At 41.0% G+C, this 144179-nt stretch overlaps 3 protein-coding genes and 1 long non-coding RNA gene across 8 annotated transcripts; 1 reads left to right on the top strand and 3 right to left on the bottom strand.

Moving 5' to 3' along the window:
* Positions 1 to 48909: 48909 nt before the first annotated feature.
* Positions 48910 to 95920, bottom strand: NNT (nicotinamide nucleotide transhydrogenase). Of its 2 annotated transcripts, none has more exons than XM_064438589.1 (22): positions 95792 to 95920; positions 94640 to 94837; positions 87925 to 88154; positions 86552 to 86769; positions 84985 to 85072; positions 84182 to 84270; positions 81774 to 81961; positions 80862 to 80995; positions 78958 to 79149; positions 77688 to 77841; positions 76619 to 76780; positions 75738 to 75848; positions 74803 to 74948; positions 73626 to 73821; positions 72774 to 73007; positions 70722 to 70882; positions 69101 to 69280; positions 64775 to 64934; positions 63374 to 63455; positions 52676 to 52794; positions 51604 to 51719; positions 48910 to 51111 (listed from the first exon to the last, which is right to left on the bottom strand). In XM_064438589.1, the coding sequence occupies exons 2-22, from the start codon at positions 94788 to 94790 to the stop codon at positions 50962 to 50964; spliced, it is 3261 nt and encodes a 1086-aa protein (XP_064294659.1). In that variant the 5' UTR covers positions 94791 to 94837; positions 95792 to 95920; the 3' UTR covers positions 48910 to 50961. The 2 variants fall into 2 exon arrangements, with proteins under 2 accessions (XP_064294659.1, XP_064294660.1); XM_064438590.1 differs by lacking the exon at positions 95792 to 95920 and adding an exon at positions 95586 to 95713.
* A 3-nt stretch (positions 95921 to 95923) lies between these two features.
* Positions 95924 to 123095, top strand: PAIP1 (poly(A) binding protein interacting protein 1). Of its 4 annotated transcripts, none has more exons than XM_064438593.1 (12): positions 95924 to 96374; positions 97469 to 97586; positions 101085 to 101266; positions 106653 to 106841; positions 110129 to 110241; positions 112817 to 112928; positions 115178 to 115303; positions 117154 to 117260; positions 118591 to 118708; positions 118838 to 118892; positions 119484 to 119577; positions 121699 to 123095. In XM_064438593.1, exons 2-12 carry the CDS (start codon positions 97556 to 97558, stop codon positions 121790 to 121792), a joined length of 1221 nt encoding a protein of 406 aa, XP_064294663.1. In that variant the 5' UTR covers positions 95924 to 96374; positions 97469 to 97555; the 3' UTR covers positions 121793 to 123095. The 4 variants fall into 4 exon arrangements, with proteins under 4 accessions (XP_064294663.1, XP_064294662.1, XP_064294661.1 ...); XM_064438592.1 differs by lacking the exon at positions 95924 to 96374 and adding an exon at positions 99829 to 99880 and having other exon boundaries at positions 97474 to 97586; XM_064438591.1 differs by lacking the exons at positions 95924 to 96374; positions 97469 to 97586 and adding an exon at positions 98665 to 99880.
* On the bottom strand, positions 98437 to 100221 carry LOC135310551 (uncharacterized). The gene is made up of 3 exons (XR_010370641.1): positions 99910 to 100221; positions 98620 to 98682; positions 98437 to 98541 (listed from the first exon to the last, which is right to left on the bottom strand). It is a non-coding gene; the product is annotated as an uncharacterized LOC135310551 (long non-coding RNA).
* A 9899-nt stretch (positions 123096 to 132994) lies between the features above and the next one.
* Positions 132995 to 134264, bottom strand: LOC135310608 (avidin-like). The gene is made up of 4 exons (XM_064438767.1): positions 134193 to 134264; positions 133856 to 134063; positions 133318 to 133435; positions 132995 to 133037 (listed from the first exon to the last, which is right to left on the bottom strand). Exons 1-4 carry the CDS (start codon positions 134262 to 134264, stop codon positions 132995 to 132997), a joined length of 441 nt encoding a protein of 146 aa, XP_064294837.1.
* Positions 134265 to 144179: the final 9915 nt, after the last annotated feature.

Below are 144179 nucleotides of genomic sequence, written 5' to 3'. Positions count from 1 at the left end.
AAGAAAAATTAAGAAATGAGGTCTGAAGAATCCCCCAGAGTAAAGTTGCTGATGGCATTTAAATTCTTGCATCAAAACAAACAGCAGTTTGGAACTGGGCTTCACTAAATCCTATATATCACAGAGTTACAAACTTAGACATTCCTGAGACACAGATTTTCTATTTATAAACAGAACTCTCTGTGACTACACATTTTAGCAGTGGAGTGAAAAATCATTATGATGATTTACATTTGTATTCCACATCAGCAGGGCAGAAAATTTACAGTCAGTACATATCTTCCTGGGGTTTTTTTCTGCCTTTGTTTTCAGATTGGAAGGAAGTCAAGGGCCTACCTTTGCAGGACCCAGCTAGAAGTCAATAAGAGCAGGAGCAAATCCTGCAAGCCCCAGAACACCAGCCACAATTACATCACAAACTAAGTGCACCACTTGGATTATCTGTTGTTTAAAATAGACTTCTTTAGTATGCTATCTATGTGAATAAAAGCGTAAACATTTCAGCTATCAACTCATCAGAACTGCTTGAGCAAGCATAAAATATCTTCTTGGCACCAGGTAGTCACTCTGTCCTCTTAACGTGTTTTCTCTCTCTCAAACTTACTCTTCAGCCACATGCTAATGGGTTCATCTTAAGATAGCAAAGCAATGCATGTTTTTAATGTCAGACTTCCTTGCATTGGTGAGAGCTACAGATTTTTTGCTGACAAGACAGTTTTAGAAGTACATGAATGGTACGTCTTTGTTTAGGGAAAAAATGAGGTGAGCGAGAATTCTGAATCACAAATGATGCCATGTGAAAGACTAAACTGAGCGTAAGAGGCGTTACAGACCACTTCATGAATGCAAATAAAGTGAGGGTAAGAATAAAATGAAAGTCCAGTTCTCCACTAAAATATTTTTTTCTAAATAGCCTTCATTCTTTGCAATTTGGTCTATATTTCCATGTTTTTCCGATTTTATTTTTGATTTTTCATGTTTATTACTGAGCAGGAGTAACTGAAGCAGATCACCTAAGTTCTTTTGATTTGACTTATTTTTTCATTTTCCTCTAAATCATTGCATATTGTTACATAATTGTTTGAGAGGAACAGTTGTGGCCTCTAAAGCCACAGGGTAAGCCCTGCCTGACTGGTCGCAGAGTCCACCAGGCACAGACTAAAGTACTTGCACGACAAATACTGCTAATGATTGAGTGCTGCATGAACTGGAGCACAAGCCTTTTTCTGCTAGAAGAGGTCTGTGATGACAGGCTCACCCTAAGGAAACAAGAGGTCTTCCTTTTTTGTCCCCAAGACAAATCAGCATGGGTTTCCTCTGCTCTAGCCATCCATCAGAAAGTCTTCATCCATTACTCTTTCCAGTCCTCTTTACAGGCAAGCATGTAAAATTTTCAGTCTGTTATCTCTAACGCCAATGCCACTCCCTTTATGGCACTCACATATACACACACCCTCTTTTGCTTAAACAGAAAACAGAAAATTAAAGGCAAGTATAGGGGAGCAGATTTCTGACTAAATCTTTGTTGTCGAAGACATGAAAAGAGCTTAATTACCACCTTCACCAAGAGCTCCACGCTGGCTTGAGATGGCTGCTCCTGGGACAACAGCATCAGCGCTGTTCTCAGCTCAGTCAGCACCTCCCCAGCAAAGGACTTCAATCATGCCAGACCCTATGTTCACACTGCAAGAGACTGCTGGCCTCCCCTCTATTCCTGTGGGTGACATACGAGAGAAGATTGGGGGAAATACAAGAAAAATCCACGCCTGTCCTAGGTTACTGTGGTCAGATAATTCCTTTTGGCTTTGTATCATATTCCATTTAATGCCATCCGTTTCTGTGGTCTCTTTTTTCTCCTTGCCACCGAGGTCCTCTCAGCTGCCCCACTGACAAGTCGGCCTTTTTCTGATGTCACCAGGTGCCGGCATGGACACAGCATCAGATAAGCACTGGGATGAGTGACTAGGTTAACTGATAAAGTTGTTAATTAAAGCCTTGTTTTCAGCACTCCTGAAAGATTAACTGGCCAAAATCTAGAGCACAGGGGAAGTTTTACTTTTAACAATGTACGCTATTTGGTAAATAAAAGGCTCCAACAATTTCAAAGAAAGTTGTGCCAAGAGCCTTGCAAAAACATTTTCCTCCTCAGAGAATTATACAAACGGTGAGATTCACTTTAAAGCTCTGTAGGTTTAACTTTAAGAGTCTCTTGTAAACACTGAGGTTAATTCACTAAAAATGCTGCAGCATTGAAAGCACAATCATTTTATAATCTTAACCATTCATTTCCAATTACATATTCATAACATTTCAAACTGACCAAAAATCAAAATTACTGGAAAATTGGAAGTGGGCTTAAAGAAATAATTTCTGTCTTCTCCAGTATAAGGTTAGATATCCAGTTACTGGCAGGACTGTACAAATGGGATAATGAAGTCATATTAGGATGGCAGTGACTAAGCTAATATGTAAACTAAATCACTAAATGCACCCAGTGTTAACTGCATGGCTCTCAGGCTGAGTTGACTAAGCCTGAACTGAATCCTTGTATAATCCATAGAAAGGCTGCTGTTTTTCTTTCTGGCACTAGCACAAATACAACCAGTTCATCATTACTGGTTGTATAAAATACTACAGAAAGTCTAACTAGCATAAACAGAAATATTCTTGATTTTTCTGAATTTTCTGATGCCCCAGGTAAGTACACAGCTGTTTTGTTACTTGCTTGTAATATTCCCAGATGGAAAATGTTGAAGACCTATTTTGACACAGTGTGATGAGCTGAACTGAACTCTGTCTGATAACAAGCACAGAAATTTCTAAGCATGTTTTTAATTTAAGTGCTGCAACAGTGATTATTCACTGTGCAGGTAACAGAACAGATGATAAATGCTTAGCTGACCAATATTTATGTGTTGCACATGCAGTACATCAGGACTTCTATTATCATTGAGGTAACGATTCTGGATTGCAGGTTGTTTGCTTGCTCCTTTTAGGAGAGAACTTCTGTTAATAAATGGAATGGAAAATGAAAGATGATTGCCACTGAAGCATTACTCTTATGCTTTGACTGCCTTGTGTTGATTTGTTCATATTTCATAAGGTAAACCAGGGCAGGCAGATCATGATGACAGCACTGATTTATAATGTATACTAAGTTTAATTAAACATGGGTGATGCAAAAATCTGGTTGCACTTCCTGATCTGATCCCAAAATTAAGTTTAACCTGGAATTTTTTTGACACATTATAAGGATCTAATAGAGAAGTCCAAACTGGCCCTATTATTATTGATGGATTCCAAAGGTGCTTGGTTCTGGACTAGTCATTTAGGAGCAAGCTTTAATTTACTGAGACTGTTGTCTGTTGGCGCTATCAGTAAGGAGAGATGGTAAAACCAAGGTCATCACCTGCATCAATATATGTATTTTTATAATTACAGGGTTAACATTGCTGGTGTTATCTCTGCTTTCTAATTACATTTTACAACAGGTAAACTCATTCCTTCCAGTTACCCTGCAATAGTTTACTGCACCCTTTGTAGCACACTTTCAAACCCTGTTGAGAGATGTTTATATTGTGGTTATGGCGTATCTTTATGATGACACTATTCCAGAGAAAAATGAAGAGCTACACGTCACTTACTTCTTCTTAGTCTGCAAATGGTTGTCAAAGATTCTATCCATGATCTAAAGCTACTCTGCAACATAGATATCTGGTACTCCTTAAAAGGCCAGGCTTGACAGTCACCAAGGATGGAACGTCTTTTTTATCCATGGACCAAATACAGAGCAATATCACAAATACACTAAACTGGTAACACAAGGCCTGTTCCCTAATTTGGCCTCTAAATGGAGAGTGCTAGGTGGGGCACCCGTGTGAGCCCACCAAATTCTCACTCACATTCATAGCAACAATTCTAGATTTCAATAACCCAGGCTGAATGTTTACTGAAATCCTAGCAATTATTGCAGGAACCATTTATTTTTCCCTTTCTTTAACTCCCTCTTGATGAATACTGTTCATCTTCTTTCCTTGTTGTTCCCTCTAGGAGCTCTGCATATGTCTAGGAACAGCCTGCCTTTGGCTAAGAACATGAAAAAATTGTCATTACCCCATGACTTCTACAGAAGTCAGTAGCAGCAGCTCTAAGAATATGGACCCAAAAGCAATATGCAGCAGAAAGGATGTCAGAGAACTCTTCATAAGAACAGGAACCTAAAACCTAGCAAAGCTACCGCAAATATTATCTAAAAGATAGCTAGGGCTTTAGCCCTACCCCACCACTATAGCCTGATCCTGTTCCTAAGCCTACATTGAAGGCTGAAGAACAGCCTCAGGCCTCATTCTATTCCAGAAGAGGTTGCAAAATTCCTTGGTAGAATTTTAATGGGGAAACATTTCTTCAAGCTCCATTGACATAGGTCTGATCTTGCAAGCCCATGTTTCACTCATACAGCCCAGCTAAAGCCAACAGGAGGGTTTGCTTTGGTAATAATAGATCTTGTAACAGTTTGCAATGAAAGCTATGAAAAGCTAGCTATGTACTCTGCAGATTATGACTCTGAAAGTTTTGGTTTTAGTCCCTAAATCTAATTCAGAATAATGTTGTAAGGTTTTGCCAGTCTTTCTCTGCATAAACCCTTATCTCCTCACAAAGCTCTGTCCTCAGCTTCCAGTTTACTTTTAAAAAGTATATTAATTTAATTATTTTTCTAAATTAATTTCTTTATGACCTCTATATTTTCCTATTGTTTTCCTCTTCCTTTTCCACACTAATCCCCACATCTTTTCCTCTTTCAGTCCTTACGTATTGTTTCCTTCTTAAGAATACTGTCATAATCCAAAGCACACCAAAATAGTTTGAGAAGTTGTTTAGGAATGTGGAAGAGAAAGGTCTATGGAGACTTTTGTTAATCATTTTATACATAGAATGTAAAACATAGATATTATTTTATGCCAGGAAAAAAGGAAAGCAATAAAATCAACAAAGCAAATGAAATTATGGAAATTTCCAGGTGTGGAGAGATCAGATATTAAGGCTATTTAGATTCTCAAATTCTAAAAGGAAAAGGAAAATATACAATATCTACCTCTGTATATGATGGAGAATAGAGCACCCAGCAAATGACAGTGAATGTTACACATACTGTGAAGAAGAACACACATTCCCTAGCAGGAGTGCCTTCAACCACAGGAGTAGAAAGAAGAGGGAAACTTACTCCCGTCCACCTACAGAAAATTGGTAACAACAATGACACAGAGTTGCAAATGGTAGAAAATAAACATACAAGGTTTGGATGCAATATCTTTTGAGAGAGATTACAGAATGGAAGAATTCAGCAAAATCTATAGCTGCCCTTTCACATCTTTACTTGACACCTTGTTGATTCTGTAACACTGCAAAGCATTTTCAGGACTAGCTATAGCAGAGGTGTAGAGGAAAGATTATTCTAGCAAACCTTTGCCCTGTCAAAAGCATATTGGTACAGATATCTGCATCTGAGTATTAGTTTGTACTTAGTGTGTGGTATGACTCCGATTTAGGTAAAAAGTGTATAGAGGTTTCTCCTCTTCTTTTATACCTTGCCTTTAACCTAGCTGGAACTTTTACTGTTAAGGGTAGGAATAGTAGCAGTCTATGCACCGATATTTGTAGGAGCCCTGAGGAAGACATGCCCTGCTGAAATCAAAAGAGAAGGCTTGCCAAGCAGAGTGCTTTGGAACAGGAAAGTAAATCCTGGCAACATATGAAAAAGATGAGACAAAGCACTGTAATTTTGAACTCTCACACGCAGGCTTGTGGATTACTTTGCAAGAGCAACCGCTTTCCTCTCAACAGTGATTCTTGTCCATGCAGGAGTTGGACTAGCACCTTTTGCAACACTATGTCATACTCCACCTCTTTCCTTCTAGCAGTGTGTGGCTGCATCCAGCTCTACACATAGCTTGGACCAAGAGAAAAACCTCTCCTACCAATACTATGCACTATACAATGTATTATAGATACAAAAGCTATTGCCAACACTGCGAGCTACCACTATATTTATGGTGATTTTTTGACAACTGTGTGTATCAAATGGATAACTAAAATGATTTGCTATTTAAATAAATTAGCTTTCTCTTTCACTTGTTTCATGTCTTCTTTGAATATCCAGTCAATTTCTAACATACCTTTTTTGCCAGTGACGAGTTTGCTTTAAAAAAAGAAAACCTTTCATTCTCTGCTTTATGTCAGAGCACTGCTTCTGCCAAAGGACCTGTGAATAAAAGCCAGCTTTCACTGCCTTCTCAAGCATCCATGCTTTCTGACTCCCAACAGATCTGTTTCACAGATGCCTTCCAGGGTAAGACATCAGTATCATCTCCTCTCCTCTACACAGGACTGCCATGGTTTGATACTATCACTTACGCAATGCTCCCATCTCTATCTAGTTAATTAGAAATATGCAGTTCATCTCAGACTGAAACAATAATCTTACAAGGGATTCTATAAGACCAAATGCTGAGCCAGCTGGCTATATTTTCTAATAAAGTAATCCAGTCATGCTTTCTAGTCAGAAATTGGGTCCAATAGTGTATATCACAGAATTACATCTTTTACAGTGTGCCACACAAGCAGCCTGTGATCCTCCAGTTTCCAGCTCTCTATTATCTACATACCCCATACAACAAAGACTGTACATATGGCAAAAAGAGCTGTTTCCCAGGGCACCAATGCTGCCTTCAGCAGGGCTACTCCAGGCATGAGTTTATACCCTGTAATAACAGCAAAATGCACTTCTGGATCAAACATCCTTCCAAATGCTCTGACAGAGAGATGCCTTGTGACAGACCAGCTTTGTATCAGTGCCTACAGGGAACACATTAACCACTTTTCTTCCAACAGTAATTAAACCGCCATACTTCATGCATGGCCCCCAGAGGAAGGTCTTTTGCAGTCTTGTTTGTACTGACATCTGCTATTTACATACCTTTAAGAATGGCAATGAGTCTGACACTGTCTCACTCTCCATATAAGTCAACAGGGCTGCAAGTGTTATAAATCAGGAAATAATATTTCTTGCAAATAAGCCCAGAGTATTTAAAATAATCCTAAATAAGACAGCATGATTATTTCTCAGAATAGCAGTAGAGAAAATGGATTGCCTGGAAAGCTGGATTTCAGTTCATCCAGATGTGTGCAATGGAATCATTTTTGTTTCTTACAGCTATTAAAAAGTTATCCATCTTAGCTTTCACCATGGAAAATTACCAAACTCAGGGGCTAGTCATGAATGGCACTAGAATCAATTAAATAGAGACAAAAATATGTCTGAGACAAAACTGATTTAGAGACAGGAATGATTTATAATGTTCTTTCCCTAGTATCAGCTGTTCTTTCCACTGCAGTCATTTTAATCTCAAGTATCTGTAATGCGGCATGCAGCTAAAAGAAGCCTCCATGGCTTGTTTGAAAAGACTGGAAGAAAAAAATCTGAAGTATTAGGATACAAAAATATGGATAGCTCTCTAAATAAGAAATAAGTACTTATTTGTTTTTTTCTACCAGACATGACCAATATTACTGGAGCCTTTTCACCAACTGAGCAGAAAAAAAAAAGGCAGTGTTTTCTGTGTACTGCAACAGCACAGTCCTCAAAAAATTCCTGTGTCCCTTCTAGCAGACAGCACTCCCCATGAAGCCAAAAAAATAAAAGATGGTAAAACACTATTTATATTTTTTTTCCCCACTGGAGTCACACATTTTACCAAATGTTTCTCTGTGAAAACACAGCAGTAGGTAACAAATAAACCAATACTATGGGGGAAAGATGTTGACCTGTTACCCTCTCCCCCACCTTCATCTGCACCAACCTATTCTAGATTTCCAGTCTTCGTCCATTCACCTCAATTTAGGAAAGTTTAATCCTCTATTTACCAATTCTGCAGTAGAGTTCTAAAACACTACTGCAAAATAGCATGAATGTATCCTCACAGTAAATTACTCTCATGGGGTGTTTACAAGTGAAAACTGAATTAACATTTTAAATTATTTTTCGCCTTCTTCTTTGACGCAGTTATTATGGTGCTTAAAAACAATGTCGGACTTCACATTGAATGGAGATCTCCATTGAGTAGAGACCAAATCATGTGAGAGGTAATGAAAACATTCAGTCCCTTGGCCTCTCTGCTCAAACAGCCAGCAAGAATCTCAGTTAAAGTCAAACATAGCAACAGTGTTTCTCCATGATGCTAATTCATCTTCATGATTATCTGGATCACCACAATCTAAGAGACTTTCAGTTAGCTACAAAATGAACTTTCTGAAAGAAAAGAAGTCAAAATGAGATTAAAAAGATCAATAGAGGAAAGAATTACAATACCGTCCCTGCAAGCAAAAGCATGATCTCTGGAGATCATCAGCCTCTCCAGTGACTTGGAAAGCATCTGAGTGGTGTGAAACAAGTCAGCAGTTGACTAGCACCATTTGTAAATACACCAGGAAGTTGGCAATGTGTGAGTACTAATTTTATTGTCTGGAAACGGTTAAACTGGTGGGTAGTGGGGGTAAAACTTTACACTGTACCAGTGTGTGATACTTGCACTGAAATGACCAGGTTCCTTTGCTTCTAATATACAGATGAGAAGTGGACTTCTGCAATGGGATCTGTCCACATTATCCCAATAATTACTCCTTTGGTAAATGTCATTTTGACATCTTTTACACAGATCTTTGCTTTCCAATGTCTCCACTGGCCAACAGAGCCTCAAACTCATTCTTCTTAGTATTGACAACACTCATACTGGCATATGGAGACCTCAGAGGGGATTAACAATGAGAGAGCAATCAAGATTCATTGGTGTCTCATAATCTTTCTTTACTGGAAAAGGGGGTTTTCTACCAGTAAGGTCATTGCTTTGACAGATTGTGTAAAGAAGCCAATGGAGGGTAGGGAGTATGCAAACTAGGCTGCTCCCAGTTGAAGTATGTGAACAAAAGAATGACAGAGACCATGATAAAAGTTGATTGTGTGAGTGAAAAGGCCAAACCACTACCACATGCCTGATGAAAAGGCAGGAAAGATGTTGTCCAAACCAGGACTCCCAGGAGAGATGAGATCACACTAAGCGGGGGAGGAGGGTACATACAGGATGTTGTTTTGTAACTGTCTAGTGTTTTCCAGAGTAAAAGTGATTGTGGCTTGGCTAAGCCCAAATTCCTCGCCTGCCCACTACTTTATCCCTAAAGAATAGAAACAAGAGCTCCACCAGCAGGTAGGCTCTCTGGAAATGCATTCAAACAGCATGGTGCTGGGACCCAGAGACTTCCACCTATTGTCAGTGAAGTCTCTGGAAGACCCAACCTCTCTATGTAGATGGAGCTGACTGCCCAAGAGTTGTGTAGTGTCTCAGAGTCCTGAGGTTCAGAAGTAGACTGCCTAGTAACCAAAACCCAGAAGTTCAATCAAACTGATTTGGTCACTGAAGGTCCAGTCTCACAGAAAGGAAAGGGTTTCACTGTAGCATTCTGCTTCCAAGCTAGGACTTCACCCGAAGGGAGCCAACTCCTCTTCCTCACTGAACCTACAGGCTAACATTTATGTCACTCCAAGAATCAGCAGCATTTTTACATAACATTTCAAGTGGTCCATAGTTTACTAGATTCTTTATTTGTGCTGAATTCCTTTTGCACAAGCACAGCTTTAGAAGAAATTTTAGCAATTTCTAACATTTCTGGCAATAAATAAATTAACCTAGACTGCTCTTAGAGGCCCTTCTCCTTCCCTTACTGACTTCTCATCTCTCATGCACTATCCACTCTCCTGGAAATTCTATTATCTTAATCTCAGTGTATTAATTTCATTTGCCAGTATTGCTTTTCATATCTTTTACACTCTCAACTTCACTATGTAATCATTCCATTTCTCCTCCACATTTAATGTTTGAGTCCATGGCTGTATCTCCTCCTTGCTCTGAATTACTTTTCCTGGCTCTCTGTTTCACAGGGCCTTCTAGTTTGTTAGTTTCTGCAGAGTCAGCTTCCTTGAAGGACTCAGCCTCTGTTTCTATTACTATCAATGACAAGCTCTGGCATTCTGTTCAGGGTACGAGAGACAGCATGCATTGATGGTTATGGCAATCCTCTTGATACTAATTATTCCTTTATTCTATATCTTCTGTTTATCTCTTCAGACATTTTATTCCATCTTGTCAACTTTTCTTTCATGCTACTAAACTTTCCTCTGGCACAATGTAATTTCTCTTAATTTTTGTCTCACTCATGGTTTAATTATAAGTCTAAGGTTCTAAAATCAAAGCCCTCTTATACTTCCCTTTATTAACAGTTCTACTTGACAGTATTAGACATGCTTCTTGGGAGTTAGAAAACCATATCACAATAGTAAGACGATAAATTGAAGCAAATTACACTTGACTTGTTTTGTAAGCAAACCCATTACCTTGACTTGTAAGAAAGAAGTAACCCTCTGAAACGTCACTATTCCCTATTTTCTAAGTTGTTACTACACACTGTCTGATAACACAATGTATTAAGACCACTGTAGGCCTTGTAATTAGAGCTTTGAAGTCTGCAAACTTAGAGACAGCTATGCAGCAGGATTTAGGATTTCTGTCTTTCTGTTTCCTAGTCCAGTCTCCTATAAAGGAAGTATATACTACTAAAAGATATTTTCCTTCTGAATGCTATTTGTTGCTCTCTTTCTTTCAGGCTTCCATACACCTCCATTATTTTTCATCTGTAAAGGTGTTTATCTGTCTGTGCCTGAAAGTAATTTTTTTCTTTCTTTGCTGTCGATGCAGTTTTTGTAATTACAGGATGAGAGGAAGCTGTTGCATTCTTTTAGTTTACAAACTGAGCTGCATCAATAAAGTATCTGCCTGAACAAAGTAGTTGTTTGGGGCAGAAAGTGTCTTACTCTTCATTATAACTCACTACATTAATTTATTATGCAAACTAGTTCAAATTACTAAGCACTTTCACTTATAACAGCTCAATGATTAATTGCTTGGGATAATCAGAGCTCTGAGAAACCTATTTTGTTTTCTCATACCCCATCCACAAAACAGCTTTTACCAGTCATCACATGCTGCCTACCAATGATTAAAAGGATCCTCAAAGTCCGTTAGGGTGATACATTCCTTAGGTTGCCAGGAAGGTCTCTGTGGCCCTGCACATGATGTATGCCAGTCTCACTGCAATCCCAGTGTCTACTGACCTAGGGACCAGAGAAAGCCTAAGAACGAGAGCAAAACTGCGGAGTGTCCTGTGTCCAGCTCGCCTCACTCCCCACTGACTGGAAATTAAATGTCACTTGGCTGAGGCGTCAAGTTCACTGAGGGGGCAGGAGCATCATGCAATGCAAGCTGTTTGTTATCCAGCTGACTTCCTAAGAGCACAAAGAAATGGACTAAATGTTTTGCTAGCAAGATAGAACCGAAGGCAGATCATGAAGACATATAGAGTGCATGTAAGGGCAGTCTGCACTGAAGAACTGAGTACCTTACACATCATTAGGGCCACACCATGCATGTACTCACCTAAACAGGTGGATGAAACATCACAAAGGGATTACATAAATACTAACTTATCCATGTGCATTTCTTTCAGGCTGTGTCCAGACTCTTTGCAAAAGAATTCAAAGCATAGAGTTGTCCCACAGAAAATAGATGTAAAAATAACCACAACTTATCTGCTGCTCTGACCTAGTCAGCTGAAGGCAATTTTTTAGTGCTGTAATAGTCCTTTAGATTTATAACTGTATTTATTTGCCAGACAGTAATTTTGGGGACAGTTACAACAGACAGCAAAGAGCAAATATTTGATGAGCATTTATGGGCACAACAGCATGTAAAAAAAGAACAGGCTGCAAATCTCAGAGTCATGCAGTATTACACAAAGGTGAAGGTTTTCCAGACATCCAAATCAAAGAAGAATGCAGCTCACTTGGGCAGTTAACAGGTATGTCCAAACTGCAGGAAGGGCTGAGAAGAAGCAGTGTGTTTTCAGTAACAGGAGTCAGCTCTGTTACTAAGTCAGCTGTGAGCTATATTTTCAGATTTTCATTTCCCACCAAGATCACAGAGGAGAGCAGAGCTGCTGTTCAGAGCCTTTTTACACTTTGTGGGGCAGGGGGAGAGAGGGAGAAGAGAAGCATAGAGAGATAGAGGGGAACTTAGCAAAAAGTCAATTCCTACCCATTGTTTTAATTTTCACTATCAACATGAACAAGTAGACTTTATTGTTCATTCTTTGAATGCTTCTTAATGCCTAATCAAGATCTAATAACATTTTATCCAGTGTGGGGGAAGAGTGCATAGGATCTGAGCGGGCAAAGAGTAGGGAGCATTCAGACATAACTGCACTGGAAGGTCACTCAGCACAGGCCACCAAACAAGAGAGTGGCACTGCTGGGGATTATCCCCAGCATCTCACCTCGGTGCCCTTTTCCACACCAGGGCATATCCCTGAACTAATTTAGTTAAGCTTTTGACACAAGAGAGGACATTTGAAAATGAGAAAATAGAGCTACAAGTGCTATACAATTTTCTTGCAACCCAGGCTCTAATGAATTATTTTTTATTTTTAATGGAAAGATTAATGATTTTATATCTATAAAACTGACAAGAACATCTTGCCTATGAATGCAAGATGAACATTTTTACTTTATCTTTTGAAGAGAAAAACATATACCAACATTTATATTCAGAAATCTTAAAGTAAAGAAAGATGATTCACCAGTGGGACATGAAATGAAACGATTTGATTTTGAAGCCCAATTAACAAAGATTCCAAACATTGTTTTATGATGGACTTAGTTATGTTCTGTACCAGCTGTTGTTAATGACTAGAGAGAGAGTTTACTACCCTGCTGGATTCACAGAAAATCAGTGGCCTTCACCCAAAGAGAGCCAGTCTGTAGGGGAATAGACAGGGATCGGCGACCGGAAGATTATGGGATGTGACGGAAAGATAGACTCCTCCCCATAGGAGTGGCAGGAACAGGGAGCGCAAGAGCTATATAAGCGTGTGACGCAGCTAAATAAACGGACATTTTGTATCCATCATATTGATGTCTGTGCATCACTGTCCCCAGGGTGGGTAGAGCCCTGTGTCCCGGAGATATGCGGCCCAAGATAGGTTCTCCCATAGAAGCGTACAGCAACACCAGTCAAAAACATTGTTTTATATTCACACAGCTCATAGGCTACCCTGATTTTTGTTCCAACTGCCCAGAGGTTCACTGCAGCTGTGACAGCTACCAATAAGAGATACAGCATCATAACAACCCTTGTTTTCACCATCAGTTTCCACTTGCTGAAGATTTGCTTCCATCCTACTCTGTTTCTTCTGCTTATAAGTCACATCATGACATAAAGCAGGAGACGGAGTCATAATTGATAGCAAATTATTTCCACAGATGTGACCACCAAAGTGAGCAAAGACAGAAGCTTGCAGTTCTCAGTGACATTGTATCTTCACAAATTTACATTTACCTCCCATGGACAATGACAGGTTTTCATCTAAAGAACTGGTATTCTTTCATACTACAAGGCCTCTTTAAGTTACATGAGCTGCTGGACATTTCTAATGCTTTGCTTGGTAAAAAGAGAGTTTGCAAACAAAAACTCTTTTTGGTCTTTACAATATACTGTGCATTTTCCTCTTTCATCTCTGGATGTCTCTAAAGAGATTGAATGAGCAAGGCAAAGAAAATCAGCAGAGCATAATATGGCCATTAGTGTATCAACTGTACTGCGTGCGTTTAGGAACCTGTCACTCAGAAATTAGACCAGACATGCTTCTCTCATCAAAGGCTTCAAAGTCAAGCCTGAATACTCAATTGACTTTCCCAAGATGGGATTCTCCTACTCTCAAAACATATTTGTCATTTATGTCTATGCTGGAGAACCCTCTCGTATAATGTCACATCAAGTGTAATTATTGCATTATTAAATCCAACTGCTCCAGCATCAAATTCTCTGGTAAATTCCAGTGTGGCTGACTTGCTGCCTTTTTTTGCTGACAGAAGACCTTAAGGATCATTTCCTTATGTGTTAGTACTGCTCTGAGTTCATATACACTTCCAGTGAACTGTAATCCAGTGCAGCCTAACAGCTTACAGCATTAACTTGGAGATCTGTGCTCCCAGGTCAGGCACTGGGTTACTATACGACTTCTGGCAAGTTGCTTAATGTTTCAGATAATCTTTCTTCTATACTTGATATGACTATATTTACTATACTTACTTCACAAAAATTTTTTAAAGCTCAGTTAATAAGTCTTCTGACTTAGATAACAGGCCCTGTTGAAATGCAAAGTATTATCACACCTATTAAAGCTGCTTCACAAATCACCATCTATGGCTATATCTAACCAGTAGTGCTGGAATCATATTTAGGCACTTCTTGTCAATAGAAGCTAGACAGCTTGCACAAGTAAAACTACCAGGATGATGAATCTTCCTGCTCACAGGTCACAAAGATTGAGTCCTTATTTTAAAATGTGGCAATTTTTCTTTCTTTCAGTTCACTGTTTATTTAGGGCAAGGCAATGCCTTTCATCAGTTAAAATATAAGTTCACCTTTTACTAGTGAAGTTCAAAATATATTCTTCCCCAACTTAGTGAAATGTCACCCGGTTTGGAGCCTGCTGTCTATTTCTGTGTTTGAAGTCCTGCACAAAGTCAAAGGATGAAGTCATTGGAGGTGTGACATGTACGAAAAATGTTATGGGCTTTAGCTGTTCATGGAAGAGCATAAAATGTTAGTAGCAATATAGTAGCTAAGGTTACAGTGAGACATTTACAAAGTAAATTGTATCCCCTTTACTGAAATTATTTCTTATGTGAAAGATAGAGTGCTGAAGGCACTTGCCTCCAGAATTTCCCAGATAGTCATGGACTGAAAGCAGTAATGCAATGTGAATGATTAATTTTCATCCCAAGAATGTTTCTACCAAAGGAAGAAAAAACCAAACAACTGATCTACACTCACAGATCTCAAGGTTGACCCATTTCTATTATAACTGATGGGAAAATTTGTTTCTTTCTTTTACTTTCTGTTATTAGCTAACTGAACACCTGTCACACATGTTCACATCATAACCACAAATGACAACTAAAAATATCATTTTTAGCCTCTAGGCAGGAGGTAGAATTACCTAGGGATGTTAGCCACCAAGAGGCAGAAGTCTCTGCGTTCCTGTTTCCCCTCAATAAAACTCAAAACAGTAAGACTACCCAGATACACATGAACGGGCACAATCCAGTATGTCCGTCCAGTGTGATAGGTGCAGTCAACAACTATATTGATTCTCTCTAGAAACAGTGCCATATTCCAAACCAGTTCATCATTTATACTTTGAGAATTTATTGGAAAATCAACTTAAAAACACAGGGTAGCCATGTATTCAACTACTGCTGAAGCATAGTCTGTGGCTTGACAAGTAGTATTATTTCATCATAATATAACAAATCTTTTAATCATCATTTGTGATTAAGGAAGAAGGTAAGGAGAAGGAAAGGAACCTCTATTTGCAGTTGAGGCATTTAAAGGCCCGAAGTAATCCAAACAAGACTGTATTGTTGTTCTCATCTGTTCTCTCATAGCATCGTCAGCCTACAGGATTTTACAAAGAATATTTGAGTACGTTATATTTTTCTTAAAATCCCAGTTCATGAAGAGCCTTAGTTTGTGGCTTTCAAGCAGGAGCATTTGTTGCCTACCTTAAGCATTCAACTGGCATGGAAACTCTAAAACACTCAAAGAATCTAGCCTTCCCACAGAATTTAAGCAGACAGGATCTCTGTTTTCAGGCCTCCAAAGGCACTTTCTTCTGTCCCTTGATGAGAAAGGAATCCTAGAGTAGTGCCCTGATGTGGTTAAAATTAAGCCAAAAGTTGTTAGGTGGCCTGGGTACCAAATGAAGTTTCTTGTGCTGAGGTTTAAAGATGCACATCCCTCATGTCTAAAAGCTCAAAGCCCAAAAGCAAAGCATTTTATGAGACACTGAGTCATGATTTTGAAGTTACCCTCATGATTTTTAAAGTCTACTTATTGAATGTCCAGAAGCACTGCATAAGGTCTTGGAAAAATATTCCAGCTCTCAAGCATAGCCCATCATGTCTCTTCATCTTTAAATGAAGCCCAAGCATCTTCCTTCACTTGAATGCAGTAATGGCAAGCATGCAAGAGGCTGTCTGAGAGTAGTGAAGGTTGTATGTATGCATCCATGCACCCTTCAGGCTGAAAGGGAATTCAGTGTGTTTGGATGAGCTGCTATGGTTGATATTCAGCCTGTGCTGTGTGAAAAAACAAACTGTGGGTTAAACACAGAGGAATTTTCTTTTGTAACCTCAGTGTTTATGACAGGGATTGCAATGCTGCCATGTGGCTAAGCAAAGGTTCTGCTTATTACGAGCATGCATAAACACAAATATTTTTCAAAAATCCTGAGCAGGGAATTTATTTCCTTTTACAGGTGTACCTCAAACTCATCTGAGAGAGTCTCTGCCACTCAGTGCCTTTTCAGTACCACCAGCAGCTTTGTGTGTACTTCCTGTCTTAGTATAAGGGTCCAGAATCTCTCCATTTTGTGATGATAAAATGAACTTTAGCAAGGCCATCTGGTATTCTCAAACAGTGAAACTGTATGAATGCACACAGCTTTGAAGTAGCCTGAAATCTCTTTTTTGCTGAAGTGCCATGGTAATGGCCACAGTGAGAATAGAGGGCTGTGGCTAGGAGTGCACAGTGTTTGTTGCAGCTTCAGTATGAAATATTTTGAATGCAATTCTTTTCTTTTTATAGTTATGAATGCTTCTCACCAATAGTCTTGAATATCACAGAGAATGGCAGCGCTTAAAAAAAATCAGTGTGCTAGGAGCCTTGAAAGGAATTTGGAACATATTGTTTACTGGATGTTAGCAGCTACTTGAAATTGAACTTTTTCTGTGTGTATACATTACCATCCTCCAATCCCACAGGAATTATACACAAATATCCAGCCCTGCTGATGGAAAACATGACAGGGTGTATTTGGCAAGGATTTTTCATTCAGGACTGACTTCCCTGCCAGGAGGTTTTGAGGTTCATGCAGCATATGGCACCTAACCTTCTGCAAACCCTCAATGTGGCTGAAAAAGCTTTCTGGTTACACCCCTTCTTTTCATTTTCTTACCATTTAGTAAAAGTTTCCTTTGGTGGGAAAAAGGTAGGATTGTTTGTCCCAGCCACATTAAATATTCTCAAACAGCCTCCTGTCCCAATTCATATAGATTTATTGGTAAAACCTGTAATAGATTTAATGTGAGCAGGAATGGCCCAAAACAGTGATTTTTGGCTTTTTCTATTTCTGGATCTTCAAGATCTCTGCAGAGTAGTTGGGAAGCTTGTATAGTAAACATAATCTGAGCAAAGACTTGATTTCATTAGCTGTCTCTCACAGACTCCTCATAGGAAAACACTGTTCTAAATTATTAAATCACAGAGCTTAGCTTGTGCAACATTTGTCTCTATGAAGTCAGGAAGCTAGCCTTGTGCAGGATTACTGCCCATGATTTGACCCATACTGCCTTTGCAGGGTTATTCACAAAATCTATCACACAATAAAGGAAAAGGCATCTTCTTTTCAAAATGAGACATTTGTCCATATAGCCTCACTCTCAGAGTACCTCAGGGTCTGCAGGGTGTGTATGTACACTATATAGTATATGTGGTGTATTCGTTTTTTAACAGTGGAGAATTAAAAAGCAGAGGAATACATTTTCAGGTATATTCAGTAATCTGATTCCAGAGGAATTAGAAGTACATCAGAAATTTTCACTGGAGAGAAACAAGCTTCACAAGGTGTGAGGCAGAGCAGGATACTCACATAGATATTGTAAATACGCTATAGTCCTCCAAGGGACAGTGGCCCATGGGTGACCCCCACTGCAGCAGAGTGGACCCTGTGGAACTGCAGCCCACAGTGGACCCATGCGAAGACAGGGACACACCCAGGCGGCTATGGTCCACAGACAGCCCACATTGGAAGAAAGGCACCAGGAAAGATCATAGCAAGAAAACCTGAAGAAGCAAAGAGCAACAGAGAAAATGAATCAGAAGCAAATAGCAGCAGAGGAAAAACTGTAAGAAGCAAAGTGCAGCAGAACAAAATAAATAAGCAAAAAGCAGAAGAAAAAACAGTTTTGCACACAAACCCAGACCTCCTGTGTCAGCCATCACCTGACCAGAGTAACTGGGACAGACTGAGTTTAACCCCCAGCAAACACAGGGGAAGTTGAGCCTGGGAAAGGAGGATGGAAAAGTGTTTGGCTAAAGTGATTTTTTGATTGCTGATGTTCTTTTTCCTCTATACCTAATCAGTGATCAGAGGTTGATGTCAACTGGACACAAATTAAGTAAAAATACCCTGAGTAGAGATGTTTTGCCCATGATGGATGCTCAGACACTCCTGACAACAAGGTGTATGCTTCCACAAGACAGGTCAGACTGGCAAAGCTCTCATTACTCCCATGGGAGAACATATCTCTCTCCAGTAAAAACTGACCACACCCACAGTGCCTGGCTCCCTCCAGGTGTCCCAACCAAGAGTTCCCTTTAAATACTGCAACACAAGATGTCATAAAGAGCTTATTAATTGGTCAAGCCTAAAGCTACAGGAGTATTTCAAAATATTCATTATTAAATTTGGAGGGAAGGGGGAATAAGGAATTATATTTGGTAGTAAAGAACTGCAGCTCAATATTAAAAAAAATTAGTATGGATATTATTAAACACAGGGTTAGGTGATTGTCATGTTACAGGTGAGGTTTTAATGTTCAATTTTTCCTTCACTACAGTCAGTAGTAAAATATGCTTTTACTTCAATAGGAGGTGAATGGAGCCATTAAGTGGAATTGAATTGTTAGGCCATATGGTCTCTCTCCTTCTAGTTTTCTTCATGTTGCAGGTATTTGTTTCTGGTTTGTGTTTGTATTTACATTTTCTTGGCCCTTTTAGTGCCCTAAGGAGCCATTTATAAATGGTCATAACACAGTAACCCACAAAATTACAGCCCTATAAATTATTCCCTCAGGCATTAAAAGATCCTGGGAAAATACAAACACAGACAGACTCAAAACTTTTATTTAACAAAATTCAGGCCATACTGGTGGCAAGGGAAAACATCATAATTTCAAAAAGTGGAAAACTACTTCTCTTACAGACAGAGGTCATTTGGTGAGTAATATACAGCAAATATAACAACTAACTAGGCCTTCCATAGTATCTTACCAGGTCCAAATTGATGTTTTTATTAACAGGCAAAATAAGTTCTATGTAAAAACAGTGAATTTTACTAAATGACAGTGTACTTATTTATCATATAATTTACAAACTGAAACACTTAAAAGCCAGGAAATTAACACAGGACATCTGAAATCTTACACCTGCCACCAAAAAAAAAAAAAAGAGAAAATACACTGACAGCCTCTATTGCAATGGTACCCTAGAATATCACACATTCATACATTTGTTCTCAAGGCTCTCTGAGAAAAGGACATGATATTTTTCATCACTGGGAAACTGAGGCACAAAGCAACAGATTTTGAAAGATACCTAGCTTTGTAGGTCTAGCAGAGGCACATGATTGCTCTTAGCTTCTATGCCAAAGGGAGTCCCTGAAGTCCAAAAAAAGCTATCTTCGTAGCCTTTTGGAGTGCAAGTGGGTGATGACCACACTTGTGCTCCCTGACTGAGCTGCCCCTGCAGGTTCCTGGAAGCAGAGTGTATATACCTCAGAGACACACAACCACACCATTAGGGCAATGGCTCAGGATAGCCCAGGCCCCATAATTTGGGGATCTATCAATAAAAGCCTCACAACCAGCTTACACAATGTCTACCATAGGATGCTGTGGTAAGGACAAGGGTAGCATGGACTCAAAGCATCCTGCCTCACCACTGAATGCCCAAAACACTGGCAGCTGAACTTGGACATGCACCAGACACTCCTTCACTCATAATGAGAACCAGGAAGTCTCATGAAAAACTGAGCTCAAGACCAGGAAAGCTATGACAAGGACTGGCTTGCGGATTGCTGGTAGGTTCAAATGCAAACGCTTTTCAAAAGTTTCCCAACACGCCCTACCCTGCTTAGCCTGTCAAGATCCCAAGAGAAGATGGTATGGCCATAGATAGTCTCCACTTCAAGGCCTAGTCAAGTGATACTAGTTTCTTCACAAGAAGATTTGGACTAGAGATGTAATTGCAGAACTCTTTGAACTAATGTTTGCAAGAAGACAAATGTCTCCATGTTAATCCCAGAAACAATAACAACAAGAAAATGCCTTTGTCAGTTGTTTCCAAATGTTTTTTGACCTCCTTGTCCTGCAGATTATGAATTTCAGATGGATGTATTGGATGCCAAATATATTAACTCAAATAATCAGTGCCCTAGGGACCCATCTCTTTGAGAGACTGAATTCGTTAGTAGACTGTGCTGCAGGACCTGATTTTGACACACATTAATATGAAATCAAGCCCAGGTGAAAGAATCTTAGGATTTACCTTAAACATTTTATGGACTAAACTCATGGTTATACATTATTTTTCTGGCTACACTACTGCTGTCACAGGATTTGAGGAATGTTTTATTCCCTCTTTCTTCTGAAAGGGGTGAGAAATGGGTGAGAAACCATGTTTTTCACTAGGCCAAGTTACTGAAGAGATAATATGTCTGCTGGAGAGAGAAATGGAGCTGTCTGTCCACATGCATTTGTGGGGAAACACTGCAAGGTAATATGCTGGGCCATGTTAAGTCTCCACAACCTGCAAAGAAACAGCTCCAGCTCACATCAGTGGTGAAATATGGCTCAGAAGAGCAAGGAAAAGATACATCACAGTTTCTCAGAGAGGAGGCTTTGGGCAGAGTAGGGAGAAGACAGGCTGCTAAGGAGCAGGTCTCCAATGAACACACTTCTCTGCCAAAGCACTGTGCACACTTTTTTCTGGGGCATAACAAAATTTCTATTTGGTGTTTTTCCAGAAGGTACTGATAGATTGTTCTTGCCCATAGAAGATTTCCCTGATAAGGAAGAGTCATCAGTTCAGCCCTGCTAGATGCTTTGGTTATATTCACAGCAGGCCCAGAAGTGTTTGCTGGCCCTGAGGCCAATCAGCTGCACACAGAGCACACCAAATGTGTCCACTTCCCTGTCCACCCATGAAACCAGGGCAGCAGCATCCAAACCAGCTCCTGGGAGCAGCCCCTGGATAATCTCGGGGACAGGTTTCCTCTGTGAATATACCAGCTGGCTTGAGCTACAGTGAGGAGGTATGCGAGCAGTTGTACTAATATAGCTGTGTATCTTACTAATGTAGCTATAGCCACTTAGAGCAAACTTAGACCAAATGAGGGTAAACCAGATCTATGTAAGACCTCAATGCTTTCAGATGCAGTACTGCCCCCTTAGAGTGAAATTAAAAAATCCCCCAACCATCCTATAAAATCTTTTTCTGAGTCTGAAGCAAAATTCCTTCCAGATCATTTTGTTTCTAACAGCAAACAATTTTAAAACTCAAGTTTTTACACTCACAGAAATGAAAGGTTATAGGCATCATAAATTTTATTACATTAAAACTTATAAATCTGTTTTCATATTGAGTGTGGATTGTGCCCAAGTGCCAAGTATACATTCTAATGAATATTTTTATAAAATCAGTTATTTCAGCAGATATGAACTATCAACATCTGAGAGCTGTGAGTTAATTTTTATTTGTAACATTGTGTTCAGTAAAATTCACAGAAATAAGATGTGATTTACTGGAGACTGCAGATTTAAACGACTGCTTTCATTGCACAGATTCTGTAAATAAACTAATCAACAATTTTCTGAAACTTGAAAATCACACAATATTAATTTTAAACTTTGTACAGAAAAGTTAAATTAGATATAAAATAATATATTTAAACTAAAACCCTGACTTCAAAACTTCTTAGAACAAACTTCCATTAATCATTTTTAAATGCAGTTATCAGAATATTTAAATTAGTATTTGTTATTGTTCAAGTGTCAACAACCCATTTTCCATTATGCAAAATAAAACTTGATGACAATCCACTCCCAAGGAGACTTTAGTCAAAATGTTGGACATTCTCATGCTACATAGATTCTTACAGGGAATCAGATCATGCAAGCAAATGCAACAAATATCAGTGTTTTACTGGAAGAATATGCACACAAAAAGCTGACTTATCTCCAGAGAATAGTCTACATTTAGTGGTTACCACAGAGAGGCAATCGTATGAATTTAAAGTTTTCTAACTTGAGTTTTCTGACTTCTAGCAGAGTTTTCATTGACAGCATGAACATATATTTCAGTTCTACATCCATCCTAAACCTGAATGACTCATCAGCCTAGGACAGCTAAGAGCACAAATGGGAGCGTTGTACTTATTTACCTTTGCTTCCAGCAGTTTGTTCACCATTTGTACACTAACATCTTTCTGTTCTGTGTCTTGTAGAAGAACTGTCTTTGGCTCTCCAACCCTTGAGACACTCTACCTAGAGAATAAATCAAATTGTGTTCAAAAAAGATTCAATTAACATCAGTGTGGGGTCTCTACTAGCCTGCTGGAGGAACATGCCAGTTGGCTATGGGAAAGAGACGAGTATCCAGACTGCATGTGCTAGCTGTCTCAACCAGTGACATGCCTTTAGAGAAGACTATTCTTGAAGTCTGTACCTAGAAAACAGTTTGTTTTCACTAAAAGTTATTACGGCTCAAACCATATGACCAAATTTATGTAAATAATTGGTTCCTATATCTTGGTATAATTTTAAGGTGCTATTCTCTTTCATTCATTACAATAGTTCTACTGAGGAAGACAGCAATTTTGTACAGAAATCTAACATCAATTCTTGCCTCAGTTTAGAAAATAAATAATTTAGTTGTTACTGTGAACTGCTCTGTCCCCAAATACTATGGACAATAAAAGAAAAATCCTCATAATTTCAGAACTCACAGTTATCTGCATTCTTACATGTTGCACATATTTCACAGAATCACAGGTTGGAAGGGACCTCAGGGATCATCTAGTCCAACCTTTCTAGGAAGAGCACAGTCTAGACAAGATGGCCCAGCACCCTGTCCAGCCGAATCTTAAAGGTGTCCAACATGGCCAAGTCAACCACTTCCCTGGGGAGATTATTCCAATGGTTGACTGTCCTCACTGTGAAAAATTTTCCTCTTATGTCCCACCGGAATCTCCCCAAAAGCAACTTGTGTCCATTCGCCCTTGTCCTCTCCATGGGACTCCATGTAAAAAGGGCATCTCCATCTTCTTTGTAGCTACCCCTTAAGTACTGGTACATGGTGATGAGATCCCCCCTGAGCCTCCTTTTCTCAAGGATGAACAAAACCAGTTCTCCCAGACTATCCTGGTATGGCAGCTTCCCAGTCCTTTGATCATCTTGGTGGCCCTTCTCTGGACCCCTTCCAGCCTGTCCACATCCTTTTTGTATAGAGGGGACCAGAACTGTACACAGTACTCCAGGTGTGGCCTGAAAAGTGCTGAGTAGAGTGGGATGATGACCTCTTTCTCTCTGCTGGTGATGCCCTTTTTGATGCAACCCAGCACCCTGTTGGCCTTCTTGGCTGCAGCAGCACACTGTTCACTCGTGTTGAGCTTTCTGTCCACCAGGACCCACAGGTCCCTTTCGACAGAGCTGCTCTCCAGCCAGGTGGATCCCAGGCTGTGCTGCACTCCCGGATTATGTTTTCCCAGGTGCATGGTCTTTCACTTGCCCTTGTTGAACTTCATAAGGTTCTTGTTGGCCCACTCTTCCAGCATATCCAGACCTTCCTGCAGAGTGGCTTCCCCTTCTGGAGTGTCTACTTCCCTACTCAACTTGGTGTCATCCGCAAACTTCATCAGGCTACATTTGATCCCATTATCGAGACCATTTATGAAGATGTTGAATAACATTGGGCCCAATATCAATCCCTGGGGGACCCTACTTGTGACAGTTTGTGACTTTGAAAAAGAGCTATTTACCACCACCCTTTGGGTGCAGCCTGTCAGCCAGGTCCCCACCCATTGCACAGACCACTTGTCTAGGACATAACACATTAATTTCTCCAGGAGGAGGCTGTGGTGGACTGTATCAAAGGCCTTGGAGAAATCCAGGTAGACAATGTCCACCGCCCACCCCATGTCAATCAGGCAAGTCACTTTGTCATAGAAGGCCACCAGGTTTGTCAAGCACGATCTGCCTTTAGTGAAGCCATGTTGGCTTTTCCCAATCATGTCCTCCATTTGACTTGTGATGTACCCCAGAAGAGTATGTTCCATAACTTTCCCAGGGATTGAGGTAAGGCTGATGGACCTATAATTACCCAGATCCTCCCCTGAGCCCTTCTTGTAGATAGGGGTAACATTTGCCTTCCTCCAGTCCTCTGGGACATCCCCCATTCTCCATGACTTCTCGAAGATTATGGAGAGTGGCCTCACAATGACATCAGCTAGCTCTCTCAACACCCTCATGTGGACGTCATCCGGGCCCATCTATTTGTAGGGGTCAAGCTCTTGTAATAATTCACGTACTAATTCTTCCTTCACTAATGGTGGGTCTATGTTTGGATCAACTGGAAATTTAGTTCACAAAGCCTGGGACCCAACAGTGTTGGAAAAGACAGAGGTGAAGAAAGGCAGAGGTCGCCTTTTCAACATCGTTGGTGACTGACTCTCCTATTCTGTTTAACAGAGATGTAAATATTTACATATTTACATTTTTTAATCTTTTTTCTTTCACTATCCTTACCATCCTCTTCCTGTTCTCTGTTCCAATACCTTCTCTGTTCTCCCGAGCTGAGCAAGTGCTAATTTTTAATTTTTTTGTGCTGTGTTCCTTCTAGAAACAGTATAAACAGTCCCCCAGTTTTACTTTAACTGAATTAGGTTAACCACATTCGAAACAGCCAACACCCAAAACAGGAATGAGTTGACTGCCAGCAATCTCAACTTAATACCTGTGAGCTAAAGGCTTTAGTTTCAACTTCCTAATGTTGTACTACATTCAACCCCAAGACAGGTTTAATCTCTTGCTTTAGTTGCAAGACGACTCTTGCCGATTGTTGCATTTCAGTACAAAATAAGCCCATTTTGTTGCATTCCTTTGAACTGCCCTTGAAGGGAGAAATCCTGCAAAGACCATTCTGTCCTGTGATGCAGTCTGGTAGTACTTTCTTTGCAGAAGTTACATGCAAACCTACTTCAGATTTCAACAACAGTCATCATCCATGATGATAATAAAATACATAGGGCTCTTAGCAGATGGCAAAATGTTCCATAAGAGAAGATACAGCTCCACAACCCACTTACTCCAGCCAGTTCTGGTTTATATCTATGTGACATTCTTTATTTGCATGCACTCTATTTTATACATTGTTTAAATATACAGTAAGGTTGCTGCTTTTGTAGCAGTATAAATATACAACCTAGAGTAGGTAATCTCAGTTTCAATGCATTATTCAGTTGCACACACTGGATTAGCACAGGATTTCAGTTCAGCAGCTGAGGGGTCAAGGAGCATTTTACAAAGACCTTTTCATCCTGCTTTTATGATGATTCATAAGTGAAAGAAGAAAAGTAATGTCTTTCTTTAGGCTTCATTTTAAGCAGAGTTTCAAGACTTTGACTGAATACATAGTTCATTCAAAATGGTAAAATTTTACTCAAAGGGTACTTTTATTTCTAATGCCTCGGTTAGGTTTTAAGGTTTTTTTGGCTTTCTTCCATTGTCAGGAAGTATTGTTTCCAAAAATCATCATTTATTAGGGCAGTAATTCTTTAAAAAGTGCAAAGAGGTGAACACCATACTCTTTCTAAAAGTCTTCTAAGGAATAAAGGAAAGGTAATTCAGCCTCTATCATCATGCCTGCATCTGCATTCCTTCCTTACAAACAGCCTTATTGATCTCTGTGTCATTCCTCCTGAAAGAACTACTTAGGTGCCTTGGAAGCCCTCTCATTATGTAATATGCTATAACATTGAAAATATGTAGGGCAATAGCTGCACCGTTATGCAATGTACAGTACAGTCTATGTATGAGGTCAATGCTTCACAACAGTTTGTTTTAGTGTCTCCTGTAGTATCTCTCTGCTGGTAACTAAAAATTTTAGAACAGTTTATATTGACTCCAGGGACAGCTGTTGAGGAGAAAATTCCTTATTTCAAGCCAAATATGGAGTTCATGGCTTAGCTCAGGCATTGGACAGTACCCAAGAATTTGTTAGGTTTTCTTCCCCTTTGCTCTGAATTGTCCAACATCCCCCTGCCTCCTCCTTCCCCCAAAATCCCCTCTACAATAATAAAATTTACAGCATATCCAGAGTGCTTACTATATGCTGACATTTTCTTAAAGGGATGGTGTCAGGGTAACTTAGGCCTAAATTCTGTATTTAATAAAAACTTTTTAAACAAAAACTTGAAGTTAATACAAAATCTAAGATGATTTTAAACTGTCCCTGCCAAGAGAGCATTTCATATTTTAAGAGACCCCTAATGTTGTTGCATATCTAAGAAATGTCTCACTCTGTAGAAGCTAGTATGTGAAACTGAATAGATTTTTAAGAAGTCCAAAACACTAGCCTGCTCTCACTGCCTAAGCAAAGAAAAATGCACGGGAAAAAAATAAAATAAAATATTTCTGGAATATTAATTTTTAATGCTTCATCTTACATTAAGCACACACCATACAGATATCGGTTTTTATTATAGCACTTACAACCTGGTAACCAACAGCCCTTTAAAACAAAATATATGCCTTTGTCCTAACACTTAAGTTATAATTAGTAATGACAACAATAATATATCTTCCATTTCCACTAGCCAAAGGTCTATCTACTTTTCCTATGACCAATCATAACAAATACATCAAGAGTATTAAAACACAGGAAATACTGACCAAATTCTTTTCCAGAAGAAAAGGAAATATATTTCTAAAATGATACATATTTGTTACAGGAAACCGCTCCATTTGAACTTACTGTAAAAAACCTGTGTTGCACATTTAATTTCTGTCTATTTTTAGCTTGCTTTTAAAACATAGGACACCATAAGAAGGTTGCAAATTCCACAAGATGTTCAGAAAATGCAGCTTCTCAAGATAATATTACTCTCCACAGCTAAAACCTATAAAGGTTTTATGTAAATCACATGTCGTATAAATAATGTCACAAGTCTTTTGTGAATGACATAATATATCAATTCCAATAGAAGAGGAACTTCCTAACAAGGAAAAAAATAGTTGTTCAATAAAATAAGGCACTACCAAGAGTGAAAGCAAATCAATAATTGCAAACGTCCAAGGCATGGGTGACTCAAAGCAAATAATGCTTAATCCTAGTTATATGCAAAGTATTTTAAAGATTTGTGTTGAGAACATCTGAACAGTTACTACTTTAAAAAAAACATGCCTCTTGGGTATTATTGAGAATTCTTGGTGGAAGCAATGCACATGTGGGATGTAGTCCAGCAGTAACATCTTTATTGTGATCACTGGTCACAGCCAGAGAGCTCTGCCCCTGAAAGGATGGATAGCAGGGAAGGCCTGAAGTGCTTCCCTTGGTCACGTGCTGCAGCCTCGGAAACTGCCTTCAGCACCCACTACAGCCACCCAAATTGGCAGGAGGGCTCTGTTCCTCTGGGAGGAAATGAACATAGGCCTTTAGGCAACCAGCAGTGATAAACAAACCTCCTACCTAGAGCTCCGCACAGTGAGGTATTAAAGAACTGTTTCAGAGCTACAGGGGTCCTAATGCAAGGCACCCTATAAGGAAGCCCTCTCAGCTGCTGTGCCACACACCAAGATACCTTGCGCAAATGGCTACAGCTTAGATCTTCAAGGAAGATTTTTATGGCACTAAATCCAGCCTGCCTCTGGATGGATTTATACTTCTAGGCACCTGTATGGCTAGAAGGTACTTAAAAAGTTAAAGCCTGACTTCCAGACTGGTGTTTCTCTAGCCTGGTCCCTTGAAAGGCTTTACACTTTCCCAGGGTTAGCCTTATAGATACTTATCTGTACACAGATATGGCCAGCAGAAACACTACTCTTAACAAAATTGATCCAATTCCCTTCTCCCAACTCAAACTCGTCCACCCCTTTTCTAAAAGTCTTTGCCTGTTACTGTTAAAGATTCAAGATTAATTAAAAATAGAAGAAAAAAAAAGTCTAACATGTTTTTAAGTCCATGGTTTTGAGAATTCCTTGGAGAGACATCTTAGTCTTCTGAGGGGGCATATGCCTCTACTTCCAAAGCCTGTACTTTAAGGAGTAGGCTATTTTATACAAGCCATCTGGGGGCATTGTGGCATTGTGTGTGCCGATCCTGTTTAAACAAACAAACAAAAAAGCTTCTGTATAACTGTATTTCTGGAGGAATGCAGTGCTTTCATTGGGCCCCAGGAGTTAAGCAACCTGGAAGAATTCCCAGTGTACTTGCATCCCAGGGGAACCAAGCATCGTGCAGCCCAGGCTCAAAACACTTATAAGGAGATAGGTGTTAATTTTCACATCAATAAAAAAGATAGGCTCATATTTTTATATCAAAAATACAGTCTCTTATGAGATTAGGCACTTCTGGTATTAGGTAGTAGCTAAATGGGGTTACTTAGGATTTGGCTTGAACTGCTTTTGAATTTGGTTCTCTGTTGCTAGTTCTTCATCTCTAAATGAGGGACAACAGAAGAAAATGTCCAGACCAGGTGTTGAGAGAATTAGCAAAACCTTCAGCTGTTAGGGTAGAGGATGCTCTGTTACTCTGCATCCATCCCTGCCTCCATAACTTCCTGGTAACTTTTGGATATGCCACCAGCCTAAAGGAAGCCAATGAAGAGGCATTATAACCTCTGTTCAGGAGAAGTTGGTGTTTTTTCGTTTTTTACTTTTTCAGCTGGGAGTGTGAGTTTTAAAAAAGATTTCGTTTTAAGAATTCATTGGTAGGCAGTAAGAGCATTCTTGGTACGGCAAATGTTAGGAGACTTGCTTTAAGCATAATAAGCCTCTCAACATTGTTAGATGGGGACTCAAAAGAAGGGAAACATAGTCAAGGCTGTACATGTTTCACAGATCATAGTCCCACATTCGCATCAAGCCTGAGCTCGTAATTCCTGTTCTGGTCTGCCCTTCTAACACAGATGTGGTAAAACTTTATTTTTTCTGACAAAACTTGCAGCGCTCCTGTTTAGCAGAGTACTTTTCGTAACACCTACAGGTTATCACCTACTAGTGCTTTGGCTTTTATAAGCATGGGGCCATGATAAAAAGGCCACAGCTTACACATGAGGGAAAAGCAGTTTTTCTAAAGTGGAGTCCTGGAAAAATTCATGTAAACTGTGCATAGCTGTAATGTGAAAGGGGACATTTGTTTCTTCAGAAGGAATTATTATGGTGCAAGAATTGCTTTTGCAGATAAACAGAACATATTTGCCCAGAGTGTAAATAACTTTTTCTTCTCCAAAACTTCAAATGACTAAGTAACTTTTTGAAAGGCAAAAAGACTTCATCTCTTTACCTTCTGTACAGAGACACATACCTGTTCCTTTTAAAAAAAAAAGAGATTATCTTTTTTTAATTCTAGCTTTTGAACTCAGTGGTTTCAGCATAAGTCTCAAATGTCAAACCAAAGAATATTGCTCATGAAAAGAAATCTGCTGGCAAAGGTAATTCTCCTATTGAGGTCACATTCTAGAGTCTGAAGTGTGGGAAAAATTATCTTTTTTCCCCATTTTCCTAAGAGATTAGTCATATAAATATTTTCTAACTACAGAAGACACTACACATGACTTTGTCTGTTGAAATGTATTTGATTGAGCATCTATTACGCAGTTTCACTAGAAGGAATGCCTGCCTCTTGCAAATTGCATGGAAACAGGTCCTTCCAGGCTGACCTGGGGGGGAATGAAACCTTTCCAAACCATGGCCTCTACCTGGACAGAAATTCCTCTTGAACTCAAACACAGGAGGTCTGTGCTTCTGGAGACAGAGCATGCAAATCTAGTGTTACATGCTGTTCAGCCATGGACTATCCGTATACTGTAACACATTGGCCATGTTAATGCTGTCTGTTAATGCCAGACTGAAGCTCTCAGCTGGACCTGCTCTGTTGAGCCCAGAGTCAGTTTTCTGCTGGAAAAGTGTCATTCATACAAATGTCACAGAGTTGATGCCAAAACCTGCCTCACTGGAGGGAGAAGGTTGGCAAGATGAGAACTCTGCTCAGCTCAGGCAAGATGTTACCCTTTTACACTAAGCTACGGTAATCTCACCAAACTGGATTATTTTAAGACTCAAACAGAGGATGCTCAGACTCCAGATAAAGACTTTTTGTCCAATTTAATGATGAATCTATCAGGACATGGAACCCAGGGCTCTCCTGGGTGTTAGCATAAGCATAAATGTACCCACTGTTACACCATGAGTCCTTTTGCCACTTGCCAGAACTCACTGAAAAAGTCACATCTTCTTGCCTATTTTCTTTGGACAAAATGACTTCTATTCACACTATTTTACCTGGATTTTTTTTTCTCTACTTATTTTGTGAGATGTCAGTGGTCGGACTGTTTCATTATTTGCTCTGCAAGAAAGGAAAAACGGTTTCCTTTTATAGCCTACCAGGAGCTTAAAGTATACAGGCACACAACTATTCAAAAGAATGAACAAAACAAAGCCTAAATGAGTTCTTCTACCATTTTTAGATAGATTTTGACACTCGGCAGGTTGGAACTACTTAGTCTTTTCACATGATTCAGAAGTACATCCACCATATACTTTAAAAGAATTAACTACTATATCACCCTCCAGAACACTAATGCATGCATTATTCATTCTGCCTCAGCTTGTTTGAAATGTTTGCATGAAGAGGAACTCTAGTAGGTACTGTTTCATTTCATCACTACAGTGCCTGCAACCTGACTGCAGTAAAATTTACAGCACTGGGCTCTTGTATGATTAACATACTACTGCTCTAAGAATCTGCTATGCTTTTGGTACAATTACACACATGGGTTTCTGTTGAACACCACTCTTCATGACTTCACATATCATGGATTTAAAGCCAGCAAATTTTTCCTTAAAGTATGTTTTTAATCTTGTGTATCAGACATTGGAGACATTCTATGAAATTTGTAGATCTCCTTCAGAAGAAGCTGATACAATTCAAGCTAAGGAAGCAACATAAGATTAACCTGCCTGTGTCTACTCATCTGTAATTTAGAACTAGGTAAGTCCCCAAAACAAAAAAAGACCCATAGGACTCCTAGACAAAGAAATTAACAAAAACACCCAGCATGGTGTCCCTCACCTAGTTATCAGGCAAAGCAAAGGAGAGGTAGAAACTCTACAAACACTAAACCTGACAATTTCTCTTTGCTCTTCTTGAAATTCCTCATGATGGGAAGTAGAAAGTGGCACAAAAACCCCAAAAGAAAACTAATGGGAATGGCTTGCTTGCAGTAGAATCTGCACTCTTCACAGGGCAGAAGACAAATGGGGAAACAGGATGTGAAGCCAATAATACATGCCATTGTCTACCTGCAGCAGCCCTCTGCCCTCCTCCTCAAATTCGAAACAAGCTACCAGCTGAATACTAGTGGAGTCACAACAGAACCGATGAACTGTGAGTCTGGCTTCTTCTGAAGACTGGGACAGAAACCTAGCACATGAAAGCTTACCCCATGAACAGCCATGTTGGAAACAGCTGTCTCTTTCCTTATCCAAATTCTGTTGGGAACATACCATCGTATAGCTGTTACAAATAAAAAAATGTTACATGTACAACAACAAGTTAAAGGTGGACTTCTTATTTCTTTGCATTTTTCCATTCCTCACTTGTGTGATTACAAAAGCTCTACTCATATTTTTAATTAAAATATTCAGCACCAGAAAGCAGCTATAGTTCACAAGACAAAATGCTTCAGCTTTTGTACTCTGTAGCACAGGCCTTAGGGCATCATTTACCAAATTTGACCAATATGTTTAACTGTTAAAACAAAATTAGCAAAGGTTTGTATTATACACTGCTTGAATTGTATGTAATTAAGAATAAACAAGCTCAGTTGCCTCCACTGGTATCTAATATGGTTTTATCATAAAGACAGAGGCAGTCTTTGCTGTGGGAAATTAATACTATATAAAGTAATGAAAAACTGGGTCTCAAAACTTCACTGTAGAGTTTTAAGATACAAGACAACCGTACAGACAAAACTTTTTAATGAAAGACATGATCAAAAATCAGACGTGAAAACACTCAGGTTGACTAAAAGACCCTTGGAAGGAGACCATTCTTTTTAAAAAAGCCTGTAAAGTTGGTAACGGGCAACCACCTGAGATCCTACCATGCAGTGACCCTTACTTGAGTTTTAGTAGAAGATTACATCAGATGACAGAAACACCACTAGAAGGGAAAAAAAGACTATTTCAGTTTTCAACACACTAACGAGATACTACTGTAAAAACTAGTTTTCCAGAGCACTAAATAAACATTTAAGATAGCAATTTACCGTAAATAAGTGAAACAATAAAAATCTACAAACACAAACCTATTGAAAATTAATGTACCCTGCAAAGACACTATCACTTAAGTGTTTACATCATAAGTTTCAGAGGAATGACAAATAGGAGCAATATTGTTAATGATAATTGCTGTTTTTTAGATTGGATCCGCGCTTGAACTTCTGTTCTTTAAAGTCAAAAGCACTGAATTTTGTAAGCTAAAACAACATGCCTGAAGTCATTGGAAGAAGTACACCTCACTTCACTAAGGACAAGATGTCATTCTACATCCTAAACACCAGTAATATTTTAAAAGCTGACAACTAGACAGGAAGCATTTCAGTAGAAAAGAACATTCTGACACTACAGGAAGTCTATGTTATCAATATTGTAAAGATGGCAATTATATTAAGCTCATTAATTAGGGCATATTTGTTATATATATAGGTTATATTATGCAATTTATATATTTCAAATTTTTATGTATTTTCTTATATTTTGTTAATATCATTAAAACATAATTTATAATTTCTTATTCTACATACTTACTAGAAAGATGAAAATTTAACCAGGAAAAGAAGTTATAGGACAGTGTGGTCTGGCTGCGGCTTACCTGTATATACATTGACTCATAAGTGAAAAAGACTTACCACAGTTCTCTGTGGCTTAGTCAAGATAAGACCCTTCTTCCTTTTATTCCAGTCTTTTGATAAGGTTGTCAGATGCTGCCGTCATGACTGACGTAACAGAAAAGCTGTACATGTAGGCACAATTCTGTTTGCAGAACACATGACCAGATCAAGTGTAACTACATATGTCAATACACAGAAAAACAGTTAAAATTTCACTGTTGATGTTGCCTACAGATTTTTTTCAAGATGTGAATTTCCTTAGCTAGATATTTTGCAGTGAATGGTCACTACCTCAAGAAGATAATTCTTCCTCTTAGGTTTTGTTCCTTTCTGTCTTTTCTCTTCTTTTCTTTTTTCCTTTTGGCTGTGACTTTCCCTTTTCTGCCTTTGATGTATCTACATCCACATTTTCATAAGAGATAAGCCTACAAATGCACGGAACATCAAAAGCACTGCTGTGAAAACAACATTTCCGTTGACTCAAACTCATGGTGCAAGTCAATGTTAATGCTACAGAGGGGATGGAGATCAGAGGAGTAGCGGCAGAAATAGGACCTTCCTGATGGCTGTCTCATGGTTACATGTTATAGGAAAAGCCAGCATCTTAATCTCACTTAAGAAGCATTACAGGGTAACATAGGCAAAAGTAAGCTACAAGCATCTTGCACTCCAAGGTAACAAGATGTCACTTCAAATTAATCTCTCTTGATTTTCAGATTAAAAAGCACAAGGCAGAAAAAGATAAATTCTTCTGCCCATACTCACCTAGGCACCATTTCCATGTTCAAAACAGGCACGCAAACTATCCTCTCTGATGCCAGACTATTAACTTCTTACATATATTTATGTGGAACAAGTGACATCCAGTGGCTGGTACAGTCAATTACTATTCAACTCTCAAGCCAGCTGCTCCAGCATCCATAACTTTCTCTCTCCCTTCTTCTTTTCCCTGTTTACTCCTAGTGCCCATAGCTACTCAACCAGTTTTTCTGTCTAAATTACACAAGGATAAAGGACATAGACAGAAATCCCAGCTCATATTTAAATGAGAATTTTGATGTCCAGGTTTGCAGTGCCGTTTGATCACAGAGCTATTTATGTTGCAGCTTGTTTTAATCCTCAAAGAGGCAAAATAAAAACTGATTTCCTGAAGGTACACCAATTAAATTTGCTACCTCTCTTTGATATACATAAAATCTCAAAGTGCTGCATAGAAAACTCTTAAAAAGGATATAATAACAGCAGAACTGAGTAAGTGTATTTAGAAATTGTTTCTGAAAAATCCCAGGAAGACTCTGCTAGGACTGGGAAAGGGAGCACAGAAGCAGCATTAGATATTCTGCCTGGGTAGTATTGTTACAAATATCTGATATCCAAAGGTACTTTCATACTTATAAACTACATTCAACCTCATTTTTATGAGCTCAAAAATTAAGCATTTCCATACTAACTAGCTCAGCATATATAACGTTACACAAAGACCTAGGAAATCATCTCCTTAATCTGTTTTATTAAACACTTCTAACAATAACATCATGTAGGCAGAATTTATACGTCATGGAAGATACGATGGACAGATCTCCAACCTGGACACTCTGGGATGATCCCAAGAAAATGGGAGACCTCCTACGACAGTCTCAAGCATAAGGCCCTGTCACAGCACTGGGGAGACTTTACCAGACCTTGCTGTTCTTACAACTGATACCAGAACTCACTGAAGGACACAGCACAGAAAAGAAGCTCAAGTGTCATCAAAAGGCAGCCACTGACCATTTGTGTCATGAAAACTACTAGAATGAATACATTGCATGATTACCAAACAGTTTTGGGATAGCAGGCATTTATTTTACTTTATATTAATTTATTACTGATGAGCAAGATACAGCCTGGAATCCAGATAAGTAATAAGAGAATGCTATAAAATTTGTGATTCTGTAACAGACTGAAGTACTTTAGTTAATTTTAAATAAATATTTGTTAAAATAGTCAAAGCATGTACCCTGGTCTAAAAGGCATCAAATGCCAGAAAACACAATATAGTAATTAAAAAACTTTGCCCTTTTTTTTCTGCCTTGAAATATCATCTATACCTCTTCACCATGCATGCACAACCTTCTGTGTTTTCTGTAGCTTACTTACAGTAAGAAGTCTCATTTTTTTGCTGTGTTGATAGTAATATGTGCATTCTATTTTAAATTCTTATCTAAAAATTTTCAAGATTTTAAGTTTTAAAATGAGAAGGTTAACAAACATTGCTGCTAAAGAAAAATGAGCAAAGTCATTTAAGAATAAATGCCAGAAAAACACACCAGGTACCTTTAATACCACATTAATATTTAATAATTTCAGCACACATAGCAATAAGAAATGTTAGAAGGTACAGGTTTGCCTGACACACCACAGAAACAAGTTTTGTAAGAAGTAATGTAAGATCAAAAAATATAGCTGGGAAAAAAACCAGACAAGCTTTCAGGCTAACACACCCTTCGAAGCTGAGTACAAGGCCATTGCCAACTAGAAGAAATGAGTGCCTAACAAAAAATGTCAACTCTCCCTTTCATTTTTAGCCTGTTATGGCAATGACAGGCCACAAAACAACAGCAACAACCAACTCCCCAAGAAGGAAAGGTCTTTTACAGAAGATGATGTCATAGCTGCGCATACAATAACTACACATTCTGCACAAGGATCATTTCTCAGTAGTAAAAGGAATAAAACCTAAGCCAAAGAGAACTAACTTTGACATTTCTGGAATAAGCTTTCAAAAAAAATCTCTAAATGTGCAGCCAGGCAGCAGTGTACATAAAAGTCTTAGATATTCAAGCAAAATGTGTTTGTAGAGATAAATATCAGCTGAAACCTACATTTTGATAACTAACATTTATATACACAAACACACATAGAAATAGAGCTTTATCCCCACTGTTTGGACCACAACAGTATTTATTCCTCCAGGATTTTATTAAATGATGGCAAAACACTAGCCTTAAAAGATGTGCTTCCTTTGTGGCAACTCATCACTGAGTTAAAAAACGGCTGGATGACAAGGTCCAAAGTTGGTGGTGAATGAAGCTAAATGCACCTGACAACCAGTCACAAGTGGTGTTACCCAGGGCTCGGTGCTTGGGCCAGTTCTATTTATTACCTTTACCTATGATCTGGATGAAGCAACCAGATGCACCCTCAGCAAGTTTACAAATGACACCACGTTCCGCAGGAGTGTTGACCTGCTGTGCTGGTTTTGGCTGAGAAGGGGTTAATTCTCTTCACTGTAGTGCCTGTAGTAGCCAGTGACCTTTCCAGCCTCCCATGCTCTGCCGCGTGGGCAGGAGGCTGGGAGGGGCGGGGCCACAGCCAAGACAGCTGACACCGACAGGCCAATGGGATGTTCCTTCCATGCCATGTGACACCATGACCAGCACATTAATGGGGGCAGTTGGTGTGGTGGTGGTTGTGGCTCAGGACTGTTGGTGTTGGGTGGTTGCATCATGTGCTGTCTGTTTTGGTTGGTTGGTTGGTTGGTTGGTTGGTTGGTTGGTTGGTCGGTCGGTCGGTCAGTCGGTCGGTCGGTCCTTCCCCTTGCCCAGGGTTTTGCACCTCTCTCATTATTTTCCTTTCCACTGCATTATTGTTGCTGTTGTTGTTATTGTTTTGTTTTAATTATTAAATTGTTCTTATTTCAGCCCATGAGCTGTACCCTTCTGATTGTCTTCCCCCATCCCACCAGTGGGGGAGTGAGTGAGCAGCTGTGTGGGGCTGAGCTGCTGGCTGGGCCTAAACCACAGCAGCCTCTTTTGGCACCCAACATGGGGCTCAGAGGGTTTGAGATAGTAACAGCTGCTGGTCACAGCACCATGTTCTCGTTTTTGCAGTTTGTGTTGAAGATTGGTGTTGGTTTGTTTAGTCTGCTGTGTTCTGCTGTGATTAGTGACGTTTTGCCTACAAGATTTGTTATGCAGACACTGGTTTTCAGCTTTATCTGCTGTTTGGGGTTTTTGCTGCAACTGTTACTGTACTTTGGATACCACCTTACTGAGGCAATTAGCAATTATACCTCCTCCTCTGAGAGACTTCATACGGAGGAAATACAGAACGGTATCTTTGCAACTTTTTTCAATGATGTCTCCACCTTTATTGCAACAACCTTTTTGTGCCTTAAACATCCTTGAGTAGTTAAGGTATACTTATTGTTAGGTTTTGGGCATGTTGTTTTGGTTTTGACTAAGGTTAGAAAGCAACTTAAGAATATCACCCAGAGATCTGCCCCGAGGCTTGATAGTTACGAGTGGCAGGGCATGTGGGATAGCATGGGCAAATACCTAGGGCAGTGGACACCCCCACTGTGTTTTGGAGCTTTACCCCTGAACAAGTGCAGAACCCTGAAGAACTAGTAGAATATTTGGAGAAAGTATGTTGTTATGCTGGGCACTCCAGAGAGACACAGATAACTGCAACATGCTGGGGCCTGGCCCATGTGTACCGAGCCCTGCTCAACAGTACTCGGTGCTCCCAGGGGGAAAAGAAGGTCTCTGGATTGAAAGACAAAGTGACAGGCACTGTGGCCACTCCAACCCCCAGGAGAGGCACCGTGGCCACTCCAACCCCCAGGACAGGCACTGGAGCTGAATCAGAGAATTAACCTGTGCCAGTATCAGTTGCCCCCATACACAAGAAGAAACCTTGGAAGCAAAAGTCAACACATTTAGAAAGGGATGATGAAGAAGCAGGGCCATCATGAGAAGAAGAGAAGGAGGAAGTCATAAATGAAATGGAGACCACTCGATCCCTGTCCTTGAGTGAGTCGCAAGACATGCAAAAAGATTTTGGCCATCGTCCAGGTGAGCAAATTGTGACCTGGCTGCTCCGATGCTGGGTAATGGGCCAATAGCCTGGAATTAGGGGCAAAAGAAGCCAAACAACTGGGATCCCTTTCTGCAGAAGGGAGTATTGACTAAGCAATTGAAAAGGGACACAAGCCCTCAGCCTCTGGAGGCAACTCATGGCCGGAGTGAAGGAAAGGTATCCCTTTAAAGAAGATGTTACATATCACCTAGGAAAATGGACAACTATGGAGAAAGGTATCCAGCACCTGAGGGAACTAGCTGTGATCTATGGTGACTGGACAATCAACAGTCATCTAAAGATCCAGATGAAGCCCAGTGTACACAACCTACATGGTGGAAGCTTGTGCAGAACGCACCATCCTCATGTGTAAACTCATTGTCGGTAATGTCTTGGAGAGATGACGAGGCATCAACAGTGGTGGAGGTGATCGATAGACTTTGGGATAACAAAGCAAATGTCTCCTCCTCCCTTGTCTCTGCTCTATAGAAACTATCCTGAGAGGTCCAGCAACTCAAAGAAGATATGTCCTACTCCCCACCTCTACGGAGTAGTGTCTCAGCTGTTAGGAATAAGTTTCCTTTTGCTGAAGGAGAGGATACACACCATGGGCCACCCTATGGTTCTACCTGCGTGACCATGGAGAGGACATGAGGAGGTGGGATGGCAAGCCTACCTCAACCCTAGAGGCACGGGTATGTGAGCTACAAGGAAGAACAGTCACTCAGGGAGGCTCTTCCAAGAAAGCTCCTGCTCCAGTTTCCAGTAAGAAGGTCCCCAGAGAGAGGAGTAGAAGTGCTGCTTTTATTTCTGGGCTTAACAGAGAGACTCTTGATTCACATTTACAGGAAGTGGGTTTCGAATGCCACGATCAGGGCTAGAGGGGCCCTGCCTCCAGCCAGGTGGAGGAAATGGATAACTGGGCTTACTGGACTGTGTGGATCTGAAGGCCTGGCACGTCCAACCCACAGGAGTATAAAGCTTTAGTGGACACTGGTGCACAGTGCACCCTAATGCCACCAAACTATATAGGGGCAGGACCGTTGCCAGAACAATAGGGGGATCCCAGGAGCTAACTGTACTGGAGGCCAAAGTGAGCCTAATCAGGAATGAGTGGCAGAAGCACCCCATCGTGACTGGCCCAGAGGCTCCATGCATCCTTGGCACAGACTACCTCAGAAGAGGGTATTTCAAAGACCCAAAAGGGTACAGTTGGACTTTTGGTGTAGCTGCCTTGGAGACGGAGGAAATTAAACAGCTGTCTACCTTGCCTGGCCTCTCAAAGGACCCTTCTGTTGTGGGGTTGCTGAGGGTCAAAGAACAACAGATGCCAACTGCCACCACAACAGTGCACCGGCAGCAATATCGCACCAACCGAGACTCCCTGATTCCCATCCATGAGCTCATTCACCTACTAGAGAGCCAAGGAGTGATCAGCAAGACTCGCCCACCCTTTAACAGTCCCCTGTGACCACTGTGGAAATCTAATGGACAGTGGAGGTTAATGGGATGTTCATTCCATACCATGAGATGCCAGGACCATACTGGTCATTAACCGGAGCATTTTGTGCAGGGATGTGGGCAGTTGTAGCTTGGGGCTGGCTGTGTTCACGTGCTGTTTGTCTTGGTTATTCATTCCCCCCTCCCCCTGCCCAGGTTTCGCACCTCTCATTGTTTTCCTTTCCATTGCATTATTGTTGCTGTTGTTGTTATTATTTTAAATATTAAGCTGTTCTTATCTGAACCAACGAGCTTTACCCTTCTGATTGTCTCCCCCATCCCTCCGGTGGGGGAGTGAGTGAGCGGCTCTGTGGGTCTGAGTTGCCAGCTAAAACCCAACATCTGCTCAAGGGTAGGAAGGCCCTGGACAGCCTGGATCAATGGACCGAGGTCAACTGTATGAGATTCAACAAGGCCAAGTGCTGGGTCCTGTACTTGTGTCACAACAACCCCATGCAATGCTACAGGCTCGGAGAAGCTGCCCAGTGGAAAAGGACGTGGGGGTGTTGGTCGACAGTCGGCTGAACATGAGCTGGCAGTATGCCCAAGTGGGCAAGAAGGCCAACAGCACCCCGGCTTGTATCAGGAATAGTGTGGCTTACAGGAGCAGGGAAGTGATGGTGCCCCTGTACTCAGCACTGGTGAGGCCACACCTCGAGTACTGGGTTCAGTTTTGGGCCCCTCACTACAAGAATGTGCTGGACCGCGTCCAGAGAAGGGCAACAAAGTTGGTGAAGGGTCTAGAGAACAAGTCCTATAAGGAGCAGCTGAGGGAACTGGTTGTGTTTAGCATAGAGAAGAGGAGGCTGAGGGGAGACCTTATTGCTCTTTACAACTACCTGAAAGGAGGCTGTAGTGAGGTGGTTGTTGGTATCTCCTCCCAAGTTACTAGTGATAGGAAAAGATGAAATGGCCTCAAGTTGCAGCAGGGGAGGTTTAGATTGGATATTAGGAAAAATTTCTTCACTGAAAGAGTGGTCAGGCATTGGAACAGGCTGCCCAGAGAGGTGGTGGAGTCACCATCCCTGGAGGTATTTAAAAGATGTGTAGACATGGTGCTTAGGAAGATGGTTTAGTAGTGGACTTGGCAGTGTTAGGTTTACAGTTGGACTCAATGATCTCTCCAACCTAAATGATTCTATGATTCTATCCTGAACACTTACATAGGATCTTTGTCACCCCAAGCACTAACTCCTCTTGTAAAGTAATGTTATTACCATCGTGGAGCAGTCATGAAGCAAACTGGGACTCGCATTCTCAGAGTATCAGACCTTCCCTGGGACATAAAGGTCTGAATCATACTGTTCTTTCATGGCCTCTCTGTTCAACTGTCCCTTATTTTGGGCCCCCCAAAAATATTCTCTACAGAAGAAATATAATCCAGTAAGGGGATAATGGGCTTTTTAATATATACTTTAATGAGAAAATGTGAATTTCACATCTCAAAGATAAAATCTCAACATTTACCTTTCTTAAATGCCTCTGTTTTGACAGCTTATGACTACAGTCATAAATCACAAATAATAGCACTGAAATTTGTGAATATAGCATCAGATGCAGACTGGATAAGGTGTCTTCTTGCACCTTTATTTTGATGAAATTTTAATACACAAAACCTAAAATTTTCACAAAAAGGAAAAAAAGCTGTTTTAGATGCCCAACTCCTATTTTTCTCTGTTCCCTTCCTATTACCTTTGTATTCAACACAATTTAATGCTTGCAAACTTTGGTAAGTCTTTTCCTTGTTTCTATTCCTATTAACCATGGCCACCTCCTCCAACACAAAACACGGGCAATTAAGAACATAACCAAAACTAATTTTCACCCACAAAATGAACCCAATGAAAGTTATACTGCAAGTTCATCAGTGTAATTCCCAAACCAATTACAATCATTCTTAAAAGTAAAAGCCATGAGGGAAGCAATTTTTGGAGCTAAATAGACAAAAGGGAGTTGATATTACTTCTGCTTAGAAATGGAAGAATATTAATGAATTTAAACTCTAGCAGAATGCTTCGGTATTTCCTGCAAAGAACATAAGTCTTCAGGTACGGTAAACTTAATGTCAAACTGATCAAAATCTGAGCTCCTTCCCTGTCCTAACCTAATATATTATTAGGTAAGTCTGGCTGAGAGTCAAATCAGTATATTTTGAAGATAAAATAAAAAATAAACTGCTTGAAAAGTAAGGTTCAAATACTGACATTTGCACCTCACCAACATGTTTTTTGAGGAAAAAAAAAGCATTGTCTGCAGGAACAAAGCTAAAAAACCATCTGCTCAAAGACATATCTTCCAAATACTAGAACTTATTTCTGAATTAAGGAGACAAGTAGGCTAAAATGCTTTTACAGCTATTTGCGCTGAGAAGTTATCTTATGGAATGTTTTGCTACAGCTTTATTGGAAACTAATGGCAGAAAACCACCTATCAAACACAAAACCAACACCAGAGAAGTCTGGAAACTCTATGGGTTCCAGGTTCTGGTTGGTAAAAGATCCAGCTTTCTTCTTTTTCTTAAGAGCTGACAATTCCTTTGAGAAGAATGCACGCACAGAAATAATGTGTTGCTAGGACTACTACTTATTTAAAAAAATGGTTGCTGTTTGTAACTCATTGTACATTTTCTGAGATGGAAGGATATCACATCTGTTCAAACACTGAGAATTAGCTGTTCAGCCCAAAGCCACAGAGCTGGTCCCTGAATAGAATGAAAGAGAATTGACTATTACAAAAGTCAAACTCACCCCCTCTTGAAAGTTTTCTCATTTGTCATGTCATCAACAAAGGACATAAAACTTCAGATGCCGCCTCCTTCTTATCCAGAGGGGTACACTACAATTCATCACGGAGACCAACCCAGCACATCTGCAGGACAACCAATGCAAGTCTTTTTACCTCCACTGTTACACCATTTATTTCACTGACCTCTTCACACTGTATTTTGGTCTTCATTGTCACATCAGCTTCATCCCTACAATGTTTTGCTCAACCTTTTAATAAAATCCATTTTAATAAATCTGAGCAATTTTAACATGTGTCTAACATGAGGACTATGGTAATCTGAAGGTAATACACCAGGGTATTCTAAACTAAAACTGAAGTTTCTCATTCATATAATTTCCCATTCAGGCCATATTCCTGCTGTTCAGATCTTTAATAAACATAAGGAATTTACAGCTACCTTAAAGAGCAAATGAATAGCAGAATCATAAAATGGTTTGGGTTGGAAGAGACCTTAAAGATCACCTAGTTCCAACCCCCATCCCATGGTCAGGGGAGTCAGGTCAGTGTCAATCAAGTCAGTGACCTCCACTAGGCCAGGTTGCTCAAAGCCTCATCCAGCCTGGCCTTGAACACTTCCAGGGAGGGGAATCCACAAATTCTCTAGACAATCTCTTCCAGTGTCCCACCTTCACAGTGAATTAAAATGAGGCTTATATTTGAAAAAAAATGTTAGAACAGCAGATTAACACTTTAGGACCAACCGCAATGGTCAGTGTACAGCAGAGATGGGAAGCTGCCTCTCTTTTCTACTTTGCTAAGAGAATTATGGATACAGGACATAAGGAGGGGCTACTGTATGGTTTCCTGTAAGATCAATTCCATGGAAAATGCAAAGGTGATCTCCAGAGGAGGACAACAGAAATCCAATCCCTCAAAACAGCTAGAATTTAAATACCAAATGCCATAATGATTTTGCACAAACAAAAAAAGAAACAAGAGGGTAAAAAGGCAACAGATACTCTTGTTCCATCACCCTGAAGAAAAAGAATAAAAGGGTTCTGACACCTACAGATAAAATTCAGCAGCTCCAAGGGTAACTTCAACACTGTTCACAAACCTAACTGACCAGGTAGAAAGAGTGGTTTATGATCTCTCTTAAAGTTTTAAAAAAAAGACGTCAATGTCACATCAGGAATGTAACATGAAAATTATAGCAAATAGTACTATGCTGATTACAATTCTTGAATTTTAAAATTCAGATATAATTAGAACACCTCATATTACATGGTTCACTAAACTAACATTCAATGAATAACATTGAATGAATACATTCGGGCACAGAACGCTGAGGAAAAATAAGGATTGTTGATGTGCCTATAAATTAGAGAAGAGCCAACTTCCTGTGTTGTGTCCACACATTAGCAAATCCACCATAAACCACTTGAAAACTTAAGTTCATTCTACAACAGACTATGACAACAATAAGCTTCTGAGAATGTAAAATCAGAAAACCAAATGGCTTTTCCTATCCACATCTGTAATATTTTAATATGGTGAATGGGCAACTGCTAGTTATTACTGCATGAAATAGCTTTAGCGTCTGCTTGAGCTTTTTATGTTCACTAGCTGTTAGTTTCTATTCTGCTAGGGATTTTAAAATTATGGGCTAGACTGATGTTGTGGTTTAGCCGGCAGCTCAGCCCCACACAGCCGCTCGCTCACGCCCCCACCGGTGGGACGGGGGAGAGAATCAGAAGGGTAACGCTCGTGGTTTGAGATAAGAACAGTTTAATAATTAAAATAATAAAAACTACAACAAAAATGTAATGGAAAGGAAAACAACGAGAGGCGCGAAACCCGGGGGGGGGGGGGGAGGGGAAATGAACGACCGAAACAAACCGCACGCGCCGCAGCCGCTCACTGCCCGCCGACCCGACGCCGCGCCGCCCCCGAGCCGCCGCTGCCCCCCCTCAATATACTGGTCACGGTGTCACGTGGTACGGAATGAACCTGCCATTGGCCAGTCGGGGTCAGCCGCCCCCACCATGGCCCCGCCCCTCCCAGCCCCCCGCACGAGGCAGAGCGCGAGAAGCTGCAAAGGTCCCGGCGACCGCAGGCACTACAGTGAAGGGAATTAGCCCCTTCTCAGCCAAAACCAGCACAACTGACCATGTAATACAATAACTTGATTTCATGCTGTGCTAGAGTGCAACCACGATTTTCTTTCAGAAGACACTTCTTACTGAGCATGAAGCGCCTTCAGCCCTTTTGTCCTCCAGTTCCTTCATTGCTTCCTTCCTTTAATAAGGAAAGTTTTGGATAATAAGCAGTTTTATGGGTTTTGTCAAAAAAGGACAGGAAAGGAGGTCAAGAGACACACAGGGTCTTTCCCCAGGCTCACACCTAATTGCGAAACATGACACTGTTAGTAAATGTCATATTCAGCACGTCTAACACAAAGGCATCATGTATAATCTTATTTTCAAAGCTATACTTACATGTGAGGTAAACGTCTGATCTTTGCAGTGTTACTACTTTACTTCTCTGACATACAATTTCTTCCCCATCTTCTCTGACCCACTTTGACTCTATTTTCAGAATGTGTAACAAACATATTTTGTACCTCTTGTTCACATAATATCCCAGACAGCTGTAGTTGGTAAGTAAGGTTTAATAGTTACTTTCTGTATCTTTGTCTAAATGAAACCACTTTGTAGAAGTACAACTTACGGTGTTCAAAACAGTGGCATGAGGTGTGAATTAAAAACTTAGCAATGTAGAATTCAGAGAGCTATTCTTCTAGCAGGTTAGTAAAACTGGGTATTAATTTATAATTTAGATATGCTGTGCAGAAAGCTGGACTGTGGGGTGCCAGTTTTCAGAGCGATGTATAGAGCTACTGCAGTCTTGGAGTATTTGGGGAAAAATAAAGCTGATCAACTGTCATTAAGGAAAGAACACAAACTCTCTCTGAGTATGTTCAGTTGAAGAGTATGATCCCCAGCATTCTCAGGGAAAAATCTGTCTCCGGGCAAAGGCAAAATAAAGAAAGCAGAATAGTTATGTTTCCTCTAACACTTTCTGCTATTCACTCTCTTCTCATTAGCTAACATTCCTCGTTATCTTTGCAACTGGAGAAAAAGTTCTTTCCTTAGAAGTCATTATGATGATTGCCCTGGAATAAGGGCTATAAATTACTCTCTTAATTTCTCAAGTAATACTTTAAATTAATGTTTTAGGATTGGTTTTACTACTTCAAAGCATCACCTTACGGGAACTTGGAGCTTCGAATATTACTAAGCCCATTTATGAAAATGTGTAAGTACCCATCTTCCTCTCAGAAAGAACCATCTTTCACATTAGTCTAACACAGTTGATGTGATATATCCTCTGGGTAGCTACAGAGCAATTGGATTGTCATTACCATTTGTAATTTTTCTTTTTTAAACCACTCCACACTAGTGATATTGCTGGAAAAATACTCATCACAAGTCTTATGGAACGAGTATTTGAACTGCACTGCTTAGATACAGAAAAGAGCGCCCAAATTCCTTCCTGTAAAATTTTCCTGCAGAATTTGAAAGCTTACACAAAAGGATACACGTGCTAGTGGAGCAAAAAGCTTTTTTGTTTAGGGGTGTTTTTTTTCAATTTAAATTTTAAGTTAGTATTACAAATAATTAAGCCCTAGAATGGAAGAAAGTGCATTACACACACCCGCTGCCTTTTATGCTCTGGACATCTGGCAGCCTACCTTAGCAATTATTTTGGCACAATAGAATCAAACCTGGCAAATAAGGCACTCAGTACTGAGGATATGAAATCCACTCCTGTATGTTTGAGGGTGTTTACTGCGGACTACCTCTAATCTGGTCCTGGAGACTGAATGGTTATTCAAAGCTCTAATATATGTTCTAGCTTAGCTTCAAAAGAATCCAATTTTCTGTGCTCCAAGACTGCTCTGCAACAAAAACCAAAACTTGGCAAGTGAAAAAAACTGTGATTCACTCCAAAAGCCAGTATTTTATTCAAACTAAAAGTAGGTTCAGTCCCCAATTTCCGTATCTGAACCAGAATTACATGCTTGCTATGAAGAACTCACATAGCAGGATATGTATCACTCATTAGATTATGGCATGGTTTCTAAGATTCCAGACTAAAGCAAGAGGTTGAGAAAGGGATTGATGGATTAATAGATCATGTAACTGCAAACTCATAATTTTTTATAAGTAGAGGAATTTCACTGATTACAAAGTTACAAAACTAATTTACCAGCACAAAACAAAACTTTGTACTTTCCAGCACAGAAAGTAAAGAGTGTTTTTGCTAGAACAGCAGCTTTTACAAAGGTAGAATTTAGCTTCTGATCTGAGTACTAAGTCACTAGCTCAAGAAGGGCAAGGGGGAGGACAGGGAAACAATAGACCAGGCCACCTCATCTTAACCCTGGGAGGGTTACACAGCCAGCTCCCCTGGGAGCTTCATGAAAAACAAGATGACTAGGAACAGGCAGGACAATTTTACCATAGGTAAGTCATGCCTAACCAACCTGACTGCCTTCTGCAGTGAGTGGCTGACCCTGAAGACACAGGAAGGGCAATGGATGTTGCATACCTTGATTTTTAGCAGGGCTTTTGACAAGATTTCCCACAGTATTCAGGCACATTAGTGACATACAGGTTGCACGAGTGGAATATCAACTAGGTAGAAAACTAGCTGGTCCACCAAACTCAAATGGTTGTGATTGCAGTATGAAGTCCATCTAGTGGTAAAAGTACCAGAAGCATTAATGACAGTACTAAAATCAACACTCTAATGTCTTTACTACTGACCTGGACAATGGGAAAGAAAGCCACTCACAAGAAGCTCAAAGATTTTAGCAAAGTGCAGGAACAAATTATATACTGGAGGTCCCTCTGGCAGTCATGCCCTCAGCAGGCTAGGAAACAGGTTGACAGGAATCTCATTAAGTTCCAAGGCAAATGGAAAGTCTGTTACTTAGGACAGAACAACTGCATACAGCAGTACAGAGTAGGCGCTGGCTAGCTAGAAAACAGCTCCATAAACAACAAAAAGATGTTCCCACTAGACCATCATAAACATGAAACAGCAGCACAACCTCATAGCAAAGGCAAACTGCATATTGGGCTGCATCAGCAAGTATATAGCCAGCAGGTAAGGGAAGTGATGCTTCCCTGTATGTGATACTTGTGAGACTGTGTTTGGATTAGTGTGTCCAGTACAAGACACCACAGACATACTGAAGTGAAGTGAGCCAAACTGGGAGCCATCATTCACATGTGGATGAATGATGTCCTTCACAATAGGAGAAAGAACTGGCTTTGTCAGCCTTGGAAGGGTAAGGGCAGAATCTTCCTGTTGTTTGCCATGAGACAGTGGTGAAAATGGACTCTTCTCAGAGGGGCACAGTAATAGGATCAGGCTAGGTAATGCACACAAGTTGCAGGAAAGGAAATTCCACTCATATTGAAAAAAAAAATTGTTCACTATGGGAAGAAGAAAACGCTGGAACAGAGGAACAGAAAGGCTGTGCAATCTCCACCCAGGAGATGTTCAAGTCAAAGCCTGGAGCAATCTGATCAAATTAGATCTGTTTGCAGCAGAGGACTGGACAAAATTACCTCCAGAGGATCCTTCCAAACTGAATTCCTCTGTAACTTTAGTAGTGCAACAACTTCTATTAAAAACAAAGATCCAAGGTGTGTCACAGCCATGAACACACACTGCAAACTGGAAAAGTTCCACCAGATGAACAGAGATTAGTGTCCTCCATCTTCTCATTTTGTTCTTGCTGCACTGCTTTGCCACAATCTGATGAGAACAGATTTTCATAGCCTGCTTGAGGCAGGCTAGAGTAAATACTTCTTGGGTGATAAGCAGCAGCTGGAGATGGGGTACAGAGTAAAACCTTCAAACTAGCAGTCAGATCCACAAAGGGACATAGGCTATTGCTTTACCATTTGTCAGACTACAAATCCATATACTGTGGGTATATGCCTTCCACACAGGCTGCTCAATCAAGAGGAAGAGAGGTTACCTCATGAATCAATGCCAGGCTGCAGCCTCTGAAAGAGACCTCAAGCCTCACCTTGACCAAAGCCTGAAGAAAACATTAAAGTTGCATATCAGACTTGTGCAATGATACAATTGAACAGACTATCAGATGGCTAAAATTATTTATCATTCACTTTGAAGGTAGAAACTGAAATCACCACAATCAACTTGATCATCTTGTAGAATTACAAGAACTAAAGCCAACTAATATGGTGTCAGGCTCAAAGGGACAAGATCCATCTCACACCTCAACCAATGGAAAATGAAGTACTCAGCCAAGCTAGTTCTTACAGCTTTTTTTTTTTTTTTAAAGTCAAAAAGGGAACATATATTGGGATGAACTGCTTTCAGAAGTTGTCTAACCCTCTTCATTTACTAGAAGAGCTCATAGTGAAGTTGCTACGGTCAGGTGACATCAGTCATATTTAGAATGAATGAAGAACCACTCAAATTAAAAAAAGAAATATCCACATTTCACTACATTCTTAATCTCAATACCTTTTGGTCGCATTTTGATCTTCTAACTCCACAAAAGAATCTCAGGCTACTTATCTACTCAGGAAACATAACAGCAGACAAAAGAGACAGTGATCAATAAAGAAAAATAATCAAATTTTTATTAGCACTTCGACAATTACCTGCTGTTCCATGGTAAAGCACAGTGTTAGAAGATAACACTGGTACCTCTGATCCAATATAACAGTATGAGGTTTGTTTTTTTTTTTCCAAATACAAAGACAAGCTGAGTCTTATATTAGCTACTTATAAGCACAGACATGTTGCATACTGTAGTTAGATACTTCAAGTTTCACAAGACAAAACTTAATACTTAAGGGATGTTAAATCCCTTCAAATCCCCTTTTTGCTTAGCTAGGAGGGAGAGAGTTAGAGGATATTTCCTTGTCTTTCCCCTTCTCCCACTTACCTCCTATTTTTTGCAGCCCTAAAGGAAAAGTGGAATACAATGAAATCAAGAGGCCATACATGCTACATTCAAATACAGCTGCCACAATATTTTAAATTGAAATTTAATTACAAGTCTTTTTCTGCAGCGTGCAACATATTAATGCTTACATGACAACTTTTATTTCAAATTATATAAAAGAGATTTGCAAAAAGGGTAGTTTCTTTCACACATTGTTACATTTCTTAATGCATTACCTGTTCAAAGTCTGTGTTTTAAGTGATCTTCACATAAAAACAGAGGTAGCTAAGCAGAAGTACTGTATTTTACGAGGTCTCTAAACATGGTGTAATAAAATGTTTGTTCTATCAATCAAGATGGATTAATTTCAAGACTTACACTTCATAATAGTTTGTCTTCCTCAAATATGAATGCTTTCTAACACAAGTACAGCTATTCCTATTTAGGCTTCGTCACCATGGACAGTTGCTACATCATTATGGAAACATGATAAATTCTTTTTATTAGGCAAATATTTGAGTTCCACTCAAGTACACTTAACATAATAAAAACAAAACAGTAATCTATGTCGTAACTTAATTTAATTTTGCTGAACTTATTATGGGAATTTAACAGTGCTTTTAATTAGATTAGGGAGACGTCAAATAATCAAAACACTTGATTTTAAGTCTGGTATGTTTCTGTGCTGTCCAAACAATAGCTTATTTAGAAAAATTCTAATAAACTCCAGCATCTTAAATATGTTCAAAAGTGCCTTTCCCAGCATCAAAAAATTGTTAATTCAGAAAGCATCACTAAATTATAAGTAGCAAATACCATTAAAAGTCTAAGTGAACATAAAATGAAACACTGTGGTCCAAATTCTGTGAACAGATCAGATATGCAAGATGTTCTGCCTGTGCAGAACTGAACCATATTTTTCCTCAGACATTTAAAAAGGCAACGACTGGAAAAAGACAGAGAATTTAGTAACTGCTTAGAAGAGTTAAGCAGTGCAAGTAAGTGTACATTTCCTTATCAGGCTTGAAGATCACTTGGTAGGTCCCTGAAATCCTGTGTTTTGTTTTATATAATGTAAGTGGGCACTCCAAAAAAGTGGAACCATATTTTAAAGAAAAGGAACTTTCCTAACATGTTCCTTATTCACAGCATCCATACAATCCACAAAATAAACTACTCAATTTTTCTATAGAGATATAACAGAACATTATGATTAGAATCTCAAATCATGTAAGCATCTATTTGCATCTGCTTGCATCTGTTTGTGATTTTGCTTTAGGTTTTGATTAAATAAATAGCTGTTTAGTCCACACTGGCCAAAGGACAGCTTTGATAAGACAGAATACAATTTTGGCACAGTATTTTTTAGTGAATTTCCGTGACAGAAGTACAGACAGTTAGGAGGAAGAAGCCAATAACTACTTAAGATGACCACAAGTTATTAGCTCCTGCTTCTAACAGCTCAATGTTAACCTTAAAAAGCACATTTTCATTTTTTAATGCATTGCCTCATGGGAGATTTAGTTTTAAGGGCTAATGTGTCCATCCTTTCATAAAAGCCTGCATTCCCTGACTGAACTACATCTCCTAGGAGTCAATGCAGTCTTCACCAAAGGCTGGCTGCATTATGACAGTAAGAGATTCTTCCAACTCTCGTTTTCCATGGCCTCTGTAACAAAACTGTAGTCACAATCGTGAGTGGAATATAAAATCAGTATTTAGCTTTGATATGATTCCCTGACTTTTGCTTGCAGGGCATCACAAGTCTTCTTAGCATCTCCCAACAACATGGCAGTATTGGGTTTGTAGAAGATTGGATTATCCACCGCTGCATAACCAACTCCCAAAGATCTCTTCATTACAATGACCTGCACATAAAGAGTTCACGTTTGAAACAGCAAAAACCAACCACCACCACCACCCTCAAAGACAACACAAAAACAGCCTCTACAAAGGGAGAGGAAGAGAGATCCCTGGCCAAAATAGGGTGTTCACTGATACAAAACTGTATTTCAAACTTTAATATAGCACAAAAAATTGATATCCAGATCATAATTTATGCTAACCACGTTTTAGTAGAAGCTCTTTCATTGGTCTTTTCTACTGCAGTCATCATTAGTCTTGCTAAAGCACTTGCTGATGATTATAAAATCATGAATACTGCATCACACTTGTATAGTACTAGACTGTTTTGTTGGACACCTTGCAGAAAAGGTTCTCATTGAAACCGATGAAGAACCAAACTACCAACACAATCAAAACTACCAAGAGTAGGAGAATCTTGTTAGCTTTTCCTATAAACAGTGTTTTTAAAAACATGCTACGTAAAGTAGGTGCTAACACAACTCTGTTAATCTCACCTGTTTGGACTTCCAGACCTCGAGAACTGGCATTCCAGCTATGATAGAGTTCGGATCTTCCTGAGCTGCTGAATTAACTGTATCATTTGCACCAATTACAAGGACCAAGTCAGTTTCTGCAGCAAGACAAAGAAAATAAAACTGATTAAAAATTATGTGAAACCTGAACACTGAGGCTGATGCACAATTTTGTAATAAATCTGATCTCTACAGCAGAATAACCCCTTATAGAAAGCACTCTACATTTACAGTCACTTCATCCACACATACTTTACAAGCTTATCAGGCAAGTTACATAAACCAACTACCTCTAGCAAACTGCAAGCATCTACAACCCCATTCCAAGGGACTCATTAGACCCCTCTGCTGCACAAATGTTAAATCCTTTGATATTTAAATGTGGTTTTTTACACACATAGTACCATCACCTTCAAATTTCTTTGTGCCTGGCTTTTTCTTTGAATATTCTTTCAAAAAACTTCTTACCAGCAACTTTCTGATTTTTAAATAAAGATGTAAGAAAGCAAGAAGTTGTCTGTACAGTGCTATACTGGTTTGCAAGACATGACAGGGTCAAGTCATCCACAACACCTGACCTAAAGAAGAAATAGTATTTTTTCTGTACAGAGCAGTTACAGGGATAAAAAAAGACAAAGCATTTGTCATTTATTTCACAGCTACAAGCAATTTAAAAACTTTTCTCTTGGTTCTGGAGGAAACAAGTTTCACAGCCCTGTTTAACCTCCTTTCAATATCTACTCTTTTCTGTACTCCTGCATTCAATATTTCCCTTTGCTTTACCTGTTGGTACTCTCTGCTTCTCAGTTTTCTGCTTCTGGGTCAGGCTGTTTCTTGTATTCTCTGTGCTCACTTGCCATCAACTAGGAGAGCACTCAGACTACAAAAGAAAGACCGCTGCTCCTCTACAGCAGTATCACAACAAGCACAAAGAGAAACTGAATGGCCTGACTGAAATTTTTTGTTTTTAAAATCCTTGTGTGATGTAAAAACAGAGTCAAACACTGACAAGATCAAATCCAAACTACCGGAAATGTACAGCACACATGCTAACCTGGGAAGTCTTCGTTGATCTCATCCATTTCCAGTACAATATCATACGGAACACCAGCTTCTGCTAGGAGTACGTTCAGCTGACCAGGCATACGGCCAGCCACAGGGTGAATACCAAACCTAACAGGAAAGAAAGTCCAACCCCATTAATACGTACTGACCACTCTGTTTTATACAGTAAAATGGCCACCTGTGACCTACAAAGCTGAGAAGTATAAGCACACATATGGATTAATAAAAAAAAATTTTCCCCTGCACTGTTGCAGGGAACTGAGTGCATGGGAAAGGGAAAAAGGCCTGTAGATTTGACTCTTTGCTTGGACAGCACCTGTTCCTTTCCTGCAAAGTTACAAATATGACACAACAGGTATACAAAAGAATATGCTCATTTCTCAGTAAAACTTAAGTAGTTAGGGGTACATTTTCAATCCTTCCATCATAAGAAGACTCCTTCAGAAAGTTGTTGCATCTGCAGAGTGACTTTGGAGAGCCTGCTGGACACCTCTAGTGACAACACAGAAGGGACTCGTGGCCAGAAATGTCTGGGAACACATCACTGCAAGACAGACCAACAGAGTAAATTTTCCACCCAGCAACACCTTATACCAAAAAGCTTTTCTTTAATAACTTTTGAAAGTAGTAGGACTATTTCTTGGCCGCCTGAGCACACTGCTGGCTCGTGTTCAGCCAGCTGTCAACCAGCACCCCCAGGTTCTTTTCCTCCAGGCAGCTTTCCAGCCACTCCTCCCCAAGCCTGTAGCGTTGCATGGGGTTGTTGTGACCCAAGTGCAGGACTCGACATTTAGCCTTGTTGAATCTCATACCGTTGGCTCCAGCCCAACAACCCAGCCTGTCCAGGTCCCTCTGTAGGGCCTTCCTGCCCCCCAGCAGATCGACACTTCCACCCAGCTTGGTGTCATCTGCAAACTTGCTGAGGGTGCACTCAATCCCCTCATCCAGACCATCAACAAAGATATTGAACAGGACCAGCCCCAACACTGAGCCCTGGGAAACATCACTCGTGACCAGCCAACAACTGGATTTGACTCCATTCACCACCACTCTGGGCTCGGCCGTCCAGCCAGTTTTTAACCCAGTGCACAGTGCACTTGTCCAAGCCATGAGCAGCCAGCTTCTCCAGGACAATGCTGTGGGAGATAGTGTCAAAGTCCTTATTAAAGTCCAAGTAGACAACGTCCACAGCCTTTCCCTCATCCACTAAGCAGGTCACCTTATCATAGAAGGAGACCAGGTTAGTGAGGCAGGACCTCCCTTTCATAAACCCATGCTGGCTGAGCCCGATCCCCTGGTTGTCCCGCACGTGCTGCGTAATGGCATTCAAGACCATCTGCTCCATGACCTTTCCCAGCACCGAGGTCAGGTGACAGGCCTGTAGTTCCCCGGAACCTCCTTCCGACCCTCCTTGTAGAGGGGCGTCACATTCGCTAGTTTCCAGTCGTCTGGGACCTTCCCGGTTGACCAGGACTGCTGACAAATGATGGAGAGTGGCTTGGCGAGCTCCTCTGCCAGCTCCCTCAGTACCCTCGGGTGGATCCCATCCGGCCCCATGGACTTGTGAACATCCAGGTGAAGCAGCAGGTCGGTGACTGCCACGTCTTCAACAACTGGGACTTCATTCTGCATACTAGCTCCATCTCCCAGTACAGGGGCCTGACAACCCTGAGGATGACCAGTCTGACTATTAAAGACTGAGGCAAAGAAAGCATTAAGTACCGCAGCCTTCTCCTCATCTTTCGTGGCAAGGTTACCTTCTGCATCCAACAAAGGAGGGAGATTCTCCCTGGCCCTCCCTGTGTCACTGGTGCATTTATAAAAACATTTTTTGTTATCTTTAACGGTGGCAGCCAGTTTAAGTTCCAGCTGGGCCTTCGCCTTCCTAATCTTTTCCCTGCATAACCTCACAACATCCTTGTAGTCCTCCTGAGTCACCTGCCCCTTCTTCCAAAGGCGATAAGCTCTCCTTTTTTTCTTGAGTTCCAGCCAAAGCTCACTATTCAGCCAAGCTGGTCTTCTCCACCGCCTGCTCGACATATGGCACAAGGGGACAGCCTGCTCCTGCACCTTTGAGACTTCCTTCTTTACAAACATCAGCCTTCCTGGACTCCTTTGCCCTTCAGGACTGCCTCTGTTAACCAGACGCCTTCACAATCCAAAGTCTGCCCTTCTGAAGTCCAGGGTAGCGGTTTTGATGACTCCCTTCCTTACTTCTCCAAGAATCAAAAACTCTATCATGTCATGCTCGCTGAGCCCAAGACAGCCTCCAACCACCACATCACCCATCAGGCCTTCTCTGTTCGTAAACAGCAGGTCCAGCGGGGCACCTCCCCTGGTTGGCTCGCTTACCACCTGCGTCAGGAAGTTATCTCCCACACACTCCAGGAACCTCCGAGACTGCTTTCTCTCTGCTGTGTTGTATTTCCAGCAGATATCTGGTAAGTTGAAGTCTCCCATGAGAACAAGAGCTAGAGATTGTGAGACTTCAGCCAACTGCTTATACAGTACTTCATGTCTCTTCATCCCACCAGGATGTCTGCCTTATTGGCCTTCCCCCTGATCCTTACCCATAAGCACTCAACCTTATCATTGCTGTTGTTCAGTTCTAGACAGTCAAAACACTCTCTAACATACAAGGCTACCCTTCCACCTCTCCTTCCTTGCCTGTCCCTTCTAAAGAGCTTGTAGCCATCCATTGCAGCGCTCCAGTTGTGTGAATCATCCCACCATGTTTCCGTGATGGCGACCACATCATAGTTTCCCTGGGACACAATGGCTTCCAGCTCCTCCCATTTATTGCCCATAAATTCCCACTGCTGCGTGAATTAGTGTAAATGCACTTCAGTTGATCTATGGATCTCATCTCCAACACAGGCATGCCACCCCTAGGCTCATCCCTAGCAAGCCTGGTTTTATCCCCTTCCCCCTTCATACCTAATTTAAAGCCCTCTCAACGAGGCCTGCTAACTCCTGAGCCAGAATCCTTTTCCCCCCTTTGCAACACGTGAACCCCATCTGACTCCAGCAGGCCCAGTGCCATGTAAACTGCCTCATGATCAAAAAAAACCAAAATTCCACCGCTGGCACCAGCCTCTGAGCCACGTGTTAATGAGATGGGACTTCCTTTCCGTATGCCTCCCAGCTACCAACAGGATGGAGGAAAACCCTACCTGCACTCCTGATCCTTCAAGTAATCACCCCAGTTCTCTATTAAGTCCCTTTTGATTGTCTTTGCACTTCTCTCAGCTACCTCATCACTGCTGACCTGAACAACCTCTAGCGGATAATCATTGGATGCTTTTACCAGCCTAAGTGCAAGTACCACAGAGTAAATGAACTGGCTACAACATAACACTCTTCATGAAAAGGCCAAAAGACTGCAGCCTTCCTGAAGCAAAACCACTCCTAGACCTAGAAATACCCTTGGCAAATGACCTTATTTACTCAGGTATCTCTAGAGTATGGGTGATTATCACAGGCTAACACTCCCAACAGAAGAATTAGGAGGAACTCTAGGCACAAGACAATGCTTTGCTGAATTAGGTTAACATGCCACTTTATTTTCATGATTGATCTTAGGAGGAAAAAAAAAAAAAAAGAGGAGGAGTGAGAAGGAGGAGAACTAAGAAGCTATACCTGTTTAAGCATAATAATTTAAGAAATATTTTCAGAACAGCTCAAAACCAACAAAGAGAAGACACACTTCCTATGAGTTACTACAAATTCAGACACATACAGGGTGGGGGGGGTGTTAAGACATGTGTGTAGTTCTGTAAGAGTAAAAACCTGACAAACTTCAGAACAAGACGTTAAACTTGTTTATATGCAACTCCCAAAGACATATTTTGGTTAGAAGCAAATCTATTTATTGGGGGGAGATTGTACTCTTCTGCTCATGTACTGGCCCTAAATAAACGAGGCAGATCAATGTCTACTGTCCTGTGCATTTTTTGTCTTTCCAGTCTGGAGCTATCACCAAATGTAATCCTGACACAAGCACACCAGAAATGCCTCAGGTGAATGTTGCATATAGCAGATGTTAACTATTTAATAAGAAAGCCTACCTGTACTTTGGAAAAGACAGAAAATACCCAAGAGAAAACTGTGAATTCTTGGATTTTTGAACAGAAATTTCTGAGCAGAAATTCAAGTGAGTCAGGAATGCAATAAAAGGACTTCAGACTTCTTCAGAAAGGAGGGAAAGATTGATAAATCAACTTGCCATGACAAAGGGATTGTCACATACTTCCATTTTCAACTCCACTGCAATGGAAGTGGATAACACATCACTGACGGTCCGTAAGTCACAGTCCAATTAACACAGATCACTTGTGAATTTAACACTGTACAAATACATCCTTAAAAGGGCAACTGAGCACTCCATCAGCAAGACAACACTAAGACAATGCAAAGATGAGACAATTAGAACTCCAGAAACAAAATCAAGGGCATATGATTAATACATGTGATACTAGATATACCACAATTTTAAGCTCTAGGTCAAACACCAGGATAAAAGCTAGCTTTCAAAGAAATGCCTATAAAGAAAAAAGATAATATATTGTATTCAGCTAGTAAACATTTGGGATCCAGTTGCAAAGGATAATACCTAGAATCAGAAAAAGGAGAGCAAATATATAGGGCAAAACATTAACAGCTTATGTTTCACACCACTCAGTAATATAAACCATATGAAGTACTGCAGCTAGTCCTAAAGTGTATCTAATTCAATCACTTGCAGTACAGTAGGAGGACTCTTATTCTGAAGTACACTTGAGAAAACCCATCACTTCTCTGGCAGTGAAAATACTTTTTCCAACAAAATTCTCTTTTGTTTCAAATAAAATTATTTGAACCTCTTTGTGACCAAAGCTGTTTTGGCAATATACAAAACAGAATACTCGTGAGGTTTCTGTTAAATACTATATAGATATACAATTCTTATTTCAAGGGCTGGTAAGCGAAAATTTAAGCTGCCAAGAGAACGAAATTCACATTTAACTTCACTATCCCTGGCAAGAGGCAAAGAAAAAAGAAAACAAAGGAACAAATCTTCATTCAGGAAGTTATGGCATCAACTATCAGTAGTTAGAGACTTCTGACAGACCCTGCTTAAAACCACATACTGCATATTCACAAAGCTTGAGAAAGCTGCTCATACAAAAGGTTTTTGGACAAATATTGAAGTGACTTCCAGAAGTCTGCTTCTAAGAGCCTGTTAACCAAATATGACAGTAGCCTGTCAGTACCTCTTGAAACTGGATGTGCAAATGTGTCTGAAAGAATCATAAAAAATATGCACCTCTCTAAGACTTTTGTTATTTCACAATATAAGTCCTACATATATCTGGAGTGAAATTAGCCTATCCAAGTGAATGCAGAATTCACGTAAGAATGGAAAAGAGATACCTAAAATCCTTGACGGCTCATAACATGTCTAATAAAAGCTGTGTATCTTGCTCCTGACTCATAACAGCAGCAGTTCTTCAAAGCTATGTGCATTATGACAGAAATATTTTGTCACATATGCTCTCCTACATGTTCAAAGTATGAACCTCATTCAAATCTGAAAATTCAAAACACAGATGAATTTTAAAGGGACATGTTTTATGGTAAAAATGTTTTAAGTGAAAAATTGCTAAGTTTCTTTGATATGCTTTTAATATCAGTTGTGCAGGAACTCCCTTAGGTTGGTTGGTTGGTTTTTAAATCAAGCAGAAATCTTACACTCCTTTGACTTTCTGTTTGTATAACATTAAGTTTTCAGTCTACATATACTTTACCCATAAAGATTCACAATCATGCCGTGCCTGACTTGAACATTATTCACCAGGAGTTTTTTCTCTTGACCCTGGCTGTGTAACATGGGACTTCCTTATCACCTCCAATTGTCAGATACACTGAAGTGAGCACATACCTCCTTGCTACTACATTTTCTTACCTAAACAGCACAAGTACCAGGCAAGACTATTCAGCCTTTTTCATCAGCCTCTTTCAGATACTTCTTAGCTTTATAAAGACAACACAGCACACTGAAAAAATAGTTCCTATTTTGAACCCTTTCTTATAATACAAAGAGTGCAACATTTTCTTTTAAATTTAGACTAAAAATCTGAAACTTCCAACTTACACGTCGTATCTAGGAGAGCACTTTAAGCACAGAAAACATTTAAATGCAGAGGGAAAATGTTACTTGAACTAGTATGAAGGTAATTAGAGTAGTGTGAACAACACGACTACTACATGAAAAATTACTTTAAAATCTCTGAATGGAAATTACTTTTTATGCAGTTCATAAAGTCAGCATCTATCGTTATTACAAATGGCCAGATAACATCCCTGTAATCAATACTGAAAGAGCTAGCACCTACCTAACCCAATGCAGAAATGTTTCAAGATCACTTCATCCATATAAAGATAGGATTCCTGTCATTATGCCAAAGCTGGACAGAGTGATACAAGTAAGTAGCATCTGGCAGGTGCCTAATCTAGCTTACTCAACACTTCAGAAGCTGTCTATACAGAATGATTTGCGTAAGGGTTTCACCTCCTCTTCCCTCTCCCCGTTCACTTTATTTGTGTTTTGACACCTCTCCATCTCTATTTTCAGTACAGACAATAATCTGTTATTCAAGGTAACAGGAAGAAAAAAAAAAACCTATATAAACTGAGAAGTGCATAATTCAGATATTCTACAGCTTGAATCCTGTGATATAACAACAGCTGCAGTGTAGCACGACTTGTAAGTATCACAGTATAATGCTCTCATCACACATTATAGATGACTATGTAGATTACTATCAAAGCCTATAGCTAGCTTAGGCCTGGTGTCATGCCCGAGGCAACGTGTCCCCAGAAACAGGACTTCAGTATGGACTAAGCTCAGAAGCTCTGCTGCAGTCAGGTCAGTTAACTTTAAACTGATTTAAATTACTTAAATTAAGCATGCTTAAGTAAAGCTTGGTACTGGCTCCCTATTTCCAACCACTATGGTTTATCACAGCAGGGGCAAGATTCAAATACATGTCACAGGCCTTAGCTCAATGCAGTAACCCTCCAAAGAATGCAAATACAGGGGAGAAAGAAGAGCTTGCCTCCACAAAGCATCACAAACTGACCTATTAAGGTCACCCAGAGCTGAACTCACCCACATGGAACCAATGACATGCCTACAATACACGGCCGAGCAGCATACAGCTATAGCTGCATCCTTGCAGAAGCAAATCAGGTACAGCAAGGTTTGCTAGTGCCTAGGTACACCAATATGACACTTGAGCTAACAGATCTGCTGGGCTCCATTTGTCCCTTCATCTGCAGCATTAATAATTCAGAACCCACCCAGTTAATTTGACTATAAGAAACAAACTAAGAACTGACGTACGAATACACACTTAGCATCTTCCTAGTTAGCATACTGCAAGTTTCTAGAAACTTGCATCAACACACATTGTTCTTATGCTGCCATTCACCAGTGACAGTAATTTCTATCTTATGCATGCCTGAGCTATGCAGCATGTTAAGACTGGTTAGGACAGCACCTTTACAGCTCCTCCTTTAAAATTCTTCTAGATTTCTTTGTAGAGTAACAAAGAATAATGACTGTTTATTATATTAATTGATATAAATAAATATTAACTATATTAAATCTAAATATTAATATATATAATTAAACAACTGCAATTAATCTGTTATATTCATTAAGTTGTAGATAAACATGTAAGGAACTCATCCACATATTCTGTTACTCAAAAAGCAATTAGAAAAAAGGGGGCGGGGGGGGGGGACAGCACACAAACCGACAGAACCCTAAACACATTTGATCAGAGTTCAGCCATAGGGGTAACAATAAAAATCCAAAAATGCAGGTCAAACACTAAATCCATGTTATCACATTTTTAAAAATGTAAGAAACCCATGTTTCCATGTGCTCAAATGTAATTGGATTCTCCAGCATCAAAAGACAGAAATCCAAGTCCTTCAACATATGTACCTATAAGAGTTAGGTTAGAAAAAACCCAAACCAAAACACTAATGTATTAGCAACTAATTTGAAAGGCTGTTAAAGAGGTAATCTGTAACTATGAGTTTTAATTAAAAGTTGGTTTTCTGATGAGTTAGATTTATAAAGTCTAAACAAAGCACAAGAGTCCTTTCACCCTGCAATGCATTTTTCTCATCAAGAATTTCTTACTATGCAGGAAAACAAAACACATTGATACAAAAAAAATCTTAGGAAAGTCATACTATGGCAATAGCTAAGATAGTTAACTTGATGGGGACATGGACAGCATCAATTACCCATACACATACAAAAATGTATACCATTTTAAACTGTACTATAGTACTATAGAATAATCATATCTATATATAGGATTGCTATAGAAGACAATTTAATTATATAGAAGAAATCAGAAATTCAAACTAGGGGCCTACAAAAAACACAGCATGTGGCTGAAGAACTTCGGTAAGGTGAGAACTTTCAACAATTTACTCAGTTATAACTTTGCAGAAATACGACACCAGTTGTAGAACAAGCATTTCTTTTCCAAGGCCAATGGATTCTGGGGATGATGGGATTTAGCCTGTGAAAAGTTTTGTTGTTTTATCCATCCGTAACAAGGGAGAGCTATAATGAAGGCTCAACAATATCCAGCTTTCTATGTCATCCTACTAATGCATTAAAGATGTGATCTGCTGCAAGACCATGTCAAGTAAGCAATGATGTTAGCTATGCAATTTAATAACTAAAACAGTCTAGAGTTTCCAAACTCTCCCGTATTTCTAAATTTAAACCGTAGTCAAAGGTTATGCATCATGTTATATAATGTGCGCTCTTCACTGAGAATGTTATGGCTATAGGCAAAGTAAATGAAAACAACAGCTCCTCCAGGTCAGTTGTGAGCCATGAAGCAAAGAAAGACCATATGACAGACACAATTTTTCTTGGCACAGTATGGGCATTACAAATTGATGACAATCATATGTCCATGCTGGCATCTCTCCACAGCGGATGTGTGAGAGTGTCACTACATCTGGATGGTGAGCACACTAGGGTCCCGAGGCACTCCAGGCCTACTGAAACCAGAGGGACAGCAGCTGCACTCAATGAACACCGTGGGAGCTCCACAAAGTGATGAAAGGCCTGAATTACCACAAACTGTAAATACAGATTTATTTCATTAAAACACTAGGTAACCGCTGCAGTGATCCCCTCCTGAAACTGAGTAATTTCAAGTATAAGTCACTTATTTCAAGGATTCATTCACATTTCCCCCCTGCAAAGCCAACATAAAAGACAAAACCAATAATCTTTTAGATCACCAAGGTGGATAAAAAAAATAAAGCTCATCCCCACAGAGGCACTGAAAGGAAAGCCAAAAGCACACAACCCTGTCATCACATTAGCCAAGAAAGGTTCTTTGCTGCACAACTAATGGGTCTTCAAAATTTTTAGAGGCAAGGTAGTCTGTGGATTTTTAACCTAAGAAGGGCATCTAACATTACAGTGTGGTTAATTCTTTTCAGCATTGTTTCAAACATGCCAATCAGAATTGGATGTTACTATCTGGGGAGGTTTATAGATATATATATACACAGGCACACACACAAATCTTGCTGTGTAGTAATAAGCATTACTTCTATTAATGCAAGTTAGTTATCCCAGGAAAAAAAAATAAGTCCTATGTTATTTGTGCAGAGGCTCCTGCCTGATCTACTTCTCTTCATACCACACTGACCCCAGCAAACACTTCTCCATACTGCAGGAGGCTCTCTTTTTTTTGCCTAGGAGTCTCAACTATTCCCATTGCTCCCCTTTAACTATTCCCGAAGTTTCACAAGCAGAGAGGACCATTTCCTTAGCAAATTAGGGCTTAAATAAACTTCAAACCTATTTAGCCTCGTAAACAATCCCTCTTAATGGAGACTTCTCTAGGAGGCAATTCAAAGCACATAAATTAGGCCTGCGCTTTCTCCCCATTGATTACAAGCATAAAGAAAGACTATTCTCCCTGCTTTCCCTGCACTGAAGTCAGCTGCTGTGATTACTACTCACAATAATGTATTTCCACAAAGTGGTTGTTTTCACAGAGCTCCCCAACCTCCATCTTTAGAAGAGGCTGCTTCCTGTTCTCTTGAACACAATACAAAAGGCTACATTAAAGTTTTATTTGTCAAAAAACTTCATGGCTTGTTTTGTAGAAAAGTACTACTATATCTAAAAGCAGAGCACATGTATCTAAAGGAGCTAACTTATCTTCCAAAAAAGTAAAATTTTGTTGGTACAATAAGGTATTACCTTTTAAAGCCATTCTTTTTAACAGAACTTCAGCATGACACCAAACAAAACCAAACCAAACCAAACAAAACAAAAAATATTCTCCAACTGCTGGGGCTACTTCCAAAAAACCAAATTGAATGAGAGTATAAAAAAATAAGGGATCTTCATTCCCTAAAATCATTAAAAGGCAGAAATACGTTTCACACTAAAGCACAAAATTCCTTGATATTCAGCTACAGGTTAGTGACTAAAGCATTCCTCCAGCTAGTACTTCTGAGAGAGAGATCAGCATAGTAATGACTGCTGAAAGAAAAATTAAATGAGACCACAGATTTGTAGTGATTTTAATGGAATGAAAAAAAAAAACCCAAACCTGTAATAGTTTTCATCAAGGAAAGCACTTACCTAACATTTTTCCCTTGTTCTCTCAACATCTTCACCAGATCAGCTATGGGGTACTGAGCTTTTGCTGCACACAAACCATAACCTGAAAAAATTTCCATATTTTAAAGCTATTTTACTGTTGCAGTGGAGACAGAATAGTTACAGACAGTAAGTGTACTTCCCACACAAACAGAAGCTCTCATAATTAAAAATAAATACACAAATTTTATGTGTATCTCATATATATCTCAGACTCTCAGCTTTTGGGTCTCCTGACCACTAACAGTGTAGTGGTTCAACCAGTCAAACTACACAAGTAACTTATTTCAGCTTAACAAAAACACGTTTCTTTCTCTGTCAGAAAAGGATGTTTCAGACAGGTACACTGAAAAATTGATAAAGAAGCCACCATCAGGTTAATTCACCACCATATCCTCAAAAAAATAGCAGATTTGCATAATGCAAATCTAGTAGCTGAATATGGCTGTTAGCAGCAAATAATCTTTTCAGTCTGTCTGAATTAATCATCAGATCAGTAATGCCCAGAATGAAAATCCTGAGTATATATTATTAATGGTATCCTCAGGGTTTGACCACAGGAACAAGAGGCAAATTCCTTGAAGATGTTTGCAAGCTTTGTTGGAAACAAAGGTAACTTTCCAAATTAGAACCCTACCTCACTGATGTTTTCATTTAAGCCAAAGCAAAAAGAAAGACCACTTTGTTTTTTAGCATTCTTCTCATTCCAATGCTAAAATAAATTTAACACAATAGCCCTGCCATTCATTCAAGGGAAAACAAGTCTTAAGCTACTCCCTACCTGACCTCTCCCAACTGGGAATGTGCTATTGAACCATATGAGCCCACAGCCAAGTTAATAGTTACAGACAACTCAGGGTTTTGGTCTTCAGGGTTTTTTCTACTTTAATTACAGTATTTACTGTATACTAACTACATTTAAGATGTTTTTCTGTCTTTGTTTTATTAAAACAATACAGAATTGAGCAAGTAGATGAGAAGCATAAACAAAATTCTCTCTTTCAGTAACTTAAAAGACAGATATTTTGTTATTAGGACCACTGGTACTGTGGTAGTGCTTGGAAACTCACACCACAAGAGCTGTACACAAAATTAACTGTAAACATAATTTACAAAAGAGTCTTTATCCTGAAGAATTTAAAACCTAAATAAATAGGACAAAGTTTGAAAAGACACACATAAGGAAAAATAAAGTGCCATACACATGTCTACACAAAGGACTGATGACTGACCTGGGGACAAAAACAGACCCAGTCAACATTCAACCTGCTGCTGCTATGCTGCAACTGCAAGACAGGCTAGTTTCTTGTTTTGTTTCTATGGGTTTTTTTTAAATAATACATCCTCTGAGCATCTTGCTGTATGAGTCAAAGAGTGTCCTACCTGGAGTAATAATAATGTTATTGGCTTCCTTAATCATTTCAATGGCATTGTCCACATTGATTTCTGTGTGGGTTCCAGTAATTTCCATGGGCTTCCCACCAGCTGTTGACGTGGTGCCATAGCCCCCTAGAATCACATTTGCAAGGGAACGGTTCATAGCCTGAAAGACAAAAGGTTTTTAAGGAGCTAAAGGTGAAATAAAAAGACAAAGGAGCTGTCTACAAAGAAAGTTTCTGAAAATATTAAAGCCTTCCTGACAATAGTCTTTATCTGCTGATTTTTCCTGCTTACAACTCAAAACTACTTAAAACAGGCTTCTTAAAACAGACCCTGATTAACACAACAATAGCCAAACATCAGCTTCTAACGCATTATATTACACATGTAATGAGAGAGCATCAGCACTTCCCCAATACAAAGAACAAAATAACACAAATAGCAAATATTGGTCTCTTTTTGTTCTTAAAAGGGAGGGATATAAAAGAATGCATATTTGATGACAGATGGTTTTTTTTTAACATACATATACACACACACACACACACAATTTTTGCAGGTATTTTCTTAAGTTCTTGAGCAATTCAACATGCAAGCACAGAACTGCTATATAACAGCATGAAAGCCATGTAGCTCTCACAGGCAGTATAGAAGCAAAGCTCCTACCGCATCAAGACAGGAAAGAACACAACAAAGCTAAGGAGCCACACAAAACTAAACAAATGCTTACTCAAAACAAATTGTAATGAACTGAAGGGGGCCATTAACTTACTGGCTGAGCACCAAAGGGGAATAAGAGATCTTAAACTAGAAGCTTTAAGAGAAGAACACATCCCGAAAATTTGGCTCCATTAGATACATAGCCAGGAAAAGCCACTGGCTAAATGCTTTCACTGGCATGTCTCCTTGTGACCATGGTCCCAAAGCAGTACCTGGCAATATCTGGAAGTAGGCAAAACTTGTAATTGCAGTAAACAAAACTTTGGAAGCAGGAAAGGAACAGGATAAATTGCTTGTTTGATTAAACGTGTGTTATACATCTGCTGTGCTAGCTTAGAAACCACAGCAAAATTTAAGAATGGATCTGGAGAGGCACACATACAAGAGAAGAAACACCCAGACGAAAGCATGCTTCCAAGTGTCTATTTTCCACTGACTTTTCAAATCATGCAACTTCACAGGTTTTTTGCTAAAGCGTGAGAAGATGTGCGATTCTGAAATTCATCATCTAGCAAATAAGCACAGCAAAGATATCAGATGTTCTTCTAACTTTTGTTTATCCTGATAAATCATCACCGTTTCAGATACTGTAAGGAAGGCACACAAATGCAGTGAAATCGGCACCTTTCTACTGTCTACAGTGGGTAGTAGTTCATATCCTCTAAGATATCACAATATTAAACTGTCAAACACAAGAACAGACTACTTAGTATATTACAGCAGCTAAGTGTTAAGTAAGACAGCCTAGACAGAAGAATACCCTCTTCAAATACCACACATGCTAAGCTTACAAGAAACAAAGCACTTTCTACACATACCTAAACCAAAAAGAACACAGTAAGACCAGGTCAAAGGAAAAAAAATGTTCAAATATTATTAGAAATCTGAGAATCCACACAAAGCAAGCATGAGATTGAAGCACCCTTGCCTGACTCCATACCAAAGAGTCAAGGAAAGAAGAGGAAAGTCTGACCAAGAAAAAAAAAGGTGCTACAGAAGACTTCAAAATGAGCCAAGACCTCATCAAGCAACGATTAACGAATGTAGCACAGGGACAGCGTGGAAACGCTTCTACAGCCTCTTTCGCCTTCTTAACCACCACAGACATGTACGAATAGAGAACAGGGTTCACCATTCACAGACAATCCAACCACCAGCAAAAAGCCCTCTGTGCTGTGCATGCATGGGTGACACCGGCCAGGAGCTCACAGTCCAGGGAAAACCAAACCCTTGATCCCTGAGAACTCGAAGTCTTTCACTGTGCCCACAGAAACCACACAGCCAGTACAGGTAATGGGCCAGCACACAATTTGTAAGACTAACACAATTTGTCCCTTCTCTTGCTCTGTTTCATCACCCCGATTAATCATTCCTCTTTGACCTGAAGCATCTTCCCTACCCCTAAGCATACTGATTCTAATACTACAGTTGCAACCATCAAGTATTCACTCGGGGCAGGGGGAGGGAGGACATACTAATACAATCAAGTGTTCTGAAGATGACACATTTTGTTAGTGTTTTAAAAGAAGTCAAAGTTCACAGGAAGAGTGAACAGTACAGACCTTTGCTTTTTTTGTTTTGATTTTAAATTCTCTGTCCTTAACTCACCCTACTAATAGGTTCAAAAGAGGGATGGGTGGAAAATCAAGCAGATACAAGTTCAAAAACTAAGTGATTGTCTGAATACATAATGGATGATTAGCTTTAGTTTTATCATAAAAAGAGTAATTGGAAATGTTGTAAAAAAATGTTTTAACCATTAAGATGTTTCTACAAACACCATCTCATCTGCATTAGATAAGCTTCAATAAATATAGTGCTTTGGATAGAAGTCATGCTGGAGGGGGAGGGGGGAAGGGAAAAAAAGGTGGGGGAGGGAAAACTGTTGTTTCATTAGCACAGGTTGCAATAGCCTAAAGCAGAGTTTACTGACACTCTTGAGCATTTTTAATCCTGAAATGCAGCTTCAAGACAATGACACTGAATCCCCTGATTATAACAATGCTTTTAAAAGTAATTATTTCAATTAAAGGAAGTAAAGCAGAAAAAAAATCTAGGCTAGAAACAACTTATTCTGCTTATTGTGCAGAAATTATACAAAGTAACTTCAATTTTACTGGCTGATCAACTTTAATTGTCTGAGCTTATGCAAAGCAGCACAAGACTTCTAGAATACTACCTCAAAAACGAAACTTCCTAAAATTTGACAAATACATAGAGGAAAGCCACTCTATCACTGCATAACTATTTTACTAATTACTTCCCCAGGCTTCCTATTTACCTACATTACTCCAACCAATAGACACAAGAATCTCAAAACTCTCTGTGAGTGCTGAGAGGAGCTAGCAATAAGATAAATAAAAAAAAGGAGGAGGACAGAGATGAAAAATGAAGGTACAGAGTGACTATGCCTACTGGTAAATATGCACCCAACAGATCATATTTTCACTAAAGATCAAGTGCTTTTAAGTCCTGAAGAACACGCTTTCTATACCTGTGTTGCCCATAAGCATCAGCTTTCTACTGATGTGATCTAAATGCTGATTTTATACAAATATAGATGTATATTTATTTATATATAAAAAGATGTCCCATAAGCCACATAATGTGATTTCTTTTTGATAAGGAGATACAAAATGTTCAAGAAAGAACAAGACTCTTTAAAATTCATACCTGGGAATGTTCATTTGAACTCACCTCCACAAAGCTGCACAAAATTACTTTTTTAAGCTTTTCTGAAATAATTGCTCAAGAGAGATGAGAATGGATGATACTGAATAATCCTAACATGGTAACAACACTATTTATCAGCAAAGTACAAGACGACAGCCAGGGCTGACCACAGCAAAATGTCAGCACAGCAGAACAGCAACATTGATCATACAAGAACACAACAGCAGAAGTGAAACAGAATTACACAACAGAGAATCAGGAGGGTGGCAGCTGTTGCTCTGTGAACAGTTGTCTTCAAGTCATACCTCCCCATCTTTGAAAACAAAACGGAGAGACACATGGGAAAACAAGAGACTTCTGTACAAATGTTTCAAAGGACACCATTACTGATAACACAATATGATTTACACCGAGTTGAAACTCAAGTTTGCTCTGACACAGACATTAGTATCAACAGTAAATTAATGTAAGCCTGCTGCCACCCCATGGTACTTCGAAGTAGCTGCTCTGAAGAAATTAGCACTCTCCTACACACCAAAAAAACCAAACTTTAAATTACTCCTTAATCAAACTGAACTTTTTTTTAAAGGGACTCACTACTTAAAGTATCTCTTGCTGATAAATTTTAAATTTACGTTAAATTTAACAGCACTGCAGAGTGATGACAGCTAAGCACAAGTAATCATACCTACTTGAGCCCAGATTGAGCCCTCAGTGCTCAAGTGAATGCAAAAGCTTTCCTCAGTTTTAAAGTATCTAACTCTCCAAACCAAAGAGAGATGACTGACATCTAGTCCAGCAGTTTCAACTGAGAATTTTCTGGTCTGTAAGCACCTAGCAATTTAGTTTTCCAATTGCTTTTCTTTCTAGTAAACATGCTAAATAAGGTTTTTCACTACTTGGAAAACAAGCACACCATTTCTGCTGACTTCTTACCACACACATGATGTAAGAGAGGATGGCGCCAGAGGAGCCAATGAGTGCACCAACAATTGTCAGCAAGTTGTTGTTCAGTAGGAAGCCCTCAGCACACAAAGCCCATCCAGAATAACTGTTCAGTACTGTAATAACCACAGGCATGTCAGCACCTCCAATAGCTGCTGTTAAAGTGACACCCTGCAAAATGAAAGAAAATACATCACTATAAGCTAAGGAGAACATGGAGAGAAGACAGTCTGTCTGCAGCACTGAAAAATAAATATCAAGTTACTGTAAGGGACTAGAAACTTGTCTCAACATTTTCAACAGAATGGCTTGACTACTAAGGCTTCACCACAACAGAAACTGAGGAAGTCCTACCCAACAGGAACATACAAATATCTTTGTCTTCTTGTCTCGGAGCACATAGGCGCAGTCCTCTGCACATGCGCCTGGCCCCACGGTCATCTTACAACATATGGGAGGGGTGCTTGGACCCCCTGGAACCCTCTGGAACCGTTGAGCACCCGCTAGTTACAATAGTGCACACGCGCCCCACTGCTGAGTGGGAGGTGTGGCTACGCAAACCAGCTCATTGACTATGCAACGGGACAATGCTATAAAATGTGGAACCAGCGGAGACCAGCTGGAACGTTCCCCCACCGGACTGAAGATACATCGGACTGATCGGACGCCATAGAACCATGGGGGTAGCTATTGTAACTCACTCTCGCCTTTCTTTCCTCTTTCTCTCCTTTTCTCTTTCGTACTTGTTGGCAGCCAAATAAAGTAACTTGGCACCTGACTCCGTTTTGAGTCTTAATTCTGTTCCCAAGAATACAACAAACCTGGTCATGATAACACATCCAATTGAACATCACTCAGGAGTTAAGCCCAGCTGCCCCCAGGCCACCCAGAATTATCTGAGGTTTGTTAGAAAGCAAGGGGGGCTCAACTTCTGCCAAATTGTGCAACCCACCAGTGGATCATGGCAGTTACTTAATAACCTATTCAAGTATTTTTAAAGTAGGGGATATCAAGCTGTGGCCTGAGGATTGGACTTACCGATTCTGCTTTTTGAGAGAGGACAGGAAGGCACTCCACTGTCCTCACCCTGTACGTAGTCACATATTTTCACTTGCAAAAACATCCGACCAGCTCCACAAACTGTTCATACCATTAAAGGATTTATACTGAGCAGTCTTTGCAAGACTCAGTTTACAGAATGGTAACATTCAGGGTAAATTTTGCAACAGCTGGGATGAGTGAATGGGGGAAGCTACACGTGGGGATAATATTACTAAGTTATGATAACCTGTAGATCCAGTGCTCTTTTGAATATTTTAAGGATAAACTTTCCAAAAAGTCTTTCAAAATATCCGTTTTTCATCTAAAAGGTTCCATTAAGTCATAGCTGCAAAAAGTAATTATATACATACAGACCTGTGCTCTGGAACAGTTCTGCTTTACAGCTAGATTTAGGAAAGTCAGTTGCTACTTGCTACTGCAAGTTAGCATGCAGGCACTATGATGATTGTGACTCAGGATTGTAAAATAAAATCATTAAGAGAAAGCTTGCAAAGCTGAAGAACAAACAACCTGTTTCATTTGTTTCACCTCCCACAATTCCCCGACTTACCATTATGGCCGAGAGTGCTGACACAGAACCTAAGCAAGTAATTCCTGTAGTGTAACTAGGATCAATCATGTACGGAACCATTCCACCAATGCTGGCAGCCAGCAATCCTGCGTTCAATGCATGTCGACCAGGCAAGAGCAGCGGTGCAGAATTCAGGAGACCTGGAATCAAATGCATATTCAGAGATTGGCACATTCATGCAGGAGAGCCTGCCTCTTGCCTTCAGAGAAGGCTGAATGCCTCAGCAAAAGAAAAATTAAAAAAAAAAAAAGGGAGGGACAGAGGATAAAGTAAGTTAGCTGAAGCTGAGACCTTGTGCTGACTCAGTACTGCAACACATTCAAACTTACTCTAGATTTTCAAATACTCCTGCTTAAACCCGTTTTACTTCCTAAGCTCGCTCAAGTGCTTCAGAATAACCACAAAAAAATCTCTTCTCCTCTTGAAAAGCTTTTTTTTTTTAAAAAAAAAAAATCATACTTTTATTCTGGCCCCAAGCCTTTGCATGTTGTGTATGACACTGTAATAGGAAGCTTTTGACTGGAACTTCTTAGTACAGGTATTATCTCAGTCTCTCAAAAGCTGTGCACTTAGAAAACCACGACATATGACTACACAGGTAACCCCAAATATAAAACACTCCTACTTTCAAATGCTTTAATCTCACCAGTACCCTCAGTCACACAGACTTCCCACAGCCTCCCACACCAGCGGAGACTTGGGGACAAAAGAGTTTGGTATTTGTGTGATTCATTTTAAAAAGACAGTTACATATTTGTTTTCACCCTAAGCTTCCCCACCCCTACCCCCAAACGACACAGCAAGGAGTAAAAATAATGCAGGTTTATCTGTTACTTTTGGTGTACGTACTTACCAAGTATCTCAAATTTACCTGAATTCAAGGAAAAGAATGAACTGATGGTCTCAGGACTAGAAGCCAAAGTGTGTGACCTGCTACCTCTAGTTCAATAGTATAGACAAGCTAATTATTATCATGCTGATATGAAAATGCAAGGGAGAAAACAAAACAAAACAAAAACAGGAGAGTGGGCTGAAACAGGCAGTGAAGCTCACCAGGGGCACGAACACAAATCACTGAGGGGGTGGAGAGGGTAAGATGAAGAAAAAAAATAACCAAGAAATAAATGAGTAACTACTTAGCAGAAATACATCAGAAATACATACTACTGACAAATCCTTCAAAAGATTATTAGAGAAGACAGCTTTCCATCCATGTCATACTTCCTCCTTCAATGGCTGGTCTCATAAACACTGAAGAAAGCAAACAGATGTTTCCCAACAGAACTACTGCAAAGCTAATAACAGGATTAGTAATAGGAAGCTCTTAGCTGGAACGTCTTAGTACAGGTATTATCGCAGTCTCTCAAAAGCTGTGTGCTTACAAAACCAAAAATAAATGCAATAAAGAAACCTTCAGGTGCATAACAATTAGGAATTAGTGAGTATTTAATTTAGAAGGCACATTTACTAAACCAGCAAGTGGTATGGAGCATGGAGTTTGCACAGTAGGCAATAAGACAGTGAACTGCGCAGTTTGAAGTGAGGCAGTCTCAGCTGATACTGCAAGCAACCTTACCTAAATTAAGCAAGCAATGCTAAGAACAAAATCCCATAAATATTAGCCGTGTTCACTGAGTCCACCGACACCAGTGTTTCAATTAAAATGTCTACTCAAGAATACAACGTTGCAATCATAAAAGTTAAAAAAATCAAATAGAGAAACAATGTCAGGCAGCAGCATCTTAACAACACTAAAGCAACACTTATTTCTAGGCAAGACAAATTGAGATAAGGTTACATCACTTGGTAATCAATAGCAGTAGCATATCCGAGCACTGAAAACAAACCTTTTGCAACTAAAGCTGTACACAAATTAAACAGTTAAGAAGAAAAGAGGACACTCAGAATTAAACATATAAACCAAAATACAAGGTTTCTTTCCAATTACACAGCAGTCTACAGGCAAAGCTAAACCCTGGTGGGGGGGAAAAAACCTTTAAGAAATACTTAATTCTGAATGGAAGGTCTCACCTTGCAGTTTTCCATAAGCCACGAGAGACCCACTGAAAGTCACTCCGCCAATGTACGTGCCAAGGTATGCCACAACCTTGGTGAGGTTTGCAGCTGGATCAGTAGCGAAGTGAGGATATTCAATCATGTATTCTGCTACACAGGTGAGAACAGCAGCCAAACCAACCAAACTATGGAAAGCAGCCACTAGCTGAGGCAGATCTGAAATCTGGATGCGTTTAGCAATTGTCAAACCTATTGAGAGGTGAAGACAGAAGGGAAGTCTTACAAAACACAACTAATCTGTGCAGCTAGAAATAAATGTGTCATGGTTCACTGTGCAATGAACACATGCACACACATGCCTGTTCCAATGGAAAAATTTGTTCTACACTAGAAATTGCTATGGTATTTGACTAAAAGCTGCATATGGGTATTTCATGCAATGAAGACATACTGGAAATTAGAAGATTAAAGCATATCATGTTCTTAGAAGTTTCACTAAAAATTGAGAAATGCAACATTTTCTGTGACAAAAGCACAGTGTGAAAAAGGGAATTTGGCAGCATTCAGTCAGGAACTGAATACAAGTATGAAGTCAGGCAAGTTCTTTCATCTCTGCATACCAAGTTTCCTTAAGAGATGATGTGTTCCTGCTCTTCCACCCCTCTCCCCATTCTTTACCACATTCTGATGCATTAATAAAAGCCCTAGGACTTATGGATTCTTCATTCACATATTTGCAAAATAACACACACAAGCCATAAATATAAGTTAGTCCACCTGTGAGCTATACAGTATTTTGTGTACACACAGCTTGCATAAATGCATGGATAGAGCATATATTGTTAGTTCATACTATCATACACATACCTATGGTACCACCAAGTGCCATTGCACCTGACATCTGTGCCAGCAATTCAGGTGAGGGTTTAAGGCCTCCAAGAGTTGCTGCTAAACCTCCTGCAACACCAATCATACCCAAAGCATTTCCCAGACGAGCTGTTCCTTGGGTGGACAGTCCAGCCAGGGCACCAACACAGCATAAGCCTGAGCCCAGATACATCATCTTTAAAATAAGAAAAACATCAATATGCATACATACAGACAACGTGCATAATCATTATAAAATTTTTTCTGAAAGAAAGTCACAGTTCTTAACTGAAGTCAAAACTCTTGACTGTGAGAAACTGCTGTACAGGCTGTGATTTTGGCCAATTAAAATGTGACATCTATTAAAACTTCTTCCCCACTTTATGACCTTGGTTTATCCACACTGTGAATACTACACTCGAGTCAAGCCAATTTTCTTCATCAGTTCAGAAGCAAGTTTTTCTTTAGTACAAGCCCAAAGCTAAACTGTCCTGTTCATTATAGGAGCAGTTTCAGGATTTGCTTATGGCACTTCTGGGTTTTTGTTTTCAAAAAGTATAAATAAACTGAAATTAACTGAGCTGTACTTGTCTAGAAAGCATGTACAAACTGCTTTTGCTTTTCTGTCACAAAAACATAAGCATTACATGCACTGAAAAAAAAATCAAATATATTACAATCCCCTGACATAACAGTATGTTTGGATTAACTTTCTTCCAAACACAGAAGCAATACACATTGATTTTTCTTACTATTAAAACAGATGCAAACAAGAGCTTACCATAAGCTGCTATAGGTACAATCCCTCCACATCCCTCTGTGTTGAAATCTCATTCCATCTAGATGTTATACTTACGTTGACTGTCATGCCAAGGTGAATTCTCAGAAACATTTAAAGCAAAAACTGATTTCTGTAGTTGCTCTAACATTTAACCTCTAAATTAGGAAACCTGGCCGCCTCACAGGAAAAAAAATTTCGAAAGCTTTTAAAATTTGCAGATTCAGCATTTGGAGTATGACTGCAAGCTTGAAGTTAATTAACTTCAGATTGGCGTGTGGGAATATGTAGTTGATGAAAAGACCATGGCTAATTTGCAATTTACTCCTCAGGAGAGTAAAGAGTGAAGAAGCATACCTTGCTGTGAACAGTAGGCTAACACCCACAAAGTTATCTTACCTGTTCAATATCATAGCCACCATTGAGAGCAGCTGCATAACCTCCTACAAATAGGCCCCCAGGAAGTAGGTACAAGTAGTTGTACTCAGGAGGATCTGTGGGACGTTTGAACATATCCAGCATTCTCTGTGTAACTAGAAACCCACCTGTCCAAAGTAAAGGAACAAGTTTCAAAATCTGAAACTAAGTATATGCCAAGCTGTAAGAGAAATATTTGGTTAAGCTGCATTACCACACAAAGTTAGCAACTGACATTAAAAAAAAAAAACTCTGAAAAGCTAGTAATCTGGAAAACCACCACAAAACAAAGGTGTAATCAAGGTAAGATCCTGTTGTCTTTTTAACCTTTGGAGGAAATTCATAAAAGGAGGAGTTGGAAAGCCTGGAGGACTTGCTCTGGCTCCATACTCTACACTGACTGTAGGACACAGCTTAGTTTATGACTGTATCCTTTCCCCCATCTACTGTAGCAAAAATACATATTTATAGGTCATGTTGCTCATTTTTTTATCTTTTTTATCCATGAAGCTGGGACTTCTGAAGCTCAAGCAAGCAGAATTTTGTTCTATGTCTCTAGTATATTTTTCAAGTAGGAAAAGGAATACAAGGACAAATGCAGTACCATCTTGGGATATACAGGAAAAGATACTGCATATAATCATCACCCAAGGGATACTGTAAAAGGAAAATGCACATTTAAATGCTTCCCTAACAGGAAAAAAAAAAAAGAAACAAACCATGACACCACAAGGTGTGCAAACAAGACATAATAACTACTATGAAAATTTGGGGGGGATGTCTTTACGGATGGATGCTCTCAGATCCTATTCCCAGAATGCTATTTCTGGAATCTATACAATTAAGGAGCTAGAAGAAATAAAAGAATTATACAAGTGCTTTAAAGTTACCCCCAGGAGAAAACCTAACATTCATACCTGCAATATTGACTGAAGAGATAAAGGTCGAAAGCACTGCAAGGCTTTGAGGAGTGTTTTCAGGGAGATAGTTTCCACCCATCAATACCATCCCACCAACTGCAGTTAGCCCTATTGTAAAAGATAAGAAAGTGTTACTGACATTTAAAAGGTTTCCTTTCAGCTGTTAGAAAATGTTGACCCCTACTCTACACATTACTATATAAGCAAAAGACTACTGCAGTCTTTTTCAGCAATACAAACATTTTTCAAAAGAAAAAAAAAGTACATAAATATAGTTTTGAAGTACAGTGCCTCACGCACAGATTAGGCCTCTGAGTACTTCTTTGATAAAAGAAACTTTGCTTTTAACAATCAAAGTAGATCAGGCTCATGACCTGTCACATATATACACAGAGATATATAAAATCTTACATATTTACAGAGTAATGAATCTTATGGGTCACTTAGGAGTTTCTTCCTCCCCCTCCCCAAACACATGGTTTGAGCGGAGGAAAAAAGAATGCAGAAAATACGAAAGACAAGTTATTTTCAGGGCAATATTTTGGAAGCTGGGAGGAAAGATGTGTTCTATGAAAGGAGAGACTGCAGCACTCCAATTAAAAGAAACTTTAAATCAAACAGGTAAGAGTGAAAAATTACTTATAAAAAGTAAAAATACACAGCACGACATTTGCCCTTCTTTTGAAAAACCATACTCTCAGAAATAATACGTTTTAGGAGTCCTTGCTATTTATGTAAGTAAACTCAGACATGCAAAGTAGTACTAGGCTTTCTGGCACTTTAAAAGGCGTATCAGCAGACTTCTGTCTAAAGTTTTGAACAAAAGCAGCTGTGCCTACTTCATATAGAAAATAAGCAGTTGTGTGATAGCTGCTTACCTGAGATAGCATTGGTCACTGACATGAGTGGAGAGTGAAGAGCCGGAGTCACACCCCATACTGTATGGTACCCCACTATTCCAGCTAGGCCAAACGTCGTCACCATTTGTGTGAACGCAGCATTAGGAGCTACAATGCCCAGTCCTAACATGCTGGCTAAACCTAGAAGAAAAGCACAGCAGAACTTTTCTATAACTTTTCAATGGTTTCTTGCATTTAAACATTGTACTACAGGAGTCCAGTATTGAGCTAAAAGCAAAATTGAGTTTTCTGCATGGACTTGTTGCAAGACCAGCTGGACCATCTCTGTCAACTACAACGCTCTTTTGGTGCTCGTTCTTTTACAGTAGAAAATAACACCATAAACATAACACACACATCTTTGTTATGCACGCACACAAAGCAACAAAGATAGGTTTCTACACCAACACTGAATCCTGTCACATTCCTGTTCTACAGCAAAAATACAAGAGAGTCACAGTCACAGTGAGATAGTACTTGGAAGGCTCAAAGCATGCATATGAAGAACAGAAGCTAAAAATAAGAATACTCAAGTCATTTATTACCTCATTCAGAAGGACTGATGCACACAGAATACCAAATGACAAGAGGAGCCAATATTTATTCGTCAAGACAAATGTCCTATTCTCAGTACTTCAGTAGATTGTGGGCATTTAAGTCTCATACAATATATTAAAGTTTGAAGAAAGCAATGGCATTGAATTGATTCTGCTGCAAAGTATGGGCACAGGAGTCCTTCAGAATTTTAAGGATTTTACTGCTATTCAAATAAAGCCAAACACACATACATGCACACAACATGAGTCAGCACTGTTCGCCATGTTAATACTTTTGGTTAAATTTGTAAAAATATTATTTTCCCCTCTCAAAAGTAATTATTACACTACACTGATTTTGCACTAGGATACACCGGCCAATCAACTGCTTTCCTAACTAGGTACTAACTAAACTGAATGAGTAAGACGAGGAGTCAACTTGTAAGTATTAGCCAAATGAGCGTTAGGGTAGGAGAATCTACACTGATTTTCCAACTATAGAAGTTGCCTACCTGCTGTGTATACAGATGCACTAGTCATAGTTTTTCTGAAAGGTGTAATAGCAGCTGCTTTTTCCGCTTCCAGCTCTGCTACAGTCTTCTGTTTCACAGGGGCTCCTTGAGGAATGTTATTTGGCGGAGGTGCTGGGAAAATCACCTTGCCATCCTGTCAAGAGATATTTACAGTTATCCCTAACATGGCAGATGCATTACAGTTACAGAAGCCTACTCTTCTTAATCCTGCAACTCATGTTAAGTCTTAACATCCTACAGCCATGTCACAGGAACATCTTCCTTTTCTGCATCAGCAGAAGTTTGCAAGGCTGGATGATCAGTACAGCCTGACCAAGGTAACCATACTGCTTTACACATTTTTCAGACAAGATTTAATATCAATGTCCAAGAGCACCTGGCAGAAACACAGCACAAGGCTTGAAAGCAGGAACAAAAACAAAAAGAGTTAAAGTTCCTTAAATGGAAAACATTTATGCAAAACAAAACAGGGTCTTGGAAATAAAAAAAATCTGCTGCAGATCTGAACTGTAATGAGCCTGCCCAGTCCTCAGCTAGGTACCAAGCATGATGTCCCACATTTCTTCCTGTTCTCCAGGTCTCTGGGCAGGCAACTAGTGGAGCTGTCAGACCTATGCTGTACACCACACTTCAGTGTTCTGGAGGAGCTGAAGTCAGTGCAAGCCTCCTCCAAACATTTTTGGTAAGCATTACAAAATGTTGGCAACATTATGCAGCAAAACTCAGAAATTAACATCTCCTACCTAAACTACAAATTATTATTTCTTAATAGTTGCAGGAGGAGAGTACATACCAGCCAATACTCTAAGTTATTATTTTGTTATCTCCTAATAGAGCTTAAACGATCCTGCATATTCTAGTCCCACTGTTTTTTTTCTGAGGTTACTCTTATAGAATAGAAACATAGATTTATTTTAAAAAAATAAGTTTTTCTGGTCCTGTAGCATGTTTTAAATAACTATGCTTTTATCGCATGAATACAACATGCAAGTATCTTTTTCCTATTTTTCAATACTATACGTTAGGTATTTGTTTAACCATAACAAGATGACAAAATAAAAGGTTTCCCCTCACAAAAACGGACAGAGGAATATTCAGCTGAATATGAACACAATTGCCCATGTTGTCCATCACGCCACATCCGAAGTCTGTTGGCACGCAGTATCTTTGAATTCATTTTAGAGAGATAACACTGAAAAATGTAAAAGTATGTACTCACAAATTAAGAAGAGAATATTTACTGACTTACTTTCATGACTACAGTTCCTCTGATAACATGATCCAGAGTCCCATAATCAAATTCATCTTTTGGATCAAAGTAGAAGTTCTCTTTGTCAGGACTAATCGCCTTGAGGAGTTTGATAATATTATTGGAATACAGAGTACTGGCCTGAGTAGCCATTCTGCTAGGCAGGTCTGTGTAGCCAATGTGTGTAACACCCTGAAAAAAATGCAAGTAAAATATTAAGGATTAGTTCAATCTCTGAAGAAGCAGCATCTCTTCAAATATATCCTGAACTGTTCCACTTATTTCTGTTTTTCATCCCAGCTCTAACACGATTAAGTCAGGGGAGGATTACTCACAACAGTTAAAAGACTACAACATGATCAAACCCAACACCTTAAACGCTATTAGCAAGAAGCCTACACACAGAAGACGATGTACTGGTGCACAAGCTTCTCCTCTCCAAATCCTACCATTTTCTCAGAACTTAGCTTCTTAAAGCAACCAGGTAACAGGTTATCCTGCCCAATGCTTGACATCTCCTCAGTCCTTTTGGAGGGCATGCACTGGAGGCAACTTTCTGTACGACAGGAGTGAAGGGAGCTTCCTCAGAGCTAGCTGGCGGTGCAAGTAACATGCCCAGTTTCACATTTATGTAAAGGTGTAACACAATACATCCACACTGTTTAACGAACAAATATGAGTATACTTGGCTAACACGCTCTTGAGCTTTTGGAAGGTATGGGAAGCTGAGGCTGGCATACACTCTTCATGTTCAAGCAGGCTTGTGTTAAAACACTGCTCCTGCCACTTACAGCTAAGATCCATGCATGCTTCCAGGAACTCTATTTTCTTAATGCAATGCTCCACCATACTGCTAATAGTTCTGCAATGCTGCTTTTTTCTACAGCACAGTGCCAGTATGCTATATCCAGGGGTAATATTCCTCTGACTGAAAGCACCCTATATAAATGCTTCATACAAGCATCTTATTATTTCTGTTCTACATACTCTAATTTCAGTTTTTAAGCAATGCCATCAAAAGCCCTAGAAAACCACAACACCAAATACAATGCATGACTCATGATAAATACACACATAGCCCTGCTTATATGAATGACAACCACAGCAGCAATATGTCCTACAGGCTTCCCTAATAACAGCATTATGTGCTTACATTACCAAACAACAACCTTGGAAATCTGTTACTTTTAATGTCATCACCCAAACTTCTGTAACTGCTAGTGGATTTCTCACAAGTACCAAAAATAAAACCCAAAAAGCAGAAAAACAAGCTCTCAACTGAGCCAACAAACACTGGAGCAAAACCAAAGCAGTTAGCTCAGTCCAGAGCAAAATTACTTACTATAATGAACCAATTCGCTCTACTCCTAGTTTGGGTTCCAAGTGGTTTGGATACTTTAGGGCAGACACATTCATGCTGGCAAAGCTAAAGACATGCAAGGACAGCTGAAATTATATTGAGCTAAGCCAGACACTTTGCCCTGAAGCAAACACTGGTATAGTCTGGACCTATTTAGCTGTACCGGTAACAGGGGCTGGTTAACCTTCACTTGTGGGAGGTGTGAGCAAGTCAAAGCAGTGATTGCTACTGCTGTCTCGTTAGGTAGACAAAGAAAGAGACATCAAACCACATCCTCAACTGAGACAAATCACTGGAGTTGGAAGTCTAAGTACTAACACTTCCATACTTAACAACCAAATTAACACTACACAAAGGTACATGTTTCTTTAAAAAAAAAAATCTTCAAATTGTTATACCTAGAGATAATTAGTGACCAAATGCAAATCCAAAGGATTACTTAAACCCAAATAGCAAAATCTGCTACTAATTTTCAGCATACAGTTTTAAAAACACAACGTGAATTCATGCAAACTGTGAATGATCTGCAGATTACAATGCTCACCTTATGGACATACAATTCTCCAGGCTTTGTAGTCTCAATGTTTCCCCCTGCTTCTGCAGCTAAATCCACAACAACTGAACCTTCCTTCATTGATTCAATCATATCTTTCTTAAACAAGATAGGAGCTTTTTTGCCTGACAAGACAAGGCATAGTAAAGTTAAACACAAAATACAGCTTTTCATCTGCAGAGCTCAAGAGATGAGTTCTTCCCTTCTCCCTCTCTCTAAACCCTTTTTTGTAAGCAAAATTTTCAAGTAATCTGTAACCTAGGATGAAGTGTCACATAAGGTTTGTTTATACAGGCAGAGAGACGAGATGCTACAACATCTTTCTCCCAAGCATATAAACAAGGTATGCATGGGCAGTCCACCAAAGATGCTGGCAAGTCCAATTTTGTACTCAGTAAATTGAGTTGTAAGATTGGATGTTGTCAGGTCATAACAAAAAAAAAAAAAAACAACAACAAAACCAAACACCCCGCCACATCCTAAGTTATTAAAAGGCAGATGTCGTGCAATATAAAGCACTAGAACCTAAGCTGTACCTTACTATGTATAAATCACAAAAGACAGTACTGTTTCAACTGGACTTGTTTCAGCGCACTATCTAGGTAGCAGAAGAAGCAGTGATGCAATAAATATGCAAGAGAATTATATATTCTTAATTACCATCTACTCTTTCTTTAATAAGAAAACATGATACTGAATCAAACACTGACAGTTTTGAAAACAAAAGTTGTGAAAAAAAAATGCAGATGCTTTAAAAACAGGCATTTATCAGCAAAGGTAGAAGGTACATGCTTACACAGACATAGTTCACTGAACACCCCTGTTTCACTACAGGCACAGCTCCAAAACACACCAACTTACACAAGATAAATGAAAATTAGCATCTTCTGCATTAAAGAATACCTGGAATAAGCGCTGTAGTGATGATAATATCGACATCTTGGCACTGCTTGGCAAAGAGTTTCATTTCAGCTTCAATAAATTCTTTGGACATTTCTTTAGCATAACCACCGTGTCCCTCTCCAGATTCCTTTACATCTACTTCCAAAGGCTCAGCACCAAGAGACTTGAACTGTTCCAGAGCTGCAGCTCTACAAAAACAAAATTGCAGGGGAGGAAACAATCACTAGTTTAAAAATCCACCATGACTTTTCTGGTCTTTTTAGTAGCAGTCTTCAGACAAGAGATGTAAAACTTATTCTAGGAACAAGGAGACCATAACTAAAGGCCTCAGCTTTCTGTATTTAGTGAAAAAGTAATTGCATCACTAATTTTAGGTCCCTAATGAAGATACCTGGATAAGGAATGAAGGCAGCCTATGGTTTCCAGTACAGTAGGCAGAGTTGCTCCAAGACAAGTCTCAAAACTGAGAACTTAACTGTTTACTAACTTTGCTCACCCATTTCTCTAGTCATGACTAGGTAAATCTATGGCCCAAAGTTAAATGCCAACAGTAGGTGATAAAATACACAACCTGCAGGCCTGTCTTTAATCTGTGAAATGGGAAATACTAGTAAGCCTTATTTTCACAGGGAAAATTGGTTGAGGGGAGCATGGGGGTGATGTTTTGTGGGGGGTGTTGGGTTTTTGGTTGGGTTTTGGGGCTTGTGGTTTTTTTGATTGGTTGGTTGTTTTACAGTTATACTGTAAATCTGTAATTTATTTTGCATCACATGATATCACAGTAAATAATGAAACTAAATTTCAGTGCTAGGTGAACATTCAGAACACGCAGAGGATTCAACACATTCTCACACACCAAGATAAAAGTATACAGAATGCTTAAAAGGGAATTAAAAAATCTGAAAATTTTTGGACAGATTTTGATCATGCTTTTAAGAAAAATAAACTCTTTCCAGTTTGTTTTAAGGCATATGCAGATTTTTTTAAAAAATGAAGCAAATGTTTTTTCATAGTGCACATCATAAATCTGGAGATATATTCATTTTTATTCTTTCATATTAGATACAGTTAAGCAGCACTAAATGCCAGTTCTTCATAAAAACAAACATGTATAACACATTTGGAGGAGTCAACAACGTGAGCTTGCAGCCCAGAATGTCAGCCATACCCTGGGCTGCATCAAAAGCAGCGTGGCCAGCAGGTCAAGGGAGGAGATTCTGCCCCTCTGCTCCGCTCTGGTGAGACCCCACCTGCAGTGCTGCGTCCAGCTCTGGGGCCCTCAGCACAGGAAGGACAGGGGCCTGTTGGAGCGGGTCCAGAGGAGGGCACAAAAATGATCCGAGGGCTGGAGCCCCTCTGCTGTGAGGCCAGGCTGAGAGAGTTGGGGCTGTTCAGCCTGGAGAAGAGAAGGCTCCAGGGAGACTTTGCTGCAGCCTTTCAGTACTTAATGGGGGACTATAGGAAAGATGGGGGCAACCTCTTTAGCAAGGCCTGTTGTGACAGGACAAGGGGTAAGGGTTTTAAACTAAAGGAGGGTAGATTCAGTCTGGATATAAGGAAAAGAATTTTTGTTGTGAGAGTGGTGAGACACTGGCACAGGTTGCCCAGAGAGGTGGTCGATGCCCCATCCCTGGAAACATTCAAGGTCAGGCTGGATGGGGCCCTGAGCAGCCTGATCTAGTTGGAAGGTGTCCCTGCTCATTGCAGGGGGGGTTGGACAAGATGACCTCTAAAGATCTCTTTTCCAACCTAAACCACTCTATGATTCTAGAATTACTTTTAATGCAAATACAGTATTAAGCATATAAAAATTCAATATAACAAGGCCATTTAATAGGAAAAAAATTACAGGGACTGCAAACTTCATTAGTTATAAGAAAAATGTTTGTGCTCTGTAGTTTTCCCAGTCTATTACTCTAAAAAATGGCTATGGGACAAAATAATTCTTCTAAACATGAAAGAGAGACTTGAGGAAAGCAGCATTTAAAATAGCCTCCGCTGCAGCTTCTGTTCTTTCATCTTGAGTTGCATAAGTAAAATCACTTGCTGTTCTTCTGTCCTTCAGCAGGTGGAAAGAGGTGTCTCTCCAAAGAGTTCCTAGTTCTTCACTATTTTCCCTGTACCGCCAAGAACAGAAACATGAAATTCTGGGTAACAGCCCTAACTTTCTCAATTTCATAAAGCAATGATTTTTTACTCATATCGTTCTGAATTATTTAATTGAAAGGACTCTTTGGAAGGTTTGGTTGTTCTGAAGTACAAAAAAACCAGAGGAATAATGATGGCATAAAATTGGTAGGAGAGGAATTGTGATTCAGTGCAGGACAAGTGCTTGAACTGTCATACAGCTACAAACTATTTAATCTTAAAACAATTTCAAATTGCTATTACCATTTTCACACACCTACCTAGTATCAAATCCACGAACCACTGCACCCATTGATTTAGCTGCTCCTGCAGAAGCCAGGCCAGCAACTCCTCCTCCAATGATCAAGACCTAGAATGATACCATCATCATGCTTGGAGCATAAACTAAAGGTAGTGCTGATTAGGAAAGCAACAGCATTGTACCGCTTTCAGTAGTACTGTAGATTATGTCTCATTAACTAGCCATTTAAACAAATTACCTTAGGACAGAGATCCCAAAATTACTTTGGTAAAGCTGCCCCATAAATATAACAGTTTAAAGACTTTAACTCCTAACCTCACTTATAGGTGATCCAAATCACCTATAACTAATAGTTTATGTAAGTATTTACAGGCTTTCTCCTTAATTTGTCTTTTTTTTTTCCTTCCCAATTCTACTTTCATTTCTCTTCAACCCAATCCACCTGCAATTCCAATCAAGCAATCCTTTCCATTGCAACCTTCAGCACACCAGAAATACCAACATCTCCAACTTTGCCTAACTGCTTCCTTACCTTTCCCCATCTTGGGGGAAAAAAAATAAAAATCCATCCATGTATAGCTAGTCTGATGTTTAAAACTAAGCAAACCTAAATAAAACTCAAATTACTCTATTATTCCCCCAAAAAAAGGACACTACAGTAGTGAACAAAAGTTGGTATGGGAATAACTATAGGGACTTCTAATGTCTCTAGAACCAGCCCCAAGGCCAGAAAAAAAAGCTTTTTAACAGTTTCAGCAGTAGTTAGCTGTGCTCAGGAACTCACACATTCTTCTGCAAGAGTATCTGTTTAAATGCACATACCTTGGCTGGAGGAACTTTACCAGCAGCTGTGATCTGACCCGTGAAAAATCGACCAAAGTGATTTGCTGCCAGTACCACAGCCTTGTAACTGTCAGTGAAGGATGAACACATATGAGTATTTTCCCAGGTGCTATACAATTCCATTCATGACAGCAATCAAAAAGAGGAACATTTGACCACAGCATGTGTAGGATAACGCAAGTTTAGTATTTTACTATTGAACACAAGTTTAACAGTCTGTCTTTGTTCATATTTCTTGCCTTCTTTTTGTTTAAACCATGGCATACATTTTCAGACAGAATTTTTGGACTGCAGTATACTTGATGTCTGCAACTATTGCCTCCCTTAAATAAAATTTTACCTGAATAATAAATGCATAACTTGCCAGAAGTTAATTTTGTGGTCTCTGAAGCTACCTTCAAAGGCTGTAACCTGAGGCTTGTTAGGAAACATGAACAGGCAATTGCAAAACCCAGAGTAGTTCTGCAGTAAGCTCACTTAAGACAAGCAAGCACACATTCAGGAAAGATACTCTGACCCTAACTGTGCAGAGATATATTGCTTAGGGAAAATGGCATAACCTTGCTACTTCTTTTGCCCCATCTGATTTGTAGCCAGCAAAGAATGAGTAGCTGGACACCAAGTTAAAATCAGCAGAGCTACCTAAAAATGCGGACTGATGTGTAGTTGTGTCTTCTCTTCACAACAGTACACATTTCCTTGCACTTTTACTAACAGTGTTGTGGTTTCAACAGTCCCATTCCACTCTCTTTCCTATCTCTAGCAAGGATGTATGGAGGTCTGTATACCACGAAATAAGCTCTAATTTGGAATACAGCTTGTGGATTTTATACCTTTAAAATCCATTATGAATTTATATGTTTTAGTACAATTACACAAAATTAAAATACAGAGAAGCAACCAGACATGTCCGTGGATATATACTACTGGTGTCCACAAAATCTGTCAGTATTTTCCAAGGCTTATTATGCCTCACAAATATCATCTATGTAAAAAGTCAAAAAAAAATAGAAAAGGCAACACAGAACCCAACAATAGAAGTCAGCTTGACAACAACATTTTAATTCACTACAATACCTACAATACCAGTCGCAAAGCATGAAGATGTCCGAGAGTATTTGGCCTTTTGTTTAGATCTGCCATGGCAATTGCATTCATACAGAGTGCTATTTTGGTTAGTTAGCTCCCAACAACATCAGATCCCAATGACAGACAATCTGTGTTCAAGCTGTCTTAAGGGTATCTTTGAGCCTCTCTTATCTAGTTCAGATAAAAAAAAAAACGCACTAGACAAAGCGTCCAGGAATCTGAAGAACTGCCTTCAATTTATTTTTTTTTAAAGCCTTGCTCTGGTCTACTGCAAAGCTGACCGTAAGAAGTTTAAGTTGTTCGGCACCTCCAACACCTTTGTACTGCTTGAAAGAGCTGTATAATAGAGACAGAATTGTTTTAGATGGGCCTAATACTAAAGTACACAGCTTTTAATTCAGCTATACTCACTCAAGCTGGGGGAGAGAGGGGATAAAAAAAAAGGTAAGATACATACCCAGCAATGTTGGCCATGGAGCTAAGTGCATCGTATCCCTGAGCAATGGTGACCCGTGGAACCTGATCCATAGCCAAGACAGTAGTTTTTTTTTCTGCAAGTTTTTTCAGGAGGTCTGGATTTTGTGCTGGGTAGATAAAACTAATCAGGGTAGCCGCTGCCTTAAAAAGATCTGCCTCATGTACACCTAGAGCCGAGTTATATATAGGAGCCCTCACCTGAAGAAAGAGAAGTTTCCAGATTAATCAGAGGAAATAAATCAGAGCATCTTCTACTTCCTTCCTCCCAGATTGCAGTCTGTCAATTCCCATCCACAAACTATACAAGGAAGGAAGCGTATCAAATGCTGTTTGCACTACTGAACTGAGTAACTGCACTTCTTAACTGCAATCCACATATTAGAATTAGCTCTAGGCAGAATAGTGACAGGGCAGTAAAAGGCAGCACATGCCTTCAGAAAGATCTGATGGCTTCTAACCAGCAGTTACTGGCTTTTATGACAGACAGCTGCCCCAAAACCAGCCATTTTGAAGCAAAATGATTAGTGAACAGATGTGCCAATTAAGCTCTGCAGGGTAAGAATCACTAATGAGGTTGCAATGTACCATTACATACAGGGAATTTCAAGCATGAAGTCCAGCAGATACTCATCTTGAACTATACTCACTTTTTTGAGTTTCTCACTTTACTTCAGAAAGAAACCTACTTGAAACAGTTGCTCACAAACTAGCTCACAGAAATTCTATGTTCTGTCCTGACAAGATAACTTCCATTACAGCAGTTAAACAAAGCCTCGACATCAAGTGTAAGGTCTTTTTCCCTTCAGGACTCTGCACAATCTAACACCTGTCAAGTAACTTCACTTTTAGCAGCCTTTCCAGATCAACTACAATTCAACTAGTTACAGATACTTTTGAAACGCACTGTTGCTATGGAATTGTTAGATGCCTGATTGAAAAAAGTTAGGAACTTGGAACTTCAAAATTCCAAGCAACTCTCTCTAAAGAGTAACTTGAGTGGTATGTTACTAATTTTGGAGTTAAAGTTTCTTAGAGGAGGGATCTTATCTGATTAGAGTCCAGAACTGGTCTACCTTGCTCTAGAAAACACAACTCCTCCAAGGCAGTTAAAAACGTGATAAGAAGTTACCCTCAGTTTTTTCAGTGCTGCCATTTACTGGTTTATTACTGTAGGTGTACATGTAAGCTATTAAAAAAAACAAAAAGACAGACTAAAATTGAATCACAACTTGGAATGGAAAATATTAAATTAAAGGAGCTTACTTACTGGACTTTCAGCAGACTATTAGAAAAAATGACCTGTATGTTTCTGCAAAAAGAATGTAATAGGAAATATATTAATACAGCAATTACTTTGACAATCAAATCGGAAGCCAGGACTTCCTTGGTCCCCTGGATCTTTGCCCCAACTTCTCTGTAATGGTCATCAGAAAACTTCGAAGCTTCTCCAGCACCAGATTCCACCACAACATTGAAGCCTTGTTTAACCAAGGCTTGAACTCCAGCCGGTGATAGAGCCACTCTCTTCTCATTCTCAAATATCTCCTTGGGGACACCTACAGTCAGCTGTTTATAAGGAATTCCTGTAAGAACGGCAGATGAGACTGCATTAGTTGCACTAAACATTAATGAATTTCTATGAATGGCACTCTTCAGTGTTGCACAGACACGTGCAGACACGTCACACTTGGCAAACCTCCCTCCTAAAGGATGAGGCAGCAGAATAATATTTCTTACCGGTGTAGAAATCTCCTTAAATTACACCATCTTGCTAGGCATCCCTTTTCTTTCAGGAATCAGCATGTCAGCATAATCAGCCACACAAGCATTAACAAGTGTTTGGTACAGTTCATACCCATACAGACCATTTATACCGTTCTAACTGCATAAATCAGAATGCCAGTTACACAATGCACGGAGTTCTGGTGATAACACATTCTCCTTGGGTTAAGAATTTAAATCCCTCTCTAGTCAACTCAACTTTATTGTGAGGAAGTAAACAAATTAGCTTAAACAGCTAAACTGCATTTTAACAGAACATGTTTTCAAATTACAGTTGTCTCAGATCACTAGTAATGATTGTTAGTTTACATACCAAAATACATTGAAAGGCGCAACTGCATCGATAAGGTACTCAAAGTTGCTACAGAAATGAAAAATGTGAATTCAGAGGTAGTAGAAGAATAATGGAATATCTGTCTACTAGTTTGTTAATATACTTCTCATCAGTGTTATCTCCTTGTCTTAACTTGTTCAGAACTCTACTAAATAACTGCAGAAGCTGTAATTTATCGGTTTTAGCTTAAGGTTTCAAATTACAAACATCTAACTTCGTTCATGTACAATTTGCAGGCTTCCTGTCTAATATTTGAGAGTTAAATTTCTCTGACCCAATCAAGTGTTTAAATATATTACTTAAAAATACACAGACTCAAGCAGAATAATTGTCCAAACATTCCTTCCATTACACTAGACAACACACAGTCCAGTTCTGCATCAGCTTTCACTGATGTCTAACCCACAACTTAAACCTGGATTGTGACATTTATACATGAGACACCTACACCACATACCTATTAATGAAATATAATTTGAGCACTCATATTAAAAATCAAGTAACAAATAAAAAACCAAAACCCCGAACAAAAAAAATCCCACCCCAAACCAAACTAACACAAAAATCACCACCACAAAAAAAACACAAACCAAACCACAACCAAAAACAAAGGGGAGGAAGGGCATGAAAGGCTTGTTTTAAATTACAAATCTGTTTTTAATTTGGCCACGAATATTATATATTGCACTACAAAAATTGTATCAGACTAGTAACGCGTTGCACATTTTTAGAAGGCCTCACAAAACAAAGCCAAAAACTACCATGCTGTAAGAGCTTTGAGGAACAGGATTATTTTGATATTTTTAAATCTAAATCTATCTATGAAATTAAACTAGGATTGTAAGGTGCTTAAAGTTGAATATCTGAAAATGTTTTAGATTAACAACTTTAAACCTGTACTTATCAGTCTTCTAACACATTAAAAAAACCTGATCAAACACATCCAACAAGAAGAGTGAAAGATCAAAGAATTGCATTACTTCTGTTTTTACCTTTTTTAATCTTAGCTTTCTCTTTGAAATTAAACTAATAAAAGGTAACAATTTTAAGACATAAGTGTTTTGATATTTTGTATGTTGGAGAATATTTAAAATTCTTTAGATTACAAGACAAAAAGCAAATTAAGAAAAACATCCTTTGAAGGGACATGAAGTCACAACCGGAACAAGAATGCACACGTAAAACAACTGACCACAAAAGTTACAATGATTTGAGAAGATTTGCTTCATCAGCATAGACCACATCTAAATACCACCTTGCAGCTCAGGGCATCTCTATCACAGCAGCACTAGCCACTTGAAAGCTATGGTAACTGCTGCTGCCACTCATACAAATTACCCTTGTCATTTGAAGTGAGCTTTCTTCTAATCTCTTCTCCTAATTACTACACAATGAAGTCCTACTTCTGATTTTCACTAAATCAGCTCAGTGGAAATGATCTCTCTTGTCTTTTAGAAGCAAAAGGAAACCTAGAAGATTAAAATTTGTTAGAATAACAGAGACCAATCATAATTTCATAAAGGAAGTAGCTCTATGATAGAAGGCAAAAAGCTCTTCAAGAAGCACTGAGAAAATAAGAACTGAAGCGCTACCTTCCCCTTCTCCTTTTGGAAGTTTTTGCAGCACACAAATGCAGAGGAAGGAAGGAAGGAATAAATTATTGCATACAGGGAACGGAAGGATGACTGCTAATTTGAAGGCACACAGACACTTTACTAAAGTGTATACATTTCAAGCAAAAAAAAAGTTGGGTTTTTTTAGCTCCTAAGGCCCAAGTTCAAATGACAATTGATGCTTCTGATTTCTTTTTGTTCACTTGCTTTTGTGTGGGGTACCAACGTAGAAGAGTAAATGGCTAGGAGAGATGGGACAGAAATAGGCACTTCCTACGTGCCAGATATAACAACATGAAAGAAGAATGAGGAAACCCATTTGCATGCAATAAAAAAATGTAAAACTTTTTCAGATACAAAGTATTTGCTTCTTATTTAGTAAGCAGAATGATCTGAGACTAATACTGAGGACTATGCCCTCCCCCAATGCTTTGGGAGATCAAATCCAAGATAAACATTGAACAAGTCTCATTTGCCTCTCGCTCTCTTTTCTCCTCTGTCCCACTATTGAATTTCTAGCAACCAATGAATGGAGAAGCAAATGAATACAGAAGCAAACAGATGTCAGTTTGCCAGCCTTTAGCTAGAGCAGGTATGGGACATTTTTCAAGCACACAACCCTGAGTTATCACATCATTCCTCAACAAAAAGAAGATGTCTACAACTGCAAAGCAAAGGTCTATGTTAAAACTTCAGGACAGGGTACAATAAATACTATGTTTGAAGGGCACCATACTATGAACACAAATTTGGTTTGTTGAACTCAGCAATTTCATCAAAGTCACTAGTTTTGAAAGGGTGAAATGCAGAATTATAAATCAAGATCCTAACTTTAGGTTTTGTTTTGAGAAAGCACATCTGCTATCCTTGCCTTAGGTTTAAAATCACACGAGAGAGTAAAGCTTCCAAGTTGCCTTTCTAAGCCTCCATGTTAGATAATCTCTTTAATAACTGCCTTGGGTATATTTTAATAACTTATTGTTTTACAACATCAAGAACTTGTTCCAAAACCAGACCGATATCCACATACCCTGAGCACCTTTTTGAGGCGCATGAAGATTCTGAATGTATTGTTCCATGAGTAGGAGATACAGTGTTGTTTGATACCAGCAATCAACACCAAAAGTATTCTGCCACTACCAAAAGCAGAATCATTATATTTCACAGGCTTTAGAATAGTATGGAATGTACATAAATCAGAATTTAGAAAAACTGATAAGACGACACTCTTTCTCACCCCCATAACATAATCTTGACTGTATCATGAAGACATATTCAAAGCACAATCTCAAACTTCAAGTAAACAAAATAAATAGGTAGTCTACATCTCCAAGCTTCAGAAATCAAACTATTAGAAATAACTATAAAAGCTATTTTCTCCACTTAACATCCATCTACAAACTGAATGTTTAAAGATCCTAAGTTAAAACTGTCAAAACTCAGAAGACTGTATGTAGAAAAATAGAGAAAAATACAGGGTTTTATCTCCTTAACCTGATTTCAGGAAGTAGTCTGCAGCAAAATAGTATCAACAAACATTAGAGACTGACTTACTGAAACGAGAAAGGAGAAGTTTTGTCACATCTTCTGGGATGAGAAAACAGGATATGTTACCTGCCTAATTTCTAAGTTACTCTAATATCAGCTTTAAACAAACCATCTCACCTGTTCTGAAGATGAGGACATATTCCGAAGAACAGCAATATGATGTTGGTAAAAAGACAAAAAAAAAGAAAAAAAAAAGAATGGTACAGAAGATTAAACAAACACCTGTTCCCTCTTCTTACACAAGCAACGAGATACAAAAAACCCAAGGACATTAAAGGAGAATGTCTATGGTTTATAAATCACATACAGCTTGTCTAGAGAATGAACTGACGATAAACTGTTAATAGTTTAAAAGTTCTGCAAGACTTAGAAAAAAACAGGAATTTTTAAGAAAGAAGCATCCAAATAAAAAGGACATTAAAAATCCCAAGATAGAGAGGCATAAAAGTCACAGAGCTATAGGACAAAACCAATCCAGAAGTATACTAGAAACCTCAGAGCCAGTCACTCCATGAATGCCTTTTCCAGGGCTCGGGAAAGTTTTGCATCTGTTTCTGAAGTACCTGGTGCTCGCGACTATTTGAGGCAGGTTACAGGAATACTTTTTTACCTCTGTATGAAAACTCCGGTTTCTAAGAAACTAAGAAAACAGCAGCAAAATAAACAGCGATAAGAAAAGTATCCACCCTCCAAGTTCACGTCTCAACTCACTCCCAATCTCTTCACTCCTCAAGCAGCTGTTATTCTTGCACATAACACATCTTGGACTAAATGAAAGCTAATCTGAGAGAACATAAGTAATTACAATGGCTTAAGAATTACTGTGACAGTAGTCATTTCAAATAGAAAACTTACTCTTCTTAGTATTACAGTGATTTTAGCAAGTGTCACAGTAATCAAACATAATTTGTAAAAGAATAAAATGTAGTTTTTATATGCTGTTAGATTTTTATTCAAGAGCACTTAAAAAGCACACATAAGCAATAGTACTGCTACTAATTTGTCATTCAATGGCTGTTTTATCCTTGATTTGTCCTCTACTGAATGACAAATCTCATGTTACCAAAATGAACTATAAGGACAGCTTAAATATCAACCAAAAGACTCATCAAACTTATAATTCTCAGCATTAAATGACTGCATTGCAGGAATACTACTTGCCCTCAAGTAAGGGCTTCCACATGACAGATCTGAGGGGATAGCACTGAATGCTTAAAAACATTACACCAGTCAGAATTCTCTGGCCTTGTGGAAAAATTTCTGAAAAGTGATTCATACAAACAAGAAAACATACATACACACACGCACACAGACAAGCAAACCAATTTCAGTAAAACTCACAAGATCTTTCGGTTTCATGATCAAATTTGTGGTCAAAGTCAAAACCAAAGATTGATTCCAAACTCAAACAACAAGGGCACTTACCTGGGACATTTGAGAAAGAACTTTGAACCTAGTTTCCTAGGTCCCAGGTTAACACTCCCAACCAAGGAACAATTTTGCCGTATCAAGACAAGCAGATGTCTCTTTCATTCAGATGTTGAATACGGAAAAATAAATTTGGAGCATCACAAATTCATGGGATGGCAAAACTATTACCTGATCACTTCTGACAGACCCCAGATCCCTGGGCTGTCAGTCAGAGCAAAGAAATTCAGGTTTCACCATGCAACTGTGGTAAAAAGCCATGCGATACAGATTATTGGGAGCCCTCGGAGTAAAGAAACTCTGATCGTATTTCTTCAGAAGCTCCAAAACATTGGGTCACCAATTTGAAAGGACCCCAAAATGCATAGCCACCATTAGTATTGCAGAAATTCCATGCAACAAAGGCTTCTCCGAGTCATACAGTCTAATCTTATTTCCTGTGTTTTCACAGACACTTCTGTTCACAAACAGCATTACTTTTCTAATACTCCAAAATATCTAGTGTGGCTACTTACTGTTTACCTTTGAAAGAACCAAACATCACACGTACAATCAGTCTAACTCTACACATTTATCTGTCGCAGACTGAGAAGACCCTAAATCTGCACTGAAGCAGGGTCTCTGAATTCCTTCAAGGGGACATCACTGATGAAGGACAATGGGCAAAAATATCATTAAACCAGTTTTATGTATTCTCCAGTCTCCTAACTGTCAGGCTATGCAGTGTAGGATAGAGTAAAAAGACGCCAGTTCTGATTTTCACACACCAAGCTCACATCATAAACTGGAACCAAAGATGCTCCCATTCCCTCCTTTCTTTTTTTTTCCCCTGAAAATACCTGAACCTGTCCATTACCACCACTAAAATATACCAACAAACCCTACACGTGAAGATGCAGATCAAACGTTCTTCAAGGTGGTACAACATAAGAGTTTCCTGAATGTAAGTACGAGATTTTTTAGGTGGAATAATTACATATATATAGTCATGCTTCCAGATGCTTTGTCAGAGCTGTATCTTCCCCTGCATGCAAGAGCTGCACTACTAAAACCCATGGGCAACTCGGGCTTGTAACTAAGAAAAGCACTTAAGTATTTCCCTCAACCAAGGTGTCAGCAGGAGCTCTGACCACCTACCCCTGAAGACTACTTGGACCTAAAGTATTCAGAATAAACACAAACACCTTCTGCAGAAGCCCTATAGTACCAGTGTAAAATTGACTTGCAACTGGCTCAAGTGGGCTGGTGACATGAATTAAGAGTGTTCTTTTTAAGTCTTTTCTGTACTCATGCATATCTGAAAGAGAAATTCAAATTACCTTAATGTTTAAATATAAAAATTATTTAAAATAACTTAATTTACCTGGCTTTGGAGCTGCCTGAGACCTGAGCATCTGGTGGGTTCTAAACATTCGCAAACATGGCATCTTTGCGGAATGCACCTTAGGTGGTAACACATTGCCAAAAAGGGGAGTTGAGTACCCACTAACAGCAACACGCAGAAGGCTTGCCATTTTGCCCAGCCCTCACAGCAGACTCCTTGCCACGTATGGAATCCCTGCTGCACATGTGAAAAGAAAAGCAAGAGTTATTAATGATACTGGACAGAAGGTATGTAAACTCAGCAGCTTAAATGTGGCCGACTGCCACTTCTCCCCACCTTTTCTTTCTAGCTAGAAAACAAAACTAAATTTTTTCCAATGAGTAAGAAAACTATCAAACTAAAGCAGCAAGCCCATAGGAGGGCCGACATTACAACCTGACCTAGAGACTGTATTTCCGTGACTTATTCTCCTTACGACCTCGCTCTAAACAAACAATTCTGGCACGTGAAAGCCTCCTACGTCTCAAGGAAGCAGACAAACAATTCCAACCGCTGCCAGAGCTGCCAAGGGAGTCACCCTGACCGGGACAGCAGCTTGCAGGCGCTCAGGGGACGCCCCACAGCGGGCACCCGCAGCGGCACAGAGGGGAGCGGGCCGGGGAGCCGGTAGCGGCCAGCGGAGGGACCGGCTCTTCGCCCGAAATCCCGCCGCCCCGCACTAAGGCACCGTCCCCTCCCGTCCCACCGCTGCTCCCAGCTGCCGCCTACCGCTCTCCGCCGCCCCGGCCCGCAAGACAGCGGCCCCGTCTGGCTCCCGCCGCTATTTATAGCCCACGGGCACTGACTGACCTTGGGCAAGCGGCTCGCCCTCCGCCGCCCCCCGCTGCCACACCGCCGGCGGCCATCGCACCCCCCCGGACCGGGGTAAGCCCGCAGCCGCCACCGCTCCGCTCCCCGCCCCGGAGCCCCTTCCCGCGCCACCTGCCTCCTCCACGCGTCCTTCCTCCCACACGTCCGTCTGTCGGACTGTCCTTCCTTCTTCCCGCCCGCCCTTCCTTCCCGCCACCCCGAAGCGGTGCGAGAGCAGGACACCGCAGCCTTCTCGGCAACTGCCGCCCCCCGCCCGCGCCGGGAGACAACAGAGCTGCTGCTGCTGTCGTCGTCGTCGCCGAGCCCCGCGCGCGAACCCACCAGCCGCGCCGACGGCGCCGGCCCCGCCGCGGCACTGACCGACCTTGGGGCGAGGGGGCGGGACGGAGCGGGGGACGTAACGGGGGACGTAGCGGGCGGGGAGTCCGGCCCGCCAACCCGGAAGGAGTGAGGGGAAGGCGGGAGGTCGGACTGGTAGCGTCACGCGGAGTCCCCGTCCCCAGTCTGGGAGGGGAGTCGGGGAGTAGGGGAGGGTGGTGCGCGCGCCCGTCACGCGCCGCCGCCGGCTGGCGCTCGTGCCCGCGCCCAGGGCGCCCGCGCGCAGCTGAGGGGCGGCGTTACCCTTCAGTCGCGCGCTGCTTCCTCCGCCCTGCCGTACCGCGGCCCCGGCGAGGGGGTCCCTCGAGAGAAGCCGCGGTGTCGCCGTGAGGGCTGAAGCCGTCGCAGCCGCCGGGGCGCCTGCCGGGCACCGGCAGCAGGCGGGCGCGAGCAGCTGCCGGCGCCTTGGTCCCTCAGCCGTGGCGGGCCGGCAGCTGCGGGGGCGCGGAGGCGAAGGTCGAGGCCGCCGAGTGGCGAAGAGACTTCCTGAAACGTGCTTGTTTCGCCTGGAGAAACGCCGCGGCGGGTAGGTGGTACCTTCTTTATTGTTGTCGTTATTTCTTGAAATGTGTATTATAGTAAAGCAGCGGCGTGGTGTACGTGTTGTGCTTGGGGTGGTGGGTACAGTGCGGGAGGATAACAGGAAAGAGGGGCTCTGGCAACTGCATAGGTAGCGTATGAACGTTATTGAAGAGGCAGTCTACAGAGGACAGCTTGACAAGTTGCCCATTGCCTGTATATATTGTCTTACTTCATACGATGTGTAGTTCCTAGGTATGAGGCTTTTATTTTTAAAGGTACTTGCATCTGTGTAACTATTTGTGCAAAATATGCGTTGCAGGAGGTGTTACGCAGCCTCCAGTCTCACAACGGATGAATTATGACTAGAAGTTGACCACTGAAAACACGAGTGTCTGAGAGTAGTTAATAGGACACCCTACTACTAAATGTTCAGGAGACTACAATGCTTTTAAATAAATTTGTAGGGAAGATTTTGTTTAGAGTAACAGCTTATGTGCAAATATACGTGATTTGTGTTATTGAGCTCAGTAACCATTGACTAGTGCAACATCATGCCTCATCAGTATGACGGGGGTCAGTATAATGCCGATTATTAATAATATATTCAGTTTTAAAAGGTAGAACTCGCCCTTTCCATTTAGAAATATGTTGTCAGCATAAAAAGAAAAAAAAACATGTAAAAGTGCACGTGTTCTGCATAGTGACGATGTTGGAGTTTGTGGTTTCTCAGCACCAGGCACTGCAGGTGCGTGCAGTATAGCTTCTGAATTAAGTTGTAGCCTGTTTAGTAGCACGTACAGGACAAAGCAGGTAACTCCTGCAGTGAGTATTTATAAGTGGTCATAATGGCATTTGGTGAAAGTTTTAATTCAGTTGTTGAAGTGCTTAAGATGTATCTTGTTAGCTTAGCTATCTCAGGTTTTCTGCTATTTGGTGTCAGAGGATTGAAGTAATTGGCAGGACTTCAGCTACTTGGGCCAGAACATTCTAAGCAGAATTTTAGATATTGCCTAAAGGGGCTGACTATTGTAGGTAGTATTGGGGGATTGTAATCTTATTTTTAACTGCCTGAAATATTCTCTTTTATTTTTGTTTTAGGTGTCTACGTTGGGGAGGAGAAATTGGGTTCCCAACCAAACGCAACCACTCTCGTGCAGACTTCAGTAGTGCATCTGTAACGCGAAGATGGATCTGGGATCACATTCCACTCTAAATGGTAAGTAGGTGCCAAACAGTCATTAAATTAAGACCATATAGAACATCATCTAAGTGAAAAGAATTCACATTTATGACCGAAGATGAAAAGCTGTCATTACTGAACCAGACAATCTGAGGCATTTAATTCCTCATTAAAGAATGAAATTTGCTTTCTTGAAAGACTGGCATATTAAAAAGTGATGCCAGTAAATAATGATGATTTTCTTAACGTCTCAGGATCCTGAGATGAGTGATTGAGAATCTCAGCTTCTTTTTTTCACATTAATGTAAGCTTTTCATTCTCTTCCTGGTAAGGTAAAGTCTACAGATGTGACAAGAGGTCACAATATAGACTTTAAAACTTGCGCTGAAAGAAGAACATTGAATATTTTTAATGTAGTTATTTTAGTAGCCAATTTGTGATCTTTAAAGGATTGGTAACACTGCTTAAATCTAGTTTTGATAGTTGTTTACACAAGGGAAGTCTTCCGGTTTTCTGAAGACTCTTCAAAATCTCCTACATTTGCTCTCATTTCAGTTGCAGAGTATAGATCTGTTACTTTACCATTCTTCACTTGGAGTAAGTGTTGCCTAGGAACAGTTTTCCCATGAGCCTCATTAACGTAAACTGTGTCACCTTTACGGTCTGGCCAACTTTGTCTCTCACCAAAAATCAGTCCAACTTATTCCTTGGGGAATAGCAAATATTTTACACCCTAACTCCCATTAATAACTAAAAATGGTAAAGTGTAATAATAAACCAAATAGGAACATAAAGTCTAACAGCACCATTTACAATACAATTTGATTTTTTTAAAAACAAGACAGTGCTGTTCTGAATTTTTATGATGTTTTGTACATACCTGCATATTTTTTATCCCCTCATGAGTGATGAGCAGAGTCCCACCCAACACCACACAGGCCTTTGACTTTGGCTGCCTAAGGAGCAGCTGGCGAGGTCAGCACAGGCCAGGCTGTTCAGGGAGGCAAAATACGAACATCACCAGCAGGATCTGCTGACACGTGTGCTGGGCGCCCCAGATCTCACTTACCTTCCTCATCTTGAAAACAGATTTGGTTGGGAATTCACAAAGCAAGTAGAGCAAGACTCTGGCCTGAAACAGAACCAAAATTGATTCATTAAATTGTGAATGGGCATGCAAATTGAACCATTCGCAGTTAATGCAGTAATATTAGCAAAATGCATTACATGGACAGTCTCCTTCAGTTCGTTCTTGTTGGCAGGGAAGGTTTAAAAAATTAAATTGGAAGAGCCTGTGTTATGACGTAATGCCTAAATTATGCATGAAAATACATTATTCTGAACAAACATATTTACATTCAATAGCCCTAATAGTGCAATAATATCATCACACTGGAACTTTGTTGCCTTATGTTTAGAATTTAGCCAGCAGCTTTCCCACACAAACCCCTTCCTTGTGGAAACAGCTGTATATGCAGTGTAGCGTGATGAACCTGTAGCTACAGGTCCCCACCGAGTGTAGCTGCAACCTAGGGTCACCTCACGCTGTTCGCTGCTGTAGGGAAGCAATTACAAGAGAATATTGACTTTTTGAGTATGCCGTTTCCGAGCTTGCGTGGCGCCAGAGGACGGTGTGACTCGGCCCGGTCCCGGACCCGGCTGCTGACGCAGCCCAGCCCAGGGCGGGCATGTTGCTGGAAGGCAATCCCGTGCGGGGGCCGGGTGTGCTGACTCATGAGTTCTGAGTACGTCGGGTTGGCCACGCCATCCGAAACCCGGGCGAGAGCCTCCAGCCCGCGGCCGCCGAGGGGCCTTGCCGCCGCCGGCGGCTCCCGCAGACAGGGCGGGCCGGGACCCACCGCCACCCCCGCTCCCGCCGGCGGCTCCGCGGCGGGGTTGCTATGACGACGGGCGGGGCCGAGCAGCTAGGGGGCGCTGTCAGCCGCGCTGGGCCGCCACTACCGTGGCTCTTCGTGTGGGGGTGAAACTGAAAGTGAAGGGCCCGGGCCGCCGCCAGGCGGGACCGGTCTGCCCCGCGCCACCCGGCTCCTCCCGCCGGGTGCCCCGCCCGGCGCCGGCTCCCTCCCATGAGCGTTTGAGCCGCCCTGGCCTCAGCATGTCGGAGAGTTTCGACCGCGCTCCGGGTGCCGGCCGGGGCAAGGGCCGGGGCCGAGGAGGCGCTGTTCCCGTCAGCGGGGCCCGCCTCGGGGGCACCGGTTCTCACAGCTTGGGCTCGGCCGAGGAGCAACAGCACCAAACGGGCGGCTTCTTCCCGCAGCAGGAGCCATTGCGGCCTCCGAAGACGGCGCCGCTGGGCACCGGAATCGCAGGTACGGGCCGCCGCGCGGCGGCCCCCTACCTATCTCTCCGGGGGCTCAGCAGTCTGAAAGGTGTCGGGAGTAAGCCCCCTGCCGTGCGCCCCGTGTCTGTCTGCGCCGCTCTGCTCCTCCTTCGCTCGTCGCTCCCAATCCCCCGCTCCCTCTCGCCGTCCCACCGAAACGGGAGCCATGGGGCTTCCCCCCGCCTCCGGCCTGGCCACGGCGTCGCGTCCTTTTCCCCACGCCCGCGCCCGGGGGCAGGAAGGTCAGCGCGGCCGGGGCTCCGCGCCTGCCTGGCTCCTCGGCGCTGCGCGGAGATGAGCCGCCTAGGAGCACCTGCTCGTTTCCTTAGAGGAGTGGTCACCTTTCTGGGTTATGGGCCCAGGTGAAGGTGTGACGTTGTATTGCAGCCGCTTGCAACACTTCGCTGTCCGCCCCCCCCCCCCCCCCCCCCCCGTGCTCTCGCATCTGTGTGTGCGTTTTATCCGTCTGCTAATCTGACTACAGATGGTCTCGGCATTACCCTTACTGAAGAACTCTAGCCTAAAGGTTTACCAAAAAATAAAATCAACCCAGCAGTAACACAAAGTATTGGGTTTTGGTTAGCTTTTTCAGGTAGGTATCAGGTTCTGGTTTCAATAAATTTAGGAGCTAATCTAGAAAGATACATTTGGAAAATGTGGACAATATGATTTTAAAAACACCATTTCATTGGATTTTTTGGCAAATGCTGAAAAAGAACAACAATAGCTAAGTGTCTTTGAGGATTATGTTAAAAATTAATGTTGTTAAAAATTAGTGATGTCTTCCATTTATTGGTGTTCAAAATCTTGCATTTGTATCTGAAATCTATGAAAAACAAGATGAGCAAGCATAGCATAAGAAGATTTACTAGCTTCTCAGGTCAGCTCATTTAAAAAAATATGTTTTCACGGGAGAGGAGAGAGCTGTTTTCCTTTTCCCTTTTTTTGGGTCACCTTCACATGAACATTGTGTTTACTTTTTGTCATGTAGAAGGACATTTAGAATTTGCTAAAGTGAAAACTTTATCCATATTTAAGAAAAACAAAAACAATATATTTGAAATAAACTTGAAAGTATATTTGTAGTAGAAGTATATTTAAAGTCCAAAAAAGTATATGTTCTGCGCACATTCTGTGTGAATACATACTAGTTTAGCGATTTCTAAGAAAAGCTGTTAACAAAAACTTTTCAGAACAACTGCAACAGACGGGAATTCCATCTGGATCACAAGATAAAGTTTCAGTTCCTGATTCCAGACCAGAAATGGCTGAACCTCAGGTGGCTGTGGTTCCTGTGGTAACATCAAAGCTGTCAGTTAAAGCACCTGAGTTTTATCCGTCAGGATACAGCCAGAGCTTCAATCAAAACTTTGCAGTGAGTGTTTATCTTCTCCTCTTAGTATATGCCATTTTACTTCTATTCAAATTAACAGTGTTTTCTTGAGCTCTTGTACACCAGGTAACTTCAGTGTTGCATTTGCTGAAGAGATTCCAAAAATTCTCATGGTAATCTCCAGAACCACAATCAGAATATTAAGTGATAATGGGTAAATATTATGGTGTATGTGAGCACCTTTATTGTGGGATATTTTGCTAACGTCTGCTGCAGATAAGCCCATTCTTTGTTGATTGTACCAAGCGTTGATTACACCTGACATTGGATCAGAGTAAACTGTCTTTTTGGGAACTGCCTCGGTTTTAGTTACATCTACACTGCATTTTAATCAAAGGCTTAGCTGCACTTATATGCAGATTTCACAGTTTTTTGAACCAAGTATGGGAGAAAGTTTGAACTTTAGCTTTTCTGAGCACAGGCTTTACCTTTCCTAAATTTACTGTGCCACGGGTGTTACTGGTCGTGACCGCCTAACCCAATATACCATCATGTGTCTTTTAATTTCTTTAGTGATATTGTATCACCAAAGGGGAAGAAAATAGGGTTAGACTCATTCCTAGCAGTTACCCACCCACATACCTAATGAGAAATATATTTGCAGCTAGGCTGAGGGTGATCTCAGATCAATATTGTAGGTGCATCTTTTAGTAAAAGTTGGTACTTATTTTCTACTCCATTCTCTTCCATGTTACTGCCTCAGTAATTCTCCTCCAGGGAAGATCTTCGTCAATTCTTGGAATATTCTTCTGTTTTGCAAGCAGCCAAACTCTGGTGCTATATGTAAATAGGTGGGAATTATTACTTTTACAAAAACAATCAAGTGATAAAAAACAGTTATACTAAAACAAATAGATTTTGAATAACTTACAGAAATATACTTTACTTGAATGCTAAATGAGGTAGTTTGTGTTTTGAAGTCTTTTCCTCACTGGTAAAATTTATGTTATCTTAAAGTTACCAGCTTTGCAAGCTTACCAAATAGAATTCCTGTCCTGGATAATAGAAGCCCATAGTCAATATACAACTGTTAACAAAATGCCAACACAAACATGCTTCAGTGAATGGATAATCTAGGGGGAAAATAACTACTTTGCCCCAGTACGTTACATGTTTTCTGTAAACAAAGGATTTCAGTTTCAAGACCAAAAAAAAGCCATTTGGAATGGCATACATAATGCATACTTACAATTACAAAGTTTTGAGGCCAGCAATGGTGCCTTTCAGTTGTGTTGCAAAAAACACACAAACATATGTGAGTTCCTGGTTGCTATATTGTAGGAATATGCTGTGAATGTGACTCATGTATTAAGAAAAATACCTCTTTCTAAACTAGCAAAACCTAGAACATTTATTTGGAAGTATGTTGCAGGGACCTTAATCTAATCAGAATATACTAGGCATAGAATAGTGGTGTGTCAGACTTTAGACCTTCACTATTACAAGTTTGGTTGTTTGTAGGTTTGGTTTTTTTCATTTTAATGACTGAATTAATTTAATAAACTGGGCTTACTTGCAATAAAAATAAGAAATTTAGTACACACTACTATTACACAGATTTTGACCATGAGCTTTAAAATTTGAATCAAAACAAAGTTTTGAGAAACTTCTGGTTTTCTGAGTTAAAATTAGTACTTTTTAGCTTTCATTTATCATGTTCCCCAGAATTTTTAGGTCTGAAAACTCACATTTCTCTTAAAATATATAGTGGTTTTCCTATTAAGCCTTTATTTTAGAAGTAAAATGCAGATTTCTTGTTTGATGGTACATTACTGTAATTACTGTATGTGTCCATATAACATTTGATTGTTAGATTAGTTAATTTCCAGTTCTGATACTCAAAGCTATTGGTTATCTATGAAGATAGTTTAAGGGGTACAGCGTACAAGGCATACTAGAATTTTCAGAATAATTTTACCAGCACTTTGGAGAAGAAAGACATCCAAGGAATTCTCTGTTTGCGTACAGCTGTCCATCCCATGTGAAGCTGTGGATGTCTGCAGTAAAACTGGTGACTAGATTTGGGTTTGGATTGCCAGTAGGAAGTGTTAGACTTGCTGCCTGGCACAGGTGTATGATAATAATATGGCTCCCTCAGAAGGGCATAGTCGTGTTCTCACTTCATAGTTTTAGGACTGAGATTTGCGTTATCTTAGATGTAGTCTTTCTCCCCACACTTTTCTTTTTTTCTTTTTTTAACCTTCAATTAATTTCCAGCCGGAGGCTCAGCAGCCTCAGCATTGGTTTTCTACATTTAGCCAAGCATGAGGGTGCCACTCAACCTCATATCACATGGATAGGTCATTTCATATATGCAACAGTCTTTGTACTTAAGTTTGTAATAACTTTAATGTAAACTTGTTGTATGTATATAATCTGAAGGGAAAAAAAGCTTGTTCCTAAGAATTCTGAAGAGAAATCAAATCAATGACAATGATAAATTATCAGTGACTAAGTTCCTAAGTGGAACTGTTGTCAATACTTACCTGGTATTGGAAAGTGGTAATTAGCACATATATGGAAAGAGAGCCCAAGAGCAGGTTTGGTCCATGGATCTTTTGTATAGACTGTTTATCACTATCATTATGTAATTCAGAGGAGTTTTAGTACCTGTTTAGCCTTTTTGTCATTGTATCTTTAAACTCATGACCTGACTCTTACCAGAAGAGAGGCAAATCTATAATCTTTAAATCAATGACTCTTGTGAGTAACGCAGGATCCCATCCTATAGCTATCAAACAAAAAGAAGGATTAGACAGTGTTGGCTTGACTGAGAAATCATCTAAATTAATGGAAAATTGCTAGTTGACTTTCATGGCTTTGAATCATGAATTTGTAATGGATGTGTAAACCTGTAGCCTCCTGTTAGCAGACTGCTGTTTAAAAATAATGCAGAGGAATTTGCTTCATTTTCCTTTAGTTGCTACAGTATGTGGTGCTGTCTTCTCTATTAAATCTTAAAAACTGCCAATGAGAAATGCAAGAGGTTAACATCTAGAAGTTACTGGGCTAAATTTTTTAGTTTTTTAAGTATTAAGTGTTACTAATTTAGCAATATATAACTTTATTATAATGTTTGAATTGCACATTTCTCTCTTCCATTTGTTCTGTTCCCTGGCATAGTTACTAAAACTTAGACTGCCTTTGGAGTTGCATATTTAGGACAGGCAGATGAATGTGGTACAGAGTTTAGCCTCTTAATTACAATATGGGAAGAGGGGTATGAATACAGGGATACCAGTATACCAGATGGTATTGTGGCCCCTTCCAAAACAAAGACATTGTCCTCCAAGCAAGATTGAATTCATATCAGGTGAGTATGAGAGGAAGATACCTTCATCTCTGCTGAATGAGGATCTCATAACAACCTGATGGCTATCAGAAAGAGCAGCTTCTTTTACTAGCTACAGCAATTGCATCCCTGCAACCTCTCTGGCTGGAGAGTTTTCAAACAGGTTGTTTGGAGAGGTGTTAGTTCAGCTGTATGTGATTAAGCCGCTGTTGTTGCATGCAATGATGTCATAGTTCTGTTTTAAGTTTATGGTACAGAACTTTTACCGGGCTATTTGAAATTGCCTAGTAAAAGTTGATTTCCTTTAAAGAAATAGAACATTTGACAAGTCACACATAGGCTTGTTAGTCTTTATTCTTTGCCTTTACAAGCTCAAAACCATTAGACTCATAGAATACTTTAGGTTGGAAAGGACCTCTGAGGTTCCTCTGCTCCAGTCCCCAACCTAAGGCAAAACCAACTCTGATGAGGGTGTTGAAGGCTTAATCCTTATGAGTAGTAACAATTTGCCACCATTTCCTTAAACCTATATTTGTTTTCCTATTTCTGATGGGCAACATTAAGTAACTTTGTCTTTAGTATTTTTCACTGGGCAAATATTCTATTTAATTAAACATCAGGGAAATTCTTTCTAGTTTTTCTTCTGTTATACTGATATGTCCCCCATTAGCTTAAGTTGTATACCCTTCCTTGAAGAATTTTGGAAAAACTGCTTTTTTCCCCACACATGCTTCACAGGTCATGAAAGTAATGTCAGTACTTGGTTTTCAGCAAGAAATTTTTCTCCACAGTTCATATCCAGATAAAAATCTTTCACAGATCCATGTTGCTTCACACTATAGAAGAGACTGAGGCATTCTGAAGACAGAAAGTAAATTACATCCCCTCATTAAGGGAGGGGTGGTAGTTAGAGGGTGAATATAATTATAAAACTTATCAATGTATTTATGTCCACGAGGTAAAGAAAAAGTGTTTTATCATTTTTAGCTCAATTTTTCATTATAGTAGATATATTTTAAACCTTTATCATGTTGAATAGTAGATCAGTTGAGAATTCTGATATTCTGTATGCTACCCCTCCGTCTTGAATTGTTAATTATAGGTCATTTCTTTAGCAGTCCCTCTCTCTTCAGGCTCCTGTTTGCACTTCTGAAATCTATGTGAGATGCTTTTCACTATCTTTTGCATGTTACAAAGTTAATTATTTGTACTGTGTTGTTACCTAGTGACGTCACAACGTATGCTGCTTCCTTTGCTATTTCCCTCATATACTAGCATTATAGTAATCCAGAATGGTATTGACTTTAGATACTGTTACACACCTTAATTTCTGAATGAACAAAATTAGCAGCCTTCTGTTCTATCAGTGGGAGCATAAACATCAATAAAGTGGTATTGTGCTAGCTCATCCTTCCTTCAGGGAGCAGGTGTGTTTACTATCTGTTTTTTAACCTCAGTAGCTGCAAATTAATGCAATACTGTTTGAATAGTTTAATTTCATGCTTTGTAATCTCCATTGTCAAGAGATGCAAATTTGCTGACTTGAAAAGATCAATTTTCCTGGCTATATGTTCTACTTGCGTAGCCCTTCTGCATATTTTTGAGAGCTATAGATTATGTGTAATCCCAAAATACTTTGTTTCAAATTCTCTATTGTTCTTCCTTCTACAGTTCATATATCTGCAGCACAGTTTGTGTGCACATCAGGAATGGGTGTTGAGCCTCAATTAGGTGGTTTTGTTCTTAACAGATATACTTACTATTTATTAGTTAATCTTGTGCCCAATTTGGCAAACTGATTTCTTTTTAATCTGTCTTCTGATGTGTTTTGCTGGGAGACCCTACTCTCTATAAAACTGTTACCTAGTTCTTAAGATGATAGGACTGCTGGAGCTTTCTGATACATTTTGGTCTATGCTCTCTAAAGATGTTGAAGTGAACTGTTTAACAAAGGTCACTATCAAGTATGTGGAGACTCAATACTAGGGACTGTATGGTTACTTCCAGAGATAGTAAGTGTAACAACATTATTTTAAGTTCCTTTTAAATAGTTGGTATATTCTTTCACTGCTGTAGGATTCTTCCTTTGAAGATAGATATGAAGGCTATTTGACTTTGGCAGAATATGTGCAAGACTTCCTAAATCACCTCACCGAGCAACCAGGTTGTTTTGAAACTGAGATAGAGCTGTTTGCCGAAACACTAAACAGCTGGGTCACTGCAGATGAAGCTTTACAAGATCTTGTTGAACTCATCTATCAGCAGGTAGCCTGTGTATTCTGTCTTAAACATGGATATTATGCCTCTGTTACCTGGTGTCCGCTATATGCATACCAGTATTTTTTATTATGTGATTTTATCTATGTAGTTTTCTAATGGTTTGCATTTTTCTTTTCAGACTGAAATGTACGGGGAAAGATTTTGCTCGATAAACTGAAACGGTAGCTCAAGTGTGGGATACCTGGATGGCTGATAAATTTCCCCAATTTTCTGTTCCCTTTGTTGTGTCTTTCGGTCTCCCGGGTCACATGCTAGAGTTGAAATTACAGGACTTAATTAAAGGAGTTATATTTGAATTGTTGTATTTTTAGAGGAGAGATTGAAGAAACTCTTAAGCCATGTCAGAGTTACACATTTTTATTCTATCCTTTTCTTCATATCACTTAGATACTTTTAATTTCTTTGTATTTAAAAAAATTAAAACTATACCTACTGTACTCACCACCCTTTATTGACAGGCTTACTTCTTCATTTGGAATACACCTGTTTCAGAACAGCATAATTGGAGGAAAGGAAAGCTCGTTTAATAGTAACTAGGTCCAGTCCCACTGATGTCCATGGAAATCAGGACAGAGACCTTGAGCTGAACTCTGTACTAATTGGGGGAGCCATTGGAAAGAACAGCTTAATCTGTGTTGCTTAGCAAATGAGCTGCTGTTACTGTCTTTTGGGCTTGCTGCAGAGAATGAAGTCACTCTTGTGCTTGCTATTTATTACATTGGGTGTCTCTCACTTTCCTGGGTTGGTTGCTTTCAAATTCTATCTCCAAGAATGCAAACTCGTACTTACCTTCTTAAGTGCAGACACTCGCAGAATATTTTAAGCTGTGGTATGTAGAAACTGCATGACTGGTTGGTCATTGTCCAGAACTCTAGTCTTAAGTTTCTTATTATCATGCGGAAACGGTGCCCATTTATTTCAGAACAGCTTAGGCATTAAGATTACCTGTGCAGTGTTTCACAGCATCATTTTCCCATCCTTTATTTGAACATATGGAGGATAGTTCAAATAAGTTTAACATTTTCCATGTACCTTTATTGGAAGAAAAAAAGAGGAATTTATCCCATTTTTAACTTCATTTATGTTAAATACATTGACTCTCATTTAATGTATGTCTCTAATGTTGCCTCTCTCCCCATTTAAAAACAAGTCCAGTGTTAGGGTTAGCTGTGCCTTCCTCATCTGAGAAGCATTGAGTGTTATCAGTCTGAAATTACATGAAAAATAAAAAGCACAAAAAAAACTGTGCTAGTATCCAAGCATCCTATTTTAGTTTTGTTGTAGGTCAGGATAGGATAGTGTTTGAGTGTAAGTCAGCTGTGCTTATTATTATTCTGTCTTGAGCAGAGGGTCAAGTATTTGTGTTTCCTGGCTTATCACAAAACAATTAAAATTGCTGAAGTGTATTTATTTGCTTCAGTGATATGAATTTAACCCAACTGAGCAGACTTACAGATGCTAGATTTGTGAAGGAAAAAGGCTAAAATGAAGCAAACCCAAATCCTGTACAGTCTTCCCTTCATCTGTGTGTCAGGTATCTTAGTCTGTCTATAAGGATTAATTACATACTTCCCCCTAATCTTCCTAATCCATTTATGTCTCTGGACAGAGTGAAGTGCCAGTTCTCTTGTTTCCCAAAAGTTGAACACACTGCCTTCAAAGCTTAAGAATCTTGACTATTGTACAGTTAGGATCATTCCTGTTACAGCAGCTAAAATTACTTAAGATATGCATTGGTAAACTAGCCTTCATGCTTAGATTATGGCTTCTTTTTATCAGAGGTAAACTGGGATTCCCAGCAGCAATAATTCAGGGAGAACGATACTGCACTGTAATGATTGGTTTTTAAGAAGATGTAAGGTGGCTTTTTTGGTCTCTGTGTGCTATGCCAGGTCATAATACCTAAAATTTAACTGTTCTAGTATTTAATGCAACCAGAAATACAGACCAACTTGTTGAATCAAAGCACCAAAAAGCTTGTTAGCTATTTCACATGTGTCTTACTGGAAACTAAATTCTCTTTGACTATCTTAATTACTTAAACTTGTTTATCTTCCAAAGACACTTCAGTTTTTTCCAGCAAGTTTATGCACATAGTCCCGTTACAGTGAGTGCATCTTTTTCTCTGCCTGTAGAAGGTAACTAGCTCTAATGTATTGGCATGATACTTGCAGCATGCTTTTTTTTTTTTCAAACATAATAGAAGCAGAAGCACTGTTCTGTGCTGACAGATGATCAAGATGTAAAAGGAATGTTCAAAGATGATAAAGCCATAGGAGAAGTTTAATTAATTCTTAGTATCCCTGTTTTCTTTTTGGCAAAGCTGATGGAGTTACTTACACCAGAACTTCTTTTCACTGAAGCTGTATCTGAGAAATAATCTCAAATTCAAGTGTTTTTAGAAGAAAGTTCAAAACAAGTGAACAGTAGTAAATTGCCAAAATAAGGGGATGTTCTGTGTTAAATTCTATGAGAGGTTGAATGTAGACACTGTTGAATTCCCAATTACTTTTTTCCCCTCTTGAAAAGTATCAGATTTAAAGCAATATATTTTTCAGACAGCATGTAACTCATGTTGTGGAATTTCATTGCTACCACCTGCTTTTTAAATGACAAAAATGTAAATGTTCAACAGTAAAAGGACTTCTTTTAGAAAAGAGGACCCATTAAGAGCTATTAACTGTAATGATACAGTTTTAACACTGAATCAGGAGTTTGCTATTCTACAGATTGCTGGAGCACACACAGGAGAAAATATTACTCTTTACTCGCCATGTTCTTGTACTCTTTCCCAGGGCATTCACTATTGCCAAAAATAGATTGTGGGATAAATAGCTCTTGGACTGAATGAAGGCAACTTTATAAAATTTTGTTTTAGTGTACTCATTGCTCCTTGAGAGAGTGTGTGTCTTTGAAAAACTGTCCTAATGTCCGCTGTTGATCTTTTTGTATAAACAGTTTGTAAGTGACTTTCAGAGACACTTTGGTTGTAGGTCACAATGGAGAAGTAGAGTTGAGGACACATGGTATAATGGTGGTTGTTTTCATAAAGCCACAAAATCACAGTGTAATGAACTTTCACGTGCTGAAATGCATGTAGCAAAGTATTCATGAGATGCAAAATTAACATGACAAATAGTAAATATTATGCTTTTCTGTTGTCTAATCAACTGTTGTTAAACATAGTTTTCAAAAAAGCTTTTAAAGATGTTTCTGGATAGCCTAATCATAAGCTTTATGAGTAACTTATTTTTCCGCTTTTATTTTGGAAGGCCACATCTGTCCCAAATTTTTCCTACATGGGAGCACGGTTGTGTAACTATCTATCTCACCATCTAACCATTAGTCCACAAAGTGGGAACTTCCGACAGTTGTTACTTCAAAGGTCAGTATCAGCATGTCGTGTTAAGCCTGTTACTTTCTCAGGTAACATGTCTTCCTACTTGTTATGTAATTTAACGTTGTGTGTGAGGAGTTACATATTTAAATTAGAAGCTTACATTGAGGATTACTAAAGCACAAGTACATAGCGGATATTGGATACACATGTTTTTAAATATGAAAATAGGTGTCCATTTGGTGTTGTGTAAGCTCTTTTGAACTGAGTATCTTAGACTGATCCCAAATTAGAGGGTAGATTTGAAAGCTTGTCAACCCTAAAAGTATACTGAATGCACATATATGTACCGTTCTTGCCCTTTGACTCTTGCAAGGACTAATTTATTGTGGTTTTTTCTTCAATTATTTTCCCAGCTGGAGTCGCTCTGTAAGGTTTGTTCATTGATCGGCTAACTGACTTTATATCTATGAAGTAGATGCATAAAATCCAGAAGGATAAATTTCTTCAATTTTCACTTAATATGAGTTCTGGGGGCTTAGGGTTTAATAATGATTAGGCTTTGTAGTTGACAAAAATGTGGCATTTTTTAAACGGTTATATTACCTTTTAAATCTTACTGCATGATATTTGAAGGAGTACTATACTTTAATACTTCAGAATTCTTCAGAAATTAGCCTTTATTTCTTTGTGGACTTCTGGCTTTCTAAGCTTCAGGCTTGCTTCGTACTTGAAAAGTTTCACTTAGTCTGCCTGTGTTTAGGCACAAGAGCATGATAAACTTTGACAGCAATGCATTCTGGTGATCTTTTTAACAGGAGTGGTACCTTATGGAGGAGCTGAAAATATTTTTTTTTCTCCCTGTGCCAAAGCAAATGAGCCTTTTTGCCTTCAAAATTACTACTTTTATCTTCTGGGTGTTTTAATTATGTTTGTTACTTGAACATGAAGGAAATCCCTGTTAATGTTGGATTATCTGGTTCCTGGTTTTTAAAGCCAACCCAATAAATAACATTAATTTTAGCACCCTGAAGCCATGAACCTAAAGTTGCTTATGTTTTTATTGCTAATATGGGTGGAATTGGGCGTGGGGTAGCCAACGGAACAGTATCACCACAGAAAGCCCCTCTTTTGTTTCTCAGCCCAAGTTTCTACCTTAAAGTTTCTATTTCAGCTTCTTAGATTTTTCAGTTTCACTGGTGTTTCTTAATCCATTACATGACCATTGAGAATACATTAGAAATTGTCAGGCTTTCCTTTTATCTCAAATAACTTTAATTCTGTTTCTAAAGTGCTATGTAAACTTGTATATTTTTGGCACAGTTGTTGAATACTAGAAAAATTGCCTCACTATCATGTTATCTTAATCCTCTGTATTTGTATTTACATCTAAATTATAGAATCATAGACTCATAGAATGGTTTGGGCAGGGACAGCTTCTAGGGACTCCAGATCAGGTTGCTCAAAGCCCCATCCAACTTGGCCTTGAATGCTTCCAGAGAGGGACATCCACAACTCTCTGGGCAACCTCTTCCAGTGCCTCACCACCCTCACAGTAAAGAACTACTTCCTAATATTTAATCTAAATCTACATCTACCCTCTTTCAGTTTAAAGCCATCATCCCTCATCCTTTCACTACATGCCCTTGTAAAAAGTCCCTCCCCAGCTTTCTTGTAGGCACCCTATAAGTATTTTAAGGTTCTTCTCCAGGCTAAACAACCCCAAATCTCTCAGCCTGTCCTCACAGGATGGCTGTTCCATCCCTCTGATAATCCTTGTGGCCTTCCTCTGGACCCATTCCAACAGGCCCATGACTTTCCTGTGCTGAGGGCTCCAGAACTGGACGCAGCCCTCCAGATCAGGTCCTACCAGAGCAGAGCAGAGGGGCAGAATGACCTCCCTCAACCTGCCACCCGTGCTTCTTTTAATGCAGCCCAGGGTGCAATTGGCTTTCTGGGCTGCTAGCACTCGTCGCCAGCTCATACTCAGTTTTTCATCCACCAGTACCCCAAGTCCTTCTCTGCCAGGCTGCTCTTAATCCACTCATCCCCCAGCCTGCATCCCGTGTTTGGGATTGCCCTGAACCAGGTGCAGGACCTTACACGTGGCCTTGTTGAACTTTGAGGTTTGCATGGGGACACCTCTCTAGCCACTGTCTCTTAAAATGATGAGATGAAGAATTTATCAAGTAAATGTAAAGGCATCTAAGACAGCGTGGGCATCAGCCTGAAAAGGGGAAGACTGTCTTTCAGAGTATATTTCCTCTAATTCTGTGGACATTTACTGCCTGTGTTAAACTTCCTGGACTCATAGTCTAATATATAAACTCTGTAACTGTTTTCATTTTTACATGTTATAATTTGCTGTGTTTTATTTTGCTGTCTCAGACATCTCCATGCTTGAAACGTAATCATGTTTTGTAATCATATGTATTCATCTAAAAGGACACAAATCCATGGTGTCTTTGTGAAGTCCTCATTTCCTTCACAAATCATTCTTTCCAGCATTCAGCATTTAACATTTTGAATGCAGTTCATAAGTTCTTAGCATTCTGTTAAATAACTAGCATGGTGTATATGTTGGGATGTGTACAGATGATATGATTTTGCTTTAATGTTTCAGGTGTCGAACAGAGTATGAAAACAGAGATGAAGCTACCAAAGGTGATGAGAGTACTCAAAAACAATTTCATGCCTTTGTGCTTTTCTTAGCTGAACTTTACCTTAACCTAGAGGTAAGAAGAAAGTTGCATGTCAGATTTTTTTTGTGGTTTTTTTTGTGTTGTGTTTAGGTAAACACTGAAAAGGAATATAATTTGAGGTGTTTCTATGAAGGTAGAGGGGAATAAAGTAAAAAAACTTTAGAACAGTTTATAATGTGTGTCCAAGAGAGAAACAAAAAAAAGGTCAGACCATTAGAAGTGTATCAAAATAGAAATAAAAAATCCTAAGAATTCTTAAAAAGAACCTATCATAAACCAGCTTTGGAATTAAGCTTTTGGTATTTTTTTTTTTGACTGGCAAAACCCCCAGATAACTACACTTAACAAACACAGGAAATGTTACAACCTAGCAGAAGCAGATTAGTATCAATAACTCATGTAATTCAGTATCCAGCCTCTAATATGAGCTATTATCAAACCATTCACGGAAGATGTGGAAATCCTCAAAATGAGCAGACTTTTAAAGATGTTTCTGCTGAAGTCCTTGATTTATGAATGAAGCATGGAATCTTGTATTTAGATTGGGTTTTTGTACCTGTGATATGTACAAAACGGTGTACATACACATAAAACTTCACTGACTCTTATAACTGAGTTCAGGAAGTTCACTAACAGCTATCGTGTACTTCAATAATCCAGTCAAAAATGTATTTTCAATGGTCTGATTTAAAGCAAACAGTATAGAAATGTTCTGCTGGCATGAGGAAGGCAAATAATTCTCTGACACTTCCATTTCTGTTCACAAGTGGACCATGAAATCTGCTTTTCACTTGGTAGAAGTGAAAAGGAAGACTTGTGAAGAGTTTGGGGGAGGGAGGGTTTTCCAGTTGTGTGGAGTATACCATTTATTTTTAAAGCATTTTCTATAACTTTTTAAATAGATGGAGTGCCTACTAGAAGTAAGCCACTATAGCTGTAGAGAATAAATAACGTAGTATGGGAAAGAATCACAGAATTGCAGAATCATTAAGGTTGGAAAAGATCTCTAGGATCATCAAGTCCAACCGTCAAGCCAACACCACCAGGCCTCCTAAACCATGTCCTAAAGGGCCACATCTGCACGTTTTTTGAACACCTCCAGGGATGGTGACTCAACCCTGGACTTCCCTGGGCAACCTGTTCCAATGCTTGATAACCTTTTCACTGAAGAAATTTTTTCTAATATTTAAACCTCCCCTGGCACAACTTGAGGCCATTTCCTCTCGTACTATCACAGGTTACTTGAGAGAAGAGACTAACACCCATCTCACTGCAACCTCCTTTCAGGTCATTGTAGAGAGCGATAAGGTTTCCCCTCAGCTTCCTCCTCTCCAGGCTAAACAACCCCAGCTCCCTCAGCCGCTCCTCATAAGACTTGTGCTCCAGACCCTTCACCAGTTTCGTTGCCCTTCTCTGGACACGCTCCAGCACCTCAATGTCCTTCTTGTACTGAGAGGCCCAAAACTGAACACAGCATTCATGGTGCAGCCCGGCCAGTGCCAAGTACAGGGCACCGTAACTCCCCACTCCTGCTGGCCACACTATTCCTGATACACTCAATTCCCTCATCCGCATAATTGATACAGACATTAAACAGGACTGAGCCCAAAACTGAGCCCTGGGGAACACCACTTGTGACCAGACACCAAATGGATCTGACTTTGTTCACCACAACTCTCTGGCCTCAGCCATCCAGCCAGTTTTTAACCCAAGAAGGAATACACCTGTCCAAGCCATGAGCTGCCAGCTTCTCTAGGAGGATGCTGCGGGAGACAGTATCAAAGGCTTTGCTAAAGGCTAGGTAGACAACATCCACAGCCTTTCCCTCATGCACTAGGCAGGTCACCTGGGCATAGAAGATGATCAGGTTGGTCAGGCACGACCTGCCTTTCATGAAGCCATGCTGCCAGGGCCTCATCCCCTGGTTGTCCTGCACATGCCTGGTGAGTGCACTCAAGATGTATCACTCCAGAATCTTCCCCTGTACCCAGGTAAGGGTGACTGCCTTGTAATTCCCTGGATCCTCCTTCTGGCCCTTCTTGCAGATGGGCATCATATTGACAAGCTTCCAGTTGTCTGGGACCTCCCTTATTAACCAGGGCTGCTGATAAATGGAGTGTCTTGGCAAGTTCCTCTACCAGCTCCCTTAGTACTCTCAGGTGGATCCCATCCGCCCCATAGACTTGTGAATGTCATACAGCATCAAGAGAGAAAATGTGGCTAAATTAATTTCTAAACTTAAGTCTTTTAAATGTTTCTATACATATACATATATTTTGCAGATTAAAGGAACAAAGGGACAGGTAACACGAGCAGAAATTCTTCAAGAAGGCCTTCGGGAATTACTAAACGCGCTTTTCTCTAATCCTGTGGATGGTAATTTGATATGCGCGGTCAAACTGCTGAAGGTGAGACAAAGTTTCAAAAAACAAAAAAAAGAATTATTTTTTAATCTTCCTGTCTTTGGGAGCAGTGGGTCTGCATCATTACCACTGCAGAAATACATATATTTCTCTTTCATGATGAAAACAAACCTCTCTGCTCTTAAATTTTACTTTTTCCTAAAAAAATATTACTCTCTATGCAGGGAGTAATTTGTACCTTCACTAGCCATGGTTGTAACAGGGAAAACAGGGTTTATTTTGGGGATGAAGGTTAAAAACTGAACAGTATTTTTCTGGAGTTTTGTTTCTGGTTTTTGTGGTTGGTCGATCTGTTTTTTCTCCTTCTTCCCCCTTCCTCCGACTCCACTATTTTTAAGTCTCTTCTATCCTGAATACCAATTCTGGCAGCTTCTTTTGGTATGATAGATAGGAATAGGGAAGAGAGGTTTTACACCTTCCAGTTTAAACCCTTCGTTTGAAGTTTGGATGTTTAAGCAGGTTGCTTCACAGCAAGCGTGAGCTTGCGTTCAATGAGCACATTCACTCCTGTGCTCAGTCCTTACGTTGGCAGTGCTTCCCTGAGGCAGGGCCACCGAAGGACCTTTCAGAGAGGCGGTACACAAATCAGGAAGCTTTCCGGTGCTGCTGCTTTTTATCATTGTTCTCCAAAGAAGATGGAGGTCTCACTATTTCTGTGGATATTCTTGGAATATTTATTTGGCTTCTCCGCATCCATTCTGAAATAAAAGACAGTGATATAAATTAGTTTATGACACATTTTCAAACCTAAAAGGTGTTACAGAACAGAGATTTCTTTCTTGTCTAAGTGCTTTCTGATGTCTTACAGAACCTACATATGTTGGAGTATATCTGTAGCTAGATTTGGCTACCTTATGAAACCTTGGGTTTACTACCTAAGCAATAAAAATAGTCTCCTGTTGTCTTTTCCATTTAATATAGCAACAGATTCAGGTTTTTCACCTGTTTGCTTTGGAATATGTTTATTTTTAAATTAAACCTTCTTGGTGCTATTATCTAATTATCTAGGATCAAGGCAGGACCGCAGTAGAAAACTGGGAATACCAAACAAGTGCTAAGATGCTTGCTTTTATCTTTGCATTTTATTCCTTTGTATTAGCAGGTCCCCTTCCAAGCATTTTGGATCATGTAATGTTTATGCTGAGCAGATCAGAAACTGGTATGAATGTTGATCATAGTGGCAAACTAATTTTTTCTGATGGAACTCCTACTGTGCAATTATTGGACAATGAAGTACCTATTCTTAACACAAAAGGCTTTCATCCACAGCAGTTCTAGACTGTCTGCTGCTAAAGCTCTCTCAGCAGCAGCTTCAGCCTCACAGATTTTATGTACTAAAATTCAGGCTGGCTTGGACAGATAATTCTTGGGTCCTCGTATATACTCAGGTGAAATTCTCTGGCGTGCCTGATGCTGGCTGAGTTGACTGAAGTTTATTGAACTATTTGTTAATGCTCAGCTAAGCTGGTGGCATCATCTGCAAAAATAAGGTCTCTCTTTATAGCTTGTGTTTAAATCAAGTAAGATCTGGCAAATGTGCCTGAAAAGTTGTTTCAAAATCATATTTCAAGACTGAAAGGAGAGTAGTGGCTGTGAACTTCTAGCTAACATAAACATTGGATGTAGAGCTATCATACCATCTGTAGTCTAAAATAAACTATTTCCAATGCCTATTAATCTGTTTAGCAAAAAGGTGCAGGTAACTGGGAGCCTCAGGTCTCAGGTAGTCACACAATCCATCTAAACGTTATGAATTGTTACAGAATGTCTTCTGTTGACAGTTTATTAAAGTTCTGTATTTTTCTTTAAGAAAAATACTGATCTTTTGTCTTTAGTTGGCAGGCTCAGTTTTAGAAGACGCCTGGAAAGAAAAAGGAAAGAATGATATGGAAGAAGTGATTCAGAGAATTGAAAATGTTGTGTTGGATGCAAACTGTAGCAGGTGAGAAGACAAATGAAGAGTGAACATGTCCAAAACATTATCTCAAAAACTTCTCTTTGTGAAAAGGTGATATTTGGGTCACTTCCCATGTAACAAAAAAAAAAAACAAAACCCACCTCATATTTCAGTTGTGGGGATTTGGGGGATTTTTAGTTTTTTTTCATTTTTGTGTTTTATCTTTTAATAGACATGCATGTTCCACTGTAATGATTTTTTAAAACCTTTTAGGTCTTGAAATCTTCCATAAGTGCTTTAAAATCTAAGAGCATGTATATATACAAAGAAACAGTAGTGGCGGTATCTCATAGTTTATACTTTTAAGTCTGAATTTAAGAGCGTTAAATACATACAAATATATTAAATATATACAAATCACTATAAATGTAAAGGCGAAACGGAATGTGTTTTGTGGGGTTTTTGGGGTTGGTTGTTTTTTTTTGGAGTGCATAGCTTTTTTGGCAGGGTCTTACTGCAGTCTGGAAAAAATGAGTGGTTGGCTAACATATTCAGTTTCTCAATTTGCAATCAACTGCATGCATGAGGCTATCTGATTCTGGTGTACTTTATCCTCAGCTTCTCGAAAACTTACTAAAAACCTGTAGAGGGTTCAGACATTGTGATCTGATCTCTTGCCATATGGAGGGAGGCCAACAGGTTAGTCCTAGGTGGTTGGTTGTAACTGAGCTGCCCCCAGGGAGGAACCAGAGAAAATGGATAGGGGAAGCCAAAGCTTTAAATAAAACAGGAGCACAAACTTACTTTAATAGAGAAAACAACTGGACATTTTATTTATTTATTAATTCCTTAATGAGATTCTTCTCCGTGGACTTGCTTGAAAGAGGAGAGCAATGTCTCTTACTTTAGGGATGAAATAGGTGGTGGTATCTAAGGTATTGGAGACATTACTTCTCACTGTTGACTGCAAAATTTCCGTGATTGAGAGGGAGCATAAATTAGGTTATTAAAATACAATTTGAAGATCATATCCCTATTTTTCCCAGTACTGTCCTTTTATCAGAAAAGCATTTGTTCCTCAACTAGTGCTACACATTTAGTAACTTGATAAAAACTATAGCAATTTATGATTCATATGGGCTCCTTTTTTTACCACAGAGGAAGTGGAGAGGTTGAGTATCTCATAATCGAGACATAAAGCATCAGACTTGCGGGAGGAAAAAAAGAAATCTGTTTGCAAACTGGACAACATTTTATCCTTTTTAGAGCTTTTTGGGTGGGGATTTAACTGCCCAGTGTTTGCAAGGTGAGAGAAGCCCAATTTCTGGCTTAGCACAAAACATTCTAACTTCTGTAGTGCTTCCTTTTATTTCAGAGATGTGAAACATATGCTTCTGAAACTAGTAGAACTGCGATCAAGTAACTGGGGTAGAGTTTATGGAACTTCTCCATATACAGAAGCTACCCCTGAAAATGACCCAAACTATTTTATGGTAAGAATGTATGCACACTTCAGTTCCTTAACTTAATGGGAATTTGATTCATAGACAATCTCATTGCTGAAAACTACACACAGCTGTCTTTCTGAATGCATATAACTTTCTGTATAACTTTATTCTTAGAATGAGCCAACATTTTACACTTCTGATGGTGTTCCTTTCACTGCAGCAGATCCAGGTACGTTACAAGCTTAGTATCCAACTTTTACAAGTTGTAATTAAGTTTATGTCCTGTTGAAGTACATAAGAAGTTGTTCTTCAAACATCTGAAAGTCACACAACTTAAAAGACAAAATTCTGTGTGAATTCTTGGCTTTGTGTTAACACGTGCCTCATTCTGCATTAAAAGAAGGTAAATGTTTGAAATGGATAATATGTATTTGAGTTCATATAGTTCAAAAGAATTTGTGCCATAGGCTTCAGCAATTGGTCTCTCCAGGAAGCCAGAAATCTTCAAGTCTTTGTTTGTTTGTCCATTGTTAGTAGCAAAAGGGTTTGTTTCTTCCTTGGTTTTCTGTCATCTGAGCACAGTGTGATATCATTTGAGGTAAAGGTATCTGTGACTACCTCTACGGTTCTCTGGGAAGATAGGTATCATTCTTAGAGGTCAATTGATGTCCTGAGAAAGCACTTTAGCAGGAGTTATTCCTAGAACAGGTTTCATGCCGTTTATGGTTTCATTAAATAGGCCATTTTCAAACTGTACAGATATATATTATAATTTAGAGGGATAGTCTTATATATTACTGTCTCATTTTTACTTTGCCAGATTACCAAGAAAAATATCAAGAGCTGCTTGAAAGAGAGGATTTTTTTCCAGATTATGAAGAAAACGGAACAGATCTGTCAGGACCTGGAGATCCGTATGTTTTCTTTTTGAATGATTATTTTTTTTAATACTAGTTATTTTTACTACAGACTTAGGAATCCAATCCTGACAAACTGAAACTAAATAATATTATTTAGCTCTACATTGGAAGTTATGTATTTGTTTGGGTGTAAGTTGGTTTGTAATCAGAAGTTTGAAACAAATTTTATATTTATCCGAGTAGCGTAATTAAATTTCAGATACTTATGCACATGTACAAACATACTCTCTTCTGCATTTAAAAAATATTAATTTGCAAGCAAAATGAAGCACCAGACCGTTGAGTGTAGGCAGGGAGGCACCCTGAATTCATTTAACTGATGCACATATACATCCCACCTAAAGACGATTACAAAATGTCCAGAGTCTTTCAAAGGGAGGAGGTTGTTAAGATTCTCTCCTCAGGATAAGTAGTATTCCCTCAGTTAAAAGGCTATTCAGTATTCTTGTAGAACAAGAAAAGCAACCTAATGGCAAAGAGGGAAACAGGAGATGGGAACATAGTCTGACTTTCTGACAACAGTTTATAAGAATTTAATAGGAAACCAGTAAAAGAAACATGGTCTAAAATAAATTGCTCTGAGCTTTGTACTCACCTGGTTGAAAGAGGACTTTCAGATCATGATTTGATAACCAAGAACATTTTCAGTGTTGTGTTTATGTGTGATAAGAGTGCTGGCTGATATTTTTGTTAGTAAATTAGAAAACTTCTAGACAGAGCCTAGCCGAGGAGAGAGGCAAGAACTCGATGTCATCAGAAATCAACAAGCTCATACTGAGGGGAAAAAAGACCCATGTGAACCTCTGTGCGTAGAAGAACAAATTAAATGCAAAATGGAGACAGACAGCAGTTAAAAACACAGCAAATTTGAAGAGTTATGGGGAACAGTGAGTCAACCTTCATGCAAGATGACTCTGGAACCTTCTTTGTTGAAGGCTTAATAAAAGCTTAGACAAATATTTGCTAATCCTCTGTGTGCTATTTCTTATGACTGACATCAGGGAGAAGGGTTCTGTGTTGAGTCCCTTCTCAAGTCTACACTTCTACAAGAAAGAAGGAACAAATAAATACATAGACTGCTTCAATGCAAAATGCTGAAGAAGAAATACTTCCCTTATAAGTTTCTGTGGCACTTCCTGTGGTTTTGTGTGAAACACACCATTTATGGCCTCTGTGCAGATGGGATGTTCTGATTCCCTTGCTTGGAACTAAGGCAAGGAAGATAATAAACTGAGCACCTGAAATGAATGCACAATTTTTGAGAGTCAATAGCTGCAGCCTTTTTTTTTTTTTTAAGGCTGTTTAGAATTACATACGCTATGATATTAAAAGTACAACTCCATTGCCTTAGTTCATGGTGATGAAAACTCCAGTTGGACCTAGAGAAAACAAGGAACATTCCAGCTACTTCCCAATAACAGTGGGGAGAAAGAATGCTGAAGTGACACCCATAACTTCCCATCTTTATTTTGAAACTATGGTCTCCACTCTGTGCAATACTTAGTATCATTAATGGGATCGACTCTTTTCTGTGAGCTAAATAAGACAGATCTTTTCCAAAAGACTGGTTACTATATAATAGAAGGTGACATAGTGCAGGTGCAATAGGGAGGTGAATTAAGGTTGCCTTCTTTCATATATCAATATATAGGAATGCAGGATTTCTATAGAAATATATTCTTTGACTAGTGTGTGACCAAGACAGTTGATGCAGTATTTGAACTAGAATGTTCATAAAAATTTTTCTAATATCACGCTAATTGTATTTTTTGCAAATAGATAAGTACAGATGCATTATTAAATTTTGGAAAGCTTGGATTGCATTATTGCATTTTCTGTCATCTCAGGAACCATTTCTGTCCTTTAAACTGTGGACAGTATAAGATTATCTAAAATTATGACAAATACTGTAGCTATTTGTACGTATCTGTGCTGCTTTGAGCTTTCTGTTTATTTGTTTTCCTAGTACCCATGATTTTTTCCTCTTTATCCTCTTGAAGAAAATGGCATAGTTATCTGCTATTAATAAAGCTCTGTTTTATTCTTGAAATATACATAAATGTTTCTGAAAGTCTGTATGTAAACTTAACATCTGTGGTGACTTTTTTTTTTTAGGTATTTTGATGACATTGATGATGAGATGGATCCAGAAATTGAAGAAGCATATGAAAAGTTCTGTCTAGAATCAGAACATAAGAGAAAACAGTGACATGTTGCACATTAATGTTAGTTTATTAAGCCTGTTTAGGTATGGTTAGAATACAGGGGAACACAAAACATTTGTACCAAAATAAGGAACTTGAGTTTCTCCAAGTACTAAAGTTGTATAATTTTCATTTTGTTTAACGGAATCTGCCAAAAATTGTAAACTTATGCCCTGTAACTTAAAATGTGTATATATCATAGTTTATTTTATGTACAGGTATATGAACAATGTTTTGGCTGCAGTAAAAAATAAATTATCATAATTGAAATTAAAATTTAATGGAGAACTGTCCCATAAAATTGCCCTAAAGGGAGAAAGGGGAAGAATAACTTGATCTAAAATAAACTGCTTGCTTGCTTGTTTCAGGAGATACTGGGATTTACTTATCCTTTTTACCACATACAGGTTATTTGGTGGTACTTTTTTTTTTTCCTAAGGAGAGTATGATCCAAATACAGCTTTCTCTTTTTTTCTGTAGATCCCAATCATGAGAAGTGGTTTGTGAAAGTTTTGTTTTATTTCCTTTTTCTTTCTTTTCCAAAACCCATATGGGTGAGGTCAGACTTTTTTCCTGGAATAAACATGTTATATGTTGATAATGTGAAAAAGCAAGCAGTATTTTGGAAGTCAAGTGCTTTCAAAGTCTTTGATTCAGATAAGCTTATCTTCAACTTCTACAAGCAAGAACTATCCTGTAATTTGTTGTGTTCTTCAAGAATATAAGAATATGGTTATGTTTTAACCCATACTTCTCAAGACTATGTGCAGTGCTCAATATCTTTTTTTGCCTTTTTTTTCCCTGTTAATGTATCTAACATGTCTAACCTTCTGGCAACTCTTGTGACTTTCTCCATTCTTCTAATTTTATGTAGTTTGATTTCATTTTATAGTTGGAGTAAATTCATCTAGTTCATAAACGTTAACATTCTGAAGCCAACTGCTCTTTTCTGACCCATATAATCATGTTGGTTTTCCTAGTTTTCCTAGGATACTCCAGTGTTGTTGTTGCCAAACTCAGTTGTATGGTTTTCTGTTCTCTGTTACTGGTTAGACTGAGTAGAACTCCTTACCAAAAACAAATGGAAATATTTCCCAGAAGTTAGCTACTGTAAAGAACACATTTTGTAAATATGCATGTAAATAATTCTGTTAATATTTCACTGTTATTTGTTTGGTTAAATAACTTGTGCATCTGCTAATAGAGTGAGCACTGACTCTTTTCTGGGTGTTTATTTAACATGCTTATTTAGGTTGGATTTTTGGAAAATAAAATTTAACTAGCTTTGTTCCTTTTCGTATAATTTCACTACCTTGTGTTTTTGCTTTTTTGGTCCTTCTGCTACTCCCCTTCACCTAATACTTCTTTTTTTTTTTTTTTCCTTTGAAGTACACAATTGCAGAGAATATTATCTTTTAGTACTCATTGGACAAAAGAAAATTTATCAAAGGGCAGTATGGTAATAAGATGTATAGTAGCATTTCACAGTCTCTAGACTAAAATCCAAAAACTAGAAAAGTGAACATTAATTTAGATTATTTTTACACACACATTCTCTAACATTGAGCATATTTTTCATACAAAACTTTTAATCCAAATGCAGGTAAGACTTCCTGATGACTTTATAAGAAGATGTCTTCTGGAAAACATATTCGCTCAAAGCTTAAAGTCCCGAGGAACACGCACTCATATGTGCACTAAAGTAAGGTAGTAGCATCTTCAGGGGACTTGGCTTTACATGTTTTAGCTTTGCATCTTTTGTGGTGTGTCTTTTTTTCTGTAAAGAAGCTGTCAGGCTCCAGGTGTGTACTCTGTCGTCTTGTGGAGACTGTATGCCTTGGCCTGTAGATAACAAATATGCCAAGTCATCCTGTACAAAAATGCTGGGAACTAGGGATTGCATATATGAAGAAGTTCAGATCAAGGTTTGCAAAGTAAGCGTTGTCCTCCACCAGAAATGCTGAAAAATCATAAATTGAGACTTCTGTTGAAAGTAGCAGAGAAGTTTGTGGCCTCTCTACATATGAAGCCTTGTAAGAGCTTTAAGCCTGTACTGCAGTAAGGAAAAATTGGTTTTAACTCTGTCCTGCTGAGTAAGGAAGACAGGGTAATCTTTGCCTTAAACACTTAACAATCTTTCCTACTTGTCTTAAGTCTCACAGGAGTCCAATACAAATTAGTGATGGTGGAATGAGATGTGAGAGCACAAAAGAAAACAGCAGGTTTGGTGACATCATAATCACCGTTTGCTGCTTCCTGCCCACTTTTAACTGCCAATAGTTCTGTGTATGATAGAGATGAGTCTTGAGAGATTTAAAGAGATTTTGTCTCAATTTTAGCATTTACAAATTTCAAGTGGGCTGTGTAGAGTGCTCCTCACCTAACAAGTTTCTGAAGAATACCTTGCAGATGAACAATGCTTCAAAAAGATTTATTTTCTTTGTGACATCATGGTAAGCCAGTGAAGGCACAGAAGCATGGAGAGCAAACTTCAGGGGAGAAGTGTAGCAAACTTCTTCAGCACTGGTTCTGCGAGGAAACATGCTGCGCATTCAAATTTGAGCACGTGACCAAGCTTCCCAGATCAGAAAAAGTGTGCACAATATTTGCCACTCTTGACAAATCAATGGTGATTTAACAAAAATGCTCCAGTATTTGAAAAATCACACTTTGCTTAAAGCAATTGCAAACCGGGCACCGGGAGGTGCTGCTTTGCATATGCTTTGCTTTTGAATGAGAGTTACACATTTGGAAATGAAGTCACTTATTCTCAGTAGTTTCCTTTCAAAGCTGCTAAGAGCTTCTTGGTACTGGCCTACTTTTGTTTTTTTAGGAAAACAGATGGCCGCTGGGTTTTTGAAAGTTGTTTTAAAGTGTAATTGTAGCACTACAGAAAGAAGGAAGGCTGGCTCAGCTAGGTCACGTATCACAAATTATGCACAGCTGGGATTATTTTTTTTTAACAGAATAGTCCATTATGGCACTGAGTATTAGTGACAGTCTGGTTTGTAATAGCCATTTTTTATTTCTTCCTGGGACAGAACTTCCTTATCCCGTTCTGCCTTCCTACTGCACAGAACTCATTCCATCAGTGATAGCTCAAGTTTGCAACTTCCCTCTGACTGAATTATAGTTCTAAGCATCCGGTTTATCCCTGTGGATCCTAGCAGTTGATACAGGGACAGAAAATTACATTCCAGCCAAAGTCAGCAAAGATACCACACTGTTTGGGAATTGCGGATTTGCCGCCTCTTCTTCAGCCTATGTGACCTACTTCCGACAGTTCCTACGCTGAGGGCTCCAACCATAGCAGTGAAGTTGCCAGCAAAATACAGTGCATCGTCCATGAATACTAAAAAGTAATAAAGGATTCATCATCCAAATGCACACTTGGAAGCTTGCTTCAGGCAGGTACTATGCAGAATAATATTCATTAAAAAGGGTATTGCAAATAGTACCGGGTTTATTTTGAAGCGTGGCTGTGCCTGCAGCCACTTGACTGGATGTTGACCTACTCCCTACTTCACTGAGAAAGCAGCTGGAGAGAAGGGAAGGTCGTACAGAATGCATTTCTTCCATGACTGCATACTGGCCCAAGAAACCTGTACCTCGATAGGTAAGGAACAACTTGCAGCTAGATGAGATCATATGGTCTAGCGTGGCCTGTATAGCAAAGAATCTTGAATCACATTTGCATGGTGCTTGTCGTGGTTCAGCCCCAGTCAGCAACTAAACACCACGCAGCCGCTCGCTTACTGCCCCCACTCCTGTGGGACAGGGAGAGAATCAGAAGAGCAAAAGAACTTGTGGGTTGTGATAAGCACAGTTTAATAATTACAATAAAAATAATAATTCTAATAATTATGATGATTATAATAATGACAATAATGATAACACAATAAAAAGGGAAAGAAAAAAAAAAAGGGAAAGGGAAAAAACCAGAAACACAAACGATACAACCAACCGACGCTGCCTGTCCCCAAGCTGCGATTGCTCCCCTCCTCCCCCGGCCAGCCCCTCCCAGCTAACATACTGGGCATGACGTTACATGATACGGAATATCCCTTTGGCCAGTTTGAATCCGCTCCCGTAGCTGTGCCCCCTCCCCTCCTGCCTTCTTGTGCACCTGGCAGAGCACGGGAAGCTGGAAAAGTCCTCGACTAGTACCAGCGCTACCCGGCAACACCCAAAGCATCTGTGTGTTATCAACATTGTTTTCATGCTAAGTCCAAAGCACAGCACTGTGGCAGCTGCAGTGACGAAAATTAACTCTATCCCAGCTACATGACAGTGCTTTAAACAGGAATTGATAATGAATTGTAACTTATCTGTAAAATGTTAATCCACTTAAAATACCTTTAATTAAACTGTAAATATTGGGGTGGCGGTGGGGGGTTGTATACATCTTCTAAAAAGGCAAGTAGATGTGGTTTTTAATGCAAGTGGTGGAGGAGCCGACAAGGCGAGATGTGCTGCTCGACCTTATCCTGACAAACACGGAAGGGCTGGACGTGAGGACGTGAGAGTTGGGGGTAGCCTTGGCTGCAGTGATCATGAGATGGTGGAGTTCAGGATACTGCGTGGTAGAAGCAGGGCAACAAGTCAGATTGCAACCTTGGACTTCAAGAGGGCCAACTTTGGCCTCTTCAAAGACCTACTTGGAGGAATCCGATGGGTTAGGGCTCTGGAAGGCAGCGGGGTCTAAGAGAGCTGGACGGTATTCAAGGGCCACTTCCTCCAAGCTCAAGATCAGTGCATCCCCAGGAAGCAGTCAGGCAGAGGAGCCATCAGAACCACATGGATGAGCAAAGAGCTCCTAGGGAAACTCAAATGGAAGAGGGAGGTTTACAGAATGTGGAAAAAAGGACTGTCCGCTTGGGAGGAGTGTAGGAAGGTTGTCGGCGTATGCAGAGATGCGACGAGGAAGGCCAAGGCCCACTTGGAATAAAATCTGTCAAGGCATGTCAAAGATAACAATAAGAGCTTCTTTAAACACATCAGCAGACACAGGAAGACTGGGGATACAGTGGGCCCACTGCTGAACAAGGAAGGGGCCCTGGTGACACAGGATGCAGAGAAGGCGGAGTTACCGAATGCCTTCTTTGCTTCAGTCTTTACTGCTAAGGCTGGCCCTCAAGCGTCCCAGCCCCCAGAAGAGAGAGAGAGAAAATCTGGAGAAAGGAAGACTTCCCCTTGGTTGAAAAGGATTGGGCCAGAGATCACCTAGGCAAACTGGAGCCTCACAGATCCACGGGCCCCGATGGGATGCACCTGCGAGCGCTGAGGGAGCTGGCGGATGTTCTTGCTGAGCCACTCTCCATCATCTTTGAAAGGTCATGGAGGACAGGAGAGGTGCCCGAGGACTGGAGGACAGCAAATGTCACTCGAGACTTCAAAAGGGGCAAGAAGGAGGACCTGGGAAACTATAGGCCAGTCAGCCTCACCTCCATCCCTGGCAGGGTGATGGAACAGTTCATCCTGGAGGTCATCGCCAGGCATGTAGAGGACAAGAAGGTTATCAGAAATAGTCAACATGGATTCACCAAGGGGAGGTCATGCTTGACCAACCTGACAGCTTTCTGTGATGGCGTGACTGGCTGGGTTGACGAAGGGAGAGCAGGGGATGTTGTCTATCTTGACTTCAGTAAGGCATTCGACCCTGTCCCCCATAGCATCCTCACAGGCAAGCTAAGGAAGTGTGGGTTGGATGAGTGGACAGTGAGCTGGACAGAGAACTGGCTCAGCAACAGAGCTCAGAGGGTCGTGATCAATGGCGCAGAGTCTGGTTGGAGGCCCATAATTAGTGGTGTTCCTCAGGGCTCTGTGCTGGATCCAGTCCTGTTTCATACATTCATCAATGACCTGGACAAAGGGACAGAGCGTCCCCTCAGCAAGTTCGCTGATGATACCAAGCTGGGAGCAGTGGCTGATACACCAGCAGGCTGTGCCGCCGTCCAGCGAGACCTGGACAGGCTGGAGAGCTGGGCCGAGGGAAACCTGATGAAATTCAGCAAAAGCAAGTGTAAGGTCCTGCACCTGGGGAGGAACAACCCCATGCACCGGTGCAGGTTGTACAGGTTGTAGGCTGACCTGCTGGAATGTGGCTCTGCTGAGAAGCACCTGGGAGTGCTGGTGGACAGCAAGCTGACCCTGAGCCAGCACTGTGCCCTTGTGGCCAAGAAGGCCAAGAGTATCCCAGGGTGCATTGAAAGGAGTGTGGCCAGCAGGTTGAGGGAGGTTATCGGCCCTAGCGAGACCGCATTTGGAGTGCTGTGTCCAGTTTTGGGCCCCCCAGTTCAAGAAGGATGTGGAACTGCTTGAGCAAGTCCAGTGCAGAGCTACCAAGACGATCAGGGGACTGGAGCGTCTTCCTTACGAGGAAGGGCTGACAGGCCTGGCTTTGTTCAGCCTGGAGAAGAGAAGACTGAGGGGGGATTTCATCAATAGCTATAAATATCTAACAGGAGGGTGTCAGGGCAATGGGACTAGACTCTTTTCAATAGTGCCCAATGACAGGACAAGGGGCAATGGGCCCAAGTTGGAACACAAGAAGTTCCACCTCAAAACAAGAAAAAACTTCTTTCCTGTGAGGGTGACAGAGCAGTGGGACAGACTGCCCAGAGAGGTTGTGGAGTCTCCTTCCCTGGAGACGTTCAAAACCTGCCTGGACGTGGTCCTGTGCCCCCTGCTCTAGGTGTGCCTGCTCAAGCAGTGGGGTTGGATGAGATGATCTCCAGAGGTCCTTTCCAACCCCTGCCATCCTGTTATTCTGTGATTCTGTGATTTTTCAATTGGCCTTTGGGAAATTAATCTTCTAGACTGTTCATCTAGGGCTTCTGAGACCCAGTTCTAAATAGTCCTGGTTTTGGCTGGAATAGCGTTAATTTTCCTCCTAGTAGCTAGTACAGTCCTGTGTTTTAGATTTAGCATGAGAACAATGTACACACTAATGTTTTAGTTGTGGCTAAACGGTGCTTACTGTCAAGGAATTTTCATAGCATCATAGAACCGTAGAATCATTAAGGTTGGAAAAGACCTCTAGGATCATCAAGTCCGATCATCAATTCCAACCATCAAGCCAACACCACCATGCCTCCTAAACCATGCCTGGAGTGCCACGTCTACACATTTTTTGAACACCTCCAGGGATGGTGACTCCACCACCTCTCTAGGCAGCCCGTTCCAATGCCTGGCCACTCTTTCAGTAAAGAAATATTTCCTAATATCCAATCTAAAACTCCCCTGACGCAGCTTGAGGCCATTTCCTGTTGTCCTATCGCTAATGACTTGGGAGGAGATACCAACACCCACCTCGCTACAACCTCCTTTCAGGTCATTGTAGAGAGCGATAAGGTCTCCCCTCAGCCTCCTCTTCTCCAGGCTAAACAACACCAGCTCCCTCAGCTGCTCCTCGTAAGACTTGTGCTCTAGACACTTCACCAGTTTCGTTGCCCTTCCCTGGACACGCTCCAGCACCTCAATGTCCTTCTTGTACTGAGGGGCCCAAAACTGAACACAGCATTCATGGTGCGGCCTCACCAGTGCCGAGTACAGGGGCACCATCACTTCCCTACATCTGCTGGCCACACTATTCCTGATACAAGCCAGGGTGCTGTTGGCCTTCTTGGCCACCTGGGCACACTGCTGGCTCATGTTCAGCCGCCTGTCGACCAAAACCCCCAAGTCCTTTTCCGCTGGGCAGCTTTCTCAAGCCTGTTGCGTTGCATGGGGTTGTTGTGACCACAGTGCAGGACACAGAGCTTGGCCTTGTTTAAGTTCATACTGTTGACCTCTGCCCATCGATCCAGCCCATCCAGGTCCCTCTGCAGAGCCTTCCTATCCTCGAGCAGATCAGCACTCCCACCCAATCTGGTGTCATCTCCAAACTTTCTGAGGGCACGCTCAGTTCCCTCATCCACATAATTGATACAGACATTAAACAAGACTGAGCCCAAAACTGAGCCCTGGGGAACACCACTTGTGACCAGTCACCAAATGGATCTGACTTTGTTCAGCACAACTCTCTGGCCTCAGCCATCCAGCCAGTTTTTAACCCAAGAAGGAATACACCTGTCCAAGCCATGAGCTGCCAGCTTCTCTAGGAGGATGCTGCGGGAGACAGTATCAAAGGCTTTGCTAAAGGCTAGGTAGGCAACATCCACAGCCTTTCCCTCATGCACTAGGTGGGACACCTGGGCATAGAAGGAGATCAGATTAGTCAGGCACGACTTGCTCCAAACTGCAGCCGGGGAGAATGGCCCTACCTGGAGCCTCTGGCAGAAAGCACACGAGGAGACCCGAGGTTGACCCCTAGGGTTTTGGAGTTGGGGATACAGAGGGTCCAAAGCCCACTATACTCCAACTGAAAAAGAGATATTGGCAGTATATGAAGGGGTTTGAGCTGCTTCAGAAGTGGTTGGTGCTGAGGCACAGCTGCTCCTGGCACCCCGACAGCCGGTGCTGGGCTGGATGTTCAAAGGAAAGGTCCCCTCCACACACCATGCAACTGATGCTACATGGAGTAGACGGCTTGCACTGATCACCCAGCGGGCTTGAGGAGGAAACCCCAGTCGCCCAGGAATCTTGGAAGTGATCATGGACTGGCCAGCAGGCAAAGATTTTGGATTATCACCAGAGGAAGATGTGACATGTGTTGAAGAGGCCCCGCTGTATAATAAACTGCCAGAAAATGAGAAGCAATACGCCCTGTTCATTGAAGGGTGCTGTCGCCTTGTGGGAAAGCACCAGAGATGGAAGGCTGCTGTATGGAGTCCTACACAACAAGTAGCAGGAACTGCTGAAGGAGAAGGTGAATCGAGCCAGTTTGCAGAGGTAAAGGCCATCCAGCTGGCCTTAGACAGCGCTGAACGGGAAAAGCGGCCAGTGCTCTATCTCTATACTGACTCCTGGATGGTGGCAAATGCCCTGTGGGGCTGGCTGCAGCAGTGGAAGCAAAGCAACTGGCAGCGCAGAGGCAAACCCATCTGGGCTGTCACATTGTGGCAAGATATTGCTGCCCGGGCAGAGAACCTGGTTGTAAAGGTACGTCATGTGGATGCTCACGTCCCCAAGAACCCGGCCACTGAAGAACATCGAAAGAACCAGCAGGTGGGTCAGGTTGCTGAGATGGAAGTGGCTCAGGTGGATCTGGACTGGCAGCACAAAGGTGAATTATTTCTAGCTCGGTGGGCCGATGACACCTCAGGCCATCAAGGGAGAGATGCAACACGCAGATCAGCAGGTGACCGAGGGTGGACTTGACCGTGGACACTATTGCACAGGTTACCTGTGAATGTGAAGCATGCGCTGCAATCAAGCAAGCCAAACCATTAAAGCCTCTGTGGTATGGAGGGTGATGGCTGAAATACAATTATGGGGAGGCCTGGCAGACTGATTACATCACACTCCCACAAACCCGCCAAGGCAAGCACCATGTTCTCACAATGGTGGAAGCAACCACCGGCTGGCTGGAAACATATCCTGTGCCCCACGCCACTGCCCAGAACACTATCCTGGGTCTCGAAAAACAAGTCCTGTGGCGACATGGCACCCCAGAGAGAATTGAGTCAGACAACGGGACTCATTTCCGAAATAACCTCATAGACACCTGGGCCAGAGAGCATGGCATTGCGTGGGTGTATCACATCCCCTACCACGCACCAGCCTCTGGGAAAATTGAACAGTACAATGGACTATTAAAGACTACGCTAAGAGCAATGCAGGGTGAGACATTCAAGCACTGGGATACACATTTAGCAAAAGCCACCTGGTTAGTCAATCAATGCTAGGGGATGTGCGAATCAAGCTGGCCCTGCCCAGTCAGAAATCCTACATACTGTGGAAGGGGATAGAGTCCCTGTAGTGCATGCAAAAATTATGCTGGGGAAAACAGTCTGGGTTCTTCCTGCCTCTGGCAAAGGCAAACCCATTCGTGGGATTGCTTTTGCTCGAGGACCTGGGTGCACTTGTTGGGTGATGCGGGAGGATGGAGAAGTCCAATGTGTGCCTCAAGGGGATTTGATTTTGGGCGAAAACAGTCAATGAACTGAATGGCACAATGTGAACTGGTATATAATACTGTGTGTCACCTCTGTGTTGTATCAATGATATCAGAGTACGAGCCTCCCAACCCGTGGCAGACAAACTATGAAACAAGCCATGCAGCAGCGATGGAACAATGACTGACTCGGTATGCAGCAACCCAACGCCACACACCATCTCTCCCACCCTGAAAGACTGATACAACAGATGGAGCCCAGAGTCATGGACTGGGTGAACTCAATGGACATTTGTATGGACATTTTACAGGGAAGGTCCATGAACTAAGGGAATGATGTCTGTGTATTATGTTAAAGGATGGGAAGGGGAGGGGTGGTGGTTGGTACGGTTGTATTGCATCGTATGGGACCTGGGCATGGTGTAAATGGTATGAAATAAGGGGTGGAGAATGTGCTGGTTTTGGCTGAGAAGGGGTTAATTCTCCTCACTGGGGGGGTCGGCTACCTTTCCAGCTCCCCGCGCTCTGCTGCGTGGCAGGGGGGGCTGGGAGGGGCAGGGCTGTGGTGGGGGCGGCTGACCCTGACTGGCCAATGGCAGGTTCATTCCGTACCACGTGACACCATGACCAGTATATTGAGGGGGGACAGTGGCAGCACAGAGGCGGCCTGGCGTCGGGTCGGCGGGCGGCGAGCGGCTGCGGCGCGTGCGGTTTGTTCCGGCGGTTCGTTCCCCCTCTCCCCTCCCTTCCCCCCTCCCCGGGGTTTTGCGCCTCTCGTTGTTCTCCTTTACATTGCATTTCTGTTGTTGTTTCTTTTAATTTTAATGATTAAACTGTTCTTATCCCAACCCACGAGCGTTACCCTTCTGATTCTCTCCCCCATCTACGAGGGGAAGTGAGCGAGCGGCTGTGTGGGGCTGAGCTGCCGCTAAACCATGACAGAGAGTCACAGCAGGGGACACACACTGGGCCTCAGGGACGGTGACAGGAGAGGCCAAGGGATGCCGTGGTGAGATGGGAGTGTGGGCACTGTGTCAGGACACGACAGGAGCTGGGTGGGTGCTTGCAGCAAAGCTTTATTGGGAGAAGCAGGTAGTAGGGCAGGAGGAGGGGGATCCACTCTATTGGGAGAAGCAGGTGGTGGGGCAGGAGGAGGGGGATCCACACCCCCGGTGCTGCTGCCAGCCCAGGAATCCCTGTGCTGCCACCCTCACTCCTGCAGCTTCAGGCGGGTGAAGTTGTTGGTGCCAATCCTGCGGGGACACAGAGCGAGGAGACATAATGTGGGAGATGCACCCTTGCACAGGGCAAATACACCCCCCAGTGCCGAACACCCATCCAGCCCCATCCCACCCCCCAGCAGTATTTGCATGTTGGTGGGACCCCCAGAGAGGCCGTGCACCAGCACCTCATCCTTGGTCACCCCCACACTTGTAGCAGCTCTGCCGGGTGCTGAGCACCAGCAGGGTGGGAGGGACACAATCCTCCAGGGATGTGCAGGGGACCCACGTGGGGAAGGGACAGGGGTCTCACATGGTGGCGTTCCAGTCATTCCTGATGCTGTCTGCATGTAACCGCAGGAGCCACATGGTCTTCAAAACCTCCTTTTCCTTGTCCATGAAGCACTGGCCCACAAAGACGGTGGTGGAGTCTGCAGGGACAGGGTGGGAGGTGGAGGTGAGCATGGCTGGGGCAGCAGGTCAGTGTGAGCTGCGGCTCTGCAGCCTGCCCCAGCGCAGGGGACAGTAGACCCAGCTGTCCCTGCCCTCTGGGGACAGCGCTGATGGGGAAAGAAGGCAGGAGGGGTCAGGAGGCTGGGAGGTCTTGCATGGAGATGGGCAGACAGCTGCGGGCTTCAGCCCCCAGCGCATCCTCTGCGCCTTGGGACTCGGAGATGACACCAGCCAAGGAGCTCTGGGGATCAAGGATGGGGGAGCATCAGGGACACCACAGGGGATGGCAGAGGATCCTCAAAGGCACTGCAGGGGAGGGCAGAAGAGAATCAAGGACACCACAGGGATGGCAGGGGAGCTCTGGGGACACCACGGGGAGGCTGGGAAAGGAGAAGCACCTGAAAAGGTCCAGTTGACCGTGAAGCCAAAGGTGGGCTGGCTGTTGTTCAGAGGGTGCTGGAACCCCTGCAGCGGTGACAGCTCAATCTTCTTCGTGGTGCTGCTCACAGCTGTGTAGTAGGTGCCGTTGAAGCTGCCTTTGTTGCCCACAGCCTCAATGGTCATGTTGGAGCCCAGGTCATTGGTCCAGTTCCCAGTCAGCACGCACTGGTTCTGAGAGGACTCAATGTTGGTGCCACAGCACAGCCCAGGAGCATGCAGGGTGGCAAAAGCAGGCACCCCAGGAGGTGCAACCCCCTGCCCACCCTCCCCCGTGCATCTCAGCCCTGCCGTTACCTTTTCTGCAGAGAGGCTGGAAGCCACCGGGGCCAGGCTGAACAGCAGGAGGAAGAGAGTCCTTTGCAGCATCTCTGCAGTGGGTCGACAGCTGGCGTACCCAGGGATGTGCTCCTCGCAGGGCTCTGCCGATGCGCCAATGTGCCTACTCTCTTGCCTTTTTATAGCTGCCAGAGCTGTGGGTAGCAGCTCTGGCCAGGGCGTTGTGCAATTTGGGTGTTGACATGTGGAAACCGACTCCACAATCTGTAAGATTGTGAAGTAGGTATGTTTATTCAGTGCTGGACAGCACGGGGGATAGTCCCACCAAAGTCATGCACGCCCGCGTCGTTGCTTGTCTTGGATATATACAACAAAGTGTTGCATATTCACACAGTTTCCCAATATGCCTACACAAATGCACGAGCGGTCCTTGCTTCGTATTAAAATTAGTCCCAAGAAGTAATTTCCATAAACTTCTCCTGACTGTGCTTGAGCAGTGCCTCCTCGTTCTGGTCGTCAGGGGTCGTAGAGATGAAGGCTGATGGCTCCTCTTCGTCACCACTAGTAACCTTTTGGTTTTGCGCAGACTCAGTTATCCCTTGACTCTTACCCAAACCACAGGGTCGGTTTTAGCCAGTTCTTAAGGCAAGTTCCAGGTTCTTATCAGGAATTGTTCTTCACAAGCCTTCTTGCTTCAGCTAATTTGCACAGTAGTTGGCGAAACATTAAGCACTATCTTTCAGTTTGATACTTTGGGCTGCCAGCAAGTAAGCAGCATTGTATCTACTAAGATCCTCTTAACCCCTTCTCTCAGGTGTTACCAAACTGGCAGTTCAGCTGCAAATTCCCTAATCACAGGGATATATATGCCTGTTCTGTTCTATCAGATATATCTGTTGGAGGCAGATATTTCCAGAAGCACCTGCTGAAACTGTCCCTCCTTGCTCACAATTCTCTGGCACCTCTCAGGGAGGCCCTGGCTCTTGCAGGTCAGCGACCACCAGGACCAACGCTTAGCCAGGGAAAACCCCTCCTGGGGGCTGTTGTCCCTTCTGCCACCCTTTTGCCACCCTACTGATGGGCCCAGGATACATAGGCTTGACTGTTTTCCCCAGCATATTTTTTACATGCACTACAGGGACTCTATCCCCTTCCACAGTATGTAGGATTTCTGACTGGGCAGGGCCAGCTTGATTCGCAGATCCCCTAGCATTGATTGACTAACCAGGTGGCTTTTGCTAAATGTGTATCCCAGTGCTTGAATGTCTCACCCTGCATTGCTCTTAGCGTAGTCTTTAACAGTCCGTTGCATCATTTGATTTTCCCGGAGTCTGGTGCATGACAGGATGTGATACACCCACGCAATGCCATGCTCTCTGGCCCAGGTGTCTATGAGGTTATTTCGGAAATGAGTCCCGTTGTCTGACTCAATTCTCTCTGGGGTGCCATGTCGCCACAGGACTTGTTTTTCGAGACCCAGGATAGTGTTCTGGGCAGTGGCGTGGGGCACAGGATATGTTTCCAGCCAGCCGGTGGTTGCTTCCACCATTGTGAGAACATGGTGCTTGCCTTGGCGGGTTTGTGGGAGTGTGATGTAATCAGTCTGCCAGGCCTCCCCATAATTGTATTTCAGCCATCACCCTCCATACCACAGAGGCTTTAATGGTTTGGCTTGCTTGATTGCAGCGCATGCTTCACATTCACAGGTAACCTGTGCAATAGTGTCCACGGTCAAGTCCACCCTCGGTCACCTGCTGATCTGCGTGTTGCATCTCTCCCTTGATGGCCTGAGGTGTCATCGGCCCACCGAGCTAGAAATAATTCACCTTTGTGCTGCCAGTCCAGATCCACCTGAGCCACTTCCATCTCAGCAACCTGACCCACCTGCTGGTTCTTTCGATGTTCTTCAGTGGCCGGGTTCTTGGGGACGTGAGCATCCACATGACGTACCTTTACAACCAGGTTCTCTGCCCGGGCAGCAATATCTTGCCACAATGTGACAGCCCAGATGGGTTTGCCTCTGCGCTGCCAGTTGCTTTGCTTCCACTGCTGCAGCCAGCCCCACAGGGCATTTGCCACCATCCAGGAGTCAGTATAGAGATAGAGCACTGGCCGCTTTTCCCGTTCAGCGCTGTCTAAGGCCAGCTGGATGGCCTTTACCTCTGCAAACTGGCTCGATTCACCTTCTCCTTCAGCAGTTCCTGCTACTTGTTGTGTAGGACTCCATACAGCAGCCTTCCATCTCTGGTGCTTTCCCACAAGGCGACAGCACCCTTCAATGAACAGGGCGTATTGCTTCTCATTTTCTGGCAGTTTATTATACAGCGGGGCCTCTTCAACACATGTCACATCTTCCTCTGGTGATAATCCAAAATCTTTGCCTGCTGGCCAGTCCATGATCACTTCCAAGATTCCTGGGCGACTGGGGTTTCCTCCTCAAGCCCGCTGGGTGATCAGTGCAAGCCGTCTACTCCATGTAGCATCAGTTGCATGGTGTGTGGAGGGGACCTTTCCTTTGAACATCCAGCCCAGCACCGGCTGTCGGGGTGCCAGGAGCAGCTGTGCCTCAGCACCAACCACTTCTGAAGCAGCTCAAACCCCTTCATATACTGCCAATATCTCTTTTTCAGTTGGATTATAGTGGGCTTTGGACCCTCTGTATCCCCAACTCCAAAACCCTAGGGGTCAACCTCGGGTCTCCTCGTGTGCTTTCTGCCAGAGGCTCCAGGTAGGGCCATTCTCCCCGGCTGCAGTTTGGAGCAAGTCGTGCCTGACTAATCTGATCTCCTTCTATGCCCAGGTGTCCCACCTAGTGCATGAGGGAAAGGCTGTGGATGTTGCCTACCTAGCCTTTAGCAAAGCCTTTGATACTGTCTCCCGCAGCATCCTCCTAGAGAAGCTGGCAGCTCATGGCTTGGACAGGTGTATTCCTTCTTGGGTTAAAAACTGGCTGGATGGCTGAGGCCAGAGAGTTGTGCTGAACAAAGTCAGATCCATTTGGTGACTGGTCACAAGTGGTGTTCCCCAGGGCTCAGTTTTGGGCTCAGTCTTGTTTAATGTCTGTATCAATTATGTGGATGAGGGAACTGAGCGTGCCCTCAGAAAGTTTGGAGATGACACCAGATTGGGTGGGAGTGCTGATCTGCTCGAGGATAGGAAGGCTCTGCAGAGGGACCTGGATGGGCTGGATCGATGGGCAGAGGTCAACAGTATGAACTTAAACAAGGCCAAGCTCTGTGTCCTGCACTGTGGTCACAACAACCCCATGCAACGCAACAGGCTTGAGAAAGCTGCCCAGCGGAAAAGGACTTGGGGGTTTTGGTCGACAGGCGGCTGAACATGAGCCAGCAGTGTGCCCAGGTGGCCAAGAAGGCCAACAGCACCCTGGCTTGTATCAGGAATAGTGTGGCCAGCAGATGTAGGGAAGTGATGGTGCCCCTGTACTCGGCACTGGTGAGGCCGCACCATGAATGCTGCGTTCAGTTTTGGGCCCCTCAGTACAAGAAGGACATTGAGGTGCTGGAGCATGTCCAGGGAAGGGCAACGAAACTGGTGAAGTGTCTAGAGCACAAGTCTTACGAGGAGCAGCTGAGGGAGCTGGTGTTGTTTAGCCTGGAGAAGAGGAGGCTGAGGGGAGACCTTATCGCTCTCTACAATGACCTGAAAGGAGGTTGTAGCGAGGTGGGTGTTGGTATCTCCTCCCAAGTCATTAGCGATAGGACAACAGGAAATGGCCTCAAGCTGCGTCAGGGGAGTTTTAGATTGGATATTAGGAAATATTTCTTTACTGAAAGAGTGGCCAGGCATTGGAACGGGCTGCCTAGAGAGGTGGTGGAGTCACCATCCCTGGAGGTGTTCAAAAAATGTGTAGACGTGGCACTCCAGGCATGGTTTAGGAGGCATGGTGGTGTTGGCTTGATGGTTGGAATTGATGATCGGACTTGATGATCCTAGAGGTCTTTTCCAACCTTAATGATTCTACGGTTCTATGATGCTATGAAAATTCCTTGACAGTAAGCACCGTTTAGCCACAACTAAAACATTAGTGTGTACATTGTTCTCATGCTAAATCTAAAACACAGGACTGTACTAGCTACTAGGAGGAAAATTAACGCTATTCCAGCCAAAACCAGGACTATTTAGAACTGGGTCTCAGAAGCCCTAGATGAACAGTCTAGAAGATTAATTTCCCAAAGGCCAATTGAAAAATCACAGAATCACAGAATAACAGGATGGCAGGGGTTGGAAAGGACCTCTGGAGATCATCTCATCCAACCCCACTGCTTGAGCAGGCACACCTAGAGCAGGGGGCACAGGACCACGTCCAGGCAGGTTTTGAACGTCTCCAGGGAAGGAGACTCCACAACCTCTCTGGGCAGTCTGTCCCACTGCTCTGTCACCCTCACAGGAAAGAAGTTTTTTCTTGTTTTGAGGTGGAACTTCTTGTGTTCCAACTTGGGCCCATTGCCCCTTGTCCTGTCATTGGGCACTATTGAAAAGAGTCTAGTCCCATTGCCCTGACACCCTCCTGTTAGATATTTATAGCTATTGATGAAATCCCCCCTCAGTCTTCTCTTCTCCAGGCTGAACAAAGCCAGGCCTGTCAGCCCTTCCTCGTAAGGAAGACGCTCCAGTCCCCTGATCGTCTTGGTAGCTCTGCACTGGACTTGCTCAAGCAGTTCCACATCCTTCTTGAACTGGGGGGCCCAAAACTGGACACAGCACTCCAAATGCGGTCTCGCTAGGGCCGATAACCTCCCTCAACCTGCTGGCCACACTCCTTTCAATGCACCCTGGGATACTCTTGGCCTTCTTGGCCACAAGGGCACAGTGCTGGCTCAGGGTCAGCTTGCTGTCCACCAGCACTCCCAGGTGCTTCTCAGCAGAGCCACATTCCAGCAGGTCAGCCTACAACCTGTACAACCTGCACCGGTGCATGGGGTTGTTCCTCCCCAGGTGCAGGACCTTACACTTGCTTTTGCTGAATTTCATCAGGTTTCCCTCGGCCCAGCTCTCCAGCCTGTCCAGGTCTCGCTGGACGGCGGCACAGCCTGCTGGTGTATCAGCCACTGCTCCCAGCTTGGTATCATCAGCGAACTTGCTGAGGGGACGCTCTGTCCCTTTGTCCAGGTCATTGATGAATGTATGAAACAGGACTGGATCCAGCACAGAGCCCTGAGGAACACCACTAATTATGGGCCTCCAACCAGACTCTGCGCCATTGATCACGACCCTCTGAGCTCTGTTGCTGAGCCAGTTCTCTGTCCAGCTCACTGTCCACTCATCCAACCCACACTTCCTTAGCTTGCCTGTGAGGATGCTATGGGGGACAGGGTCGAATGCCTTACTGAAGTCAAGATAGACAACATCCCCTGCTCTCCCTTCGTCAACCCAGCCAGTCACGCCATCACAGAAAGCTGTCAGGTTGGTCAAGCATGACCTCCCCTTGGTGAATCCATGTTGACTATTTCTGATAACCTTCTTGTCCTCTACATGCCTGGCGATGACCTCCAGGATGAACTGTTCCATCACCCTGCCAGGGATGGAGGTGAGGCTGACTGGCCTATAGTTTCCCAGGTCCTCCTTCTTGCCCCTTTTGAAGTCTCGAGTGACATTTGCTGTCCTCCAGTCCTCGGGCACCTCTCCTGTCCTCCATGACCTTTCAAAGATGATGGAGAGTGGCTCAGCAAGAACATCCGCCAGCTCCCTCAGCGCTCGCAGGTGCATCCCATCGGGGCCCGTGGATCTGTGAGGCTCCAGTTTGCCTAGGTGATCTCTGGCCCAATCCTTTTCAACCAAGGGGAAGTCTTCCTTTCTCCAGATTTTCTCTCTCTCTCTTCTGGGGGCTGGGACGCTTGAGGGCCAGCCTTAGCAGTAAAGACTGAAGCAAAGAAGGCATTCGGTAACTCCGCCTTCTCTGCATCCTGTGTCACCAGGGCCCCTTCCTTGTTCAGCAGTGGGCCCACTGTATCCCCAGTCTTCCTGTGTCTGCTGATGTGTTTAAAGAAGCTCTTATTGTTATCTTTGACATGCCTTGACAGATTTTATTCCAAGTGGGCCTTGGCCTTCCTCGTCGCATCTCTGCATACGCCGACAACCTTCCTACACTCCTCCCAAGCGGACAGTCCTTTTTTCCACATTCTGTAAACCTCCCTCTTCCATTTGAGTTTCCCTAGGAGCTCTTTGCTCATCCATGTGGTTCTGATGGCTCCTCTGCCTGACTGCTTCCTGGGGATGCACTGATCTTGAGCTTGGAGGAAGTGGCCCTTGAATACCGTCCAGCTCTCTTAGACCCCGCTGCCTTCCAGAGCCCTAACCCATCGGATTCCTCCAAGTAGGTCTTTGAAGAGGCCAAAGTTGGCCCTCTTGAAGTCCAAGGTTGCAATCTGACTTGTTGCCCTGCTTCTACCACGCAGTATCCTGAACTCCACCATCTCATGATCACTGCAGCCAAGGCTACCCCCAACTCTCACGTCCTCACGTCCAGCCCTTCCGTGTTTGTCAGGATAAGGTCGAGCAGCACATCTCGCCTTGTCGGCTCCTCCACCACTTGCATTAAAAACCACATCTACTTGCCTTTTTAGAAGATGTATACAACCCCCCACCGCCACCCCAATATTTACAGTTTAATTAAAGGTATTTTAAGTGGATTAACATTTTACAGATAAGTTACAATTCATTATCAATTCCTGTTTAAAGCACTGTCATGTAGCTGGGATAGAGTTAATTTTCGTCACTGCAGCTGCCACAGTGCTGTGCTTTGGACTTAGCATGAAAACAATGTTGATAACACACAGATGCTTTGGGTGTTGCCGGGTAGCGCTGGTACTAGTCGAGGACTTTTCCAGCTTCCCGTGCTCTGCCAGGTGCACAAGAAGGCAGGAGGGGAGGGGGCACAGCTACGGGAGCGGATTCAAACTGGCCAAAGGGATATTCCGTATCATGTAACGTCATGCCCAGTATGTTAGCTGGGAGGGGCTGGCCGGGGGAGGAGGGGAGCAATCGCAGCTTGGGGACAGGCAGCGTCGGTTGGTTGTATCGTTTGTGTTTCTGGTTTTTTCCCTTTCCCTTTTTTTTTTTCTTTCCCTTTTTATTGTGTTATCATTATTGTCATTATTATAATCATCATAATTATTAGAATTATTATTTTTATTGTAATTATTAAACTGTGCTTATCACAACCCACAAGTTCTTTTGCTCTTCTGATTCTCTCCCTGTCCCACAGGAGTGGGGGCAGTAAGCGAGCGGCTGCGTGGTGTTTAGTTGCTGACTGGGGCTGAACCACGACAAGCACCATGCAAATGTGATTCAAGATTCTTTGCTATACAGGCCACGCTAGACCATATGATCTCATCTAGCTGCAAGTTGTTCCTTACCTATCGAGGTACAGGTTTCTTGGGCCAGTATGCAGTCATGGAAGAAATGCATTCTGTACGACCTTCCCTTCTCTCCAGCTGCTTTCTCAGTGAAGTAGGGAGTAGGTCAACATCCAGTCAAGTGGCTGCAGGCACAGCCACGCTTCAAAATAAACCCGGTACTATTTGCAATACCCTTTTTAATGAATATTATTCTGCATAGTACCTGCCTGAAGCAAGCTTCCAAGTGTGCATTTGGATGATGAATCCTTTATTACTTTTTAGTATTCATGGACGATGCACTGTATTTTGCTGGCAACTTCACTGCTATGGTTGGAGCCCTCAGCGTAGGAACTGTCGGAAGTAGGTCACATAGGCTGAAGAAGAGGCGGCAAATCCGCAATTCCCAAACAGTGTGGTATCTTTGCTGACTTTGGCTGGAATGTAATTTTCTGTCCCTGTATCAACTGCTAGGATCCACAGGGATAAACCGGATGCTTAGAACTATAATTCAGTCAGAGGGAAGTTGCAAACTTGAGCTATCACTGATGGAATGAGTTCTGTGCAGTAGGAAGGCAGAACGGGATAAGGAAGTTCTGTCCCAGGAAGAAATAAAAAATGGCTATTACAAACCAGACTGTCACTAATACTCAGTGCCATAATGGACTATTCTGTTAAAAAAAAATAATCCCAGCTGTGCATAATTTGTGATACGTGACCTAGCTGAGCCAGCCTTCCTTCTTTCTGTAGTGCTACAATTACACTTTAAAACAACTTTCAAAAACCCAGCGGCCATCTGTTTTCCTAAAAAAACAAAAGTAGGCCAGTACCAAGAAGCTCTTAGCAGCTTTGAAAGGAAACTACTGAGAATAAGTGACTTCATTTCCAAATGTGTAACTCTCATTCAAAAGCAAAGCATATGCAAAGCAGCACCTCCCGGTGCCCGGTTTGCAATTGCTTTAAGCAAAGTGTGATTTTTCAAATACTGGAGCATTTTTGTTAAATCACCATTGATTTGTCAAGAGTGGCAAATATTGTGCACACTTTTTCTGATCTGGGAAGCTTGGTCACGTGCTCAAATTTGAATGCGCAGCATGTTTCCTCGCAGAACCAGTGCTGAAGAAGTTTGCTACACTTCTCCCCTGAAGTTTGCTCTCCATGCTTCTGTGCCTTCACTGGCTTACCATGATGTCACAAAGAAAATAAATCTTTTTGAAGCATTGTTCATCTGCAAGGTATTCTTCAGAAACTTGTTAGGTGAGGAGCACTCTACACAGCCCACTTGAAATTTGTAAATGCTAAAATTGAGACAAAATCTCTTTAAATCTCTCAAGACTCATCTCTATCATACACAGAACTATTGGCAGTTAAAAGTGGGCAGGAAGCAGCAAACGGTGATTATGATGTCACCAAACCTGCTGTTTTCTTTTGTGCTCTCACATCTCATTCCACCATCACTAATTTGTATTGGACTCCTGTGAGACTTAAGACAAGTAGGAAAGATTGTTAAGTGTTTAAGGCAAAGATTACCCTGTCTTCCTTACTCAGCAGGACAGAGTTAAAACCAATTTTTCCTTACTGCAGTACAGGCTTAAAGCTCTTACAAGGCTTCATATGTAGAGAGGCCACAAACTTCTCTGCTACTTTCAACAGAAGTCTCAATTTATGATTTTTCAGCATTTCTGGTGGAGGACAACGCTTACTTTGCAAACCTTGATCTGAACTTCTTCATATATGCAATCCCTAGTTCCCAGCATTTTTGTACAGGATGACTTGGCATATTTGTTATCTACAGGCCAAGGCATACAGTCTCCACAAGACGACAGAGTACACACCTGGAGCCTGACAGCTTCTTTACAGAAAAAAAGACACACCACAAAAGATGCAAAGCTAAAACATGTAAAGCCAAGTCCCCTGAAGATGCTACTACCTTACTTTAGTGCACATATGAGTGCGTGTTCCTCGGGACTTTAAGCTTTGAGCGAATATGTTTTCCAGAAGACATCTTCTTATCAAGTCATCAGGAAGTCTTACCTGCATTTGGATTAAAAGTTTTGTATGAAAAATATGCTCAATGTTAGAGAATGTGTGTGTAAAAATAATCTAAATTAATGTTCACTTTTCTAGTTTTTGGATTTTAGTCTAGAGACTGTGAAATGCTACTATACATCTTATTACCATACTGCCCTTTGATAAATTTTCTTTTGTCCAATGAGTACTAAAAGATAATATTCTCTGCAATTGTGTACTTCAAAGGAAAAAAAAAAAAAAGAAGTATTAGGTGAAGGGGAGTAGCAGAAGGACCAAAAAAGCAAAAACACAAGGTAGTGAAATTATACGAAAAGGAACAAAGCTAGTTAAATTTTATTTTCCAAAAATCCAACCTAAATAAGCATGTTAAATAAACACCCAGAAAAGAGTCAGTGCTCACTCTATTAGCAGATGCACAAGTTATTTAACCAAACAAATAACAGTGAAATATTAACAGAATTATTTACATGCATATTTACAAAATGTGTTCTTTACAGTAGCTAACTTCTGGGAAATATTTCCATTTGTTTTTGGTAAGGAGTTCTACTCAGTCTAACCAGTAACAGAGAACAGAAAACCATACAACTGAGTTTGGCAACAACAACACTGGAGTATCCTA

The sequence above is a fragment of the Phalacrocorax carbo genome, chromosome Z, assembly GCF_963921805.1.
Source record: "Phalacrocorax carbo chromosome Z, bPhaCar2.1, whole genome shotgun sequence".
NCBI lineage: Eukaryota > Metazoa > Chordata > Aves > Suliformes > Phalacrocoracidae > Phalacrocorax > Phalacrocorax carbo.
Note: the sequence above shows the minus strand (reverse complement) of the source record. Positions and strands in the feature narration are given on the sequence as shown.

Bases quoted from the DNA above. Each gene is read 5' to 3' on its own strand.
- NNT (XM_064438589.1), bottom strand. From the start codon at position 94,790: ATGGCAAGCCTTCTGCGTGTTGCTGTTAGTGGGTACTCAACTCCCCTT. The intron at 88,155-94,639 runs GTAAATTAAGTT...CCGTTCTTACAG, and splicing joins TCAGGCAGCTCCAAAGCCAG to GAATTCCTTATAAACAGCTG. The intron at 73,822-74,802 runs GTAAGATAACTT...CTTATTTTAAAG, and splicing joins GTGGCTATGATATTGAACAG to ATGATGTATCTGGGCTCAGG.
- PAIP1 (XM_064438591.1), top strand. From the start codon at position 99,667: ATGTCGGAGAGTTTCGACCGCGCTCCGGGTGCCGGCCGGGGCAAGGGC. The intron at 101,267-106,652 runs GTGAGTGTTTAT...TCACTGCTGTAG, and splicing joins GCTTCAATCAAAACTTTGCA to GATTCTTCCTTTGAAGATAG. The intron at 112,929-115,177 runs GTAAGAAGAAAG...TATATTTTGCAG, and splicing joins AACTTTACCTTAACCTAGAG to ATTAAAGGAACAAAGGGACA.
- LOC135310608 (XM_064438767.1), bottom strand. From the start codon at position 134,264: ATGCTGCAAAGGACTCTCTTCCTCCTGCTGTTCAGCCTGGCCCCGGTG. The intron at 133,436-133,855 runs GTGCTTCTCCTT...CTGTCCCTGCAG, and splicing joins GGTCAACTGGACCTTTTCAG to ACTCCACCACCGTCTTTGTG. The intron at 133,038-133,317 runs GTGAGACCCCTG...GTGTCCCCGCAG, and splicing joins AATGACTGGAACGCCACCAT to GATTGGCACCAACAACTTCA.